General features: G+C 44.2%; 1 protein-coding gene across 1 annotated transcript; it reads right to left on the bottom strand.

The window, feature by feature from the left end:
• Positions 1–16,352: 16,352 nt before the first annotated feature.
• On the bottom strand, positions 16,353–111,631 carry TOGARAM2 (TOG array regulator of axonemal microtubules 2). The gene is made up of 20 exons (XM_084624165.1): positions 111,575–111,631; positions 68,242–68,375; positions 67,076–67,210; positions 66,178–66,411; positions 65,246–65,475; positions 58,700–58,887; positions 48,785–48,831; positions 45,810–45,988; positions 44,506–44,677; positions 41,601–41,774; positions 39,438–39,579; positions 37,417–37,522; positions 34,496–34,731; positions 33,142–33,300; positions 32,010–32,127; positions 31,005–31,108; positions 30,015–30,213; positions 28,440–28,656; positions 19,314–19,400; positions 16,353–16,815 (listed from the first exon to the last, which is right to left on the bottom strand). Exons 2-20 carry the CDS (start codon positions 68,267–68,269, stop codon positions 16,565–16,567), a joined length of 3,006 nt encoding a protein of 1,001 aa, XP_084480291.1. The 5' UTR covers positions 68,270–68,375; positions 111,575–111,631; the 3' UTR covers positions 16,353–16,564.
• Positions 111,632–115,368: the final 3,737 nt, after the last annotated feature.

The following is a 115,368-nucleotide window of genomic DNA, read 5'->3' as shown; positions in this document are numbered from 1 at the left end:
AGCTGACAACATTGTATTAATTTCAGTTGAGATTCTATGTAAAGTTACTGCAAACACAACCACCTTGTGGAGGCAGCAGCCAAAGCGTTAACACCGGAATGTGTTCAGTGAAGCGGCTCCTCATTGCAGAAGCAGCCATATTAACTCTAGACACACGCCATGCCCTCCTGTACACTCTGTGAAGCTAAATGCAAGGTAAAGTTGCACCTGTGCTTCTCATCATATTTCACTTGTCTTGCAAGAAGAGTCAAACAGTATCAGCTTTCCAGCTGGGAGCTGCTGTTTGCATAGCCATGAGGTAAGTGCTCTGTGCAGCATTTCATCTGCTGACCTTGAGCAGGCTGAGAGCTGGTCCAGCGCCAACAACCAGTGACACTGCTTAAATCTTAAAGTGTGAAATGACAAGGCCCTTGGCATCTACAGACAACAACCTGAAACCACCATAGACAAGGCTGATTGCTTCCTTTGGCTTCAAAAACTACCTCACCTCTTAGAAACAGACTTGTGAATACTGCTCAAGTTAGTGATACCCTATGAAATAAAATAGTAATAACAACAGTACTTGTACAGTATTTCTAGCGCTCCTTCCATCCGAGAGTCCAAAGAATTTCATAATCATTAAGTCATCCCTATGAGCCAGTTATTCTGAGACGCAGTTGTTATCCCCCATGTTATAGAGGGGAAGAAACTAAGGCACAGAGCAATTAAGCCGCAGATCCACAAAGGTACTTAGGTGCCTAAATCCCAGATTTAAGCGCCTAGATCAGAGCAGGGGGACTTGACCCAACATCTCCCACATGTGCATGGGGGGTGTGCCCTAACCAGTGGACTACAGACTGTCTCTTTCTCTCGCCCTCCTCCACTTCCCCAATGACTGTTCCAATGTCGATAAATACCTAAATAGTCATTAGGTAAGAAAGAGAGACTTACTCTGTAGCCCAGTGATTAGGGCATCCACTTGGGAGGTGGTGAGAGAACCAGGATCCAGCTCCCCTGCTCCAGTCACTGTCTCATTATTTGTCTATGGTGGATCAGCTTCAACAGGAGAGACTGAGGGAACCCCCCCACCATCAGAATATCCCAAAGCTCAGTGGTTAGAGCACCTTCCTGAGCGGTGGGAGACGCCTGCTCAAATCCTTTTCTCCCCCCTGTGGCAGAGAGGAGGGAATTGAACTCTGGTTACCCACGTGCCAGGTGAGTGCCCTAACCACTGGACTAAAAATAAGGTGGACACCCAGCAGCTTTCTCCTCCTCTACTATTTTGTGTGGAGCGAGGCAGAAGTCTACCTAATTTCTGCAAAAAACACCTTAGGTACCTAAGCCACCTGACTCCAGGCAGCTGGTTCCCTTTCATGAACGGCCAAGCAGAGATAGGCACCTATCTTCAAGAGAGAGGCAGGACTTAGCCCACACTCCTCTCACCAGCACCTCCAATGGGCCAGTGTAGGCAGCTCCATGTCTAGCATTCTGAGTTTTGTGGGTCGCAGTCGATGGTGCCTGTCTCTCCCCATTCATTGTATGGGAGCCTAGGTGCCTAAATCGGCTTTGTGGATCGCAGTGTATTCTTGTGATTTTCTAGGTGCCTAAAAGCAAGGCGCTGTGCCGCTCAGGATTGCAATGCCTAAGTCCCCTCTGGATGCCACCCCAAGTGACTTGCTCAAACCATCCTGTGTCATCAGTTAGGGAATCGCCAGTACTTCCTGAAAAACAATCCGTTTAGAGATGATTCAACCATTTTTCTTTCCACATCAGATAAACTTAATTCCATCCAGCGTTACCATGTCTGTGTGTGCCCCCCTTCCAGACAAGCCCTTAAAAACGAAGCGCTAAATCCAACATTCTACTTCGACATTGCAATACTGAGTGTTGCAACAGCTAACCCCTAGGCATTCTGCTACCTAGTGGAATCTCAGCCCTGAATTAGGCATGGGGAGACTTAGGCATCTAAAAAAGGGATTTACAGAAGCCAGCATGCTGACCAGGGAGCTGTCTAAGCCAGACAGGAGAGAAATTCAGAGGAAAGGCCCCAGATTCATAAAGGTTCTTAGGCTCCTAACTCCCACTGATCTGAGCATCTGACTGATGGGCTAGAGGGAAGCACCTATCTCCGGTTGGGATTCTCAGCCATGAACCCTCTCCTGGAGTTAGGTTCCAAAGCCAGGTCAGCAGCACCGTCTCACAGAAAAATTCACCCCATTAGAGCACTCACCTAAATCTGGGCCTCCCATGTCTCAAGTAAGTGTCCTGACCACTGGATTATGGGTTATTCTGGGGTGGGTCTCAAGCGCTCCTGTTGGTATAAACAATTAAGCAGTCTTAGGGCAGAGACGTGAACTTGGGTCTCCCACAGCCCAGGTGAGTGTTCTAAGCTGGGACAGGGACTAGGACACACACACCTGAGCCTGAAAGCACCCAATTGACTCACTCTGGCCATCCATTGTTTGTGTACGGCCCGATCCTATAGGCATGTGCTGAAAATGCTGACCCCACAGGTAAGCTAGGTGGGGGAACACTGCCTTGAGAATCCTGTTTTGGGACTGCCAGTGCTTCGGCTTCAGTGAGGGCCCTGAGCAGCTTTTCAGCTGTGGGCGGCTTCTGTGCTTAGGCAACTTTGCGCACGCCAACTGGCGGACACTTAGTCACCTCTGGGGCTAGGCGGAAGCTGAGCAATGGTTTTGAGAACATCAGTGGTACCTAAATATTGGACTTGGGCACCTAATGACGCAGTTAAGTCCTTAAGTACCATTTTGTACCTAGCCAAAAGATCCTGTGTGTCCTCTCCATAGACATGGAAGTTGTCATAGCACTTTTAGTACAAGTAGGGTCTTGTCCCACTGTCCTCCTCAGCTACAGTCTATAATCAGCCAAACCAAAACTCTGGATTGGAGCATCAAGCATTTTGGATCAGGATCCAAGCTACTCATCATAGGCCCACCACCATTTATGATGAATACTTATAAGAATAATGTCACAAACAGAAGTTGTGACTTCCGCTGGGGAATAGGTGGCAGGAGTAGGGGACGAAGACAAAGGACCTTGCAACTTTTCCATACTAGAATAAAACCAGTCTCCAGCACTCATCTCACACTTACCTACTCTCTGTCCCTCCATACAGTCTCACCACTGTTAGTGCAAGAGCTTTCTCTCAGCTTCTGCCCCCTGGAACAACCTTCTTGTCTCTCTCCACTGTATTGACACTCTTCATTTCAAAATCTCTTCTCCCACCTTTCAGCCTCTTAATTTTTCCTCTCCCTTTGGTAACATTTAATTCTGTGACCAAATTATTTAACACTGTCAAGGCTTTTGGGTGATAGTGGTATGAAAGATGCAATACAGAATATATACATATTTATTTTACCGCTTTGTCAATACGCGGCCTGTATGCTAAAATATAGGCAACACTGCCTGCAGACAAGGTGCTTTCTAAAAGTTTTCTATGAGGCCTGAGTTGCTCTTTAATCAATTGTATAAATAACGGCTTTGGACACTGTAGATGTCATCAGTTCTATCATTTTTTAATCTTAATTACTACTATTGGACCTGGAGCCCCAGTTGAAGCAAAGGGCAGCTAATAATGATCCTAGCCTTCCCCAAAGCAATCATTACGAAGCTATGAACCAAACTTTCCTGACTTTCCCCCAGCAACGCAAAAGATCCTACATACAACAGGGCTGAGATTTACTGTATAGCCTGCAACTAAAAAATGTTACCAGCTGCACAGCTTTTAAATCTGAGGCAAAGAAGTTAATCTAATTGGACCGTTTCCATCTTGCAGCCTCACTTCCTCCCAAGCATAATATCACTTTAATACCTGGTCTATCCTCTACTGGGAATTAAATCCTACAATGGCAGAGGGCTGGACACAATGATCAAATAGGTTTTCCGTCTCTACCCCCAAAGAGTCTGTTGAAAGTTTCTTTCTTTTGGTGTATGCCTGGAAATATAGTTAGTATAAGGATGGGGAATCCAGGCAAGAGGTGAATGCATCTCTCCTAACTATTTTGAATATAAAACTTTAATAATATTTTGGCTCTAACATAGCTCTAACATATACAAAAGGTCGGAGCTCTGTCACAGCATATATACGCATGCACACAAACACACACTGTGGCAGAGCTCCGACCTTGTCCCTGTGGGTCCTGCACTTCCAGGCAGTTTATGCTAGCCTCGGAGGCTCACGGCAACCCTCCACATAGCCCTTCTTTCTCTAGGTCCAGGATACAGTCTACTGAGCCTTTTTCATCATAAGCCAGCAAGGAGTTGGTGAGAGAACTCCCACAGTCTCTGTTGTCCCTACAGTCTTATTCCAGAACAGTTCATAGAATCATAGAATATCAGGGTTGGAAGGGACCCCTGAAGGTCATCTAGTCCAACCCCCTGCTCGAAGCAGGACCAATTCCCAGTTAAATCATCCCAGCCAGGGCTTTGTCAAGCCTGACCTTAAAAACCTCTAAGGAAGGAGATTCTACCACCTCCCTAGGTAACGCATTCCAGTGTTTCACCACCCTCTTAGTGAAAAAGTTTTTCCTAATATCCAATCTAAACCTCCCCCACTGCAACTTGAGACCATTACTCCTCGTTCTGTCATCTGCTACCATTGAGAACAGTCTAGAGCCATCCTCTTTGGAATCCCCTTTCAGGTAGTTGAAAGCAGCTATCAAATCCCCCCTCATTCTTCTCTTCTGCAGGCTAAACAATCCCAGCTCCCTCAGCCTCTCCTCATAACTCATGTGTTCCAGACCCCTAATCATTTTTGTTGCCCTTCGCTGGACTCTCTCCAATTTATCCACATCCTTCTTGAAGTGTGGGGCCCAAAACTGGACACAGTACTCCAGATGAGGCCTCACCAATGTCGAATAGAGGGGAACGATCACGTCCCTCGATCTGCTCGCTATGCCCCTACTTATACATCCCAAAATGCCATTGGCCTTCTTGGCAACAAGGGCACACTGCTGACTCATATCCAGCTTCTCGTCCACTGTCACCCCTAGGTCCTTTTCCACAGAACTGCTGCCTAGCCATTTGGTCCCTAGTCTGTAGCGGTGCATTGGATTCTTCCATCCTAAGTGCAGGACCCTGCACTTATCCTTATTGAACCTCATCAGATTTCTTTTGGCCCAATCCTCCAATTTGTCTAGGTCCTTCTGTATCCTATCCCTCCCCTCCAGCGTATCTACCACTCCTCCCAGTTTAGTATCATCCGCAAATTTGCTGAGAGTGCAATCCACACCATCCTCCAGATCATTTATGAAGATATTGAACAAAACCGGCCCCAGGACCGACCCTTGGGGCACTCCACTTGATACCGGCTGCCAACTAGACATGGAGCCATTGATCACTACCCGTTGAGCCCGACAATCTAGCCAGCTTTCTACCCACCCTATAGTGCATTCATCCAGCCCACACTTCCTTAACTTGCTGACAAGAATACGGTGGGAGACCGTGTCAAAAGCTTTGCTAAAGTCAAGAAACAATACATCCACTACTTTCCCTTCATCCACAGAACCAGTAATCTCATCATAAAAGGCAATTAGATTAGTCAGGCATGACCTTCCCTTGGTGAATCCATGCTGGCTGTACCTGATCACTTTCCTCTCATGCAAGTGCATCAGGATTGATTCTTTGAGGACCTGCTCCATGATTTTTCCAGGGACTGAGGTGAGGCTGACTGGCCTGTAGTTCCCAGGATCCTCCTTCTTCCCTTTTTTAAAGATTGGCACTACATTAGCCTTTTTCCAGTTTAGCCTCCTGTCCTGACAGGGGCCTGTCGCCCCCTCCCAGGAGGTGTTTCTGTAGTGGCAGGTTGGGGGGAACCCAGGCCCACCCTCTACTCTGGGTTCCGGCTCAGAGACCCTAATGGCAGCAGCTGTTGGCAGCCGACCTTTTACTGCCAGAGTTGCTACATTTCCCTGGACCACTTCCCCACAGCTCTCCCACTTCGCTCTCTTAATGCCTTCTTCACCCTTACCTTAGGGCTCCCTTTCCAGTGGCTTGAGGGTGTCTTCATTACTCAGCCCTTCAGCTGCACTGCCTCTCCTGTAGCTCTCCTCGGCCTGACTGGAGTGAGCCCTTTTATAGTATCAGAGGGGCCTTAATTAGAGTCAGGTGTTCACATTAGCTTAACAGCCTCACCTGACTCTTTGCAGGTTAATTGGAGTCAGGTGTTCTCATTAGCCTAATGGCTTCAACTAACTCCTTGCAGGCTATTTGGAGGCATGTGTCCACCCTAGCCTGGAGCAGCCCCTCTCTGGTCAGTCAGGGAACAGAAAACTGCTTATCCAGTGGCCAGCATATCTGCCTTCTACTACTCTGCTGTACCCAACTGGCCTGGGGTCTATCACAATACACACATACTAAACTTCACAAAAATGATGGGGTGCAAGTAAGCATTATCCCCAATTTAAAGAGGGGATACACAAAAGCACAGAAAAGTTCTCTACTCTGATCATTAAACCTTTCTGCTAGGACAACAATCCACATAGCAAATAAATTGCCACCTGTTACAGAGGATCTAGTAGAGGCAAACTAAAATAATCCAGAAAAGAATATGGCAAATAAAAAATTGGATAATACAGTCTTCTTATTGAAAAACTTCAGTATTTTTCCTGGAAATTGTCTTCTCTTATGAGATCTGGTAAGTGATCTGCTCCTGTAACAGTTTCCCCTACATTAGTGGAATCTCAGTTTTCACTGCAAGGATGTCTTCTGAAGTACAATGACTCATACAAACATTTTGTGTGCCACATATAAAAATACAAGATATTTTTGGCAGGTCTGAACAGCTGTGCTCCCATGTAAATACCAATTAAAAGCATGGGTTTGTGTCTCCAGGGAACAATGCAATGCACATGGTACTGAAATGGTCTCCCAGGATCACCTGATATTTTAAGTAAATTCCAGTATTAAGGATGGTGGTTATAATTTTAAAGACTTCTTGGTTTAGGTCCTAACCTAGAGTCCTACTCGAAATAGGTTTGCTGAACCCATCCTCATTGCTTTGTCTCCTACCCAGCAGCAGTCTCACTTCACAGAAACCATTCTGCAAAAGGGAGTAATCTGTAGGTTACCACCTCAGCAGAGGGTCTCTGAACAAGGAGGAAGGATGAAAAGTCTGTGCTGTCGACTATTGGCAAGACAGAGTGGGAAAAGATCAGATTGCATCTGCCTGAACTGTACTGGCTCTGCTGAGAAATAGCGGATTTTCAGTTTCCAACCCTGCCACGTTGTCTCGACCTTCACAAGGTCAAAATAGTTGGACTGGGCTTTGACATACAAGAAGATTGGAAATCTCAGGCACCGTGGAAGCCAGGAAGCACATCTAGGCAGTTGCTGTAATTCCCAATCCCCTTGACTGAGTAGTTGTGCCCCGACACCCTGTGTCCCTCCAGTACACAGTAAAACCTGTTTTAAGGGACCTCTCCAAGGGGCCAGCAAAAATCAGCTCCCTGATCTTTAACTAAATGTTAGATAACAATATCCTGGAGACATTCAGGATCCCTTTGTGGTCTCCATTTAGATCCCTTTCTGCATAGGGATGCTGCTCCTAATGCAGGCTGCACTGTTCCTCGGCCTACCTGGGGTGATGGTGACATCCCTATAGCATGGGGCTACAGCTCTGTGGCTTACTATTTAAGAGGACTTAAAACAAGTGCTGCCAAGAGATAACAGTCCTGAAGACTAGAGACTGGCCACCGGAACCATTCCTCCCAAGCCCTCTTTTTCTCCCCATTCCTCATAAAATAGGACCCAGGTCCAAACCATCCCAGCTTTCAGTTTTGCATCTCTAAAGCCCAACCCATGTTGCTATTTCCACAAACACTACTCATGATGCTATCATCGATGGAGGGGGTCAATGCACCATGAATGCCTTTCACTTTCCCCTTTGAAAACTAAAAGCCATATCCCCAGCGAGAGGAAAAAAGCCTTGAAGTCAACGGACTTACGCTCATTTATACCAGTTGAGAATCTAGTCCTTAAATGTTCATTTTTGTTTTACTCTGATACATTAAATAAAGACCTGAAGGGGCTTTTTCCTGCTTAGTTTGTTTTTTTTTAAGGGCAGGTGTTGTCTACTCCCGTTTTTCCTGGAAGACTCGGAGGGCTGTTGTGAAGATAAATTCCCAGCTTGGTGATGTTGACCATGTCAGTACCGGTGTGGATTTGGGATGGGGGATTCCATTCTTCTCTGCCACCTATGAACGATCCCTGCTTGGGCTGTGTGCAGCTGTCAGGATAAGGCCATAACGGATGGGAGATACAACAGGTTTCAACAGAGCGATTCAAAAAACCTAATTTATAAATATCACAGGCACACTCCTGCCTGTAACATCAGAAACTGGCTGCCATGATTTTAGCATTAAGATGTTATTGTTCACACTGGGTTATGAACTGGTTTTTCCAAGGTATACGGATAACAATAGCTACCAATTAAACTAATATGAAACCAAATACAATTTTTTAAAAATAAGGAACTAGACCAGAGGTCCCCAAACTGTCAGGCGCACCCCCTGAGGGGAGCATGACGGGTCTGGGCCAGTCCCCATGGGGGAGCAAGGAGGGAGCACCACCCAGCTCTGCTCTGGCCCCACTCACAGCTGCAGCCCTGGCTCCTGGCCCCGTGCCTGGCCCCATCCCCCGCCTCGGTGCTGTTCTGCATCCGGCCATGCACCTGGCTGCTGGCCCCCACAGCAGTCCGGCTGTGGTTCCACTCCTGCCCCCATCCCCATTCTTGGCCCTGGGCCACGGCTCTGTCCCCAGCCCAGGGACGAGGCTGGGGATGGGAGCAGACACACACCCAGCCACTGGCCCAGCTGCTTCCCTCCACTACGGCCCAGCTGACCTTGGCTTGGTAAAGGCTGCCACCACCCAAATGCAAAACCCCCTTGAAGCCCAGGAAGGCGCACTTGGGAATTCCTCCCTGTGGGGTACCCTCAAGCATTTTCACCCCCACCCCCACCACTCCGGGGAAGAGCTGAGAAAGAAAACAAAGGAAATTAGCTGTTGCCACCAGCTAATTAAACAACATGCACAAACTTCCTAGGAAATTAAAAATCCAATCCTGTTCTTTAAAAAGGTAAATTTTATTAAAAACAAAAAGAAAGAAAATACATCTGGAACTTAGGCTTTTGCTAGATTTTAAAAGAGCAATTCCAAAAATTAAGCACCCAAAATAGCTTTCTTGGGGGTTCAGCTTAAAGGTTACAAGCAAACAAAGCATCTGGGGTTAGCACAGAGGAGTTCACTAGCCATAAGAAATAAACAGAAATAAGCCTAATCGCGTCTTTCTAAACATTCATGATCTACTCACACATTTGGGGGTTCCAAATAGTAGTTCTAGGTATGATCTGATGCTCTATGATCATACCTGGCTTAAAGCTTCTCATAGCGTAACTGCTCCCGGTTCCCCTTTTTCCCAGAGAGCCACAACAGACAGACAAAGGGAAGTTTTTTCCCCCAATTATAAAAAGAGCCTCCCATTGGCTCTTTTGGTCAGGTGCCCATTCCTTTCCTTTTACCTGTGGGCTTGTTAACCCTTTACAGGTAAAGCAAATAGAGAACAGCTACTAAGAGGAATTTTATAGCTAACTGGCTGGCTGGGTGTCCATAAAAGGGAGCTCCCACCGCCCCTTTATGTATCACACATATAGATGATATACTCTTTTACCTTTGATGTATGTTTAATGTTTATTATTGTGTATGTACACATCAGAGGTAGTCCCAAAGTACAAGATTCAAATAGGAGTAGGCTGTGATCCGGAACTGGGTGAAGGACACCCAATGTTATGGGATTCAGATCTGAATATTTTGTTTGGGTACCTAGTACACATGCCGGTATTTTAAATATCTATCTTTATCTATATTTATAGTTTTACTCAGTGCACGATCTTTCATGTACACTTTTTCCAAGACACAAATAAATAATGCAGTCAGAGGGTTAAATAATGAATAATAGCAGAGAGAGACATAAATTCATAGATTCGAAGGCCAGAAGGCACCAATGTGATCATCTAGTCTGATCTCTTGTATGACTCAGGCTATAGAATGTCTCTAAAATAATTCCTAGAGGATAGAAATAAAGAAGCATAGGCAAAACAAGAGAGAGATAGAGAGTTTAAGATGGAGAGTCAATGAGTCGAAGAGATAGTGGGTCAGATTAATTGACCTCACTGGAGTTACATCAGGGATGAATTTGGCAAATTATTTATTGATGAAAGACCAATTTAGTAATTTGCACTGAAACATCCTCAGCTAAAGCATCATCAGAAGGGCACAAACTTCAAAAGTCAAGCATAAAAGTATAATTAGGCAGGGCCAAAAAAAGAATTTGAAGAGCAACTAGCAGAAGACACAAACTCACTGCAATTTTTGTAAGCACATTGGAAGCAGCAAGCCAACCAACCAATCAGTGGGGACAATGGAAGATTGAGGAGCACTCAAGGAGCACTCAAGGAAGACAAGGCTGTTGCAGAGAAGCTAAATGAATTCTTTGCATAGATCTTCACTGCAGAGGATGAGAGGGAGATTTCCATACCTGAGCCATTCCATTTAGGTGACAAATCTGAGGAACTGTCCTAGATTTGGTGTGTCAATAGAGGTGGTTTTGGAACAAACTGATAAATTAAATAGTAGTAAATCCCCAGGACCCAAGAGTTCTGAAAGAGCTCAGATATGAAACTGTAGCACTACTACTAACTGTGATATGCAACTCAGCCTCTGTACCAGATGACTGGCAGATAGATTTTTTTTAAAAAGCTCTAGAGGCAATTCTAGCAATTACAGGCCAGTAAGCCTAACTTAGTACTGGGCAAATTGATTAAAAGTGGACTAAAGAACAGAATTATCAGACACACAAATGAACATGATATGTTGAGGAAGAGTCAGGATGGCTTACTTAAAGGGAAATCATGCCTCGACAATCTATTAGAATGATTTGAGGCATTAAACAAATATGTGGACAAGGGTGATTCTAGTGACTATAGTATTCTTGGACTTTCAGTACGCCTTTGACAACGTCCCTCACCAAAGACTCAAAAGTAAAATAGATAGTCGTGGAATAACAGGGATGGTCCTCTCATGGATCAGTAACTGCTTAAAAGATAGGCAAGAAAGGGTAGGAATAAATGGTCAGTTTTCACAGGGGAGAGAGGTAAACATTGGAGTCCCTTAAGGTTCTGTACTGTGACCAGTGCTGTTCAATATATTCATAAATGATCGGTAAAAAGGGGTAAACAGTCAGGGGGCAAAGTTTTCAGAAGATACAAAATTATTTAAGACAGTTATGTACAAAGCTGTCTGTGAAGAGTTATAAAGGGATTTCACAAAACTGCATGATTGGGCCACGAAATGGCAGATAAAATTCAGCATTGATAAATGCATAGTAATGCACTTTGGAAAACATAATTCCAACTATACATACAAAATAATGGGATCTAAATAAGCTGTTACCACTCAAGAAAGATGTTGGAGTCATCGTGGATAGTTCTCTGAAAACTTCTGCTCAATGTGCAGCAGCAGTCAAAAAAAGCTAACAGAAAGTTAGGAACCATTAGGAAAGGGATCGATAATAAAACAGAAAATATCATAATGCCACCATATAAATCCATGGTATGCCCACACCTTTAATACTGCGTGCAGGTCAAATACAGTGCCAAATACAAAGATAAAATAATCTTTCTGCTCCTACTTTAGATTCCTCCATTTATGCATCCCAGGATCGCGTTATTTCTTTTGGCCACAGTGTCACACTGGGATCACACACCTTAGGGATTCATTTTTATGAGGTGTCAATAGATTGTCAAAAGCCTGATTTTATTTTTTCCTTAGCAGAGAGACGTTTCCAGCTTGGCTGTAGCTAAGGTAAATTGTGGGAAGATGATAATAATGGAGCTGTCATTGCTGAGCTGCAATTACTCGAATGTCAGGGCTTTGAACACAAAGTGCCCCACAAACTGGCTGGCATGCACTTCCTGAAGGGGATGGCAGGTAGTAACAAAAATAGATGGCCTGCAGATTCACAGCTATTTCAAATACGGGCAAAACCCAGGGAAGTGTTTTTCTTTTCTTCACTAAAAAGTGAAAGGTGCTGCCTGACTGGAGCAGGGGGACTGAAGGCCTCCATTTATCCACAGAAAAGGTATTACCACAGGCAATGCAGGCTCCTCCCATAACCCACTTCCCCCTTTTGTGGCTCAAACCCTGTTCCTTGGGCACTACTTTGGAAGATGAGGTGAGGGAGCTCATGGTCCAAACCCACTGAGTTATTGGCTTCTCAGCTGAGGCTCCGAACACAGGGGCACCGTTCAACTATGCGGCAAACGTTTCCAAGATTCCAGTCAGCTCTAATTTTATCTGTCACTGTTTTCCTACCTCTGCTTAAATCAAGTGACATCAAAGGCTTTATTGCAGTATCAGAATTCAATGTCAACTGGCAGGAATTTGGTAGAGACAACAGCACCTTCATTTCCAGCCATTATATAACAAGGATGAAAATAGCTCGCTCAATGCAGTCTCTCCCCCAAGTGGAGAGACAAGTTTCTAACAGCTGGCTTTCAGTCAGATCCAGTACATTCTATATACATACCCCATTCCACAGATACTGCATGTTCAGCCACTTGCAACCAGTCCCATTCTGATGCACCCCAGAATCATTTGCTCCAGCTCTCGCAGCATTTCAGAGAGGCAGCACAGGGGGTTGTTTACAGGGTGCTACTTCACCTTCAGCAGCAGAGTTGGAAAATAAGTCCACTTCCCAGGTCTTGCCCATCTGTGCTCCTCTCCCTGCACTCTAGACGTCATTTGGATTGAATAAGCCATGAAAATGTTCTGTCTGAGGTCACCAGCCTCCATTCCGCTCATTTCCCACCTACCATTTCTCTCCTTTCAACACTTTCAAAATTTTCCTCTTTTTCCCAGCCTTCTCAAGTCCCCAAACCACATCCTCAATATTTACTCCCCTCTCAAGTGCGTGTCTCTGCCCCACCATCCTTCCCAGCCTGGACACATTATTCTCATTTCCCTCCCCCTATCAGTTCTTCACTTTGCTCTCTATCTGCCTTCTCCTCTGCTCCCCAAAGGTCCCCTTGGCTCTGGCAGGTTCTACTGTTGAAATCTCACATGCACTGAGGATTCTGCAGTTGCATGTGCAAATCAGGTAACGGGGCTCATAAGCAGTTGGATGGATTTGGGCACCACTACCTTAATTGCATAGCACAAGCTTCACTGTAACTGTGCACACAAACTGGACATGTGACTGCATACCCTAAGCTGTCTGAAAATCAGGCCCTAAATAGCTGCTGTTTGCTAAGGAGAGAGTAGCAATTTCTGGGAGGAATGATGAGGTTTGTAGTGGATTAGCAATGTACTACTATATTGTGCATCCCTTGATCCCAGTCTTCAATTCATTCACCTTTGTCTTTCAAATCCCTATTACAGAGTAAAAATACTCCCCCAAACAAGAAAACAAACAAAATAAAGAGTCAAGACAACTCTATCCCCACCCTGGCATCTGAACATTAGCCTGCCCCTCCCTGTGCTTGGTCCCAACCCAAAGAGCAGAGTACTGGAGTTTTCCTCACCCTATTTTTTAGAGCCATTTTACTCCCTTATCATGACAACAGCTCTTACCTTTGGCTAGCAGGATGGCATGTAAGTTGCTATCTGTGGCCACTGTCAATGCATCACTCCATTGCTGAACTAGCAGGGTGGTGAAAGTGGGGCATTCAGTCTGCATCTAGCCTCCAGGAGCCACAGTGGATTAGCATCTGTGATGTACCTCAGTGAAATAGACTGGGAGAGCCTCAAGGTTGGCCCTAAAGCCCAGGGAGGGTTCTGTAAATTGGTGTAACGACTCAGCAGAAAAAGCATTTGCAGTCAGCAGGATCTTCTCCTCAAGGATTAATGTTCTAACAAGAAAGGTAGGGTGGGTTAGTGTATTGGCCCCTGGCCACTGAATCAGGCGATTCCAGTTCTGTTACCAGTTTGGCCACTGATCTGATGTTTGACCTCTGGCAAGTCACTTCACCTCTTTGTACCTCCTACTCCCCCACCCTTGGTCTTGATTATGTAGATTGTGAGCCAGGGATGTCACATGTTCATGCTGTACCTAGCACAATAGGCCTCTGATGTTAGTTGGGGCCTCTAGGTGCTACTGTAATAAAATTACAATAAGCATAAATTGACAAATGCAGAAAGGAAACAGGAAACACATCGTTTAGCTTTGTGCCAGTCCTAGTATCCTGGGTGGGGATCCCATTCCCAACTTTCCCAAAAGCATTTTGTCTCTTCTGTTTCCCAAGCAACCACTTCAGTTGTATTCCACATGTTCTCCTGTTCAAGAGGAGGGAGAAGCGGAGCTGCAGTTAGCCCACTGTTCACCAGGGAGCACCCCTGCTCCATCTTCTGTAAGGCACAGAGCCCCCTTGTCAGCAGGGGCAAAACTGGGTCATTCTGTGTTCTGAGTTCCCATCATATGGTGAAACAGCTGACACAAAAACCCTACCAGACAGAACCAACATACCGACAGGAAACACTTTATTCCCATCAACCCTGTGAAACAATATACACATAAGCAACACTCTAGGCCAGTAGCACATTAAGAGCTGGTTACATAAATTATCTTTTAATTGGACTCCATGAACCCTACAACTGAACAAATAAAACTGACTGGGGGGGGGAGGGGTTCTTTTGCTATACACAAAAGCTTCTTTTCTCTTAAGTACAAAAACTTCCCACTATATCCACAGGGGCTAGAGAGAAGCTGAAGAAGAAGCTAAAACAAAGAACATTTATTCAGCAGTGAAGGGCTCTAGAGGGAGGTGTGCCTAAAGGGAGGGGAACTGTGAGGAGAGAGCACTTTGAGTTTGAAGGAGGGAGAAACAGGGGATCTCAGAAGATGCTACCCCTAAAAAAACCCCAAAACTTTAAAATAAGCTCTGCGTAGTGAACAAGCTCAAGTTGCTTGAAGGAGTAAATGTAATGCAGGCTTTGCTTATTTAACTCAGGTCATTCTTTAACAGTATCCCTCCCCCACAGAAGCCTCTGTTCAACATTTTGGCATTTGGTGTTCTCTGCAGTGCCTTGCTCCTTCTCTAAAGAACAATTACACACCACACTAAGCCTATGCCATTTTCACCTGACTTTTTGAACAATCTTCCAAAATTCCAAGTTCCAAGGTGCTGTAGAACACCTCAGAAGATACTAAATTCCTGGATGCTGTTAGAAGATTTCTGAAGGTGGTCAGTTCCAGGGCACTCCGTAATGTTTCAGAACTAGGTTCCTGGCTCAGAGAGTGCACTAGAGTGTTCCAGAAGATTCTGAGTTCCTGGTGCTCTAGAACATTACATTTACACTACATTTCATATGCAGTTCTAAGTTAATCTAAAACACTTCAGAAGGTTTGAATCATTTCACCCATTCTTTACTGTAATAAAAGACCTCGGTGATGGGGGATGAAGGGTAATTCACAGAAAGATAATACAGAATGCAACAACAAGTTAGACAACTTGTATGAAAAAAATAAAGAAATTTAAAATTCTCAGACTCATGGACCTCATTGGCTGGGTCCTTCTGTGCTGCTCTTTGGCCTTCTGACTTAATGGGCAAGGCCCCATTTTCAAGGTCCTTCTATTTATCTGCTCTCATGGGCCCCATGTGTCTCACTCTGCCTGTGTTCAGGGTCCCATATATCTCCTCCTTTCTTTCCCTCTGCCTTTCAAGGTTGTGTGAATGTGTGTAGGAGTGCTCAATTTTTCAGATCTGGATATACACCCGGGTCACTTTTTCTGCTTCCAGAGCCCCACCTCTCTCTCTCTCCTTTACCCCCTTTCCACAAGCTTATTGGTATGTCTATACTATGGCTAAGAGCGAGCCTCTCAGCCCAGGTAGGCAAACTCATGCTAGTGACACTCTAACAAGTGTGTTAAAAATAGAAGTGTTGACATTGTGGCTTGGGTAGCAGCTTGGACTCTCAAGCCTAGAGGGACAGGTAGGCTTCAGATCCCAAGCTCCAGCCTGAGCTGCAAGGTCCACACTGTTATTTTTAGCATGCTAGCTTGAGCCCCACTAGTGCAAATCTCCCAGCTCCAATGTAGACATACCCTTTGTGTCCTAGGGGCAGCATAGTTCTCTCTTCCTCACTCAATTTATTTTCTCAGCCTGCAGTATTTGCCTCTCACTCTTGCTTCTGGGGCCCACTCATCCACCCCCCCTCCACCCCACCCCCCCATGTCTAAGGCCCATCTCTGCCTTCCTAAATGTGCCTGTGTATAAATACATTATTTTCTTTTTTACACAATTACAAATCACAACATTTATACATAATTCTTGTTTTTAAAAAATCTATGTAAAACCTCTCAGGAACAAAAGTTCAGGAAATAAAACCTTATAAAAATACATGATTTGTTTAATTCTACTGCAAAATATACTATATACATCTGGATCTATAAACTTATTCCTTTCTCCAAAAACACATAGAATAAAATCATTGCCAGTATAATGTCCACCACTTCATTTATCCACCCCATCAAGTGCCACACTGTAAACTGTCCTGAAGGCTACTGGGCCTCCTTCACTGGAGTTCTAAAAGGTCCCGGAGGGATTTTATTGCATGTTGTGGTTGGCTGGAAGCATGATCCTCTAGGCTGCGTCCCATCTCTTTGTACAGGCTTTTAGCAAGCTTGCAGACCACAGTCCTGACATTCCCACTCCTACCAGGTAACACCCCATTTCCGATCATGTTGTTCAAGAAATACCAGAGAACAGGCAGGGTGTGACGTTCCACAGCCTGGGGTTTCCGAGGGTATACAGAAGCTACAAGCGCTGCAGGACAGAAGATAAAGCATCTTAACAATCAAGGTGGAAGCCCATCTTTATTTTTAGTTCCTCAAATCTATTTCTGAGTTCTGTCTGGAATCTGAATGCAAACGGTAAAATTCTCTATAAGCAAACTGAAATGATATTATCCATTAAATAGAACTATTGACCTCAAATTACCTTAATTTCTCCAAATCAGAGGCCTCATTCTTAACATGACAGCCCTAAAGAAGTAATTAATATAATTCTTGTAAACTGTTGGACAGATGAACCTTTGATAACATATGATAGAAGTGTCAAATTTCTATTTCCAGTAATCAGCTGTCTAAAATAGCTGTACCAAATTTCAAGATTATAGTTCAAAAGGGCACTTGTATGGTTGAACTCCAATAAGAGACACTGTTGACCTTTTGGTGAACTCTGATGAAAAAACAAAGGTCTAATTTGGAGTTTCCTTGTGCTCAGTGGCCCATAATGAATGTCTGCTCTAAACTTCAAAATTCTAGCCTACAGGGGACTAAAATCTGATCAGAAAGATGGATGATCTATTGGTGCTTCTGATGGGAAGGTCTAATTTGAGATTTTTCTTGTACTTAGTGACTCATAATGAATGACTGTTCCAAATTTCAAGATGTTTAGCTATCTAAGGTACTAATATAGCCACCATGATCACAGTGTCTGGGTGCCTGATAATCTTTAATAGGTTTATCCCCACAACACACCTGTGATGTAGGAAAGTACTATTATACCCATTTTACAGAGAGGAAACTGAGGCACAGATAGAGCATAAGTGACTTGCCCCAGATCACACAAAGGTTGTAGTGGAACAGGGAATTAAACCCAGGTCTTCCAAATGCAAGGATAAAACCCTAACCACTAGACAATTTTCTTTTAACCCTTCCTGAGATGAGATTTCAATTTACTTTCCGAATTGGATAGATGGCAACATTAAAAACAAACAAAAACCTGACACTACCTGGCATCTTTGCTGGCAGTTTCCACAGAGAGGCCAAGAACTGATATGACCTGGAGACTGAATTCTCATCAGTCTGATAGAGGTAAATTGAGGCATATTATCTGGTGATAGTGTGAGGGAAGCATACATTGCTATTCTGTGGTTAAAGCGATTTCATATTCCCAGCATCATAAGTCTGGCACCTTTCACCAGCATAAAAATTCACTTTTTAAAAAAATCAGCCTTAAATAATACTTAAACAACTGTAATAAATCAGCAAAGGGTTACAGTCCCTCATTAAACAAGAGATAATTAGAGCACAGATGCTATTAAATATAGTGGCCACCATGGAGTTTAGAAAAGAGAACTGCCTGTTCCCAATAAATCCCAGAGGGAACATCTGCTCTTTCTAAACTGGCCCCAATTTATATTTAAATGCTTTATTTGCAAAAAGAGATTAAATTGCTGTAGAATTCAATTCTGTGTGTAGAGAGATTTACTTTATGCAAATTACCTTTAAAGGCCCTGTTAGGTTTGCCATGGATATGGATGCCCTTAAGAGAGTCGTAATGAACAAGCAAACCGTATTAAACCTTGGATTAAAAGAAGCTGGAATAATTAACAGTAGATTGACCCCTAATTAAAGCAAGGCTATAATTAAGCTGCTTTCAGTGTATGTTGAGAAGATCAATTTTACCATTTCTTGGCTGCCACTGGACATAAGCTGTGACTATAGGTCAAGAAATAGCAGCATTATTAGCTTGTAGGATTCAGCTGATGTGGAAATAAAACTATACTTACACACATTGAAATAATGGAAATGCAATGTCATGCTTCTGGGTAGAAGCCGATAGCCTGCAGGGTCAGGAAGGAATTGCCTGCTCACACCTCCAGCAAGGTACATCCTTGCAACAACCATTATTCACATGAACAGTCTGCACTCATGCTGGTAGTCCCAGCTTTTGTGGGATCTAGCCCAAAATGTTTGCCACAAGAGAACTCCTCCCCCAGAGCTCTTTGTGAGAAAGGCAAAACAGACTCCGAGAATAGCAAAATATCAGTGACTACAAAATGTTCCATAGCTGGGTGTGGGTGTTCGTAGACTGTCAGGGATAGACATTTGCCTAAGGAAGCAGCAGCTGTGGGCCTAGCTGTGATCTGACACTGCTGCCCTTTCAAAAACATTCAGGAGGCAGCCGGAATATTTTTAGTTTCTCTTTCTTAGGAGAGAATTTTGAGACCTCCCATCAATGATTCATAACTAGACTCTGAAAGCCCAATGCTCCACTGCCTTGCATCTTGTACAGTCATTTACACCTGTGCAAAGCATATGTGATACATGACCAGATCAGAGCAGGAGCATTTTACAAGCACTTTACACAGGTGTAATTGACTGCACAGGAACAGACCCAGTGCCCCCTGCTGTTCCACGGGCTATAGCTTTGTTAATGCATAGGGATTTCCTCACATCTGTCATTTCCCAAGAGTCTTTTTTGAGTTTAATCCAAATGAACCATGAAAAGTCCAGTTCAGCAGAGCGATTTGTTACCTGACAGGTGTTCCGTGATGTCCTGCATGGCTCGACCACTGATGAAATGCACTCTGCTGGCAAATACTTGTAAAAGCAATGCATTATCTGAAAGGGACAGAGAGACATTCATGATCCTTGTTTCCTCTTTCTTGTAAGCAAAGAAAATATTTGCACCTTCTAAAATACAGCAAATTTAAGAGAATATGGGGGACATTTAATCTTCTCTTGATGTTAACGTGGGATGGTTTCAAATTCAGAACAAAAGATCCTGATCCCACATCAGCATGTGTGAAATTCACCAGTGTGTAGAGTGCTAGCACAACTCCAACCCCCTACAGCTAAATCAGTCCCTCACAGTTTAAATGGGATGTAAGTGGCACATAGGCCTCCTGTTGTATTTCTGCAGAGAGGTAACTTTTACACTCAGTGAACATCTGTGCAAATTTAAAATCAGTTCCTCCTTCACTTACCTGCCAAGAGCTCATCACAAGATTCTGTGTTGTCTCTGCAAGAACAAATTATCTGATCACCACCGACATCTGCAACTGTCTTAGGTGCTTGTGATATCAAGAGCCATTGCAGAAAGAGAGAAAAAAAGACCCCATAACTCAGATCTTGGCAGGAAGGTTAAAAGAACTGATTTCCCAATATTTGGTTGTCAAATGTGTTTTTAATTCTTTATCCACAGCTTGTGATTGATGTAGAATCCTGGCTGTTGTTTTAAAACTATTGCACAAAGTGACCTACAATAGTTAGTTCTGCCAAGCTAGGCAGAATTGTTTTTGAATGGTAGCATTTGGATGAGCTACCTCGATGGAATATCTAGATGCCATAGAAAGTGAGGCGGATAGGTCGGTAGGTAACATGTTTCCTTCTGTATCAGCACTGAGTAGGGTGACCAGACATCAAGTGTGAAAAATCGGGACGGGGTGCGGGGTAATAGGAGCTTATTTAAGAAAAAGACCCCAAAATCAGGACAGCCCCTATAAAATCGGGAAAGCTGGTCACCCTAGCACTGAGTAGGGTGATCAGATGTCCCAATTTTATAGGGACAGTCCCGATTTTTTGGGGCCTTGTCTTATATAGGTGCCTATTACTCCCCACCCTGTCCTGATTTTTCACACTTGCTGTCTGGCCACCCTAGCACTGAGCCAAAGCCCCAACATAGTTTTAAGGGCACAGTATTGTTTAGGTGCCATCTTTTGTATGAGACATAACACCGCGGTCATTAATGATCACTCTGTACTTTTTGCAAGCAGACAGTTGGGGTAATTGGCACTGGAGCTCTGGCTAAATTCCAACACTGGTAATTATATTTTGTCCATCAAAAATTCCAAATAGATGCTTCACTTCCAGCCCTAAACTGTTGTGTGTTATTGATATGTGCTGTTAAATAGTTGCGACGTTCCACTCAGAGACGTTTACATGTCAGTTGCTGCTTTGAAACAATTGCTTTGAAATCCTGATGTGAAAGGTGTTCTAGCATTGCAAAATATTAGTTATTAGTTTTGATCTCAATAAAGCTTTTCCATTCACCATTAAAACTATTGTTGGGACCCCTTCATTTTGTAAGGTGCTCAGTATACAGGCAATGCTCTCTTTTGAATTAAAAATTTGGAACAGGCTGTATATTTTGAAACAGTGCAAGCTTGCAAGAGTCAACAACCAATTTATACAAGCTTTACCTCAGAACTGTCTGCAGCACAGGGCACCTTTAAATGGAGGCTGGGAGTGAGAAAGCAATGCAGTAGGTGATGCTATTTTCAGTAACTCAGCTTTGACTCTGTCCAATAAATACTAGATTGGTTTACTGGTTGCAAGACCGGCAGCTCAGTGTTAGCCACAGTAGTAAACACAATGAGATGAATCCTTTGCATTCTCATGTCATTTTCAGTACAGCAGTGCCAGCCTCCTTAGAAGGAATCTCCCTTGGACACCTGGTGTTATATCATTAACACGATGCTTATTAGTACTCTTTGGTATAATGAGGAGTCCTTCCCTGTGATTTATCTTGGCAGAAGGGCTCAAGGCGCTATATAAAGCATAGTAAAAATGACTTAAAACGCATTTACAAATATAAAAGCCTCCCTGTAAAAGCTTAACAAGTAAAACCAGCCAAGGGGTTTAAAAAAAATCATAGGTATATACTGGACTTTCCACACCAGATCAGACCAGTGGTCCATCTAGAATGAGGTTTTCAAAGGCACAGAGAAGAGTTAGGCTCCCAACTCCCATTGACCTCCTATGGGAATTAGTCACCTGTCATTTGTGCCTTTGAAATTCTCCCCCAGTCCAATGTCCTGTAACAAAGTGAAATAAGCCCAAATCAATGTTAGCCACTCAAACCGATTTAAGTGTCCACACCAAGGAATTGTCCCAGTTTGACTCCATCGATTTAGAACCCGATTTAGTTAAATCAGGGCATTCTGGTGTGTAGAAAGGCCCTCGGTTGCCCACCTGTAAAATGAAGATAATGATACTCCCTTTCTCTCACCGTTTGTCTGTCTTGTCTATTTATACTGTAAGCTTTTTGGGACAGGGACTGTCTCTAGCTATGTTTGCACAGCACCTAATACAACGGGGCCCTGAGTTCATCTGGAGCATATCTAAGCACTATCGGAATGCATGTATAAGGAAAAACAGTCTCTTGGTTACAGGACAAAGTGGGGATCAAATTAAAAAACAAACACAAAAAAAAATCCTCTGGAATAGAAAGGTTTAAAGTGTTGTAAAAGTGGGGAGAGATGGACGCCAGGGAAGATCAAATTCCATTTTCTAGGCCCCATCACCATAAAGACCTGATTAGCCCCCAACCTATCATGCTGGGTCCTTAAATGGTGATGAATGTTGTGTTCTGTTCACTGATAATAGACAGGAAAAGGTACAGGGCCATTTATGGCCTTCAGACAAAAACTGGGGACTCTCCAAGCTAGATGTCAAAGTAAAGGTAGATAAATGGTGCTGGGGATTATTCAGAGCCAATTCAGTTTGTTTCCAGGTGGATTTTTGGTCTCAAGAGCAATGATTTTACGATAGGCAACTGAGCAATTTTGTAAGCACTTTGCATTGCTACCAGGATCATCAAAGGTGGTAGATGGGAAAATCCTGTCTAAAATTCATATTTTGATGCCTGTGAACAACCAGAGTTTCCCAACTGCATCTAGGGTCCAAGATATAGGAGTTAGCAGCGTGATTGGGGCATGCACACAACTTACCTCCTGTAGGCTACGAAAGTTGTAAAGCATGATTTTTTAACTGTGAAGATGACAATATTTAAAGACAAGGGGCCTGATTCACCCTACAGGGTTTGCCACCACAATCCCAATTAGGGCTGTCGATTAATTGCAGTTAACTCACGCGATTAACTAGAAAAATTAATTGCGATTAAAAATATTAATTGCAATTAATCACTGTTTTAATTGCCCTGTTAAACACTAGAATACCAATTGAAATATATTAATATTTTGGATGTTTTTCTACATTTTCATATATATTGTATTCTGTGTTATAATTGAAATCAAAGTGTATATTATTTTTGATTGGTTTCAGAGTAACAGCCGTGTTAGTCTGTATTCGCAAAAAGAAAAGGAGGACTTGTGGCACCTTAGAGACTAACCAGTTTATTTGAGCATAAGCTTTCGTGAGCTACAGCTCACTTCATCGGATCTTCAATGGAGCTTCATCCGATGAAGTGAGCTGTAGCTCACGAAAGCTTATGCTCAAATAAATTGGTTAGTCTCTAAGGTGCCACAAGTACTCCTTTTCTTTTTGATTATCATTTTTACAGTGCAAATATTTGTAATCAAAAAAACATTTTTCAATTCAGCTCATACAAATACTGTAGTGCAATCTCTTTGTCGTGAAAGTGCAACCTACAAATGTAGATTTTTTTTGTTACATAAATGCACTCAAGAAACAAAACAATGTAAAACTTTTGAGCCTACAAGTCCATTCAGTCCTACTTCTTGTTCAGCCAATTGCTAAGATAAACAAGTTTGTTTACATTTACAGGCGATAATGCTGCTCGTTTCTTGTTTACAATGTCACCTGAAAGTGAGAACAGGCATTTGCATGGCACTTTTGTAGCTGGCACTTAAAGGTATGTAGGTGACAGCTATGCTAAACATTCGTATGCCCCTCATGCTTCGGCCACCATTCCAGAGGACATGTTTCCATGCTAATGATGCTCGTTAAAAAATAATGCATTAAATTAAATTTGTGACTGAACTCCTTGGGAGAGAATTATATGTCCCCTGCTCTGTTATACCTGCATTCTGCCATATATTTCATATTATAGCAGTCTCGGATTATGGTCCAAGTACATGTTGTTCATTTTAAGAACACTTTCATTGCAGATTTCACAAAACGCAAAGAAGGTACCAATGTGAGATTTCTAAAGATAGCTCCAGCACTCGACCCAAGGTTTAAGACTCTGAAGTGCCTTCCAATATCTAAAGGGATGAGGTGTGGAGCATGCTTTCAGAAGTCTTAAGAGACCAACACTCTGATGCAGAAACTACAGAACCTGAACCACCAAAAAAGAAAATCAACCTTCTGCTGGTGGCATCTGACTCAGATAATGAAAATGAACATGTGTCGGTCCACACTGCTTTGGATTGTTATAGAGCAGAACCCATCACCAGCATGGACGCATGTAGCCTGGAATGGTGTTTGAAGCATAAAGTGACATATGAATCTTTAGTACATCTGGCATGTAAATATCTTGCAACGCTGGCTACAACAGTGCCATGTGAACGCCTGTTCTCGCTTTCAGGTGACATGGTAAACAAGAAGCGGGCAGCATTATCTCCTGTAAATGTAAACAAACTTTTGTCTGAGCGACTGGCTGAACAAGAAGTAGGACTGAGTGGACTTGCAGGCTCTAAAATTTTACATTATCTTATTTTTGAATGCAGGTTTTTTGTAAATAATTCTAAATTTGTAAGTTCAACTTTTGTGATAAAGAGATTGCGCTACTGTACTTATATTAGGTGAATTGAAAAATACTATTTCTTTTGTTTTTTTACAATACAAATACTTGTAATTAAAAATATACATAAAGTGAACATTGTACGCTTTGTATTCTGTATCGTAGTTGAAATCAATACATTTTCAAATGTAAATTAAAAAAATTAATCACAATTAATTTTTTTAATTGTTTGACAGCCCTAATCCCAATCAAAACCCCGATCCTTGAATTTTGGGGTGTATAAGATTCAGTTCCGGATCTGAATTTTGCAAATAGCTCATATCTTTATGATGGGCAGAACCGAAACCCTGGATCTAAAATACTAAAAACTTTGCAGCTTGAACCCATCTCTAGTTGAAACCTACATGAACATAGACAAATGTGTATTGCACAGCTCCAGTACTGACACTTGCCAGTGCTTACAGGTTATAGTGTTGCATTTAAGACATAGCCTGGGGTGCACGGGGGGAGAGGAGAAGCTCCTAGAGACAACATGCTTAAACTTGACACAAGACCAACAGGGATCATGGCTGCTGGATACCGCAATACAAGGGTGAGGTATATGCTCACCTCAATTCTGCTGGCTGGTGTGGAGAGGGGGTCTAGGTCCACCACCTACTGTGGAGAGCCCAGAACACAGTGGTGCTGACCTCACACAATTCTCTCTGCTTTACACTCAGACACAATCTTGTCCTTATGGTTTAAAAACAATTTCCATGCACAAAGGAACAGCGACAGGCAAGCAGTGAGCAAATCCTAATAGCTATACAAGAGCTCTGGATCGCTGGTGCAAAGAGAGTTAATAATTCCATTCTAAGGCCTGCCTCTTGAACATGCTAAATATTTCAGGCATATTCACCCAGTGCAGTATTTCTATAGCTGAAATAAATCTGTATGGCAAGGGAATTTACAACAGGCCTTGGTTATGTAGTTATTGGCAATAGTAATCTCGCCCTATACAGAACAACATTTGGAACAAGCCATCATTTAGGTCTGAATTTATACTTGTTTGTTCTAGTAAGGAACTTGGCAAATCATAAATTTCAGATTAAAAAAAGAAGAGAAAGGGTTGAAGATATTTATGAACTGAAGAGAGGAGAAGGAACCAGTCAAGGCCCATAATTTAGGGCTTCCTAGGAGGCGGTGCAGCAGAATCTCTGCTGGGTCAAGGTCCCCTTCACATCAACATCAAAGCAACTTGCCTGGGAAGCCAAGATGGGCCAGAAATAACCTCAAAATCCATGCACCCCTTTGTCCCTACACTCTAGGGATGTTCAGTACCAGGTTTTACTGCTCAACCCCATTTTTATAACAAACCAAACTAAGAGTCCAGATCCAATTAATTCTAACATGTTGGGGAAATTTGGATGCAGATTCAAACTTTGCCACTCTGACCTTTTTCTTCTAGGAAGCTGGTGACTAAATACCTTTGAGGATCTGTGCCTAAGGGCCTCATTTTTAGAAGAGCTGAGCACCCATCACTCCAGTTGAAGTCAATGGAAAATATGGGTGCTTAGCACCTCTGAACATCACCTAGTGAGTGATTTGCAAACCTAGCTCACTCAAACTGCAGTCCACCAAGGTGTGAAGATGAGTCCTGTACAGGGTATAAGACTGTGCCTCTGCAGAAGGAAAACAGCTTGATTTTTAATGTATAAAACTCTTAGTGACCCTCATTACAAGGGGCATCCCTCATTTCAGACCCAAACTCGTCTCTTATCACACACACATCTGCTCTGATCTCATATTTTATTTATTTTCATGTGAGAATTTAGTGCTGGTAATAATATGCCATAGTGACAAACTTGGAGACTGAAAGCCTCTGTTGACAGAACAGGCACAACAAAAACAGTGCTAGCACAAACGTCATCCCAACCTACCCCCATCCACTGGCAAGGTGTCTCAACCCTAACCCAGATGGTTGAGAGGGTAATTCAGTCTCTATGGCCCATTCAGTCTATGAGGGGTACTCTTATTGTAGTAAATCCTCCTGCTTCAGAGAGGGTAGCTCAAGTCAATGGAAGAATTCTTCTGTTGACCTAGCACGGTTTACATGGGGATTCAGGTCTGCTTAACTACAAGCAGGTCTACTCTACACTTGACAAGATCCACGTCCATAACAGGCAGTAGCTATGTCAGTAGGAGAAACTCTCCTGTCGACCTAGCACTGTCTACACCGGGGGTTAGGTCAGTATAACTGCGTTGCTCAGGGGTGTGGATTTTTCACATCCCTGAGCGACAAAGCTGGGTCAATCTAATTTTCTAGTGTACACCAGCTCTCAGTCTTAACCCTCCCTAATGAAATTACCAGCAGTGAAGCCAAATGTGATGTAAACACCTATCCACTGGCAAATGGGTTAGACTGGCCAAATCAGTCCAGACAATCAGGCAGCCATCTGACAGTAACAACTTTCACTCACTACTGACTCAGGCTTGACTTGAACTAGTATCCTAGAGGCAAAAACTCCATATCCCATCCCCAACAGATATCCAGACCTCCATGCTCACATTTATTGTTGTGAATAATTAATATCAGGAAACACTGACTTATAAAACCGAGATGAGAGAAAATATTAGCTGAGAGGGTGAAAAGTTAATCTCACAGCATTTTAAAACATTATTCCATATTACTGTTTTTCCTTTTGTTCCTCCTTCATTTTGGGTTTTCATCCCAAAATTAGGACCATGGCAGATTGAGAACTGTGGTGGGTGGGAGACAGCATGAGATGGATGTTTGTGTTTGTCTAAGATGAACATACTGGCTGCGCATCTGAGATCAGTTGTGAGAGGGAGAGTGCAAGAGAATGAGTCCCAATGCATGGCCCAAAAACTCAACACTCAGAGGTTAATATGTAGAACAACAACGACACCAATTTACATGTATATAGGGTGAGGGCTTTATTCGTGTACAGGGATCTCACAGCACTTTCCAAGCTACGGGGCACGTTGTGGCTTTAAGAGTGCTGTAAGGGGCAGTGTGGAGGTGCACCACCCCAGCAGGAGCACCTGGAGGAAATGAAAGTGAGGCAGGTGCAATATCGCTGGGAATGCTAGAGCAACTTCGGAAGTTGTAAAGTGCACTCTGCATCCCGTGCAATAGGCCAGCTTAACTAACTGGTGGGGAAGGGGCTTGTGTCATGGCCTCACGTCCTGCCCATCCCGTTTTGGGTTTCTAGCACTGCTGATTACACTAGAGACCTCTGGTCTTTGCACTTGAAGAGGGGGCTTGTGCTTGGACCCTGTACAGATGCACAAAAGATGCACCCCACTCTTGTACACACATGCAGGACCAGGCACAATCTGTGCCAGGCATCCATCACCTGATCTCTGTGTACTGTGCTGGCTTGCTGCAAAATACAGTAACATGTCAAACTCAAGATCTCAGTCCTGATCTTTAACTCAATGGTGTGGGCCTAGGACACCTTAAAAGAGCATATAAAATTCTGGGAGAAGGACCCCACTCCAGGACTCCCACCCTCAGGTACAGCTGAACTGTCCACTGCAAGGGGAAAGCTCACCAGTACAGAGGATGGAGCTTTTCCAGGGCCTGCTCCAAGACAGTGGAACAAAGTCAGGCAGAAACTAAGAATCACCACAAACCACACCATCTTCCACTCCAAGCACAAGACATACTTCTCTGATCTTGCCTGAGGTAATATAGACATAGCACAGCAGACATGTAATACATTACATGAAATAAAAATAAAAATCCCTATACAATTTCTCACTGGGGAGAAGGAAAGAAGCAGACATGATAGATGTTAGTCATATCACTTCATGCACTTCTGGAAAGAGCTCAGATGTTATGATTGTGAGTGTGGTTTATGGTTGTGAGTGTGAGTATGGTTAAGAACATAAACAGAAGAGAGAAGAATCACTGAAATGCAGCCAGATGCATGTTTTTGGTGAAAAACAGCATCCATCTATAGAGCCATTTAGAAGAATTCAGTCAGGACACTTAAGCTGCTAGGCTAACGGACAGCCCTACAGCCGCTGCGCATTCTCTCAAACCAGAGTGGAGTTCATCAGCCAAGTGAGGTAATTAAGGGACTACTCTGAAATGTTTGATCTGAGGCCCAGAAGTGGCTTACTGACTCCAAGATGGAGCAACAGCAATTGTACAGGTATCACACAATGGGATACCCACGGTAGGAACAGGAAGAAGTAAATATTACCTAGATTAGCGATCATTGTGTCCAACACCTTCACTGCTGCAGTATAAATCCCAGAATTCTTAGAGTTCAAGTTATCCGTGACAACCGTCACCATGGAGACCACGACTGGGTGTAAGCCCTCTTTGAGGATAGGGATCATGGTGGCAGCTGACTCTAGCGCATGCTGGTTCACTTTCTTGTTGGAGTCCTGAAGTCTCAGGGAAAAAGTATCAAAAATCTGTTCAAAAATAAAAAAGCAAAATCAGGATGTACAGCACTGTTGGGGCTGGCAGGGAATGTAGAAACAGAGGCTTCCAGCAAGCAGAAAAAATGGGCCAGATCCTGCCAACACTTCATTCCAAGTCAGCACTTACTACTGCGAGAAGTCTCCCGGACTTCCATGCACTGCTCACAATAGTAAGCACTATGCACAGTACTGTTTGCAGAATCAGGTTCTACTTTCTTTAATAGCTTCTCATTTTCCAATGTGTTAGGGAAAGGGGATTTGGGGTGGGGTTGGCTGGGAGGGATAAAATACTTATCTCTCCTCAATAAAGTTCAGAAATCCTTTTACTGAAGGGAGCCAGCCAACCTCTTTAAGGTCCCCACATATGCCTTTCTTTGAGTCATTTCAGTGCTTGGGTAGAAGAATCACAATTACCAGTTAACAGCAGCATTTGGGAAGACAGCTGAGGCAAATTGGGGGTAGCTTTGGCTTTACCAAACTAGGATTGGTTCTGATCCAAGTCTCGTTTTATCCAACCCTCACAAAACCTGGGGTTGGTGGAGTGCAGGGGTCTGAGAAGTGGTTCAGGGTCTGATCAGTCTCTCTAACAGGCTGGCCTCCCAGGTGTAATGCATCATGCACTCCTCATTAGAGCAGATTCTGACTCCCTGTCCTGCTGCCACCACATGCTCAGGCAGTGATCCCTGGGACAGAGAGCAGCAGCAGCTCCCTGTGGGGGTGGTAGAAGAGGAGAGGAGACCCTCCTCTTCCAGCTCTGAGCCCCGTGCCCCTTCCCTTCAAGAGGCAGAGAGAGGGTCCCAGTATGGGAGCCCAGGAGCTGATTGTTTTTTTCAGGTAGAGGAGAGGTGAGGAGGAAGTGATCAGGCTGAGCCACTACATTATCCACCGAAGAGGAAGGGAGGGCACAAAGCTGGAGGTGGGCTCTTCATGGCTAGGAGGTCCCACACCCATCTCCCAGCCCTCTCTTACGAAAAAATATAGCAGCCCACCCTACTCCTTCCAACCTCCCCACTCGGCTCCTGGAAAACAGTGAGCAGCTCTGGACAGCTGGGCTCCCTCTCACTGGCTCTTTGGAGGGGAGGAGAAGGCAGAAAGCAGCAGGGCCATAAGCAGCAGCAGCTGCAAAGACCTTCTTGGGGGCAGCAGCAGTGGAACCTTGCAGAAAGATAGGGCCAGGCTTAAATTAACTGTATTGGAGGCAGGGGCTGAATTAACTGTATTGAGTAAGGGTGTGCCAGCCTTGCCTGAATTAATTGGATGGAGAGTGAATTGGATTGGAATTGATTGTACTGGGGGCAGCCTGGGCAGGGTACATGGGGAAAGGGAACAAGAGAAAAGGCTCTTGAGACCTGGACGATGTTTGCGGAGACAAACTGGGGGTTGTTCCTGCAGTGCTCCACCAGCAGCATCACTCCCTCCATTCGTGTCTGAAACTCCTTGGCCATCAGGAGTTTGTTCAACTCCTTGAGTTGCTCCATCGCTTCCACACTACGGAGAGATGAGCGACGAACCACCGGCTGTGCTGGTGCTAGGGTGTCTGATCTGGACCTGGTGTTGGGACAGAAAAACTAAATGTCACCTTTGGGTAACAACGTTTTCAGTATAACAATGACACACACATTCTCAGGGTGCTTCCTGCTCACTTGGTTATAGTGCGAGCCTGCTCTAATAACTCAGCCTCAGAGCTTATTATTGTTACAGGAAGCAACATCTAGTTAACATTACCTCCAGTTTATAATTAGGAAAGTGAAGCAAAGGGGGGTTTAAGTGATCTACCCAAGGCCACCCAGAGAATCAGTAGCAAAGCTGGGAACAGAAGCCAGCAGTGCTGGCTCCCAGTCCTGTGCTCAGACCGTTCCTCTCTCAGGGCTTGATACAAAGTCCACCGAGTTAATGGAAAGATTCCTATTGATTTTAATGGGCTGGGGACTAGGCCCTTATAAGTCGGGCTCATTAATTCCAGCACGTACCTGGGAAAAATTCTAAACACAATGGTGAGGCTTATGCTCTCTTTCTTCTTACCATCGTTGAACCCAGTGGAACAAATCCATTGGGTTATCAAAAGAAAAAAGACACTGGTGGCTCCACTGCCAGCCCTGGGCACAAAGGACCAAGTTCCTGTCTTGAACACTGATCCCCAGTACAGCAGGTGCGGCATTGCCACAGGACTAGCAGCAACCACCTGACTCCGGAATGTTCTCTTTGGATCTGATCCTTATAAATAGCTACAAAAAATTCAGACTAGACTAGAGATAGTTTATTGATGAATAAGGCTGAAAACTCCATCATGCACATCATCCTCAAAGATAATGAAATGGTAACAAAGAAATGTTCAGTACCCTTCATTGGAAGGCAGACTGTCCTGGGAAGTAGTCAAGCTGCTGTTCCTAGACTCCCTGCGGCCTTTGGCAGAAGGATGTTCAGATACATTGTCTTCCATCCCCTATATATATATATATATAAAAAATGCATCTATAAAAAGCGAGAGAAGATGGGAAATAATTTCTTATGACAGTCAGTGTAAACCACAGCTTAGAACCAGGATCCGTGTTCTTCAGATGGGAGTGTAGAGAATTTTATAGCCCAAACAGGGAGAAGAGCCAGAGATGCCCTGAAATCCACTGGAGACTTCACCATTGCCATCCTAATCAAGCTGAGAGACATTCAGCTGCTACAGTGATGGGCAGCAGTATAAAACCCTATGACAGTCAGTTAGATCTGGTCACATGCAAAACTAGTCACAAACTGATGCCTGCTGAAGAGCAGGAAACTCTGGGAACCGCTGGCCTACAGAATACTGGGAGAATACCACCTGAGGCATTCTTCCAACTCCTCGACAACCCTATGTTCTTCTCTAGAAGAGAAATGAATACAAAGCCCATGCTCATCAGGATGATTTTCTACTGGCTGTAGGGATTCTTGGAGCACTTTCTCGTTCCACAGCACGAGTGCAGAGCTAGTATTTTTTGACTGGAGTAGGTATGTGCTCCGATTAAGACAGCGACACATCTCTCTTATTCTAGGAAATCTTCCAGGGACATCTCCTTCCCTATCTATTAAAGAGGTTTGACACTTTCAAGAGAACTACTCCCACCCCTGCCCTCTTTTTCTTTCTAACTGTGAGGGAGACCATTTTCTTCTACTTTCTTTTCTTATTTGTGTCCATAATTCCACCTACTTTACCTCCCTCACTGCCAACTGATAAACTGGGTCAGGATCTGTAGTTCCTTTCCATGAACCAGAAGAGCCAGAGAAAGAGATAGAGAGAGAGAGGTTGTACATGATCATGTATAGGCTCTTTCAGTACATATAAACAGGAGATATACCTCCTACTAAGCACTTACTTTCTGCTTTATTGTTGCCATAACATCCCGCAAATTATGTGATGGGAGAGACTGTTTCAAATACCCATCGAATTTCGGATGAGACATCAGCACATTCAGCATCTTCCGGCCGTAAAACCTAGCATGGGGAGGGGGAGAAATTAATGAAGGAACATTTTATCTCAAAATATCACCATTTCATTTATCTATCCAGGAGGCAGATAGGGATTACAAAAAGAAACTGAAATTTTATGCTCTCCATGTTCAGTACAAGCTAGTGGCACTTTGTAAGGATTTTTAATCCCCTCAGAAGAGATATAAATAAAGAATAAGATTTACCTCAAATTGTCATGACTATACAATATGGCCTGCTGCATACAATAGGTCATGGAGCAGTAGAGCAATGTGGAAATATCCTCTCACTCTATGGAGATCTACTAAATAATTAAGGAATCTATTTTCCTTTGATGAGGATGTGTAATGGTCATAACAAGTTAGTTCCTTAAAAAGGCTTTCATTTTGCAAGAGTCTAACCTGCTTTAACAAATTATTGCAGAGGAGGGTTTTTCACGACCAAAGAGCAGCTACCATTGTGGTAGAACATGGAAACTGTTCAACAGCACACAATAGTTTAGGGTGGAAGGTGATAAATATCACAGCCAATAGAAACTGCAAGGGGACTTTAGGGAGGCAATATGCATTGATTCAATACCACCAGAATTTGACCAGGACAGTGGGTGCTAGCACTCCTAATCTTACAAAAATGCTCTGGGATCTTTCAATGACCATAAGTGGCCAGGGATTCAGTTTTACATAACACCCAAAAGATACCCAAGAAAGTCATACGTGCATATTGGAGCCAAATGAAACTGATTGGTGGACTAGTCCTATTGCATTCCTTTTGAATAAAGGATGCCTCATGCAATGTAAATGCTTGAATGGATCTTTATTACTTGATAACCCATACGAGCTGGATCCTGCACCTTTCCTTAGCCAACAATATACACGCTGGGAAGGATGCTTTCCTTATGCTTATTTTACATTGTTTTCCTTATATTTGTTTTACTTTAGTTTGCATTGTCATGGTTTGTTATTTGCCAGCTACTGATCACAAAAGGTTACTGCATCTTGGCGGTGAACGGAACATCATTACCTAGTGTCTTGATTGCAGTCCTGAGCAAGCTTCACCAGAGTCTGGACCAGTAGTTCTGTGTTGTCTCTGGTACCTGACAGAAGTTTCTCGGCCCCAATCTGTTCCATGACAGTCAATAAGTGTTCAGCGGCGCACCTTCGAACGGGGGGGTTACGATGGCTGAAGACAAGACATCAAACCAGTACATGTCTATATGGCCCTTCATCTCCAAAACCACAGGCCTCTGCCACTTGACCAAGAGAGAGCTCCTTAATTGTTGGTAGTAGCAGGTCTCTTATCCTCTCTTTGGACCCTGCTATTAGTGATCACAGTATCCATTTATAAACACAGAACCACTATGTTACAGAGGGACCACCTATAAGGATGAGAGGGGAATTAAGTCTCCATGGCACATTTGGTCCTTGGGGTTCCTGCTGAGATTAACCCAGAAAGGGAGAGGAGGTGCAATTATGCCTTTCTGACACAGATATTGGTGCACTAGCATTTAGACTTAGTTCACCATATCCAGCAGCCCATTGAATGGTCAGAGACATAAAACCACAATGAGGGACAGTGCTATAGTATATTCATCAACACAGCCTCTGCCTGGATATGCCTAGAGCATTTGGTGTTTTAATGTTTTCAGGGCTGCAGAAGGTATACAGACATGTATCTCACCAACAGTTTTAGCCAGACCTTCATTTACTGGAATGAATAGCACTTGTTTGAAAGCACCAGGTATGGTACCATCACCTTGAAGTGGTGCCAGCTTAGTGGTTCCCACAAAAGTCTGTATCTCAAGACCAAGAAAATATGCCACACTGAACTGAAGCTGGCATTTTGGTGATGCTCAGCTGTGCATTTTGAACTGAAAGTGAAGTTTTTAAAGGCAATGATGGGAGACTCTCAGGAATTGACCCTGTGTGGCAGGTCCCTGCCAAACCATGCCGTTTCTCCTGTGGGTACACTCTAGCCATACATATGTCTGGTCCCTGCTTCTCTTGTTAATAATGCCCTGATGATGTGTGGTTTGTCCCAGTGGCCCCATGATTAGCGCTCTATGGTCATTAAGCAGGAGACTTGGTTTTGGCCACACACCAGAACTGCTGTGGTCCCACCACCTGGAGAGTGGAGGGAGCACATCGCAGGGCTCTGCACTGATCTATCACATCCCCATCACCACAGCATCTGGGCAATGTTGATGGACTGTGCTAGAAGGTAGGTCATCACAATGTGGTGACCTGATAATTGGAGATGTAAATGGGTAGCGGCAGTGAAATACCACAGAGCAGAAGGAATTCCTTCTTCACCATTCTCGTTCCCCACAAAGCAAGTAGTCAGATTGCAGAGCTCAGACAAGGGAAGAGTCACATACTTTACTCCACCGGCCATGAGGGCAGCCATTGCTCGCATGGGAGTCACACTCCGCACCATGATGCCCAGGGATCGATCAGCTGCTTTCTGAATGAACTCGCTGGAATCCCCTGTCTTGTGGAGCAGGACCCGGGCAATCTCCTCAACCTCCTGGTCCATCTGCTTCTTCATGGTCCTGAAGAGCTCGCCAAGGGTGCTAATAGCAAAGCGAGACACCTTTGAGCGGAGGTTGCTAACCTGGAGGAGGAAGAGTTATGAGTAGGACACAGGAGTCAGCTTAGAAAGAAGATCCACCTGCATGTATCTAGGGGGCCAAGGGGAAACCAGATTTTTATACCACATCAAAGGTGAAATGTAGTCTATTGGTCTAAGCATATGACTGGAAGCAAAGAACTACCCCTGGCTCTGACACCAGCTCCTTCTGTGGGTTTGAGCAAATCACTTAAGGCCTGATTCAATGGAACTGCTTGTGGAGTAAGGAACATTCAGCACAACAGAAGGCAGTATTGAGCCCTTAACGTCTCTGCTTTGGTTTCTCAATCTGCATAATGGAGAAAATAATCCCTCCCTCTCTCCACCCCTTTTTCCCTCAGGCGTGTTTTGAGGATTCATTAGGATTGGTAAAGCACTTTGGAGAAATTAGCTTCATAAAGTTCTGATCTTGCAAGATGCTGAGCACCCTTAATTCCCTCTGAAGTCAGTGGGCATCCAGGTGCTCAGCATTATTGTGCATTGGGCCCCAATGACAAAGCCTTATCCCATAGACTGGAATGGATCAGCTGCTGAGAGTTCACAGCATTGTTTTTGAAAGATAGATTGGTGCTGCCCAAAGGCAGGGGATGGTCCAATGGTTCTAGCCATCTTAATAGCCTATGTTATTTCTATAAAGCAGGGGTGGCCAAACTGCGACTTGTGAGCTGCATGGGACTCTTTTATAGTTAAAGTGCGGCTCCCAGAGGCCCCTCCCCCCTCATTCTCCACCTACTAGACTTGGGCGGGGAGCTGGGGGGGGAGCTCAAAGCTTCTGCCAAAGACAACTGGTGCCAGCTGAGAGTGGGTTGGCACAGTGTAAAGGTTTGCCCCCCCCCAACAGCTTGAGTTACAGCCCCAAGGCACACACCCCTTCTTTCCTTCAACAGCCTCATCCCTTGAGCTCCCAGGTGTTAGCTCTGCATGGTGAGGCAGCGGCAAACAGTTGGGAGTTGCAGGGCAGGGCCTCTGGCTTTAGCTCCTTAGGGAGAGGCAGCAGCAAAAGCAGCAGTTCTCCCTGCAGGTCCCAGCTGTTTGTTACTGCCTCCAGCCAAGGCACAGATCCCAGCTTTCCAGATGCAGCAGCCACTGTGCATGGAGGGGCCCTGGTGGCACCATGTGACCAAATGAGGCCAGCAAACCCTGCCAAAAATTTGGGGGTGGGGGGAACATGACCCCTATGTGTCCCCCTCACACACCTCTGGCTTCTGCCCAGCAGGAAGGGGGGATCTCAGACTTCAGCCCTATGGAAAGCATCTGCTGGGGCTTCTGCCCCGCGGGGTATGCGTGCCAGGGCCCGGGGCTTTACCAGGAGCAGGGCTGAAACCCCAAGCCTGGGCAGGCGCCTCCTGCAGGGCTGAAGCTCCAAGACCCAGTAGCATGCCTCAGCTTTCAAACTTCTGAAGATTGTTGTATGCAGCTCGGAGGGTCCATTAGTTTGTGCACACCTGCTATAAAGGGTTCAATGCAAGCCCCAGAAAATGCAATTTCTGGACTGTGAAAGTAAAATCTGGGACAGGAGTGAAATGAAAGATGAACCCATATCTCTGCATATGAGCTTCTGCAAGGAAGAGAGAAAGGTACCTCTTCCTAAAGATAACATTGAGGTAAGAATCAGAGAAGAGCCTGAGCTGCAAATTATAGTCTGAACATCTGCCTCCCACATCCCTGAATTTCAAGGGGGGGAGGGGGTTTGAATCCTGCGGATCTGAACGCAGTGACCTATAAGCTCTGTAGCCCTCTAACCCCCTATTATTCAAGCCTGCTAGATCTTTGTATTGCAGACAGAAGATGGAGATTGGAGTTTACAGAAGTGAACCAACTCTCATTGTTTGTTGCAGATGGAAGAAGGTTTAGTGTGCTTGGCAAACCATACCTAGTAATAGGACAATCAGCTGTGCAGGCCACAAACAAGTGCTGAATTGGAACTTGCAGCTGCTGTTAACTCATTGAAGAGTCTAGCACAATAAAATCTCTCAATTAACTGATCAAATAAAAAGTAAAGATGTTCAGAGCAGTCATGGATGACTGCCCTGGAATCCCAAGGCTGGCTGGCTCATGGAGTCCAACACACATGCTCCAGAGCTCTAGATATGCAAGGAGATATTTGTGTCTTAAGCAGGAGGGGAAACATTTCTATGGAGCAAGGCACTAAAAACAGGCACTGGAAGGAAGAGGGAGAAAAGGTCAGCAGGGACCCCTGAGAGAGAGAGAGAGAGAGAGAGAGAGAGAGAGAGACAGAAACATGGTCTAGTGGACTGAGCATAAACCTGGGAGCCAAAATGCCAGAGTTTAATAATCCTGACTGACAATGATGCAGCCTGGTTTTGGCAAATCAGCTTTTCCATGCCTCAGTTTCCCCATTTGTACAATATATAATGGTAATACCTAATTCAAAGAGGTGACAGAGAGAGAGAGAGAGACACTGCATTCTGTTGTAGGCATAGATAGAGATAGATAGATGTTGTATATATAGATGTAGATATCTGACAGAGATCTAAAGACATAGATATAAAAATAGCTAGAGAGAGACACAGAGCAAATCATAGAACTGGAAGGGAGCTCAAGAGGACATCTAGTCCAGTTTCCTGCAAATTTATAAATAAAGATAAAACACACACACACATTTATTCTATACACTGTGTGGACATACATTTAAAACAAATTTCTTACCTCTCTGGTAACTGCCAAGGAAACATCATGAAGTCGACAAAAGAGGACTTCTGAATGGCAGATAGCCAGGCATTTGATGCTGAAAAGTCCTTTCTCCTTCAGTGACCTGAGAAGCAATTACAAAACAGACAGACACAGAAGAGACAAATCATTGGTCTCGCATAGCACTGTGCTAAACACACTTTCACACACCTGCAACCTGGGGATAGACCCTTGAACCCACACAAGTAGGACACTAAAAGCAAAGGTGCTGGATTTTTGAGAAACTCCCTATTAATTTTTTAAACTACTAATAAAAAAATGCTTTCAGAAGCCTGTGTGTGCAATTCCCCAGTGACCTAAGCCGGAGGAAGGTGTACGATTGATTTACTAGTTCCACATGATAGACTCAATCCTGGAGAAAACTAGAGATTTTCATGGCAGACTATGGATTTTCCATCTCCCTTTAGACTCAGGAGACATAACTTGCATTTTTCTTCTATAACCCCTATTAATGTTGCCAGTTTGTTTCAGGACTCAGCTCACTGAATTAACAGTGCCACCTATTGGTGAATGACAAGAAGCACAGCCTCCTCCGACAGCCGCAGCAGAAATGGGGTACATGGATTTAACTTAATAGAGAAAGCCTTCATTTTTTCTGTGTGTGGATAGGGGGGAATTGTTAAAGAAAAGAAGAAGAAAGTAGTGGAGGATTAGAGGTGAGAAGGAAAGAGAAGCAGATGAGAAAGAGAAAGTTTAAAGTAAAGGGGTTTAAAATAAAATCAAATAACTGTGTTTATACAAGCATATGCAGGGTGGCAGATTTTGACCTCAGTTACACCATTGTTAATCTGGAGTAATTCCGCTGAACTGAATGGATTCACTCTGGATTTACACTGGCGTAGCTGAGATCAGAATCTGGTTCTATAGCTTCTGAATCCATGAATGTTCTCTTAGAATCATAGAATATCAAAGTTGGAAGGGACCTCAGGAGGTCATCTAGTCCAACCCCCTGCTCAAAGCAGTCCCCAGTGTTTGCCTCAGCTCCCTAAATGGCCCCCTCAAGGATTGAACTCACAACCCTGGGTTTAACAGGCCAATGCTCAAACCACTGAGCTATCCCTCCCCTCTTCCCTCTCCCCTCCCCTCTTCCCTCTCTATGGCTAATTCCAGTATAGTGTGATCATCAGTTAAATATCATTGTTTGTGCCCCTGTTAGTCAGTGAGGAAAGTTCTTATTCTGATGATCCTGGCTTCCTAATAAATGACTCCTCTCACCCCATGCTCCTCTCCCCAAAAATCTTGCCCTAGAGAGACTATAGGCAGAGCAATTCCCTTCTCAGTATGCATTGCAATCCTAGAGTTTACCTTAATCACAAGCAATGCAACTGATTGCTTGGGCCCTACTCACAGATCTATAACTTGCAGAGCTAGGGGAGGATGCAGTTTTTGAAATGAACACCCTCCCACCCTGCTACCAGTAGCAAGGCTAAGGGGAAGAGTCCCAGTTCTCTTCCCTATGCTTCCAGCAATGAGACCAGAGTGGAAGGCAACTCATGATGACTCAATCCCACCTCCCCCAGCAGCTTGAGGCCCTGCAAATTGTAGGGCCAACCCTACTTCTGCCTTTATGACTACTGAAGTGGTCTCCATCTCCTTTGGCTGGGAGTCAATGCAGGGATATGACACATAGGGAACACAGGCTTCTGGCAGGAGTATCTTCTGATTATCCTATAATTTTAATCTCTTCTCTGTAATTACTATTTGTGGCTACACAAATGGCCAAAGGAGAAGGTTAATGAATGAAGTTAACCTGCTGTTAGCCATAAGCAGCATTACAGCCTGGGCAGGAGAACCAGGCTGGAGAGCTTTCCCTTGCTTATATCTACTGGAAAGCAATTGCATTGTGAAGATTGGCTTTACTTGGTTCCCTCCAAGCTCCTGATCCTGAAAGAGAAACTGAGCATAGCTCTGGAGGAGGCAACCACTCACACCTTTATGTTGAGGGGAAGGAGGGAGTTGACGGTGGAGTGTTTCCCTACCAGTCATTGCTATTGAGCCACTTGAGAGCATCAACCAGCCCTTGCTCTGGGTGAGAGAAGGGTCTCATCTCCAAGGCTTCCCCACTTTCAGATTCCTCCTCCCCCTCTGGAGGATCCAGAGTGTTTGCTGGCAGGGAGTTAGCTGTATGGAAAAATCAAACACACAGATATCAATATGGCAGGTGCTGGTCACAAGTCCACAGTTAAGGTCGCAACCAAGGTTCCATTGTGGGGCTTATTTTGTCTTCTGCCTCTTCTAACTTCTTAGCTGAAATTGCTATTGGTCTGAATTTTTCTACCATTAAAATGGGCAGTCTCATTTTTAATGAGTTTCAGAAGCTTAGGATCATAACTGTTTTAATGACAAGGAGACCAAAAAATATGAGCCACATCCTAAACTGGTATAAATCAGCATAGCTTCATTGATTTCAATGGAGGACCTGGCCCATGGTTTTTCACAGTATTTTGTTTAGCCCCTAGCACAGTGGGATTCTGGTCCATCACTAGAGCTCTTGGGTGCTATAGTAATACAAATAAATTAAATAATACTATCCTAATGATTTTTCAACAACTTATCACTGGACAGCAGCTTGTTATGGAAGTCTGATAATTCACATATATGTATATTTTAACATACCATTGGGAATGTGATTATTCAGGGATTTTCATAAATGTCTGAGTCTTGTACATATTTCTGTTCTTTAGGAGCTATCCACTGACTGTACATCAGGGATTGTGGGGTAGAATACATTTGTCTTATCAAATATATTTGTTCATAGACTGTGCAGAATCTAAGCTTTCTTTTAATAGGAAACAATTTCTAACCCTTACGGTTTCAAAGAAAACCTTCCAAATGTGAACTGTAGGTAAAAAGATTCAGTGTTAGCAAATGTGGTTGATGATGAATATACTAGTCATCTTAAATTTTACATGATAAATGTATTTTGTCACAAAGCCCATTTGTCATCCGAAGTGCTAGAAGTAAAAAAATTTCACGCCTAAATATCTTTAGGCCAAAATTTTCTCTTCTAAATTGTATATGAGAAAACTTTTGACTTCTAAAAGTGCAAATGTTGTGTCGAGGTTAGGTGGAATGTAGATTCTGAAGGGGATATCTATATATGAAATATAGGATCTCATAGTTTATATGTAGTCCTTAGGGTTTGTAGGATATATACGGTACAAAAACTAAAGTTGAGAATTTCAAAAGCACTCTGTGCCTAACTCTGCTCCCACTGGTCAACGGTAAAAACCCCATTAACTTTAATGCCAACCATTTTAAAAAATCCCCTCCTACATAGAAAGGTGTTCTATAAAAGATTCCCTTCCAAGTACCAACCCAGCCTATCCCTTCTTAGCTTGCAAGATTTAATAGAATCACAATAGAGTCCTATGGTTGTAGGCTAAATAAAATAAAAGCTTCCTATCAAACAAAGAAAGAACAGAGTCACTATGTACCCCCACTGTCTGTTATCCATTAATTGCAGGGGGAAAAAACAATTTCAGTATCACCCTGCAGCATCCCACATACATCACCTGTTATATTTAAGTTATAGGACATAATAATACTGTGCAGTTTGTGGTGCGTTAGGCATGACGCCAAAGCTGAGTGTCTCCAACCACCTCTGGCTGCAATGGTATTAGGCAATATTGCCACCGCTGAGAGTGATTGGATAATGATTGGTTGAAAAGTCATGCAGTGTGATAGGCAGCTGCTCAGAGGTCAATGACAATGAGCAACCAATCAGATCACATATGCAAATGAGTTCATCCTGACTGGCTGCAGTTGAGCTCAGTGATTTCGGAGGAAGTGAACAACAGCTTTTCTGGATTTATACATTCATCTCCCTTTTATGATGTCATCTTACAACCAAAAACAATGTTACACTTTAGAAATTCAAAATGGGTAAAGTGCCATATCCTGAGGCCCCTATTAAATTTGTTTTCACGCAAAACTCCCACTGGCTACATAAGTAATGCCCACTTCAGTTTCACTCAGTCTGGAGTGACTAGACTGCGGTTACTATGGATTTATACCAATGAAACAGAGCAGAATTCAGTCCATTTGTGCTTTAAACTGTATCCAGTCCTCACTCCCAGGGGAACAGAACACCTGAGATTGTGATGACAGCTTTGTGACCCCACTGACACAGCAAGTCTCACCTGATGAGTGCCGCATGAAGCTGCTGTCATGATTGATGATGGGGATGCTAGGCAGAGATGGCCTGTTGACCCGTTTCTTTAAGGCCATGCCAACGCTGGCTCTGCATGGGTTGCTCACATTGGGTGTAATGGAGATGATCCCATTGGTGTTAAGTGGGCCAAAACCTGTGGGGACTGAAAGAGCACTTGGGGTGTCAGCATTTTTCTAGAGTGATGCACTGGATGGCTCCAGGGATTGGTAATGGGGGAAGGCGCATTGGTGAAGGGGTGTCCCTTATTTAAAAGTACTACAGCGCTGTTCTTAATTGCCCCCCCACGCAGAAACAACATGATTGAAAACTGCATTACTAGGAACAATGACTAAAATACAGCAGTACCTTCTACCAGAGCTGAGGGAAGTTAAGCTTTCCATTTCTTCTCCTCCACTTGTTTTGGGGATGAATAGAGGATTTATGCCGCTGGGGCTGTCATTCTAGCACTTCTCACCAGCATTAAATTCACTCCACCAAATAGTAATAATAAAAAGTAAACATAACCTTTATAATGCCCTTGTGCTCAGTGCTGACTTGCAACTTTCTCTGCTGCTGCACTCTTTAGAGTTTGTGCCGCAGCACAATCAGAGCCTATCAGATACAATTAAATCAGAGTCAGTAAGCCATGCTCTAGTACATTTTTTTAAAAACGTGAACTACTTTTGTAACAGCTTCAGTGCTCCTCTAAAACATAAGCTTCTCAGGAGTGCGTGTAGGGGGTGATTTGTGTTACTGCGTGAGCAGGATCTTTCTTCGTATTGTAATTAGAAACAATTCTATTAAAACTCCTCCGGATCATAACATGATTAAAAGCATTTTTGGACACAATTAGTTTGTCTTCATTATGGCAGGCTGTGCTACAATGATAGGCATAGGTTTGATCTGTAAGGCAGCATTGGATAGACCTTGGGGCTGTGGAGACAGGAACTCCACATTCTGTTCCTGACTCTGCCACTGACTCACTGTGTGGCTTTGGGTAAGTCACCTCATGCATCAGTTTATCCATCTGCAAAAGAATAATAATAATATTCCCCCTTCCTTTGTAAAATGATCTGAAGTCTTGGATGAAAGGCACTACAGAAGTGCTTAGTAGTATCATTGTCATTATTGTTAGAAAGGAAGAATAGTCCAGTAGTTAGGACACTAGTCTGGGTCTTGGGAGATCAGGATTCAATGCCTGGCCCTGCTACAGGCTTCTTATATGACCATAGGCAAGTCACTTAGTTTTTCTGTGCCTCAGTCTCTCCCATATATCAAATGGGGCTAATAACTCCTTATAGGAGTGAAAATAAAATAAGTAAATAAATAAATAAATAAATAAATAAATAAAAACAACAAGGAGTACTTGTGACATCTTAGAGACTAACAAATTTTTTGGGCATAAGCTTTCATGGGCTAAAACCCACTTCATCAGATGCATGAAGTGGAAAATACAGGAGAGAGAGAGAGACAGAGATAGTACATGAAAAGATGGGGGTTGCCTTACCAATTCTAACAAAAAAATTCAGTTGAAGCGGGCTATTATCAACTTTTGTAGTGGTAATCAGAGTGGCCCATTTCAAACAGTTGACAGGGTATGAGTAATAGTAGGGGGAAATTAGCATGGGGAAATTAGTTTTTAGTTTGTGTAATGACCCATCCACTCCCAGTCTTTATTCAGACTGTTAAAGACTGTGAAGCGCTCAAATACTACAATGATGAGGTATGTAAGTACCTGAGATCATCGTGTCTAAGCTGGCTCAGGCAGCAAGACTGGGAGCACTTTGTCAGGAAAATAGTCAGCCACACCTTGGTAGAGAGACAGTCTCCCATATCTTTAGAGTGATGTCTCCAGCTGACTGAGCCAGCAGTCCTGACAGGATCTGACCGGAGTTTCATCCAGCCTCCTCAGCAATAGGGAAATTTGCAATGATGTCTAGAGGGAGGGGTAATTGTGTGGGATTTCTCTATAGAAAATCCCTGTGGAAATTATGGTTATTTCTCTAAAGCAGGGGTGGGCAAACTATGGCTCAGGGGCCACATCTGGCCCTTCAGACATTTTAATCTGGCCCATGAGCTCCCGCTGGGGAGCGGGGTCCAGGGCTTGTCCTGCTCCAAGCATGCCGTGGCTCTGCATGGCTCCCAGAAGCAGTGGCATGTCCCCCCTCTGGCTCCTACGCGTAGGGGAAGCCAGGGGGCTCCGCACATTGCCCCCGCCCCAAGCGCTGCCCCCACCGCTCCCATTGGCCCAGAACTGCAGCCAATAGGAGCTGCAGGGGCGGCGCCTGCGAACGGGGCAGTGTGCAGAGTTGCCTGGCTGTGCTCCGCATAGGTGCTGGAGGGGGCACATCCTGCTGCTTCCTGGAGCTGCGTGAGGTAAAAGCCATCTGGAGCCTGCACCCCTGACCCCATCCCACGCCCCAGCCCCCAGCCCTGAACCCACTCCCACCCTCCAAACCCCTCGGTCCCAGCCCAGAGCACCCTCCTGCACCCTGAACTCCTCATTTCTGGCCCCACCCCAGAGCCCGCACCCCCAGCTGGAGCCCTCACCCCCTCCAGCACCCCAACCGCCAATTTCATGAGCATTCATGGCCCGCCATACAATTTCCATACCCAGATGTGGCCCTCCAGCCAAAAAGTTTGCCTACCCCTGCTCTAAAGGGATCTTCTTGCCCTGCAGCTCAGGTTATAAGCATGGAATATAGTGACCCTAATTCATAGGGTCAGACACACCAGTGCCTCACACACTATTCATTTACACCTGTGAACAGTAGGTTTAACATGCTACCAGTTGGAGTGAGCAGAATTTTTCACTCACTTTGCACAGGTGTCAATGCCCAAACAAGGTGTGAGGCAGTGGAGAACCAGGTCTATAGCCATTAGCAGCCACTTACCTTCCTGAGCAATAACACCTGGGTCAACGTTCTGCAGTTGCTCATGGAGCTGCAGGGACCTTTCCTTCTCTCTCTCTTTTTCCTTCTCCCTCTCGCTGTACAGAAGCTCCATCTCTTTCTTTTGCTTCTGGCGCATTTTCTCCTGAGCTGACTTCGATATTGTGACATGGATCTGGACACAACACAAACACACCAAGGTACACAAATGATACAGAAAGCAGGAAACACTGTGGTACATCACAAACACTGATACACTTCAATATACACCCCAATAGTTTCAGAAGTAATTGCCCTCCCCACATATAATTAAACAGAAAAGGTACTTGGCCAGATTCATAGGCGGTGTAATTTTCATGTTTTTAAGTTACTGCGAGTGGATGGAAAGCAAGTGGGTGGGACAGTTAGGGGTCACAGGAAGACAAGCAGCTAACAGGAAGATGTCAGGAAAAGCAAGCTCCTCTGTTTTAATTTACATCCTCGCTGGCCCTCAAAGGGCTGTTGGGCCTTGCATCACCTGGAACAGGTGAAGTCAGCTACCTCTCAGCTCAGACTGATAAGCTAGAGATTAGGTGATTATAAAAGCCAGCAAGTAGCTGCGTTAGGGTGGAGAGCTGCAAGGAGCAGGGAGATTCTGGCAGGAAGCCCATGAGTAAAGAGGAGAGAGCTGTAGGAAGCAGGTTGGTTCCTGTTGCAGGCCCGGGAGCACGGTGACTCTCAGACAAGGTGGCTGGTAGAGTGGGAACCTGCGGAGAATGGATAGGCCCCTGCATTAGAAGGGAAGGGACAACTGAGATGCTGGATTTATGTTATTTGGAGGAAATAAAGCTGAAGCCCTGAGAAAAGGACCTGACCCAGACTCCGGGGAGCCACTCCTTCCTGGACTGGGTAGACAGGCCAGTATCCTACACACCCTCTCGGTTCCTTCCGATATTACAATCCAATATTATTTTGGATTGTTGAAATTGCCTCCACCTTCTCAACATGTAATTCACACTCACCAGTGGGTAACTTGCACCACCTCTGAATTCACGTAAGAAACAGAGAACTCATCCTACTTAACCTTATCACTATTTCCCAGACAATAATTTCTGCTTCTCCTTTGTTCAGAGAAAATACACTGTGAATGCCTGACTCTTTAACCTAATCAAACTGGGAAGAGGGTCCCTGACAGAGGAAGTTCATTATTTTTATTGTTAGTTATTATTTGTATCACAGTAGCACCTAGGACCCCATTGTAGGAGGTACTGTACAATCACCAAACAAAAAAGGCCATCCCTGCTCCAATGACCTTAACACATACATACCCTTCCATTGCTCTCCTTCCAATCATCACCCTTTAAAAGGTGAGGGCTCGATAGGGGTCCTGTCTCCTTGGCCTGGCTGAGGGAGAGGGTTGTTAATGGCAGTAAATATTCAGCAGGCTTCATGCTACTGGTCAAGCCATTTTTGGGAGCAGGCAAAATGGGTTCCAGAGTTCTGAATTCTGATAAGCCAAAGACACATACCATATATTAGTGCAGCAAGCAGCACACCAGTGCCAACAGGTTGATGGGACTCTGGCTTTTTGCATCTGCTGTAGAAATGACATTTCTTGAAATACAGATCTATTGAGTGAGGGAAAAGGCTCAATCTACAGCCATTGGTGAGAAGCTGTGACTGCTAAAGAAGGATGAAAATTAAGATTTTCCCTGTGAAAAAGGAAACATTTTCCTATATCTTCCCAGCTATTCAGACATGAGTAAATCATCCTCCTTCCCCGAGTTTACAGAGTTTGTGTTCATGTGACCCTTCCACCTTCTGACACCCATGTATTAGGTAAAATCAATTATTCCTCCTCTCTACTGGCAAATTAAAAGCTTTCAGAGAAAAGTTTTGGATTGTTGAAATATGAACAATAAAACAATGGTTACTGCAATGAATTTCCCACAAGTGGATTCATTATCAAAACTAGCAGCTCAACCCCTGAAATTAGTACCTCTGTCCAGATACACACTGTAGGGGACTGGGTGTGAAAGTTTCCTTTTCAGAGTAACAGCCGTGTTAGTCTGTATTTGCAAAAAGAAAAGGAGTACTTGTGGCACCTTAGAGACTAACCAATTTATTTGAGCATAAGCTTTCGTGAGCTACAGCTCACTTCATCGGATGCATACTGTGGAAAGTGTAGAAGATCTTTTTATACACACAAAGCATGAAAAAATACCTCCCCCCACCCCACTCTCCTGCTGGTAATAGTTTATCTAAAGTGATCACTCTCCTTACAATGACAGGTTTCAGAGTAACAGCCATGTTAGTCTGTATTCACAAAAAGAAAAGGAGTACTTGTGGCACCTTAGAGACTAACCAATTTATTAGAGCATAAGCTTTCGTGAGCTACAGAGCTGTAGCTCACGAAAGCTTATGCTCTAATAAATTGGTTAGTCTCTAAGGTGCCACAAGTATTCCTTTTCTCCTTACAATGTGTATGATAATCACGTTGGGCCATTTCCAGCACAAAGGAGAGTGATCACTTTAGATAAGCTATAACCAGCAGGAGAGTGGGGTGGGGGAAGGTATTTTTTCATGCTTTGTGTGTATAAAAAGATCTTCTACACTTTCCACTGAATGCATCCGATGAAGTGAGCTGTAGCTCACGAAAGCTTATGCTCTAATAAATTGGTTAGTCTCTAAGGTGCCACAAGTACTCCTTTTCTTTTTGCAAAGTTTCCTTTTATATGTATAGCACAGGGCACCTGATGTTGAATTACTCTCCTACAGAGCTGCTAAGGCTCATAGAACTAATAATTCCATGCACTGCTTCACAAGTCATCAAATCATACCATAAACTAAACTAAAAAAAAAAGATATCTTTTAAAATCAGGACTTTTTTTCACTAACTGGTCAGGCCAAAGTCTTATCAACTAAACAGATGGATTAACTTTAAAGGGCAGTTCTTCTCTGAAAAACAGTTATGTAAAAACATCACCTTCGTATCTCAGCAAATCTGCTCCCTGATTACATTAATAGTCATAGCTGTATGTCAGCAACCAAATTAAGCGTTTACTATGTTTTACTCCTGGCACCACTGGAGAGTCCACACAGCTCTGGGAGAGGTAAGCTGGATTCTATTATTTTTCAAACATTATCAACAGAATTATTTACTAAGTGCCAGTAGTTATATCTGTGTAAATCCACTGAAGGCAATGGGGTAGCAAAGGTGTCACTCAGGCCTCAACCTAAAAATACTGGGGTTGCACACTTGTAACTGAGGCCCTAATTTAACTCGCAGAATATTCTCAGTGATGATGCATGAGAAAGAACGACCTCAGCAGGACTCTCAACCAAGGTTGAGTTTGCAGGGTTGGTAGTTAGGTGAACAAAACATTTTTAAGAGTCAACTGATCTCATTTGATCTGAAGTAACTGAGAGGTGACTTAATAAATGCCTTTGATAAAATAAACAATAAATGCCTCTTTTACAGATGAAATTTTTAGAACTATACTTTAGGAGGTTGAAAAGTTCAGTTCAGATGATCACTCCACAGTGTGAATCCATATCTGAACCTCTTGGTCTAGTAAAACTGGGCTGGAAAGATTGCAAGAACAACCTCTGTCATGGGGTTTTGGAATTACCAGTGCAAAAATAAACAAAGTGGCTCAGACTAGTATAGATTTCACAAAAGGTTCAGTCTGGGTTCAGTTCAAGTTTAGAGTGGAGGTTTAGAGGGCATTTCTTATTTTGTATGAAATGGTTCATGTGTCTGTAACCTTCAGTGGCACTAACAGCCAGTGCTTAATTTGTAATTAAAGAGGTAACACCGCTCACGCAATTAGGTGCCAGGGCTCAAGCAATATTTTACTTTCATAACTGATGCAGCAAGCCCAGAGGTGCCTGGTATATGAACTGCCAAAGGTGCTGGGGCTTAGCATTAAGGCACAAATTAAGCACTGCTAATGGTCATATAGAGAGGCAAGTTCACATCTAGTAAAGTGTATGAGATGAAGGAGCTGAGGAAATGCTTTCCATTTTATTTATGAGATGTTGGGGGTGAACTTTTCAATCTGTGCCATCAAACATGTGATGTCATCTATTGGATCCATTCACATTTGGCAAGGACACATCACTGCTTCCTCCTGAGTGTCTGGACTCTGGGTTAGTTTTCTAAAGTATCTCCCTCTAATAATGAAGGATTGTGGAATGTTTTTCTAGTAAGACATTTATATAATTTCACCTATGGGGGGGGTGAGGGGGAGAACTCACTGTGTTCATTTTATGACAAAATAAATACATGCCCTGTACATACCCAGAGATTTAAGGATCTTCTCCTCAGCATTGCTGTCTAGCCTTGACCTTAAAACAATTGAGGAGAAAAGAATTTATGAGGAAATATAGAGGAAGAGAGAGCACTTTAATGGAGGAGGGGTTCCTTGTCAGAATCACCATCACAGAGCAGGAAATGTAACCCACAGGTCTCAGTCTGCTGGCAACTGCTTTACAATGGTCATTAGGTCCATCAGTAAGTAAAGCCACATGAAGGGCAAATCCTGCTCCGACTGAAAGCAGTGTGTCCCCCAATGCAGCTCAGGAGGGAGGGGCACATTAGTGACTTTCAGACATCTTTATAGTCCATGGTCTTGGTTCCACTAGATGTTAGGCTGGTCCTACAGCTCAAATTAGAGCAGCCACATTTATACTAGTGTGAGAGAGAAAAGAATCAAGCTTTGTCTGTTCCAGTTTTAGATCAGATTGTGATTCACAGATTCATGGATTCATAGATTATAAACAAGGACCATTGTGATCATCTAGTTTGACCTCCTGTATAACACAGGTCATAGAACTTCCTTGAATTAATTCCTGTTTGAACCAGGGCATATCTTTTTAAAAAACAACCAATCTTGATTTAAAAATTGCCAGTGACAGAGAATCCACCTGATTCTCAGTTCCACTGATGTAACTTCCCCTCAGGAAAGAATTAGGCCCGTCTGCTCTTAAATAAATAAATAAATAAATAAATAAATTATCTTCAAATAAATTTGTGAGTAAGAACCTAATAAGTATATTCTGATGCAACTAGACATGTATATACAATATCTTAGTGAAGTATATAAATTGCAATTGTAGCTTAACACTATTTATTATTATATCAAACATAAGGCTGACAGCTAGTTTTTCACAAGCACAGAAGTTAAACTAATAAATGGGGATAATACTTATAATGTATATTAATTTTATAATCATCCCATAGTGCCTTAATAGAATCATAGAATCACAGGATTGGAAGGGACTTCGAGAGGTCATCTAGTCCAGTCACCTGCATTCATGGTAGGGCTAAGTATTATCTAAACCAGGGGTCCCCAACGCAGTGCCTGCAGGCACAATGGCGCCTGCCGAGCCAGTTGTGTGTGCCCGCAGGACACCACGCCGCTGAAATGTCGCCACCGACATGCTGCTGAGAAGCGTTGCCGTTTCTCTACAGCATTTTGGAGGCAGGGTGTCTTGTCGCTGCCGCTTCTCAGCGGTGGGGTGTCTGGCACCCGCCACATTCTTCTGGGAATAGGAATATGCTATTCCCACACAAAGGTTGGGAACCATTGATCTAGACCATCCTTGACAGGTGTTTGTTTAACCTGCTCTTAAAAATCTCCAATGACAGAGATTCCACAATCTCCCTAGGCAATTTATTCGAATGCTTAACCACCCTGACAGTTAGAAAGTTTTTCCTAATGTCCAACCTAAATCTCCCTTGCTGCAATTTAAGCCCATTGCTTCTATCCTCAGAGGTTAAGAACAACATTTTTTCTCCCTCCTTGTAAGAATTTTTTATGTACTTGAAAACTTTTATCATGTCTTCTCTTTTGCAGACTAAACAAACCCAATTTTTTCAATCATCCTTCATAGGTCATGTTTTCTAGACCTTTAATCATTTTTGTTGCTCTTCTCTGGACTTTCTCCAATTTGTCCACATCTTCCCTGAAATGTGGCGCCCAGAACTGGACACGATACTCCAGCTGAGGCCTAATAAGCATGGAGTAGAGTAGAAGAATTACTTCTTGTGTCTTGTTTACAACACTCCTGCTAATACAACCAAGAATGATGCTCGCTTTTTTTGCAACAGTGTTACATTGTTGACTCATATTTAGCTTGTGGTCCACTATGACCCTCAGATCCCTTTCCACAGTACTCCCTTTTTGGCAGTCATTTCCCATTTTCTATGTGTGCAGCGGATTGTTTCTCTTAAGTGGAATACTTTGCATTTGTCCTTATTGAATTTCATCCTATTTAGTTGAGACCTTTTCTCCAGGTTGTTCAGATCATTTTGAAGTATAATCCTATCCTCCAAAGCACTTGCAACCCCTCCCAGCTTGGTACCGCCTGCAAAATTTATAAGCGTACTCTCTATGTCATTATCTAAATCATTGATGAAGCTATTGAACAGAACTGATCCCTGCAGGACCCCACTCATTATGCCTCTCCAGTATGACTGTGAGCCACTGATATCTACTCTCTGGGAACCGTTTTCCAATCAGTTATGCACCCACCTTATAGTAGCTCCATCTAGGTTTCATTTCCCTAGTTTGTTTATGAGAAGGTCATAAGAACGGCCATACTGGGTCAGACCAAAGGTCCATCAAGCCCAGTATCCTGTCCTCTGACAGTGGCCAGTGGCAGGTGTCCCAAAGGGAATGAACAGACACATTATCATCAAGTGATCTGTGCCCTGTCACCCAATCCCAGCTTCTGGCAAACAGAGGCTATGGACACCATTCCTGTCCATCCTGGCTAATAGCCATTGTTGGACCTATCCTCCAGGAATCTATCTAGCTCCCTTTTGAACCCCATTATAGTATTGGCCTTCACACCACCCTCTGGCAAGGAGTTCCAGAGGTTGACAGTGCATTGCATGAAAAAATACTTTCTTGTGTTTTAAACCTGCTACCTATTAATTTCATTTGGTGGCCCCTTGTTCTTGTATTATGAGAAGGAGTAAATAACACTTCCTTCTTTAATTTCTCTATATCACTCATGATTTTATAGACGTCTATCATATCCCTCCTTAGTTGCCTCTTTTCCAAGCTGAGAAGTCCCAGTTTTATTAATCGCTCCTCATATGGAAGCTGTTCTATACCCCTAATCATTTTTGTTGCCCTTTTCTGAACCTTTTCCAATTCCAATATATCGTTTTTAAGATGGGGCAACCACATCTGCACGCAGTATTCAAGGTGTGGGCGTACCATGGATTTATATAGAGGCAATATGATATTTTCTGTCTTATTATCTATCCCTTTCTTGATGATTCCCAACATTCTGTTCACTTTTTTGACTGCCGCTGTACATTGAGTGGATGATTTCAGAGAACTATCCACAATGACTCCAAGATCTCTTTCTTGAGTGGTAACAGCTAATTTAGACCCCATCACTGTATATGTATAGTTAGGATTATGTTTTCCAATGTGCATTACTTTGCATTTATCAACATTAAATTTCGTCTGCCATTTTGATGCCCAGTCACCCAGTTTTGTGAGATTCTTTTGTAGCTCTTCACAGTCTGCCTGGGACTTAACTATCTTGAGTAGTTTTGTATTGTCTGCAAATTTTGCCACCTCACTGTTTACTCCTTTTTCCAGATCATTTATGAATATGTTAAATAGGACTGAGCTCAGTACAGATCCCTGGGGGACATCACCTCTCTCCATTCTGAAAACTGACCATTTATTCCTACCCTTTGTTTCCTATCTTTTAACCAGTTACCAATCTAAGAGAGTCTTCCCTCTTATCCCATGACTTCTTATTTTGCTTAAAAGCCTTTGGTGAGGGACCTTGTCAAAGGCTTTCTGAAAATCTAAATACACTATATCCACTGGATCTCCTTGTCTGCATGCTTGTTGACCCCTCAAAGAATTCTAGTAGATTGGTGAGGCATGATTTCCCTTTACAAAAACCATCTTGACTATTTCCCAACAAATTATGTTCATCAATGCATCTGACACTTTTGTTCTTTACTATAGTTTCAACCAATTTGCCCGGTACTGAAGTGAGGCTTACTGGCCTGTAGTTGCCAGGGTCACCTCTGGAGCCCTTTTTAAAAATTGGTGTCACATTAGCTATCCTCCAGTCATTTGGTACAGAAGCTGATTTAAATGATAGGTTACAGATGACAGTTAGTAGTCCTGCAATTTCACATCTGAGTTCCTTCAGAACTCTTGGGAGAATACCATCAGGTCCTGGAGACTTATTACTGTTTAGTTTATCAATTTCTTCCAAAACGTCCTCTAATGACACCTCAATTTGGGACAGTTCCTCAGATCTGTCACCTAAAAAGAATGGCTCAGGTTTGAAAATCTCCCTCACATCCTCAACAGTGAAGACCGATGCAAAGAATTCATTTAGTTTCTCCGCAGTGGCCTTATCTTTCAGTGCTCCTTTAGCATCTTGATCATCCAGTGGCCCCGCTGGTTGTTTAGCAGGCTTTCTGCTTCTGATGTATTTAAAAAAATGTTTGCTATTACTTTTGGAGTCTTTGGCTAGCTGTTCTTCAAATTCTTTTTTGGTCTTTCTAATTATATTTTTACACTTAATATGCCAGAGTTTATGCTCTTTTCTATTTTCCTCATTAGGATTTATCTTCCACTTTTTAAAGGATGCCTTTTTGCCTCTCACTGCTTCTTTTACTTTGTTGTTTAGCCACAGTGGCTCTTTTTTGGTTCTCTTCCTATGTTTTTTTAAATTGGGGTATACATTTAAGTTGAGCCTCTATAATGGTGTCTTTAAAAAGTTTCCATACAGCTTGCAGGGATTTTACTTGTGGTACTGTACCTTTTAATTTCTGTTTCATTAATTGCCTCATTTTTGTGTAGTTCCCCTTTCTGAAATTAAATGCTACAGTGTTGGGCTGCTATGGAGTTTTGCCCAGCCACAGGGATGTTTAAATTTAATTATATTATGGTCACTATTTACCAAGCGGTCCAGCTATATTCACCTCTCAGACCTGATCCTGTGCTCCACTTAGGACTAAATCAAGAATTGCCTCTCCTTTTGTGGGTTCCAGGACCAGCTGCTCCAAGAAGCAGTCATTTAAGGTATCAAGAAACTTTATCTCAGCATCCCTTCCTGAGGTGATATTTACCCAGTCAATATGGGGATAATTGAAATCCCCCATTATTAATTATTATTATTATTGAGTTTTTTTATTTTAATAGCCTCTCTAATCTCCCTGAGCATTTCAGAGTCACAAACACCATCCTGGTCAGGTGGTCCATAATATAGCTCTACTGCTATATTCTTATTTTTCAAACATGGAATTACTATCCATAGAGATTCTATAGTACAATTTAGTTCATTTAAGATTTTTACTTCATTTGATTCTATGCTTTCTTTCACATATAGTGCCACTCCCCCACCAGCACGACCTGTTCTGTCCTTCCGATATATTTTATAACGCTTCCTCAGCTCTCGTCCCCTAAAGCCCCTACTCTACTTGCGCTATATTGACGACATCTTCATCATCTGGACCCATGGAAAAGAAGCCCTTGAGGAATTCCACCAGGATTTCAACAATTTCCATCCCACCACCAACCTCAGCCTGGTCCAGTCCACACAAAAGATCCACTTCCTGGACACTACAGTGCTAATAAACAATGGTCACATAAACACCACCCTATACCGGAAACCTACTGACCGCTATTCCTACCTGCATGCCTCCAGCTTTCACCCTGACCACACCACACGATCCATCGTCTACAGCCAAGCTCTGCGATACAACCGCATTTGCTCCAACCCCTCAGACAGAGACAAACACCTACAAGATCTCTGTCAAGCTTTCTTACAACTACAATACCCACCTGCAGAAGTAAAGAAACAGATTGATAGAGCCAGAAGAGTTCCCAGAAGTAACCTACTACAGGACAGGCCTAACAAAGAAAATAACAGAACGCCACTAGCCGTCACCTTCAGCCCCCAACTAAAACCCCTCCAACGCATTATTAAGGATCTACAACCTATCCTAAAGGATGACCCAACACTCTCACAAATCTTGGGAGACAGGCCAGTCCTTGCCTACAGACAGCCCCGCAACCTGAAGCAAATACTCACCAACAACCACATACCACACAACAGAACCACTAACCCAGGAACTTATCCTTGCAACAAAGCCCGTTGCCAATTGTGCCCACATATCTATTCAGGGGACACCATCACAGGGCCTAATAACATCAGCCACACTATCAGAGGCTCGTTCACCTGCACATCCACCAATGTGATATATGCCATCATGTGCCAGCAATGCCCCTCTGCCATGTACATTGGTCAAACTGGACAGTCTCTACGTAAAAGAATAAATGGACACAAATCAGATGTCAAGAATTATAACATTCATAAACCAGTCGGAGAACACTTCAATCTCTCTGGTCACACAATCACAGACATGAAGGTCGCTATCTTAAAACAAAAAAACTTCAAATCCAGACTCCAGCGAGAAACTGCTGAATTGGAATTCATTTGCAAATTGGATACTATTAATTTAGGCTTAAATAGAGACTGGGAGTGGCTAAGTCATTATGTAAGGTAGCCTACTTCCTCTTGTTTTTTCCTACCCCCCCCCCCCCCAGATGTTCTGGTTTAACTTGGATTTAAACTTGGAGAGTGGTCAGTTTGGATGAGCTATTACCAGCAGGAGAGTGAGTTTGTGTGTGTATGGGGGTGGGGGGGATGTGAGAAAACCTGGATTTGTGCAGGAAATAGCCCAACTTGATTGTCATGCACATTGTATAAAGAGTTGTCACTTTGGATGGGCTATCACCAGCAGGAGAGTGAATTTGTGTGGGGGGGTGGAGGGTGAGAAAACCTGGATTTGTGCTGGAAATGGCCCAACCTGATGATCACTTTAGATAAGCTATTACCAGCAGGACAGTGGGGTGGGAGGAGGTATTGTTTCATATTCTCTGTGTATATATAAAGTCTGCTGCAGTTTCCACGGTATGCATCCGATGAAGTGAGCTGTAGTTCATGAAAGCTCATGCTCAAATAAATTGGTTAGTCTCTAAGGTGCCACAAGTACTCCTTTTCATTTTGTACCCTGGTATTATTGTGTCCCATTGATTATCCTCATTCCACCAGCTTTCTCTGATGCCTATTATATCAATATCCTCAGTTAATACTAGGCACTCTAGTTCATCCATCTTATTATTTAGACTTCTAGCATTGGTATATAAGCATTTTAAAAACTTGTCATTTTTTGGCTGTCCCCTACTGCATGACGTAATTGAATGGAACTTTTTTTCATTTGACTAAGGAGATGTCATTTGACTGAGGTCATGCAAGACAGTATCAAAAGCTTTACTAAAGTCAAGATATAACACATCTACCACTTCCCCCCCATCCACAAAGCTTGTTAACCTGTCAAAGAAAGCTATCAGATTGGTTTGACACAATTTGTTCTTGACAAATCCATGCTGACTGTTACTTTTCACCTTATTATCTTCTAGATGTTTGCAAATTGATTGCATTATTATTTGCTCCATTATCTTTCCGGGTACAGAAGTTAAGCTGACTAGTCTGTAATTCCCTGGGTTGTCCTTAGTTCCCCTTTTATAGATTGGCACTATATTTTTCCTTTTCCATCTCCCCCATCGTCCATGACTTTTCAAAGATAATCGCTAATGGCTCAGATATCTCCTCAGTCAGCTCCTTGAATATTCTAGGATGCATTTCATCAGGCCCTGGTAACTTGAAGACATTTAAACTTATCTAAGTAATTTTTAACTTGTTCTTTCCCTATTTTAACCTCTGAGCCTACCTCATTTTCACTGGCATTCACTAGGTTAGACATTCAATCACCACTAACCTTTTTGGCAAAAACCGGAACAAAGAAGTCATTAAGCACCTCTGCCATTTCCACATTTTCTGTTATTGTTTTCCCCCCTCCTCACTGAATAATGGGTCTAGCCTGTCTTTGGTCTTCCTCTTGCTTCAATGTATTTGTAGAATGTTTTCTTGTGACCCTTTATGTCTCTAGCTAGTTTGATTTCATTTTGTGTCTTTGCCTTTCTAATTTTGTCCCTACATACTTGTGTTATTTTTTTATATTCATCCTTTGTAATTTGACCTAGTTTCTACTTTTTGTAGGACTCTTTTTTGAGTTTCAGATCATTTAAGATCTCCTGGTTAAGCCAAGGTGGTCTCTTGCCATACTTCCTATCTTTCCCATGCAGTGGGATAGTTTGCTCTTGTGCCCTTAATAATGTCTCTTTGAAAAACTGCCAACTGTCTTCAATTGTTTTTCCCCTTAGACTTGCTTCCCGTGGGATCTTACCTACCAACTCTGAGTTTGCTAAAGTCTGCCTTCTTGAAATCCATTGTCTTTATTTTGCTGTTTTCCCTCCTACCATTCTTTAAAATCATGAACTCTACCATTTCATGGTCACTTTCACCCAAAGCTGCTTCCCACTTTCAAAATTTCAAAACCAGTTCCTCCCTATTTGTCAAAATCAAATCTAGAGCAGTCTCTCCCCTAGTACCATTCTCCACCTTCTGAAATAAAAAATTGTCTCCAGTACATTCCAAGAACTTGTTGAATAATCTGAACCCTGCTGTGTTATTTTCCCAATAGATGTCTTGATAGTTGAAGTCCCCCATTTACCACCAAGTCCTGTGCTTTGGATAAGTTTGTTAATTGCTTTAAAAAAGTCTCATCCACCTCTTCTTCCTGGTTAGGTGGTCTGTAGTAGACCCCTACCATGACATCACCCTTGTTTTTTACCCCTTTTATCCTTACCCAGAGACTTTCAACAAGTCTGTCTCCTATTTCCATCCCAACCTCAGTCCAAGCATATACATTTTTAATATATAAGTCAACACCTCCTCCCTGTTTTCTCTGCCTGTCCTTCCTGAGCAAGCTGTATTCTTCTATATCAATACTACTTGTTGTCTTTCACCTAAGATCTCAAAGCATTTTACAGATATTAGTGAATTAAGCCTCACAACCTCCTGAGAAGTTGGTAGGTATCTGGGGACTCATTTTGTGATGGGAAGACCAAGGCACAGAAGGGATCAAGGCCTACATTTACAGAAATGGCTTCTAACTTTGGTAACTAGATACCCAGTTGATAATTTGTGCACCAGCAAATTGTCACAGAAACAAGTATTTGCAGATACAAACTTCTGTCCTCACAATGAGGGGCCAGACTCAGGTCCAGCTGAAGAGCGGGTCTTAAATGATTTGCCAAAAATTACATAGTGAATCAGTCTGCAGTATACTTGTAGCCATGCTGGTCCCAGGATAGTAGAGAGACAAGGTGGGTGAGGTAATAGGTTTTATTGGACCAACTTCTGTTGGTCAAAAAGGCAAGCTTTCAAGCTACAAAGAGCTCTTCTTCAGGCCTAGTGAGTCAGTGGCAGTCAGGAATAGACATAAGAACATGAGAACGGCCACACTGGGTCAGAACAAAGATCCCTTTAGCCCAGTATCCTGTCTTCTGACATTGGCCAACGCCAGGTGTCCCAGAGGGAATGAACAGAACAGGTAATCATCAAGTGATCCATCCCCTGTTGCCCATTCCCAGCTTCTGGCAAACAGAGGCTAGGGACACCATTCCTGCCCATCCTGGCTAATAGCCATTGATGGACCTATCCTCCAGGAATCTATCTAGCTCCCTTTTGAACCCCGTTATAGTATTGGCCTTCACAACACCCTCTGGCAAGGAGTTCCAGAGGTTGACAGTGCATTGCATGAAAAAATACTTTCTTGTGTTTTAAACCTGCTACCTATTAATTTCATTTGGTGGCCCCTTGTTCTTGTATTATGAGAAGGAGTAAATAACACTTCCTTCTTTAATTTCTCTATACCACTCATGATTTTATAGACGTCTATCATATCCTCCCTTAGTTGCCTCTTTTCCAAGCTGAGAAGTCCCAGTTTTATTAATCGCTCCTCATACGGAAGCTGTTCTATACCCTTAATCATTTTTGTTGCCCTTTTCTGAACCTTTTCCAATTCTAATATATGTTTTTGGAGATGGTACAGTATCTGCACGTGACCACATCTGCATACACTCAAGAATCCTGGCTCCTATTCCTAAACCGTAACCACTAGAACATACTCCCGTATATCTGGAGTGATTTTGGTTCATATCTATAGTATACACATAACTCAGTAGAAATATCTATGAGATCTGTAAGGATGAGGCTACAATGGAAGGGAAGAAGATGCCAGGAAGAAGTTTACCTTATCTCAGCAGACTCCTGCATAGTGAGAGCAGCCTGGTCCAATTGCTGAGAGCTTGAAAGAGGCATTGGAGCATTGCCAGAGTCTCTGTCAGGTGGTCTCACTGATTTGGGAATAGGTGGAATCAAAGCAGAACCTAATGACTTCCTCATCTTCTCATCATTGCAATGCAAGTACTGCCGGGAAGTCTGGAATTGGAAAAGTCCAGGGCCCACAGGGTTAAAGTTCAAACTGAAACAAGTAACCTTCACCCTAACTTTACAAAGCAGTTCAATCCAGCTCAGTGATTATGCAGAGGCAAGTGAGGTTTAGAAGGGAAGGCTGGTAACATGGGTTAGCACAGGCAGGAATTCATTGTTAGGCTACAGAGCAGAAGATCTCTGCAGAGATAGGGATTAGAGGGAGTGTATCTGGAGGGCTAACAGCCAGCATTCCACTCTAATCACAAAAGAAAGTGCACCTTCTTCCATGCTCTGTATAGTGGACTAGCACTGTCAAACTCCCCTCTCTCACACTCCACTGAAGCCCCAGTCAAGAGGAAGAAGCTATCTGAGGGAGGGAGAATTGATGGCACCCCTATGCTCCCGAGCTGGGAGAGGGGAAATGAAGGCCCCTTTCTTACTGCTTTCCCTTCATTTCCCCTCTTGACTGGGGCTTCAGTGGAGTGTGAGAGAGGAGAGTTTGACATCTATCTAGGTATATTATTGTGCTCATCACTGCAGAAGCTATGCACCCTCCGCCTATCCTTCCTGTCATCCCCCTGCTTTGCCAGTGTAGTCTGGGAAGCTGTTGCTCTTTCAGCCCTGGTCTACACTAGGACTTTAGGTCGAATTTAGCAACGTTAAATCGATTTAAACCTGCACCCGTCCACACAGTGAAGCCCTTTATTTCGACTTAAAGGGCTCTTAAAATCGATTTCCTTACTCCACCCCTGACAAGTGGATTAGCACTTAAATCGACGTTCCCAGCTCGAATTTGGGGTACTGTGGACACAATTCGATGGTATTGGCCTCCGGGAGCTATCCCAGAGTGCTCCATTCTGACCGCTCCGGACAGCACTCTCAACTCAGATGCACTGGCCAGGTAGACAGGAAAAGAACCGCGAACTTTTGAATCTCATTTCCTGTTTGGCCAGCGTGGCAAGCTGCAGGTGACCATGCAGAGCTCATCAGCACAGGTGACCATGATGGAGTCCCAGAATCGCAAAAGAGCTCCAGCATGGACCGAACGGGAGGTACGGGATCTGATCGCTGTTTGGGGAGAGGAATCCGTGCTATCAGAACTCCGTTCCAGTTTTCGAAATGCCAAAACCTTTGTGAAAATCTCCCATAACAGGGACCATAACAGGCCATAACAGGGACCCGAAGCAGTGCCGCGTGAAACTGAAGGAGCTGAGGCAAGCCTACCAGAAAACCAGAGAGGCGAACAGCCGCTCTGGGTCAGAGCCCCAAACATGCTGCTTCTATGATGAGCTGCATGCCATTTTAGGGGGTTCAGCCACCACTACCCCAGCCGTGTTGTTTGACTCCTTCAATGGAGATGGAGGCAATACGGAAGCAGGTTTTGGGGACGAAGAAGATGATGAGGAGGAGGAGGTTGTAGATCGCTCACAGCAAGCAAGCGGAGAAACCGGTTTTCCCGACAGCCAGGAACTGTTTCTCACCCTAGACCTGGAGCCAGTACCCCCCGAACCCAGCCAAGGCTGCCTCCTGGACCCAGCAGGCGGAGAAGGGACCTCTGGTGAGTGTACCTTTTAAAATGCTATACATGGTTTAAAAGCAAGCATGTGAAAGGATTACTTTGCCCTGGCATTTGCAGTTCTCCTAGATGTAGTCCTAAAGCCTTTGCAAAAGGTTTCTGGGGAGGGCAGCCTTATTTCGTCCTTCATGGTAGGACACTTTATCACTCCAGGCCAGTAACACGTACTCGGGAATCACTGTAGAACAAAGCATTGCAGTGTATGTTTGCTGGCATTCAACCAAAATCCGTTCTTTCTCTCTCTGTGTTATCCTCAGGAGAGTGAGATATAATTCATGGTCACCTGGTTGAAATAGGGTGCTTTTCTTCAGGGACACTCAGTATAGCCCATTCCTGCTGGGCTGTTTGCCTGTGGCTGAACAGAAATGTTCCCCGCTGTTAGCCACAGGGAGGGGGGAAGGTTGAGGGGGTAGTCACGCGGTGGGAGGAGGCAAAATGCGACCTTGTAACGAAAGCACATGTGCTATGTATGTAATGTTAACAGCAAGGTTTACCCTGAAAGAGTGTAGCGACTGTTTTATCAAATGTGTCTTTTTAAATACCGCTGTCCCTTTTTTTTTCTCCACCAGCTGCATGTGTTTCAATGATCACAGGATCTTCTCCTTCCCAGAGGCTAGTGAAGCTTAGAAAGAAAAAAAAACGCACTCGCGATGAAATGTTCTCCGAGCTCATGCTGTCCTCCCACACTGACAGAGCACAGACGAATGCGTGGAGGCAAATAATGTCAGAGTGCAGGAAAGCACAAAATGACCGGGAGGAGAGGTGGAGGGCTGAAGAGAGTAAGTGGCAGGCTGAAGAGAGTAAGTGGCGGGCTGAAGACAGGGCTGAAGCTCAAATGTGGCGGCAGCGTGATGAGAGGAGGCAGGATTCAATGCTGAGGCTGCTGCAGGACCAAACCAGAATGCTCCAGTGTATGGTTGAGCTGCAGCAAAGGCAGCTGGAGCACAGACTGCCACTGCTGCCCCTCTGTAACCAACCGCCCTCCTCCCCAAGTTCCATAGCCTCCACACCCAGACGCCCAAGAACGCGGTGGGGGGGCCTCCGGCCAACCAGCCACTCCACAACAGAGGATTGCCCAAAAAAAAGAAGGCTGTCATTCAATAAATTTTAAAGTTGGAAACTTTTAAAGTGCTGTGCTTAAAGTGTTGTGTGGCATTTTCCTTCCCTCCTCCACCACCCCTCCTGGGATACCTTGGTAGTCATCTCCCTATTTGTGTGATGAATGAATAACGAATGCATGACTGTGAAGCAGCAATGACTTTATTGCCTCTGCAAGCGGTGATTAAAGGGAGGAGGGGAGGGTGGTTAGCTTACAGGGAAGTAGAGTGAACCAAGGGGGGGGGGGGTTTCATCAAGGAGAAACAAACAGAACTTTCACACTGTAGCCTGGCCAGTCATGAAACTGGTTTTCAAAGCTTCTCTGATGCGTACCGCGCCCTCCTGAGCTCTTCTAACCGCCCTGGTGTCTGGCTGCGCGTAACCAGCAGCTAGGCGATTTGCCTCAACCTCCCACCCCGCCATAAACGTCTCCCCCTTACTCTCACAGATATTGTGGAGCACACAGCAAGCAGTAATAACAGTGGGAATATTGGTTTCGCTGAGGTCTAAGCGAGTCAGTAAACTGCGCCAGCGCGCCTTTAAACGTCCAAATGCACATTCTACCACCATTCTGCACTTGCTCAGCCTGTAGTTGAACAGCTCCTGACCACTGTCCAGGCTGCCTGTGTACGGCTTCATGAGCCATGGCATTAAGGGGTAGGCTGGGTCCCCAAGGATACATATAGGCATTTCAACATCCCCAACAGTTATTTTCTGGTCTGGGAATAAAGTCCCTTCCTGCAGCTTTTGAAACAGACCAGAGTTCCTGAAGATGCGAGCGTCATGCACCTTTCCCGGCCATCCCACGTTGATGTTGGTGAAACGTCCCTTGTGATCCACCAGAGCTTGCAGCACTATCGAAAAGTACCCCTTGCGGTTTATGTACTCGCCGGCTTGGTGCTCTGGTGCCAAGATAGGGATATGGGTTCCGTCTATGGCCCCACCACAGTTAGGGAATCCCATTGCAGCAAAGCCATCCACTATGACCTGCACATTTCCCAGGGTCACTACCCTTGATATCAGCAGATCTTTGATTGCGTGAGCTACTTGGATAACAGCAGCCCCCACAGTAGATTTGCCCACTCCAAATTGATTCCCAACTGACCGGTAGCTGTCTGGCGTTGCAAGCTTCCACAGGGCTATCGCCACTCGCTTCTCAACTGTGAGGGCTGCTCTCATCCTGGTATTCATGCGCTTCAGGGCAGGGGAAAGCAAGTCACAAAGTTCCATGAAAGTGCCCTTACGCATGCGAAAGTTTCGCAGCCACTGGGAATCGTCCCAGACCTGCAACACTATGCGGTCCCACCAGTCTGTGCTTGTTTCCCGAGCCCAGAATCGGCGTTCCACAGCATGAACCTGCCCCATTAGCACCATGATGCATGCATTGTCAGGGCCCATGCTTTCAGAGAAATCTGTGTCCATGTCCTGATCACTCACGGGACCGCGCTGACGTCGCCTCCTCGCCCGGTATCGTGTTGCCATGTTCTGGTGCTGCATATACTGCTGGATAATGCGTGTGGTGGTTGATGTGCTCCTAATTGCCAAAATGAGCTCAGCGGCCTCCATGCTTGCCTTGGTATGGCGTCCGCACAGAAAAAAGGCGCGGAACGATTGTCTGCCGTTGCTCTGACGGAGGGAGGGGCGACTGACGACACGGCTTACAGGGTTGGCTTCAGGGAGCTAAAATCAACAAAGGGTGTGCCTGTACATCAAGGAGTATTTCAGGCAGGACTGCACAGAGGGTTCCAATAAGAAATGGTGCACCAAAGTTATCGTTGTTATTGGAACAAGGAGGTTAGCCTGGCCTCTGATTGATACATGGCTAGATTAACCTCGCTGCGCCTTCTCTGTGACTGACTGCAGTGTGATCTAGACAGGGGAGGAGGAAAATGAGTCCAAAACAAATCTGGTCTATTTCTTGTTCTGACCCACTCCATCTATCCTTTACATCTTTGGCTGGCAGCAGACAAAAAAGGCGCGAAATGATTGTCTGCCCTTGCTTTCACGGGGGGAGGGAGGGTGGGAACGGGGTCCTGACGATATGTACCCAGAACCACCCGCGACAATGTTTTAGCCCCATCAGGCATTGGGATATCAACCCAGAATTCCAATGGGCAGCGGAGACTGCGGGAACTGTGGGATAGCTACCCACAGTGCAACGCTCCGGAAGTCGACGCTTGCCTCGGTACTGTGGAAGCGCTCCGCCGAGTTAATGCACTTAGAGCATTTTCTGTGGGGACACACACACTCGAATATATAAAACCGATTTCAAAAAAACCGACTTCTATAAATTCGACCTAATTTCGTAGTGTAGACATACCCTGAGACTTTCTGATTGTACTGGGATGAGTTTGGCTTACAGTCCCATGGCTGTACCTAAACCACCTACCATACACCACTGAACTCCAGCCAATTTTCTACTGCTTATTTCACATTCTGTCAAAATATACTTCTCTAAAGTCCATTTTTTTCCTGTTATTGCCCTTTCTACAGAGCCTCATCAGCCTTTCAGCCCTGACAATAATGTGATCACCGGATCCTAGGTGCGCTCCGATTTTCATCTAATTTATCATATCTGGCTCATTGTCAGCTATCAACTCCAGTACAACAGCCTACCTTGATGACAGTGCAATGTGTTGTGTATGAAACCATCCTGTACTATCTCCATAACAGACATACATTTCTATTGGAATGGGTCCCCTTCTGGGTCATCGATATTGTGACTGGGAGAGTGGAGGAATGGAGAGCAAACATTAATCCTTTCTTAGTTCTCCCATTATCTTCTTCACTGCCAATGAGCCAAATTAATTCCTGATGACAATCCAGTGAAACGAGTAGAATTACTCTAGGCATGAATCTGGCCCAGTATCTAGATAACTGAAATCCAATGCACTGGCCTTTTGATAGGCTTCCTTTGTTTCCAAAAGCATTTCCTAATCATCTTCCTTCTCCTGTGTAGTGAGGTCTAATAGCTATAACTCCTGTCACCCTTGCAGAGTCAACACAGTTAATGGAAAGGTTGCGGGATTGCATCTCTTCTAGGGTATCCTTAGTAGAATTGTTTGCAAAGTTCCAGTCAGTTACCTCTGTGCAATCCCACTGAAGGCAATGCAGCTACTGAATTAGCTACTGAGCTAATGAAGGGTCTTACTTGAATTCTAGAAACTTTATTTGAGTTGATGATGGACTTTTGGATTCCAGGTTGAGTTTGCAGGGCAGGCAGCTAAAGCAAACACCTTCATACTTCTAAATTTAGCAGCTTTGCTATGAAAATCATTGAGACACGATTGCATCTTTTGCTCTTTACACAATATTAACCATAAGAAACCACAGAAGCACAGTTGGGTCACAAATGCCCATGTTTACTAACTATATTGAAACATGCAAGACATTACTACATACATATGGTGCCTCTGATTGGTTTCTGGTGGCTTCTCCTCAAACACAGAACATGATAAGCACTATTTAAAGAGATACAACCCAATTCCTATACAGTACAGACACTAAAACCACAGCACCTCCATGATGCCACCTTTACAGAGTAACTTTTCATAGTACAACCACACTTCAAATAGGATCCTAGACTTTACCCACATCAGAGGAATCTCTTAGAGCTCTGCCAGGCACTAAATAAACTGCAAAGGAACTATATTTGGTTTGGTTCAGTTTTCTTATTCTATGCCCATTTACCTCTTGGGAAGTTGGAGTCAGTTCAGTGTAGGTCTCACCAGAGCCCCAGCTGACCATGCCATTCTCCAAGGTCGTCTTCTCCCTTTCATCTGTGCCGTTGACCTCTGGGAAGGTAGGGATGCTCTGAATGGGAGGCATGGGCTTGGAAGTTATCAGCAGCCTTTGAGAGGCAGATCTGGAAACAGCTGGCTTCAAGGCAACCTCCTTGGGGCCACTGGAGTCAAGCAAGCCTGCAAATCAGAAACATGTAGAACTAGGGATACTACCTTTTAGATCCAAGATAACAGAGATGTGACTCCAAATCAGGTAACTTTCTTCTAAACATGTAGTTAACCAAATGGTGAGAACTGTTCCCATAGACACACATTAATACAGAGAGGCTGCAGCCATCTGCAGTTGAGTGGGCCAGTCACATCCATCCAATTCCACAGAAATACCCCAGATAACATGATGGTTTTCTATGCTCCTCTTTACTGTTTGAAAACTGACATCTGGATTCATATGGATTAGGAAAACAAACTTTTAAACCCCTGTGAAAGAAAGATTAAAGCAGGTACAGGAAAGCGGGGAAAGGAAATATAGACAAGATGAATATATAAACCAAGCAAAAATAGTGGCTCCAGATAGTTAAGCTCTATTACAAAAATCAGTAACATAAACAAGGATGAAATTTGTCATTTTTTCTCCACAGGAAAGGAAAGTCTCCTCATTTTTGTCCTTGAAGAATGTTTTGACGCCTGCATCCACATACAGATCCCCTTATAAAATGGGATCTGTGTCCAGCCAAGCCACATATGTCCTCCCAACACTCTGGGTAAAACCTGGACATTGCTGGCAATTGAACTCAGTATTTGTCAGTGTCACAGTCTAACCCCTCTATTCTTGGAAGGGTTTTGTTTCATCAGGGACAGGAGGTAGGCACCCAGCTTTACCTCTGTGTGATGCAAATAAGCCCTCAGAGATCCTCCTCTTCTTGAGCTTGTCCTTGATCTGAGCAGTTTCCATGGCCACACTGCTCACCTCCAGTTCTTTGAGATCCTGTTTCAAGGTGGGGCTGTCCAAGCCCTCCAGAGAGGAAATAGCTCTGGGATAAGGTGGGCCACCATCTCCACTCCACAAGCATGACTGTTTCTTCATCTGGACTTGCAGTACAGAGTGAAGAGAGGCTGCAGGCCAATTTAAAGGCAAGAGTCAAATAGGTCAACCTCACTCATCAAGAATCCATTAGTCAATTTGAGACATTTATTTCTCTCTGGTTTTAGAGATCAATTTAATTTTATTTTCATTTTGGATCAAAATAATATGACCCTAGTGCTTGTGAAGAGTGCTGCATTGACTGACCAGGAGAGTGAAGCTGAGGGCCCCATCTCTAGTAATGAGAAGGGAGCATCGTATCCTAGTAATCATCTCTAGTAATGAGAAGGGAGCATCATGGCCTCTCTGCTGGGACTGCCCTCAAGGATCCCAATGGCAGTGGTTTTTATTCAAAGGACTATGGACCATATTGGCCATTAGAAACAGGACTGTGCAACATGCACCAACAAACAGTCCTCAGATGGTCACAAGCAGCTGAATTCTATTAGCAAGAGGTCAAAGCCCGGCTACTAATCAGTGACCTTCAGATCTACTTAATGGCGGAAATTCCACAGGAGGAAGGGATCAGGACTCTACCAACAGCATTCTCTGACTTGTAACTAGTTCCTGGAATCATCACTCACAGTAAATGAAAAACAAAAGGGTAGATCTGGACACCAGGCTCAGACAGTGCCTCCCATTCCGTTTCTATGCGGCCTAGGCCACAGGTCATAGTCATTCTGTCCCCATCCTTACCTTCATCTGCTGTCGTCCATCTGCTTCCATACAGCTGCAAGTTTGAATCGATGCTTCCCCCTCGCAGTGATCTGTATCCGGGTTTGACTTTGGGGACACTCCCACAATACACTGCGACAGGGGCTCGGTACTTAGCTTTAAATTAAGAACAGTACAAATGACCCAAGTGTGTGGTGCTTGAAAAGAAGAAAAAAAAGAACAGCTGTCCCCTTTCACACATTACACATCAGACAGTGTGGGTTAAACCCTGCACTCCAGGCTCAGGCAAAAACTTCATTGTCTGCAGCCTCTCTAATCTGACACTCATTACTCGGGTATCTGACTGCCTTGCAAAATTACACAATTCCTTGTTAGTGATCTACCCCGTATTTCCTCTCCCTGCCTGACTAAGGTTGCTGAACATCAAGGAGGTTGAGCTTTTGCAAAACTCAAACCATCTGGAAGGTTCACAAAACTAGATCAAAATTCCTTCTTTCCTTGTAATTCAAATCCCGGCTTTTTTCCTCCAAGAGAAACAATTTAAAAAAAAAGGAAAAGCACAAGACCAATTAATAACTTCTGTGTTTCTAGCTAGAGGGGGCCTGTGTTCCAGGTTAGCAGTCCCCAAAACTCATCTAACACATGTGGGTACCCTATCTACCAAATGCAGACCTATTTCTTGATTCAAATGTCCTCCTTTGCCCCTCTTTGCTCCAACTCCACCCTATATTTTCACTGGATTTGGTTCTCCTTTCTCCTCTCTGTTCCTTCTTCCACAGAGGCTCCTAAAGACTACATAAACCCATAATATTTGAGTTAAACTTTCTAATCCATGATACTCACACAGATTCAAAATTAGGTAAGGCAGTTTTTCCCCTCCCTCATCCAGGCCAGCCTCCGCTACCTTTGCGCATCAAAGACAGACCATAAACTCTTGCAGAGTGCAAAAGAGCTGCCACATTTGCGAGCACAGTCACCGCCCCCTGGTATCTGGCTCACTGTACAGTGTTTGGAACACAGCACTCGCACACATGGTGCCCGTCCTAGAGCATGACAGCATTACCGGCACAGTCACAAGACTCCGGTTAATTTCCTCTGGGTAACCAGCGAGTGGATGGGATTGCAGCAATCCCCAGTTGTGGAGCTGCGAAAGGCAAAGAGTGCTAGCATCTAATCCAGTCCTTTACCTGCTGTGAAATCATCGTGTGTTGCCATGCGTATGAGCTAAAGGGCTCCTTTCAGCTGAGAGGCTACTTCCTGTTTCGATTTTCACTTGACCTGCTGCGACTGGTGGTACCTTCTCCTTGTAACGTCCAGAGGCCTGCATGGAAAAACAGCAGCATTAACATGGGTGACAAACGGTCTTTCCCTCACATTTCCCTTTCTAATGGTGTTCTTGCCTGGAACATATCAGAAAACTGATAAAGTCAAGGGAGAGCTTAAAAGTACTAACACAGTGGCTCAATGCCAAATTCAAATGCCACAATCTCCACCTGGTGCAAACCTGCCAATTTTATTTAGCCTTGCTCCAGGCTATTCCCTTACTTTTCTGGTCCCTATCACTTCAGTAATCCAGAACATTTAATGCTTCTAAACAAAGGGTAGCCAGCACACAGGTGGGAGTACAATTCCTCCAGCAGCCATTCTCTCCAAAGGTGTGCAGGCAAGGGGGCACAGAGGTAGGGCACTGTCTCTGAAAGGGTTGCCACTGAAGCATCCAGGCAGCAGACTGTGTAGCAGAAATTACATTTTCAAACTCTTGATGGCAAAGGGCCAAATTTATGCTTGGTGTAACTCCATTGTAGAGTTACACCAGGAATGACTGTGACCCAATATAAGGTAGGGCAGAAGGGGCAGAGTGGCAGATTTTCTTTTCTTTTTCTTTAATTCAACTGAATTTGAACATTAATGAAAGGTGCCTGATTAACAGCTGAAGGCTGGAGTCTTCTGTATATCCACAACCTAGTTATAGCGTGAGCAGCATCAGTGCTAGCTGCCCGTATCCTGCCCTCCCCCACCAATCTGCTTCAATCCTGATCTGCCTCTGGGGTTAGATCAGCCTTCTTGGCCCATTCGTGCTGAACTTTGCAGATAGATCCCAAACCAGAACCTGAATTCTTCTGAATCCATCAATCCTGACTACAGCAGACAGAAAAACAGACCAACACACACTTGGTCCCACCCAGCATTTGCTGCGCCACTGGTATTTGTGGTATTTACTTCGGAGTAGAAAATAGCATGGTGAAGCCAACCACCACTGCACAGTCCATGTTGAATTTTAGTGGTGACCTCTGTGTGCACATTCACCAAAACCATACTCACACTCTCTCTATATATAGAGAGAGAGATAGATAGAGAGATAGATACACACACACACCCCAATACATACACACACTTTACATACACACACTTGCCAAGGGCTAATGCACCTTGGAGCCAATATTATAGTGTTCAAAGTCTAGCAGGGTGAAGGGTAGTTTGTGTAGAAGCAGGAAGAGTGGTGTAATTTAAAGGATTTACTTTCCAATTTTATTTAGCCTTGCTCCAGTCTGTTTCCTTACTTATTTGGTCCCTATCGCTTCAGTAATCCAGACAGTACTCTCCAGTTTATAACAGAGACTTTGTCATCTCTCAGAACTTTTTACTGCCTCTTCTTTAGACATTTTGGCCAATATATTGCAGTGTGAAATGAAGATAAATTGGCCTAAATTTTATCCACTGAAGTTGATGGTAAAACTCCCATTGACTTCAATGGGAGCAGAATTTTGCCAATGTCGAATGCTTTTGAAAATGTCATCCTTAGATGATATTAAAAAAAAAAAAAGCATTGAGAAAAGATCTTTGCTCATAGTAAGCCGACTGCAGCAAGGAGCCAAAGAAACCGATTCATTAAAAGAACTAAATGCATATAGCTTGGTTGAACTCTGACTAAAGGAGGAGTGTGGGGGATAGCCAAAGTAATTTATTTATTAACGTATTCTTTCAATTGAAAACATAGCACAAAGAATGCCTGTACATGAGGTCCAGGAGCCCTACCATCAATTAAACTTGCAATCAATTAAAATAGCACCCTGCAGCCCAATACAATAGAAAATAAACAGACCAGCCAATAAACACAGGAGCAAAGGCCCTGCCCCTCTCCCGCCCAGACACTGAGCTCTCTCTAAGTGCACTATTGAAGCACTTGTGTACACTAGAAAAAGTGCCTGAGTTTAAGTCAGAGTTAACAAACATGTTTAACTAACTCTGGCTTAACCTCCACCACTTTTTCTATTCGAGACAAACCCAAATGCATGGCTTTTGCAGCTTGCCCATGAGATCAAAGAATTCAGGCTATTTTGGACCAACATGTGTAGGCAATGTGTGTAAGGAATGAGAGCAATCATTTCTAGTGGTGCAAAGGGCATAAACTAGGGGTTGTGGGCGGAAATGGAACATAAGAAAATGTAGGGTGAATATGAGAGAAATGTCCCAGTGGTAAGTTCTGCTAGACTGTAATTATCTCCCAAAGGAAGTAGAAGATGCCCCATAGCTTGAGGCATTTAAAAATGGGACTGAAAAATATCCTGGAAAGGAGTGTGGTCCTGGCTTGTATACCCAACTCTGCCACTGTCTTGTTGTGTAACCTTGGGCCAGTCACTTAATCTCTCTGTGCCCCAGTTTACCAGTGTGCAAGACTGGTTCAGTAAATGCAAACCACTTTGTTAGTGTAATGTGAAGGTTACACAGGCAATGCACAATTACACAGATCCACCCCTCCCTTCAGAGTGAAGGTGAGGTTAGGTAATTGCAACAGAAGCCAGGGTAACCCAGAGCGGTAGCTATGGTGAGACTCCACTGCTGCCCTGCAGCCTTTAGAAAGGACTCGGGGAGTAGGATTCTGCCCTTACCTGTCCAATGTGAAAAAACCTCCCACACCTCAAATCCATTCAAACTGGACTCATTGCAGGGACCAGGATTTGGGTCTATGATATTATAAAACCAATCCCAGCAGGACGAAGAAAATGAACACAAAGCAACTTCATGGCATTCTCCATCGCACAACCAGCAACAGCACTGCATGACGTCAAAACAATAATGCTAAAAAATCCCTTTTCTAAAGAGATAAGGAAAATTCAGCATTTGAACATTTCTAGGCCCTGCTAACATTTGGACAAACAGGAATTTATACTCCTTTCTAACTATGTACAACCTAAAAAGTTCATCCTCCTGGGATTCTTGTTTCCTTGGGATGAAATGAAAATGGAGATGTTGTCGTTATTATTTTTATTTAAATCTCTCTCAGCCCACCAGCCATTTCTGTGATGGTTTTTCAGTGTTGCAAGTCTACAGGATCAGTTGCAAAATACACTTGACTTTTAACCTCCCTATAAAGCTCTCTATGAACTGGAATTGGCTTGAATTGGGCCCCAAAGGTTAATGGCCGTAGGATTAGGATAGCTCTGAGGATCTGATGAAGACTCAGCTGCTGACATTCCCCTGACAGGGAAGCCCATCTTAAACAGAAATAATGCAGCTATAGCAATGCTGCTCATTGTAATGTAGACAGTCACAGCTCTGGCTGACAACAAACCAACAGGGACAGATGACTCAAAGGTTCTCAAACCTAGTTGCTGTTGCTAAATCAGGGCAAATTCACAGCTGCCAGCCAGCCAGCCACTGATTTATCTGTATGGGGGCAAAGACCATGGGGACACAAGCAAACCCACAATTTGAAGCTTACTCTGGATTCAAGCAGGGATAAGCAAAAAGCATTCCCTAGCTACACTGCAGAGTTGAACCAGTGCAGTTGCTTAAGCGGTTGGCCATCGATTACTGGAATCAGGGCCAACTCCCAATGTAGAAAAGAAAAGAAAAAGATCGCTGAGCTGCTAGTTTTACCATTTTTTTCTGTTTGCTAATTATCCATAAGCAGCTTGTGTTTTTTTCAAACTCATTCACCCTTCCAGTTTATCTGCAGAATCATTTCTGCCCACGGGCTTTGTCATTGTTAGTAAGCAGATCATTGCAAGTTGTCAATATCTGAGCAGCTTTGATTAGATGCACAGAATATATGACATGTTCCTGTTCCCTGACTGGATGAGCACTACCTTTAAGATAATGTTTCTAGAACAAATTCTTGAAATTACATGTTTGAAATTTGCTCTCCACAGATATCAAATTCCCTGATTGCAGGAGTTTTTCTGCTAGCAAACTTGTTTGCTAGAATATCCACAGATCACAAGCACAGCAAGGAGCACAAGCAAAGAAAATGCAATTTAAAATGTAACCGGCTTTCTTGAAGTTCTGGTACCCCAGTTACATGCCCAGAAGGGGTCCCGAGGAATTCTTTCAGCCCAAGAGACTGAAGAGTACAGTACCCCCATCAAAAGACATGGCACAAAAGACTCCTTGCAAGGGCTGTGCTCACTTCAGCAGAACTGTTTGCTCATCTCTGAAACAAGAGTGATTGCAAGCAGGAGTTTGTTCAGTGCAACAAATGAAGAGTTAGGAGCAGCCTGGTTTGCAAGCCAAACCTTGTCCGCTACTTCAGTGGTAATCAAACATCAGTTAGAACAGTACTGACTGCCAGCCCTAATGAGGTATGATGTTGAACACCAGAGCTATTTGAGTATTGTACACGATGTATTCATAACACATACTGTAACTGTTTCCACTAAGAGCTGTGGCCAAGTACATTCATTTCTCAAAGGTGGCTGACAGATTGTTCTGCAACCTTTTGTGACTGCAAGAAACAAAGAGGCAACAGAGACAAGCACACAGATTACATTTTACCTTTTCTTTCCGTAGGGCCTGATCCAAGCTCCATTGATATCAATGGAAAGTCTCTCAGAGACATCAGTGGGCTTTGGATTGGGCCCCTAAATTGTAGTTTCTTGTACATTGTGAGCTCTTTGTGGGAGAGACAGTACCCTGATCCTGACTGGGGCCTCTGGCTGCTACTCTGCTATGAACATTAAATAATAATACAAAATAATAGCGCAGCCACAATGGAAGGTGTTCTAGAAATATCTGCACAGACAATGAATGTGTGAAATCTTGGGTGGGGGGGGGAGGTTGGGTCATTTACATGCCAAAAGGGGACAAGGTTACGTTTGGTTTTAAAGGATTCACACAATGGTTGAGTGCAGGAGGAGAGCCTCGGTGGGTATGTACTCAAGTGTAAGGGAATGGATTGCAGTGTGAAAGAAAGGCCAGGGTCAGTATCAGACACGTTGCTGGTATCAAACCAACACCCTGTGCCTGAAGACCCCATGGCCAGGTTGTGCAGCCTGCTCAGCTCCCCTTGTGCAAAGGGGACAAAGATTGGCCATAACTCCCTAGCTGGGGATTCCCCTGGCATGGAAGAGTGGTGCGAGTGAGAGCAGCAGCACCAATCTCTTAGGGAATCCTGCTGCTTGGGGCCACCCCATCAACCGCTACTCATGCAAAACACTCATTGATCTGAAGAGAATGTGTCCTTTTCCATATCTTTTTGCCTGAAACCATTTTGTTGTAGTGCTAATATCAAGTACTTTAACTTTCATGTGTATTTTTCCCTGGCGGGTGGAATCACACACAATGCGCTGTGCCTCTTTCCTGAAAGTTAAGCCATTTCTGTATGTTGGGTCAGATTCTGATTTAAGTTATACTCATAGAATCACAAACATGTAGGATTGGAACGGCAGGGCCGTCCCTAGCCATTTTGGTACCCTATGCAGCACCCCCCGCAGGGGGGCTGTGTGTGGCCCCAAGCCTCTGTGGGGGAAAAGGAGGCTGGCCCCAGGCCTCCATGGAGTGGGAGGAGCAGGCTTGGGGGGCAAGGGGGAAATCGCCCCCCAGCACGAGCCGCCGGAGCGGAGCAGGTTGGGACCAGGTCGCTCCACTTCCTGCCGCCCAGTGAGTGCAGGATGCCCAACCCTGCACTCACAGGGTGGCGGGAAGTGAAGCGACCCAGCCCCAGCCCGTTCTGCTCTGTTCTCCTGGCTCCCAGCCTTGGGGGATAGGGGGAACCGCCCCCCAGCACTCACCTGAGGCGCAGCTGGGAGCCGGCGGCGTGGAGTGGGCTGGGGCCAAGTCACTCCACTTACCTCCACCCGGTGAGTGCAGGACGCCCAACCCCTGCTGCAGTCCTCAGGGGAAGGGCTGGGGCGGAGCAGGGGCTGGAGCAGCACACAGCTGTGTAGGGCACCAGGAAATTTGGTGCCGCAAATTTCCTGGTACCCTATGCAGCTGTGTACTTTGCTTATGGGTAGGCACGGCCCTGTGGAAGGGACCTCAATAGCTCATCTAGTCCAGCCCCCTGCACTGAGGCAAGCCTAAGTACTATCTAGACCATCTCTGACAGGTGTTTGTCTAACCTGTTCTTAAAAACTTCCAGTGATGGAGATTCCACAACCTCGCTCGGCAATTTATTCCCATGCTTAACCACCTGTATAGTTAGGAAGTTTTTCCTAGTTTCTAACCTAAATCTCCCTTGCTGCAAGTTAAGCCCATTATATTTTGTCCTGTCCTCAGTGGCTAAAGAGAACAATTTATCATCCTCCTCTTTAACAACACCCTTTTATGTACTTGAAGATGGTTACCATGTCCCCTCTCAGTCTTCTCTTCTCCAGACTAAACAAACCCAGTTTTTTCAATCTTGCCTTGTAGTTCATGTTTTCTAGAACTTTAATAATTTTTGTTGCTCTCCTCTGGACTTTCTCCAATTTATCCACATCTTTCCTGAAGTGTGGTGCCCAGAACTGGACATTTGTGACGTTATTAGTGCTGAGTAGAGTGGAAAAATTACTTCTTGTGTCTTGCTTATAACACTCCTACTAATACATCCCAGAATGATGTTTGGTTTTTTGTTTTGTTTTTTTTTGCAACAATAGTACATTGTTGACCCATATTTAGTTTGTGAGCCACTAAAACCCCCAGATCCTTTTCTGCAATACTCCTTCCTAGGAAGTCAGTTCCCATTTTTATTTATGCAATTGCTTATTCTTCTTTAAGTGTAGTACTTTGCATTTGTCCTTAATGAATTTTATCCTATTTAATTCAGACCATTTCTCCAGTTTAAGATCATTTTGATTTTTAATCCTGTCCTCCAAAGCACTTGCACCCCTCCCAGCTTGGTATCATCCGCAAACTTTATAAGTGTACTCTTTATGCCATTATCCAAATCATTTATGAAGATAATAGAACTGGATACAGGACAGATCCCTGTGGCATCCCACTCAATATGCCTTTCCAGTTCGATTGTGAACCATTGATAACTACTCTCCGAGTATGGTTTTCCAGCCAGTTGTGCACCCATCTTACAGTAGCTTCATCTAGGTTATATTTCTCTAGTTTGTTTATGAGATGGTCATGTGAGAATATCAAAAGCCTTACTAAAGTCAAAATACATGACATCTGCTGGTTCCCCTCCATCCACAAGGCTTGTTACTCTGTCAAAGAAGGATATTAGATTAGTTTGATATGATTTGTTCTTAACAAATCCATATTTATTGTTACTTATTATCCGATTATCTTCTAGATGCTTACAAATTGATTATTTGCTCCATTATCTTTCTGGGCACCGAAGTTAAGCTGACTTGTCTACAATTCCCTGGGTTGTCCTTATTCCCCTTTTTATAGATAGGTAGGTACTACATTTGCCCTTTTCCAGTCCTCAGTTCTCTCTCCCATCCTCCATGAGTTCTCAGAGAGTCGCTAATATTTGCTCAGAGATCTCGTCAGTCAGTCCCTAAATGTATTTTCTCAAGCTCTGACTACTCATGTAAATTCAAGATAACTTCAAGTGACTTCCCAAAGCGCTCTCCACCTTCCTAAACAATAATCAAGTGTGGGAAATCCCCATGATCCCCATGAAGAGATTTCATTCAGTTAGAAAGAACCAAGTGAAATTTTAGTTTCATAACAGAGATTCCTTATTACAAACAATATGTTAACAGGTGTGAAGCATGGGGCCTGATTCTCCTCTCTCTTACACCATTGTAAAATCAGCAGCCAAGAGTTACACTCACTAGTGTAAGCGAGAGGTCTATCAGACCTCATGTAACTGTAATTAGGAAGGTGCAGTAGCCCTTCTTACTATTATATGATTTGTTCATCTCAACACTGTGCTTAGTGGTGCACAAATCAGAAAAGAAAACAGTTCCTTCCCTTAGGAAATTACAGTCTAAGGGTCTGGTCCTACAAGCCTTGCTCACACAAGCAGTCCTTACTGACTAGTGGCTAGTTGTATTGATTGGCCTCTGAAAAGATACACAAAATGAATAAAGACACAGAACTTCCAGAGCAGCCAAACTGCACTCAGTAAAAGTTTGGAGGGCAGGGGGAGGACACAAAGGTAACTTTTCTTCACCTTAGTGACCAGCTGGCCACTGAAATTCAGCAACACAGATCACACAGGGTACGAGCAGTTCATGCGATGATAGGAATCAAGGTTCCCAAAAATTCCAGGAGAAAGTTAAACACTCAAGTGAACCTTGCAAAGTCTGGTGTCCAGGACTCCATGGAAACCTCTGTTAGGTGGACTTAGGAGAGGAGGTTTGACAACATGGAGGGAGAGTTTGGTCACTTGTCACTGGGGGTGGTGGTGAGGAATAGGGAAGGTTTGACAGCTAGGGTAGACCTTTTCCGTCCCACGCTCTGAGGATGGGGGTCCTGGAAAGTCAGAGTCCCAAAAGCACAGAACCTTGCACCCTATGTGCTCTGTACATTCCTAGGGTCATCCCTGAACTCTGTCTCAGCTTACATCAGGAGCTAATGCAGGGGAAAGGCCCAGTGGCAGAAGTTAGGGATCAGGCTCTTGCTTCAAATGCTGGACTTCTCAACAATTCAACTTACAGACTTTGCAGGAAAAAAAGACATTCAAACTATTGTCATCTGAAACTGCACAGCATCAAAACTAACAAATGATAAGGCAAAGGAAGCAACATTGTCTAGTGCTAACAGCACAGGGCTGGGAGACAGCAGAAGTGGGTTCTAATTTCCACTCTGTCATGGGACACACCATGGTCTCCTAGATTCATAGATCTTAAGACCAGAAGGGACCTTTATGATCATCTAGTCTGATCTCCTGTATAACATTGACCGTAGAATTTGGGTAAGCCACTTCATCCCTGTGACTTGTTTCCCCATCTGTATAATGGAAATGGTACTCACGCACCTTTGCAAAATGCTTTTAGATCCTTGGATGAAAGATTCTGGATAAGTACTAAGTAATACTGTCATCATCCCAGCAACACTGCCTAGCTCAGAGCTGCAGTTTGCAGGAAAGGGGCATAGACACTATCAAAGAAGGAAAGGAAAGAAACATGAAGCAAAGATTTCTCTCTGGAGAGGGAGGGAGGGAGAGAGAGAGAGAGAAACTGGCAAACATCTCTAATAATGAGCAGAGGGAGTCCTGCATCTTATCCCTTAGAGAGGTTGAGTGGCTCTTCATTTGCTATCTCTGACAGGCTGACATCTCTGGATTTCAAATGGAAAAGAAGCTGCTTTTGAGCAAGTCTCTTCCCTTCTTCTATTTGCTGAAGCTTTCCCAGCTCTGGTTTCTACAGATCCTTATTTCCTTGATTATACACTCATTTGCAAACAAAGGCTGAACGTGAGCTGGGCTAGTTCCTACACAGAGCTTGTGCCTTGGAGTGGGCACCTATATACCAGAGATGCTGCAAGCTTACCTAGATTTTCTATCATCTATTTATTCAGAGGAAAAACAAAATGCTTCCTCTTTCCTGCCCCACTCCCCTCCAGCTTCTCATTGGGGGTATGAAGGTTACTGTTAACTGAAACCTGCAAGTTATACTATTGGCCAGGTAGGATTTTAATACTGTCTTCCTGGGATTGACCAGAAATACACTGAGCCCTGATCTTGATCCAAATATCTCTGAAGTTCAGCCAGGGTCTGATTTGGGGGAGGATTTGGCTTGAGCCTGGCTCAGTTCTATTGAGAAAACAGCAGCATGCTTCTATCAAATGTCTGAAATGCAGTTGATGCTCCATGGCCCCACAAAGACCAATCAAGTTGGGTCAGAAGCGGAGACACAAGCTCTCCTATTTGCCTACACACAATAATGACCTACCACCACCGAAAAAACTCTTAGTCAAGAGACCTGACTCTGCAGCTTGTGAATGGAAGAGGGCATTCTCCTGCTTCTAATGGCGTTTCCCTACCCCTCTCTGGATAGTGCTAGACTCCGCCTGCCAGGAGCCACAACTATGCCAAGCTATGAAGAGCCTGTTCTCATTCAGCAGGTTGCATGAAATATCCTGGCTTATCAGACAGTAGTTCCTGCTGCAAAGTGATCCAAGCTCTGATCTTCTTCCACTCATCTCAGGACTCCCTCTCCTAAAAAGTGTCCTAGCTTCACCCACTCTCAGCTAAACCAAAAGGATTCGCCCACCAGAAATTTCCATGACACTCATTTTTTCCTGTTACATTAATAAGCTATTGGGAAAAATCATCAACCAAACTTTTCCCCCAAATTCTCTTTCACTTCAGAGCACCTGCTGCTTTCGGGGAAAAGAACCCTCACACCAAGCAAGCTCCCCCACCCCACACCCCCCCGACCCCAGGTCACAATGCAACAGATCAGCAGCATGGTCCATCCCATCCCCCACACGAGTGCAGCAAAGCATTAGTCAGGGCAGTTCACTAACCTCTTTCACAAACAGGGTTGCCTTTTCACTTTGGATGCCTAGTTTCCATGTTGTTAAATTTGTGATCCCTCAGGGAGCTACAAACCCCAACTGCCTCTGACAATGAATCCCAGCTCCCCGCCAGCTCCAGACTCTGGGATTTTGAAAGTTGTGGGTATGGATGGCAGCTCTGTAGCCCAGCCCTCTTCTGTGTGAGGATAACAGGCTCTCACTTACAGGTTACACACACAGCAGGCAAACAGTGTTACATACCGTGAACAAACAAGGCTGCATAGCAACGACTTCTCTAAAGTAGTCTTGAGCAGGAGGTGTGAGGGAAAGGCTTTGCCTGCAGGGCTTGTCGGCTGTCTCCCAGGGTGCTGGAATGGAGAGTACCTGAGTGACCTTGACAGCACCCAAACTCTGGAACAGGGACACACTCTGAATAGCCACGTGTGCTCAGAGTCCTGGCCTGCCTGTGATTGATTCCCAAAAACACACACACAAAGGCTGTGTTATACCCAGTCAAGCAGTGGAGTCTTCAGAATTCATGAATGAGAGGGAAAGGTTTAGACCCCCACTTACTACAGAATACAATTTGCAAGTGACTTATCTAGGTTGTAAATTCTTTAGAACAAGGCTTGTGAGCTTGATTCTCCTCTCACTTACATCTGTGTAAATCAGGAATGTCTCCACTGAATGGAGTCTCACCAAGGTAAAAATCAGTGGAAGAGTAGAACTAACTAATCACTGTGGGCTGGATTCCCCCGTGGTTTGCACCTTGGACAGTTACTGACACCTCTGCAAAGTGCTACTAAATCAGACTCCTCCATTTGCCCTGCGATGGCACTTTACACCCAGTTGCAGGATTGTCAGTAGCTACACAAGGTATAAAGCAGAATCAGAGTTGGGGTCTTTATTCTTTCTGTACAATGCCAGGCACATCTGTGCTGCCAAGTACTAATGCTAAAGAATAATGATTTTTTCATTCATGCGCAACGCATCAGTGTCTAGCTTTGAAATGTTTTCAAAATAGCTTCTCTGCTGGGTTTTTACACACACACATGCATGCACACACACACTTATGTGTAGCTGAATTTAGTGCTCTTGAAAGGTACCTGATTGGCCACCCCTGGACACTGAAACCCTCTATCCACAGACCAGGTATAAATACATGCAACATCAGTACAAGCTTCTCCCACCGTGTCTGGGACCAGGAGGGACTACACCAAGAGTCAGAGGGGAATTCAGGCTCCATAGCTCATTCAGTCCCTAGCTTCTCTGCTCAGACTGTCAGCAAGGGGGTGAATAGTGGTAGTGATTTCTGTGATGTGCAATAATTCACACCACAAGGAGAACAGAGGAAACCAACACAGTTAATTTGTCCCTTGGGGCTACCAGCCCTTCTCCAATCACATACAGCAACAGGAGAACCCGTCTATTACAACACTTACCTATTATGCTTTGGAGAGACAACCCCCAACTCATTTGATATAGGACATGAAACAGACACCAAATAATATCTTCCTCTCACTGCTAAACTTGTTTGAACCAGTGATCTAGAGGTAAAAAGTTCCATCTCACATTACCACCCTAAACCATCCAAGTCCCACAGTTTCTCTATTGTTTGGTATCCAGCTATATTTAAAAAAAAAAATCTTATATTGTAGAATGCCAGAAAATTAGATGATCCCCCCAAACTAACCTCAAAACGTATTTTGTTAGGTACATCACCCAGCTAAGTAAGTCCCCCGATAAGATTCACACTGTTTGAAATAGAACAGAAAGGAAGGATCATTCTGTGGTTAAGACACTACAGTAAGCCTCACAAGACCTAAATTCAGTTCCCAGTTTTGCCAGACTTGTTGTGTGACCTTGGGCAAGTCATTTAATCTCACAGTGTGCCTCAGTTCCCCAACTATAAAATGGGCAAAGCAATACTTCCTCTATCCCATCCTTTGACTGTGTGTCCTATTTAGACTATAAACTCATCAGGGCAGGGCATGTCTCTTGCTATATGTATGTGCAGTGCTTTGTACCCTGTGGCTTTGATCTTGGTTAGGGGTGGTACCGTAATACTATTAAAATGATAGCAACAGCCGATCTTCAAAGGACCAATGCTTTTCATGGGTATACTCCCTCAAAACAAAGGAATCAACAAGGTGAATTAAAATAATTCTTAATATTTTGTGCCAATCCCACATATACTCAGTGATAAGAAGTCTTTTGGCCTACTTTCATCTGCTAACCTTGGCAGAATCCATGCTGGTTAGACCTTAGCATATCATGAGCTTTTGGCGGGGGGATGGGGGGAGGGTGTTAATGATCATTTTAATCAATTTACCCGGTACAGATGAAAAACTTACTTCTCTTTTCCCCATCTCACTTGCACTTGTCACATATAGGTACAACAACTGCTACCCTCTAGTCCTGTGGAACAGAGGCTGTTTTGAGTGAGATATTGTATATTTTTGTAAGTGCCTCCAGAACTCTCGGATGCACCATCTGGCCTGGTGATTTACTACTATTTAAGTTACCAGTTTGCGGTGTCAGAAAATGAGGTTCTGAAGCAATCTCTGATAGTACCTCATCTTCATTAGCAGAAAAGAATGGGTCCAGGGTAAGAATCTCCCTGACATTTTAAGCAGTGAAGACTGATTGTTAAACTTCTCAGCAGTGTCCTTTTGTGCCTTAATTTCTCTCTTGAATTCCTGGTGATCCAGAAGATCCACGGATTCTTTCACAGGCTTCCTGCTTCTGATAGACTTAAAGAATCTCTTGTTGTTTGCTTTTATACCGTTAGCTATTTGTTCTTTGAATTCCACTGCAGCCCTTCTAATTTCCTTCTTACACACTGTCTACTGCAATTTATGCTCCTGTTTATTGATTTCACCAGGGTCAGATTTTGAAGGATTTGCATTGACTCAAATAGCCTCTCGAACCTTGCCATTTAGCCATATTGATTTACTCCTTGTCTTCCTGACTCCCTTTTTGCTCACAGGCACAAATGCCTTCTGAGTCTCCAATATTGTTTAAGTAGCACCCATGCCACTTTCAAGGATTTTACTTCCCTTTCTTTTAACATTAAGGCTTTTTGACTAATGTCATTTTATTGAAATCTTCCTTTTTAAAGTTTACTGTCACTTTTAAGTACCTGCCTTGTCCCTTGAACCTAATCATATTGCAGTCACGATTACTTAGTGGCTCAGCAACTAGCACTTCTTGTATTAGCTGTTGTGTGTTACTTAAGACTAAGGGCGTGTCTACATGAAGGTTTTAAACCAGATCAAATCAAGCTAATCCAGTTTTAAAACAGTTGCGTATGTACCATGCAACCCATCACTGCACACTAACTCTGGAGTCCTCTTGCAAAGTGGACTAAGTTTTCTTCTAATTGAAATAGTTGGGTCTATTTTTCATGTGCACACAATTGCAGCCCACCACTTTTGCATGTTTCTAACAGCTATCCCACAGCGCTTTGCAGGTCAACCTTTACCAACCTGTCCGTTTACTTGTGTCCCCCCCCTGTCCTGATGTCAAGTTTCCAGAATGACCCTTAGGTAGTGCAGAGCCAGATTTTGCTCCTGGATCCCAGTGTATCACTATTCTGGTTATACAACCATGATAGCACCCCAGAAGCCCCACAACATGTCTCAGATAGCTGCTTGGAGCTGTGCCGAGACCCTGGATCTCGTTGCCATCTGGGGAGAAGCGTTGGTTCAGGAAAAAGCTCTTGTGGCCAGCCACAGGAATAGGGACATACTGTGGACATTGCAAAGCAGACGTCTGCGAGGGGTCAAGACTGGAATGCAGATCAGTGCCGGATAAAGAGAAAACAGCTCAGGAGAAAGTATATTGAAACGAGGAATAAAAGGAGACATGTGACTTGTCAATGTTTTGATCAACTGGACAGGATTCTACCCAATTACAGTACAACCCCTCAGACACTATTCGCAGCCTGCTGACCTGCACTCCACACCACTTAGAACGAGTAGCATGACCCATCAGGGGAGAAGCAGGAGGATGCTGGAAAACAGCTACTCCCTAAAGCCCAGGATTTTTTTGTGACTCAAGACCCTGACAACAGCCAGTTGGAAAGCCATCTCCAGTCCTGCCCAGCTACAACACACCCTGATTCCTGCTCTGCCTCAGCTGTGCCCAGGTCACAGCCAGAAACCCAGGTCAGGACCAAAGAGATTCCCTGGAAGGATCTTTAGTACGTAAGTACCTATCTTTACAATTTATTCTTTATTATTAATTATTATTATTATTGGCTGATGTGAGCTGGGAGCCACCAACTCCACCCCCCCCCCCCACCTTGTGATGCTTCAAAATCGCGCCTGCCAGCATGGCACAGTCTGTGCTTGCCCCCCTCCACTAGTAGATTCAAACGAGGAAAGCATTCATTTCTGCAAAACTCAGCAGTGTATTGAGACAGCGCTTACAGGAAAAGAAACTTGGTTAGTTTTCGTAGTTTGCATCAGATATCAGTGCACACACTACACACCCGGTCAAGGCACAGACTCTACTGCTCCTCACTGAGGTGCAAATGCCCTGTAACATGCATCATAGCTGACAATCATTGCAGGACCTTATCTGTTTTTCTCTGCACTTTCTCCACGTCTGCAGGGGAGACAGAACTTAAAACTGAGAAATAGCTTGATTTTGTTTCAGACGTTATAAGGAACAGCCACATGCCCATGTGCGCCAGCATAGCTTGAGAGCCCCTTCCACTCCTGCAGCACTGCTGGAGGGACAACCTGGTGAATAACTGCACAGCATATCTTGCTGATCTGCCTTTGTCTTTTGGAATAAGGCCATTCTCTGCCTCCTAGACACCTGCCTCAGCATAATGTCATCAAGACAGGACAGCCTAAAGGGGACGTAGAGGGAATTACTATCCAGCTTGCCCCCAAATCCCACAACTTTACAATGCCAATGTGATCGTAGCACCTCCAGCATACAAAAATAACTGCAAAAACCAACCTGGAATATAGCTCCAAACACCCCGCCTCACTCTTAACATCATGAAAGCAGATACAGTGGACTGAAATCCAAACGTACCCAGCACCCTCCATAAATGCAGACCACTCACCAGCTCTGAGGTTCTCCCAAGAATAGAAAGAGTTTAAGGGAGGTAAAGTCATATATACACAGTAAAAAAAACCAACGATGATGACTTGTCTGTGATACAAACAAAAAGCAAATTTTATTCCCTACTTCCCAAGCCACAGCACCTGCAACAGCAAGATCTTCAAGCACGGGGCATCTATGTACTGCTGGCAGGCTGGCCAACCTGAGGGGAGAAAAAGGAAGACTTGGGACCAGATGTTTGCAGAGCTCTTGGCAGAGTCGCACAGAGGGAAAACAAAGCTGCTGGGAGGTGGATGCTGGACATGAGGACCAGAGAGAGAAAGATCTCCCAGGAGATCGTGGCAGTGGCCCAGGACAGCAACACAATGACCAGAGAAAACATGGCTGGCGCCGTGGACAGCATCACCATGGCAAAGGAGAGCATGGAAAAAGACAGAGATGCAAAGGCAACTTATGGACGCTATCCTGAACCAGAATGCCCTCCTGGCTAGGCCAGCTGGCCCTGCAGTCCTGTAATTTAGGATGCAGACATGTCCTTCAGCCTCTGGACAATGCTGGCTTCTGGGATCAACAGCAACTCCTAACCTCCACATCCCCACAACAGGGCTCCCAGCAGCTCCCATTTACCTCTCCGGTCCAACCTCTGGGCACCAAGAACCCTTCACCTGGGAGGCCAGCTCTATAGAATCCTACAGTGTCCCTGAGAATTTTGAGCCAAGGCACTCGTCCCCAGAACCCACGTGGACAAGAGCCAGAGGCAAGGCATATACTCACCTTGAACTTTATGCATGCACACACACACCCCCCAAATTGCTGTATTTGAAATGTTCTTACAGTTGCACTTTGCGATTTGTTTGCACTGTTGCAGTAATTAAAGGTCTGTGTACAGCTGGTTGCTTAAGAAGATTGGTTTGTTAAATGTGTTTCCAAATTCAAAGATATTATTTTTCTATTGGTTTCATTAAAACTTTTTTTTTAATTGTTCTTTCATAGTAAAACCTTTATGGGTCATCATTGCATTTAACACAGAAAATCCATTAAATAAAGTGGAAATAATGCACAGACTTTTACAAAAGCATGTAGAGAATGTTAAACCTCAACCACCCACACACAATAACCCCAGCTTTCACAATGTCTACATACCAATACACCCCCACAGGCTAACCTGTTCAGGCATGTGACTCAAAATACGAACAGTAGGCAGTCCTGACAGGATGCCCATGGGTGTTTGTGTTCTCTGTGGAATGCCTTACTGGATGACTGAACCTTTGAGCAAGTCCTCACACCTCAGCTTCCCACCCACCAGTAAGGCTTTTCCCCTTGCTCTCAAAAATATTATGCAAAACACAACATGCTGCTATAACAGTTGGAACTTTTTTCCTGCTGCTTCCAACTGTCAAGGTTCCTCCCCCACTCTGAACTCTAGGGTACAGATGTGGGGACCTGCATGAAAACCTCCTAAGCTTACTTTTACCAGCTTAGGTTAAAACTTCCCCAAGGTACAAATTAATTTTATCCTTTGTCCTTGGAATAACCACTGCCACCACCAAACTAACTGGGTTTACTGGGAAACGTAGTTTGGACACGTCTTTCCCCCCAAAATCCTCCCAACCCTTGCACCCCACTTCCTGGGAAAGGTTTGGTAAAAATCCTCACCAATTTGCATAGGTGACCACAGACCCAAACCCTTGGATCTGAGAACAATGAAAAAGTATTCAGTTTTCTTACAAGAAGACTTTTAATAGAAATAGAAGTAAATAGGAGTAAAGGAATCACCCCTGTAAAATCAGGATGGTAGGTACCTTACAGGGTAATTAGATTCAAAACACAGAGAATCCCTCTAGGCAAAACCTTAAGTTACAAAAAAGACATACAGACAGAAATAGTTATTCTATTCAGCACAATTCTTTTCTCAGCCATTTAAAGAAATCATAATCTAACGCATACCTAGCTAGATTACTTACTAAAAGTTCTAAGACTCCATTTCTGTTCTATCCTCGGCAAAGCAGCATACCAACAGACAGACCCTTTTTTTTCTCTCCCTCCTCCCAGCTTTTGAAAGTATCTTGTCTCCTCATTGGTCATTTTGGTCAGGTGCCAGCGAGTTTACCTTTAGCTTCTTAACCCTTTACAGGTGAGAGGATTTTTCCTCTGGCCAGGAGGGATTTTAAAGGGATTTACCCTTCCCTCTACATTTATGACACCAACCTATTCCATAAACAGTGCCACCTGCTTTCCAAAGGCCAAATGCACACTCAACCACCATTCTGCAACTATTCAGGTGATAGTTAAAATGTTCCTTCCTTCTGTTCAAGCAGCAGCCTGTGTATGGCTTCATTAGCCTGGGCATCAGGGGATAAGCTGAGTGTCCCAGAATTACCAGACAAACCTCCACACCAGTAACGTCCACAGTGCTCATAAGAACGTAAGAGTGGCCATACTGGGTCAGATGTCCCAGAGGGGATGAACAGAACAGGTAATCATCAAGTGATCCATCCCGTCTCCCATTCCCAGCTTCTGACAAACAGAGGCTAGGGACACCATCCCTGCCCATCCTGGCTAATAGTCATTGATGAATCTATCCTCCATGAACTTATCTAATTCTTTTTTGAACCTTGTTATAGTCTTGGCCTTCACAACATCCTCTGGCAAAGACTGACTGTGCGTTGTGTGAAAAAATACTTCCTTTTGTTTGTTTCAAATCTGCTGCCTATTAATTGAATTTGGTGAGCCCTAGTTCTTGCATTATGAGAAGGAGTAAATAACACTTCCTTATTTACTTTCTCCACACCAGTCATGATTTTATAGACCTTTATCATATCCCTCCTTAGTTGTCTCTTTTCCAAGTTGAAAAGTCCCAGTTTTATTAATCTCTCCTCATACAGAAGCCGTTCCATACCCCTAATCGTTTTTGTTGCCCTTTTCTGAATCTTTTCCAATTCCAATATATCTTTTTTGGGATGGGGCAACCACATCTGCACTCAGTATTCAAGATGTGGGCGTACCATAGATTTATATAGAGGCAATATGATATTTTCTGTCTTATTATCTATCCCTTTCTTAATGATTCCCAACGTTCTGTTCACTTTTTTGACTGCCACTGCACATTGGGTGGATTTTTTTTTCCAGAGAACTATCCACAATGACTTCAATATCTCTTTATTGAGTGGTAATAGCTAGTTTAGACTCCAGCATTTTATATGTATAGTTGGGATTATGTTTTCCAATGTGCATTTCTTTGCTTTTATCAACATGGAATTTCATCTGCCATTTTGTTGCCCAGTTACCCAGTTTTGTGAGATCCTTTTGTAGGTCTTTGCAGTCTGCTTGGGACTTAACTATCTCTTTGTATCATCTGCAAATTTTTCCATCTCACTGTTTACCCCTTTTTCCAGATCATTTATGAATATGTTGAATAGGACTGGTCCCAGTACAGACCCCAGGGGGCAAACAGTCCTTTCGCCATTCATTTAAATAGCACTGAGTTCTGAACAATCATAGCATCGTGGACCCTCCCAAACCACCCTGAATTTATGTCTGTTAGCCTACTGCAGTGATCCACCAGTCCTTGGAGCACCATGGAGAGATAACCCTTTCTATTTATAAGTTCTGCACCCTGGTGAAGGGCTTGAGGGAGGGAAGAGCAAATGACAGGCATATGAATTCCATCAGCTGCCCCCATACAGTCTGGTAACCCCATGTATACAAAGGCATCAATAGCCTCCTGGGCATTATCCAGCTTCATCACCGCATTAGACAGCGCCTTATCAAAAGCATAGTAGACCTGCATGAGAGTTGCCCCAGCAGTTGATCTCCGCATGCTGAATTGGTTGGCTAAAGAATGGAAACATTCTGGGTTGTCCACCTTCCAGATGGCAATGGTGACCCGTTTCTACATGGGTATGGGGCACGCACATTGGTCTGCTGTTGCTGAATCTCCAGGGGTCACTTCTCCACAGATCTCCAGAAAGGTAGCCCTTCCCAACACGAAGTTTTTTCACACTGCTGGTCATCCCCACTTTGTAGGATGATCCTCTCTCACCAACCCATGCTGGTTTCCTGGGCCCAGAAATGGCGCTGCATGCTCTGCTAGTGAGCCAGGAACCCGTCTTCTTGTTCCAACAACTCAGCGTCCTCCTGTTCTGCCTCATCGTGCTGCCACTGCTTCAGAGTAACCTCCTGCTGCCAGAGGAGCTGCTGCTGTAGAATATTCTCCTGCTCCTGCATCATCTGTTTGTTGATGCAACAATCAAATGCCAGTGCAGAAGTCGTCAGTTTCAAATGTGGTAATACAGCCCAAGATGCCTGTGAGTATTCACACTTGTCACCATAGCATTGTGGAGCATCGTTGGGTCAATGCTGGCCAACAGCAACTTGAAAATGGTGTGACCCACCCAGAAAGAAAGTATGGGGCAGACAGCAGAATCATGGGATTTTAAAAAAAATATTTGACCCCAACTGGCTTCCCACAATTCACAGTGAAAACAGTCCCAAGATGGACACTGCTCAACAGCAAAGCAAAGGACCATTGGATACCCCGGGAGAATGTTATGCTCTCAGTTTGTAGGAAACTGCTATTGTGTCTCCACACAAGGTGAATTGAAAACGGAACAGGTGGTGTGTGTACACACTGTTGGTATGACTTGTGTGATGTGAGATACCTGATGTGCATCAAAAAGATTTGTATTAAATCCCCCATATAGATACACCCTAACAAAGGAGATCCTATAGATGCTGAATTTAAGTTCCACATGGAAGGTCCTGCGTCCATAGCCCTTTGGCACATCAAGGGAAGGAAAATGGATGAGAGCTACTTAGGAGTCTGTCCTGTGATATCTGCAGCCACAGAAAGGGTTCATAATAAGATGAACAAATAGTGTTAGGAGATCAAAAGTAATCTCAAATCTGTCCACCTAGCTCTACCACTTGTACAGCCTCCATCGACCTCAGCCCAACCCGACAGAAAAATCAAACTGAACATCCCTCCGCTGTTTAAGGAGATCAGCTACATTTATATTCCCTGATCCAGATTCCAGTGATGGATGAACACTGCTTCCGCCTCATGGTGGGCAATGTGGACAAGTTCCACTGAACATTTGACAGGTTTCAGAGTAACAGCTGTGTTAGTCTGTATTTGCAAAAAGAAAAGAGTACTTGTGGCACCTTGGAGACTAACCAATTTATTTGAGCATAAGCTTTCGTGATGCATCCAATGAAGTGAGCTGTAGCTCATGAAAGCTTATGCTCAAATAAATTGGTTAGTTTCTAAGGTGCCACAAGTACTCCTTTTCTTTTTACTAAACATTTGAACGTTCTCGTCAGGTAGTCCCTGAGCTACATTTTCACAGGCAGAAGGGGGAGCTGTTAGGAAACAGGCCTGCTCTGGGTCAGAGGCACTGTGTGAGGGGTCTTTTCCAGTTGTGAAGGAGACAGACCACCTTCTCCACACCCGCTTCCATGGCTGTAACCCGACACCTGCTTAGCTATTGCTGTACTGTATTGTTTGCATTTCCATTCGTATTGTTTGCATCCTACACACATACACAAAAGGCACATTTGGCAGCAGAACCATTCGCTGCTGGAGCAGCCACCTCCTGGCACTCTAACAGGCATCTTTTGTTCACAAGAAGCTCTGCTGAATTGGGAACCCTTGGGCTTTCCCCATAGCAACTTCTGCTATGCATTGGACAGGCACCTGGGTGATCAAAATGCAGCTGCAACTGAGTCCATGAGGAATGGGAGCATGCACAACATCTGCATTAATTAGAGCCCAGTGGACACATCCAGAGCAGGTTAGCTTATGCAGACACCCCTTCCCCTTCCCCCTCTCCCCCGGTTATATAATCAAGAGTAACAGAATGATATTATTAATTCAGCATCGTAGGTGTGAATGGGCTTTGCAGACATATAGGAAAGAGCTCACAATCTCTGTAATAAGTAGGAGCAGAGGTCCAAAGCAGCCTCCAGTGCTAAAACAGAATAAGAGAAAAAATATTGGTGGAAATAATAATAAAAGGAAAACTGATTAAAGAAACCTTATATTATTTTTAAAATATTTCCACTATTATCATCCTAGTGATCACTTCTATGCAATGAGAGGGAATTTGTCAGTGATTGGAGAGAGTGAGCAAAAGGCTGCTGGCTCACAACACTGTCCATGTCTCCCCTATGCTCTGCTCCCCAGCTCAGTCCTGCCCTGAAGGTTTATAGCTGAATTCCACCATCTATTTATTCCCTCTCTGAACCCTACCCTCAAGAACAAACCAAAATAATCCAATAATCTGTAAGAGTGGCTTTCAGTAATCCTGAGGCGGGGCTTAAATTCAGCCAGAGCTGTCCAGAGTGGTGCTCCGGTAAATATTTTAAATCCCACAGGGCAGAAGCCCCAAACCCCAGCACCTCCCGTGGGGCTGAAGCACTTTACAAACATTATCATGAAGCACTTCACAAACATCATCATAATTAACAATCACCATACCTGCATGAGATATCATGCACGGTATGCATTATATGGATGGGAAACTGAGGCATGGAGCAGTTAAGTGACCTGCCTTAAGTCACAAAGCAAGTTAGTTTTAATAGAGCCTAGGCATCCCGCACCTTATTCCTCTTCGTCCAACCACTAGACAACACTCCCTCTCTGTGGAATGTCCACAAACTGACAGATTGGGAGGGTGAGAAGCTGCAGAGATGCTAACATGCTGTGATTAAGGTAAAACAGATTTTATAGATACTGCTCTTATTTAAAGGAGTACTGGGATAAAAGGCCCAGAGTCTGCACTATTCTATGCTACAAAGATTGGGACAATTGTAGGAGCATCCCATTCAGTATGCTCAGTGGAGCGGATTGATATTGTCCATCAGGAAAATTTCAATTTCACAGAATTGTCATCTTCTGCAGACAGTGTTGGCTTATTTGAATTTTTTGATGAAAAAAATATTGAAATATTGTGATAAGGTCAAAATATTCAATTTGGATTTTTATGTTTAATAAAAATATTTATTATAATTTATAATATATTATAGTTGAAATGTTTCAATAAGGTTGAAATGAAATGTCATTTTGATTTTTTTCCCTAAACAAAATCTCAGAGTTCATTCTGCAGGAAGTTTCAATTTTTCATTCTGATTTAGAATGAAAAAGATCCAAAATTGTGTAATTTCCTGTAGAATGGGAATTCTGGGTTCTGACCAGCTCTAATCCTGAATGGTGAACAATGTAAAAGACTAATTTGGCCACATCAAGCAATAGTGCCTAGCACTAGTGATACTGAGGGCTGGTTTAGCAAATGCAAAGAACTTGGTGGCCTGCACTTAATTTGTCTCAAAGCTACACCATTTTGCTCTCTGCCAAAATAAGGGTCTGAACCTGAGAAAGGCTGAGTGCCCCTCATGCCCTCTGAAGCCAATGGGCGCTGCAGGCCCTAGACACTCTGCAAGATCTGGCACTGAAGGCACATAAGCCTATTTCCTTGTGCTTCTCTCCTCTTCATGCAGCAGATGAACAGAAAATGGTGCTTGTTTGAGTTCCTGAAGTTAATGAGCTTTGCCTGATCATATAGGGCAGCCATGGCATACATTTTAAAATGCTCCTTTGGGCTGTAATAGGCCTTCAGGCCATACTTTGGACACCATGGTGTAAAGGGGAAGGGAAGTCAAGTAGGAATACAGCTTTGAGATGTGTGTGTTTCAAATGGCAACCATGTGAGCATCCATCACACCCAAGGAGAGGTCACTCACCACTAAACAGACCAGATGCAATAGTGAGGCAGCGAGATGAGAGTGAATCCAGGATAGATGTGAGCCCCACTGAACGTGGCCATCCATCACAGACTTAGTGGTTCAGTGCACTCTATCTAGCTGCTCAGTGCTTTGCTACCTAATCCACTTACATACATGAAAATCACATGGTCTTGAGCAAACCCCATTTGGTTGCCTGGGCTGCTAATCGCATATTAGCTAATTGTATACTTCAGCTCTCTGTCAACTGCATTGAGATCCAAATGCTGCTACTCATGGTTTATTCACTCTGGATAACCGAATAGTTATATTCCACATGAGATTTTGTGTTTATCTGGTTTGGGGAACACAGGAATGCTGGTTAGCATAAGTGGGAAGTATCAGTGGGTCTCAAAGTAACTGGTTTTCATGTTGAAAACCATCATAGTGGGCGTGATTTTAATGGATGTATAGAACAAATCCCAGGACATCTTATACAAGGGTCTGAGGTCTGATCACAATTGAAACATGTGGCCATCTAGGAGCAAAAGCAGAGGAGACCTTCATAAGTGGGGGAACATGAGCATGTCCAGAGCCAGGGCCAGCTCCACATTTTTTGCTGCCCCAAGCAGCCAAACAAAAAAAATCCCTGCCAAATACGCCGCCGCTGGAGAGAACAGGAACATCGGAGAGGAGCTGCTGCCGAATTGCAGCCGTGGCTGCTGCAGGAGTGCCGCCCCAAGAACAGCCAGAGTGCCGCCCCTTCAGCAGCACTGCCCCAGGCACCAGCTCGCTTAGCTGGTGCCTAGAGCCGGCCCTGTCCAGAGCCTCGCCAGTGCATGTATACACAGCACAGATCCAGTAGGCCAACACCTCATGCGGAAGGGAGGAACAGTAGTCTCTCACACACTCTCTCACTTCCCACAGCTCATTCTGAGGACTATGGAGGCCAAAGCTTGGCTCTGTTTCCCAAGATTTGGTTCCAAATAATTTCTAAAACAGAATTTAGTTCTTTTGGTTTTCATTTGATGCATATGAATGTTCAGTCCCCTAAATGCCAAGCTTGGGTTGATTGCATACTCTTCTGACAGGCAGATTCAGGGCTGGTGCCATAGCTACAAGCACAGTACTAACCAAGGCACTGCCTATGTGCATGGGCCTATTTAGCCTGGTTATGGAACACTGTTATAGTGCAATGTACCCTACAAATTGTAACTGCCTTGTACCCAGCTCCCCTGCCTAGGCAGCTCTGTAGTGTAGATGGGCTATTGGAGACTGTCCTTTGAGGTGGCTGGGCAAGCTGCTGTCCAGCAGTACAAGTGCTGAATGCAGAGGAACTTGCTCAGAGTGAACGGTTTCAGAGTAACAGCCGTGTTAGTCTGTATTCGCAAAAAGAAAAGGAGTACTTGTGGCACCTTAGAGACTAACCAATTTATTTGAGCATGAGCTTTCGTGAGCTACAGCTCACTTCATCGGATGCATACCATGGAAACTGCAGCAGACTTTATATATATATATATGCAGGACAGTGGGGTGGGAGGAGGTATTGTTTTATGATCTCTGTGTGTATATAAAGTCTGCTGCAGTTTCCACGGTACGCATCCGATGAAGTGAGCTGTTGCTCACGAAAGCTCATGCTCAAATAAATTGGTTAGTCTCTAAGGTGCCACAAGTACTCCTTTTCTTTTTGCTCAGAGTGAAGTCAGTTATTTTTCTGTAGAACTGCACTGAAGCCCAGGTGAGAGTCACCAGTGAGCATTAACATGAATTACAGTTCTGGGGCTTTAAAATCCCACCTCTCCTGCAGGAAGTGAGGTTTTGTTGTTGTTTTGCAAGAGCCCATGTTCTTCAGTTGCATTTACCCTTCAGAGCAGGAAATCCTCATGTAGGACTCTGGAGCTATATTAATGCTTTGAAGAGGCCATGTAGATTAACAACAATCGCATCATAAGTAGCTGGCAAGGAAAAGGCAGTATGCAATGGGAATTGGTCATTCAACAGTGTGCTGTTTTATTAAACTATCTGTCTCGTGTGGCTTAGATAAATTAGGTTTGCTCCAGAAAAAAGGCAAAGGATAAACAGGTAGGGGCTGCTGTCTACCCTGGCTAATTTATCTAGTCCATTTTAACTTCACCTATTCTGGGATGAATCAACATTATCATGCATAAAATCTACCCCCTTTAAAGAACAAGTCTATCTAATCAGGTAGAAATGTGTTGTAAACTTCAAGTTAAACTCAAATGTTAAAAGGCAAAAAACCCAAAAACAAATAAAAAACAAAAAACCCACACCCATATACAAGAGGACAAATGGTCTTAGAATGATGGGACTAAACTGAGATGCAAGAAAGCTGGGTTCTGTTTCCAGCTCTTCCAGTGACTTTCTGTGTAACCTTGGGAATGTCACTGAGGCTCTCTGTGCCTCAGTTCCCCATCTGTAAAATAGTATAATAATATATACTTCCTTTCTCTCCACCCTGCTGCTCCGGCACCCAGCTATCCCCAATAAATCTCTGGCTCAGCCAGAAGCTGAAGTTCAGTTTATATTTGTAAATGATTGTTCTATAAGCTTTGCTCTTTATAACTCTTAATATTGTTATCTCCCACAAATACTAAGAGGTACCTCCTGCCAGCAAAACAAAAACATTGTAGTTCATGGATCAAATTATTTGGGAGCAATGAGCTAAGAAGAATTAGAAAAATATTCAAAATTCAACTAGAGGTGAATTTTCAACACCCCATGGATGAAATCCCAGACCCATTCAAGTCAACAGGAGTTTTGCCATTGACTTCAATAGAGCCAGGATTTAACCACATAACTTTAAAAGCTTTGTCTAGTAGTTACCAAACTTCTTGACAAGATCAAGCAAAGTTTCAGGAAAATCAGTTTTGTCTGAGTCAAGTCAGGGATCGTAATGGGGCAGCTGCTGTTCTGTAGCACTGAAAGTGTTTTTCAGCACATCCCTGACTGCGTCCATCAGCAGTCAAATCAAGTAGATCCCGGCCAGTCAGTGAGATATGGCTGAGGTTAGTATAGGTCTGCAATTTTATGTCTAGGAGCAATAGCTAGTTCATCCAAACAAAGAACAGAATTTATATCTGGGAATCCCAAAGAATATGACAACAAGCTAACTATGGCACCACTGGCTCTCACAACAGCTCATGCACAGCCTCAGATATTAGACCCAGAGGAGGAAATATTGGCCAAGACATGATCAGACCCAGCGCTCTGCATGGGCACTGAAATCAATGGCAAAGCTTCCACTACCATCAGTGGTGGATGATGGTGGCCTTTACCATTTTGTCTGAAAGACAGTGAACAAAATTAATCCCTGGTGCAGTTCCAATGAAAGTGAAGTGACAACAGGGAGGAATTTAGCCCTAGAAATTTAGAAAACTTATTGTCAAAACTTTTTTTGATGACAAAGGGCCTTTCAATCAAAATGAAAACATTTTCTATCAACATTTTCATTTTGGAGTAAGTTTTAAATTTTTTCTATAAAAACAAATTGAAAACCAAACAATATTTGGTAACAGAAAATTCAAGATTTGGTTTTTGAAAAGTTGCACTGCAAATTTAATTTTGTAAAGAAAAGCTGTTTTTGAAAACCAAACATTTTTCAGTTTCAGATTCAGATCAGAAAATAAAAATATTTGCAGGAAATATAGAAAAAAATCCCCACTAAAAATAATTGCCATTTTCCAAGTGTCTCTAACACTGCAGTGATAAGTGCTTGTAGTTAAGGCTAAGATTTTGTCACAAAGGTCATGGAAGTCACTGAATCCACTTCAGCCCCGGGACGATGGGGCTGGAGCTGTCAGCCAGCGGCCCCCCCCTGCAACTCCTAGCCATTGCTGGAGGCAGGAGCCCCTCCATAGGCCCCAGCTGGCACTGCGGGTAGCAGGGGTATCACCACAGCTCTGAGCCACTGCCAGGGGCGGTGGGTGGGGGGACCCTGCAGCTCCCAACTTGCCAGGGCAGACCTCACAGCTCCAAGCTGCTGCCGGCAGACAGGCGGGGGGACCCTGTGCTTTCAGTCACCATGGGTGGGGGGAACCCTGGAGCCCCAGTAGCAGTGGGTGCTGGATCCTCCTCCTTCCTCATTTTGTCATAGTTATTTTTAATAAAAGTCAGAGACAGGTCAGGGGCTTCGGTGAATTTTTGGTTATTGTCCGTGACCTATCGGTGACTTTTACTAAAAATAACCATGACAAAATCTCAGCCTCACCTATAGTTTTAAAACATACCGAGACCTTGACTGTACAGTAGAGATGAAGGGCATGGCAAATTAATTTATTTTAAATAAAGCTCTTTTCGCCTATTGGAACATAAAAAAGCTCTAAAAGAAACCCCTAACACTCTTAGCAGGTTTTACCCTACAAGTCTTACATAGGTGTCTGCTATCCATGTTTGCGCAGCATCCAACAGGTAAGCCCTGCTTATAGTACATTTCAGTCCATCCTAGGTTCAGTCAAGCCAGCAGAAATGAAATCAGTATTACTTCCTGAACCAGTCTATCCTTACCACTGCCAGCAGAACCACAAAAGGATCCATTGATATGCCGAAACCTGGCCATATGGCAACTGCTTCTGTTCCAGATTCCAACAACATGGTCCTCTCCTAGTGACAGAGAGCCATAGCAAATTAGTTCACACAGGATCAGTGCTATTGCTTAGCGCTAGCTTTGTTCAGGGATGCAATCGCACCTTCCAATCTTTGATCACACAAAACCTAATCTGCTACAAAGTTAGCATGGAAATAAGTACCTTTAATTAAGGAATTTCTAATGCGCCGTCCCCACAGTATTTAGGCACCACCATAGCACATAGTGAATTGCTGTGACTCAAGTGCACTCTGCGTGAAGTAACAGTTTACTCCAGCTCCTTCCTCCTTAAAGGATCCCTTTAAAAATGGTTGAAACCACAGTTCAATAAAGCCCAGTAGTAAATAAAACCTATTCAAGTTCAGCTTGACAAACAGTTCCAGGCCATCTGGCAAAATGAATGAACCACAAAGCAAATAACTTTGCTGCAACTATCACAAGGGAAACCTACCTTCATCCTTATTTACATGGTTCCATTAACACTTGGGGAAGATTTTCACAGGGCTTGGTTATGGCTTTTACTGTAGCATAGTAATGATTCCAGGTTTCTGCAGTCCCCTAGCCATTCATCACCCCTCTGCAGTCATTGCCCAGGTGTTAAACTGTCACAGCTCACTAAGAAATTAGACCTGATGGCACCTAAGGAGATTCATAAATCCATTAGGCGAATGTGATCTGATTGGTTCCTTTTTTTAGGCATTTGACAAACAGAAGGCAAACTGATCTGCGGGACCAGGGGAGACCAGGCGACCTGCCAATGTACTTGCTTAAAAGGGTGGAAAGAAAGTTCCAGTTCCCTAAGGCTGAGCCAAAAGAATTTACAACCCACTCATTGTTTCAATACAGTAAAGCCAGAAGCTGCCTTTGCCATATGGAAAAATTATGTTTTTTCGACGTTATGTTTCACAAGGTGTAGAAGGTTTATACTACAAAGGGAAAGTGACATGATTAGCAGGCCTAAAATCTGACCACCCTTCTGTCAATTTGCTTCTAGCGCTTCTGCTTTGGGCTGTGACTTCACAAACGAAGCAAGGTCAAGCTGGGTCAATACTTGGCTGGGAATCCTCCAAGGAAAAACCAGAGTACTGCAGAAAGCAGTGCTGGTGATTCAGTAGGCAGCACTCTTCTGGGAGTCAACGCTTAATCAATAAGCCCAGCAGAATGTTTTGAGGGGCCTGTGGTGCTGAAAGTGTCCCCTTTTAGGTGAGGAAGTAGAATTAAGGTACTAACTTGCTGTGACCATTAAAGAGCCCATGGCCTTTCCCCAAGTATAAAGAGGTTAGCCCCAGAATCTGGTCAAACAGAAATATGTTTCTTTACATTCTGCTGGCCTACATACCCCCAACAGTTTCCACTGGAAGCACTATTGTATTATCCTTCATTTTCTGTTTCTGTGCTGAACAGTTGTGATATGTTGCTGGATAATGATTACAACCGCCATGTTCCACCTAAAAAGTGGCCACATTTATGTGGAATGTGCAGCAATTTTCCATATAGCACAGATCATTTGTGAAGCTCTTTGGGGTTCTTCAAAATGACAACCTTTTATATATAAATCAACTATTTTGTATTTTTTCATTTATATTTTGTACAAAATTCATTTCTTTATGTTGGGGCTTTGGTTGTGTTTAAATTCTCAAAATAACCCCCATCAATGCCAATCACACAGTTCCATGAAACCCAACAACAAACCAGTGTGCACACCCCTTAGCTGACATTTAACTCTCCAATACAAAATAAGCGTGCACAGCTTAATACATGAGCAATCTCACCACAAATAATAAATGTGCCTAGTTCTCACATGACATGAGGTCAATATTGTATCCTTATTGGATTGGAGAAACTGAGGCAGAGGGAAGAGTGACTTGCCCAAGATCATCCAGCAAAGCAGTGGCAGACGCAAGAATAAAACCCAGGTCCTCCTGCTTGCTAATCCAGTGCTCTAGCCACTAGCCCACACTGCCTCACAAACAACCCTAATTAAACCTAGTTGACACTGCCCATCTCTCATAAGCAACTCTACAACAATAAACCAGTTTACAAGGCCTTACACTTACTAGCAACCAAACCATAACAAGCCAGCAGAGCTGGCTGAACAGTACCAAGAGAGATCAGTTTATATTTTGTGAATAAACAGGGTGAGCTCACTTTGATGTCAATGCTGGAGAAGGGCTATGTTCTGTCATTCCTTGTTTGCAAGTATTTGGATAACCATTGGTATGTTCATGAAAACGCTGGCGAAGCCTAAAGTTTCAAGAAGTTTAGTGCAAAATAGAGGATGAAAGCCCGTGCTGTTACACAGGTGTGGTAGTTGGGCCAAGTAATCCATCATCTGTGCGCTGTATCGGATTTATTTTTCCTTAATGTTCTTCTTCTTGTAGCTTCTCTCTGGCCAGCGTGGGGAGCTTTCTTTCTTGGCATGGTGGGTGGTCAAAGCTTAGAGTGATATTGGTAACGGTGCCACCCTATACCAGTAGCTATGGGAAGGGTTTTCACTTGTGCCCATTTTGGTACGGCATGGAGTCAGATTATTTTGTGGCAGGCCTTCACCCCAGTGCGCCTGTGTACTATTTCATCAAACACGGTCACAAAGCACCGCAGCAGTAACCACGCTAACACAGTAACAAAGCGGTGTGTGCTAGAGACCAGGAAATGATAGAAGCAGTACAGCCACATAGGTAGGTAGCGTTTCGGGGCTCATTTCCGTGTGCTGCGTTGCATTGACCAATGTTGCTGAGTTAGCATGTTCCCCATGGTTTGTGACAGAGCTGCCCTCTGGCTGCAGGCACCACCACCTCTTTGTCCCTCCCCCCCTTACCTCCCCAATAGCTGTTACTCCCACCTCCTCTGATCAACTGTCACATTCCAACTGCCACAGAACCTTTGTGTGCCAACATTCCATCTGGTTCCATAGGGCCCAGCTGGTGATGTTCTGAACAGAGAGAGCTCTCAGCCATGCTCCCAGCTATTTCTGTTGTGACACACTGGAAGAGTTGTGTTGGTTTGTGCAGGTGGTGAATGAAGGGCATGCGCTACAGTGAGAGGCTCTGTGTGTTTTGGGGTTGCTTGTGCTGGCTGTGTTGTGTGGGTGCTTTTGAAGAACTGTGGCAAACGGGCTAAGTAATCCACTACTCTCCCTCATTTAACCAATGTAATTGTTGCACACAACTTAGCTGTAGAGTAAGCGTGGCAATTGGTTGAATTACCTCTGATGTAACTATGACCTAGAACCCTTTGCATGGCACAGATATATGCCTTACTGTAATTATACACCACATGGGTATAATTCATAAAATCAAAATATCTGGGAACTTACAAACTGGAGAGTAACAGACTGTGAATCCCAGTGATAATTCAACCTGATAACATTCTTAACAAAAAGAGCTCTTAATCATGCTCATAGCAGTTTCTGTCACTTCAAACTGACTGTACAGACAGTCTAGGCTTCAGGGTTACACAGTGTGACAATACTGGAATCTTATTCTATAGATAATTACTTGCTCAAAAAATTCTACCCACAAGTATGATATTTAATTGTTTGTTATTCTTCCGTTGCAGAAGTTTCAGTCAGTCGGTTAGGAAGCAGAAACATCATTCATGGGACCAATCATACACCATGAACAACAAACAGGCAGTTGTAGTGAACCTGAGAATAATTCACAGGCTGAAAATCATCTATCTAAAATATCAGGTGCCTATTTGTGAATAATCAATCCATTCACTAAAGTTGGAATTGGTTTGTGGACAGCAAAATGAGCTACATTTGTCAGATAAGTTATTCACAAATAAGCCAATCAACTCCCCAAACCAGCAAATACTCCACAGCACCCAAGAGGAGCCCCTAAAGGGTAGTGAAATGTTCACATGCTAGTCAGTTCATAAAAGAGGGTGTAATTAAACTGAGTTATTCATTGTTGCTTTGGTTGGCTTTCATACAATACGAGAGTTGCACGGAGACGAGATGGATTCTGAATGGGGTGGCACCATCAGATCACTTGTATTTTTCCTTCTTTGGGATTTGGCTTCAGAGGCAGTTTGACCTGTATAGAACCCTTGGAGAAACCTAACCCACACTTTGAGTCCTTCTCTCAGATGTTCATGAAACTTCCAGATTTTTGCCTGGAACCCAGTCATTCAATACATGTGTGTACATTTTAATATACAATCTCCTTCTACCTCTCCTTGAGCTGAGCCCAGCAGCTAGCTCTGTTCTCACACCTGGCCCTTTCTTCATTTTTATAAGCTTTGTAATTAAAAGCTTATATAGTTGATTTTTTAAAAGCCTGCCCTTTGGATGACCCAACCGAGAATAAGGCAAATGGGCAGCATCTGGTCAGGATTTGGGTTTGTTTCCTTTAAGCATCTGACACTCCAAGCAGGAGTTCTAAAAAGCATAAAAAAAGACTTGAACCAAAGCACCAACTGGAAACCAAATTTCTTGGGGATTTTTTTTCTCCCCCATGTATATAAGTACATGATTTTCCTAGGACTGGGCAAATGGGTTTGGATGAAAAGAACAGAATCTTCTCCTCTTGTGCCCCCCCCCCCCCCCACACACACCAAAAAAGTCTCAAACCTGAACCTTTTAGAGGTTTGGAAAATACCTTGGTTAACTAGAAAAAAAGTCACACCTCTGCCCTTCTTGATCTCCATGAGAAATACCACAAAAAGGCCAATACCTGCTATTTTCAGTTTTGTACCTGAGGCAGATGGAATAGAACTGGAGAGAGAAGGTGCAGCATGTGCTTCAGAACAGTAGAGGGACCTTCCATGAGGAAAGGGAACAAAGGACCGTGGTGAAAGCTGTTAAAATGTGTGAGTTAGCAGAAATAAAGAATCTAGTTTCAGACTTCTTACTGACCACAGTCAAATTCAGCATTCAGAACAACCATAACTGGGAGATACAACCTGTTGTGTTTCCTGTACAAAGGGTGAAACATATACTCTCATCTAAAATCATTATTTTAGAAAGCCAACAAGCAAAACTCCTGTCATCTTCAGGAGAGATAGCACGGTGTGATGGGCTCCTTGCAAAGAGCAGAGAACAAAAGAGCCATTGTCTGTACAGACAGAGAGTTCTTCAAAGTATAAAGATACAGTACTCAGAGAACAAAGGCAGTCTCCAGCTACTATACAACAAAACTAGACCCACGCCCAGTGGGGTGCCTTCATCACATGACTAATTTTCCTCTAGCCAGTTTCTATGGTGAAAACAAGCCCTTGTTTGACTCTCAAAAATTATAATAGCTAATACTCCTTTAATAATTATTCCTTTGAGGATGAGGATGGATAGGTCAGATATAGTGATCACTTTGAAAAAGACAAACACACTATCACCGGAGGGTGAACACTTTTCACATTTTCCTGTGAGAGTTCATTCCAGAGCATGGTGATTGCCTGGTTTCACCCACAGTTGTTGTTAAGGTATCTGGTGCAAGGGATGAGATACACCACATGTTGTGATAGGCACGTGTAGGACCCATGGATCTTGAAAGGTGTGTTGTGGGGGGGTTGTTGATCATTGTAGCAGTGGAGATATGCCTGCAGGCTTTGCTTATGTTGTTCTGGCAGGGTCTGGTGCTGCTTTGAGTTGGTATGTCCTGTTCTGTGGGGAGCTTGCTTCTGGTGATGAGCTCAGAGGGGTTGGGGGGTTGTTTGAAGGCCAGAAGAGGGGGGTCAGGAAAGACTTCTTTCAGGATTGGGGTTCCCATCAAGTATGGGATCTAGTTTGATGATACCCTGTAGGGGTATCAGAGTGGGGTGGTAGGTGACAACTAGGGGTGTGTGGCCAGAACAATCACTCTATATCTGACCTCATCCTCAAAGGAAACATGCACAATACTTCCAAAAGACGAACTGGGAGCTTAAATTCATTATTCTGCTAGACACTAAAAACCAGTCTTCAGAAAGACACTGGATTTATGGCTTAGTACAACAATCTGAACCCCACTAACCCCCTCTTTTTGTCCTATGACTACAGAGGTGTTAACGGGCCACTTCACCTTGGTTCCTTAGAATATGTGCTAACTTCTTCTGCTAAACTATTTGATCTTGTATTTAAGTGTGACACCCTGTGTACCTTTCCCATACCTAAAGAAGAGTTCTGTGTAGGTCAAAAGCTGGTCTCTCTCACTAACAGAAGTTGGTCCAATAAAAGATATTACCTCACCCACCTTGGTCTCCCTAATATCCTGGGACTGACATGGCTACAACAACACTGCCTACAATAGTTAATACTAACAGGTTTTGGAAGGGATTTTAAACTTTATGCTTCAAGGCTTAAGCCAGTCTCAGAGGTCAGGATGAGATGTAATATGGGAGCAGATTATCCCATATCTGCCTACTGCAGTGTTCTTACACTTTCCTCTGAAGTATCTGGTGCTGGCCACTGTCAGAAATGAGATACTGGACTAAATGGACCTCAGGTCTGATCTGGATTGGCAAGTCCTATATTCCTAATTCAGCACACCTAATGTCTGGTCTTTGTGGGACAGATCCATCACCTAACCAATTAAGTGCAACTTTAGCAGCACTTCATTCCTTTGAAGAATTTTTATCGAAAAGTCAACTTGCTGATTTCACATTCACTCATGGCCTTGTAAACAATAAGGTGTTTAATTCCTTCAGGCTTCATAAACAATACTGACATGTAACAGCAGTGACTCCAAGATCAGATAAACACCCCAAATACAGAGATGGATAGATATACATTCCAGCCTATGCTGCAATCAGTAATACACAGCATGTTACAACAAGCTCAACAGTATGTTACCAGGAATTAGACAGGGGTGTTTCAGTGTGGTCAACAAATCACTACGGGCCCAGAGTGTAAAACACCAGGTGTCAGGCAGAGACTATTCAAGGACTAATTGGAAGGGAAGGAGTGAGAGGGGAACCACAAATATTGGAGTATTAAATGACAAGGATATGTACTATGGACTTACAATTGAATATTGTTTGTCCAGAGGATTGGATGGCTCAGGGGGTTAATGATAGCATGCAGAGCCTTCCTTCTCCAGATTTCTTCACTACTGTCATGGGATTGAGCAAAGTCATCATCATCTGATGGCTGTTCAGTGGCCTGTATGAAAAGAGTTTTTAGCCTCAAACTGCTGGTGAACCAGTATCCCTATCACAAAATCACCAGCACCACTGGGTCTCTTGTTGTCAGGCAGGTTAAGCTCAGATGGGCCATGGAGTCTGCATTCTCCTCTTGCTCCTAGCAGTTGTTCCTCCCAGTCACAGATCGTGCATCTGAGCAGGGACACATGGATGAATCTTTCACTGCCTTCCCTGTTCTGCAGCTCTTCAGTGGATAGAGGACCTCAGACTCCAAAATTGTCAAACCTGACACCTTTCACTAGCATTAATGGTCACTTACAAAAGTGAAAGAAGGAGATATCTCCTGTTCTACATCTATCCCTCTCACTTTGGATCTGGTAACCAGCTTTATGGCATATCTCTTGCCACTGTAGCATGGATTCATTTGCTGCTGGGAGTGAGATCTTCCAAGTGTTCCTTTTAATGCTGGTAAAGGGGGCATGATGGAAGCATTACATCACAGGAAACAGGAAACTAGTCTGAAGTAAATTTAGTCTGTAAACTACTTTTAGAGATGGGGCTGAGCTGCCGAGTTCAGATCTGGAAAGGAAAGGTTACTTACTTGTACAGTAATTGGAGTTCTCTGAGATGTTTTATCCCTATGGGTGCTCCACTCCAGGTGTGCACACACACCACTGTGCCTTCAATTAGAGATTTTTGATAGCAATGTGTCCAGTCCATGCTGGCATGTTACACATTGTCCAATACTAGAGCATACAGAGAAGTGCGGACCCACCGTGAAATCCAACCATTAGTGGAATTTCTTCCATTTTTGCAAAGAAGTCTTTCTTGTGGACTATTTCGTACTATTCAGCAGTATGTTCAGTACCTTGGATAAGCAGTCCATTGCTAAACTTGAGCCATCCAGTAGCCAGACCTTGAGGTGTAGCTGGGAAAGGTTGGGATGCTGCAGTTTCCCCAATTCCTGTGTCAGAGGATCCAGAGTTAGAGGCAGGTGAAGAGCTGGCTTCAGGGACAGGCAAATCAGGTCTGGGAACCATATCTTCCTCAGTCAAGCTGGTGTATGAGGATTATTTTGACTCTCTCATTTTACTCTACTCAGGATCTTGAAAAGTTACGTTGTCAGTGTAGAGCAGCGCTCATGGTTGAGAGGTGGTCAGAGCATCTTCCAGTGAATCACAGCCAAATACCCTCAAACAAAATTTGTAGTATTTCATGTTAGATGGGGTTGTGCAAAGGTCTGTGTCAGGGAAGCCCCAGCTACCCTAAGCTGAAGAGTAACTTTTGTGTCCAAGGTAGCCTAACTGTTTGAGCGCCTTCTCATGTGGCATAGACTTGGAGCGATGTTGTCTGTGTTTCTTGTTTACTTCATCCACCATGAGAGAATTCGGTGGGGGGTGGGAGAAGAGAACTTAGGAGGGACACAGTACTTTGTGTCAGCCCTTTTGTAGGTGGGAGGAATAATGGCTGGTGTTTGCCATGCTGTCGTGGCTGGTGTCAATAGGGCTTTATTTATCAGTAAGGCAACCCTGCCTTGAGAAGAAGTATGGAGGATACAACACAGCTCGGTGGGTATTTCATCTACTTCCTCCAAGGGATTTATAAGGACTCAGCTACCCTCTTCATAGGATGTGGGAGAGGGCATCACCACCTTACCCAGGGAGGAAGAGGACTTATTAGAAGTTGCCATCTCTTCCTCAATTCCCAGACGTTGTTCCTCCAGAGGGTTGTAGTGGTGGGGCTGGCAGGATATTGGTGTGTTCAAAGATGCCCCTTCATGCAGATCTTCTTACTAGAATATGCTCTGTAAAACTGGCATCTATACAGGCTCCAAGGATTCCAGAGGGACCTTGTTCCTGTCAAGGCTGTTGGTGGATTCATCTCCAACTGATTCCTGGAAGCTCCTCCTCCACATAGATGTCAGGGGAGGGAGGTCTAAACGGGAGGGTGAAGAAACCTTGGACAGAGACCTCATGTCTCCCCGTTTCTAGTGGGGGGGGCCTAGTAGTGAAAGTTCCCTCCATATGGAGTGTGCCTAGATTATAAACTCTTCAGGGCAGGGAGCAGATCTTCCTGTCTGGCACAATCGAGGCCCACTCCTGACTGGAGCCTCTGAGCGCTATGGCGATTCAAATATGAAATAAGAAGTTCACATTCTCCCAGCAGGAAGCATAAATGTTTGTCTTGTACAGAGGTTCATGGGCACAGCAGTCTTTCCCTCATGTGAACCCCTCATGGCTACTCAGTGCTAAAGACACCCTTCTTCTGGTCAGTGAACTTGGAGTCCTGCAAAGTGGGGCATCTTCATTCTTAATTAAAAGAGAAGGCAGAGCTAGGACTGCACACAGAAAGTTATCGGTGATTGCCCATTCATTACATAAGTAACAATCAAGACACTGTTTGCTAAGAGTACACAATATGTTTGGCCCATTAAAAAGCAACAGCCTCTGCCCTGAGGAGTTTACAATCAGAGAGACAACTGTCCCCTCTGTTTCTTACCAAGTACAAAAACACAGGGATGTCTTCCCCATCCTTGGGCAGGATAATTGTAGTGTCCACTTCGTGCAATGAACCAGAGCTGTCCTGGGGATTTACTGACTGGCAGCTGCCATATCTAACACCAACACAATCTCTAGGTGCAAAGCCATAAGGGTGAATAAACCTCTAGGAGTCAGGATTAAGCACTGGCTGGAAAGGACTAATGAATTACCCCAAGTGCATGGAGTCCGCCAAAGGCCGGACAGGTAAAAAAAAATGTTATTAGCGGGACTGCACTTGGGACAGTAACGGAAATCCCAGCATGGGTGAAATTGCTGGGAGCTATCTGTACTGTAATCTACAAAGGGAGAAGAGCAAGACTCCAGGAAATCTGCTAGGAACTTCAGCTGTTGCCAAACTAGTTGCCTTGAGATATGCTCATCTAGGGTGATGGGTGGCAGCACAAGACGCTTAGCTAGACAGTTATAATTCCTTAGACTGCCCAGAAGTGGACCAGGTGACTCTCAGTACAGATCCCAAGATCCCTGACCTAAGAATGTACAATCGACATTTCACACCTGACATAAACGAAGGAGCAACCGAAAAACAGAGCGGGGGCAGGGCTGAAAAGAGGAGAATGGTCCTACGGTCACACTCTGAAGAAAGAAGTGGGAGGAGCAGCTTGCTTCTCCAGGCTTTGGGGGGCTGCTGCCATCACAGGGCCACCGAGCCAATTGTTAGCTTCACTCTGTGATCTCTAATGGGGGGAGGAGGAAGTCACAGGGTAACTAGAGCAGAATATGGCCCATACTCTATGCACTTGGTAGCGTGAAAAAAGAAAGAGTAGGCGAGGGTCCAGAGTCAGAACTTTAATCGCTGCTGAGGGGAACCAGTCTGCCCTGCACAGAGCATGTCACCAGAATCCTATTAGGGCTGGTGTAGATGAGCTAGGGTGCATGAGGAAGTCCTAGTAAATAAATAATCATGCTCACAGGCAGGTGTCCCTACACCAAAGTGAAATAAGGTACTGTTGACAAGAGCTTGAAATTATGGGCAGGTAGCTGCAGCTGCTTAAGACTTCTCATCAGCTCCAGCAATATTTACAGTCCTGCTGAAAGGAAGGGAAGAACAGGGCTACATGTGGGGAGCACGTCCTCGGAGGCATTCAGTGGAGCTGGAGCTAAGCTATTTCTCATCTCTGCGTTCCCCACCATCCAAGGTAATTTGTCTTATACAGCTTACATCTCCCCTTCACTCTGCCAGCCAGCTCTGCTCTCAGGTATTGAGCTGAAATGGTTCCCAACAAAACCACAGAGCTAACCTCCCCCCAGCCCCAACTCTGGAAATCTGGATTTAGATCTGAATTTCATGGCTCTGACACTTGGAACTGAGCAGAATCCAAATCTCTTCCCCCTTCCCAATAGATTAGCTCTTAAGTTATTACTTTGTAAAGCACCTTAGAGTACAAAGTGCTGCTAAAAGCTAGCTTCTAGTCTGTGCCATTTATCTGCCTCCCCAAGCCAGCAGCTTGGCTACTGGCACTGAAGCAATAAATAAAGCAAGGACTGACGAAGGAAGTGATGCCAAGAGAAATGAGAGCATCCTTAAGAGAGGCTAATCTGGCAACAGAGAGTCAAGCTAACTGGGGAAGTTAATGGAAGGAAGATTTGTACAGGTGGATCTACTCTAATCTAATCCTTCAACGGGTATAATGTAACAACACTTGGAACCCAAGCCAATGAGCCCTATTTCTGATGATCAGTGCATCTCTCATCAACTGTAATTAGGGCTCTAATCTTAAATCCTTGAGAGAAAAAAAACCTTAGCCTCAAAGTTAAATGAGCTCACTGCCTAATCTGCCATTTCCCCCTCTTTTCTGTGTCACTCACTCATGATTGTTTCTGTCTCTGAGCAGATCCTCAGCTTTTGTGAATCAGCACCCCTCCAGTGACTCCATTGCCTTCAATGGAGTACGGCTGATTTCCAGCAGCCATTGATCATGCAGATCAGTTGGATTTCATTCTTTTGTCTGCCTCTGTTTTCTCTCTCCGCTACTTGCAGTGGAATTAAGATTAGCCATGCAAGTCACAGGAGCACCCTACAGCAGGAGTGTCAAACTCATTTAAAGGGCAGGCTGAATTCCATGTTTAATTAGTAGGCCAGGGTATAAGCTCTGTGATACACACTCCTCCCAGTGCACAGCAGAATGTTCACTGATGGCAGTGGTAGACTTGTGCAGAGATTGGGGGATGGGGAAATATTGCCTTTATGTAATAACTAGATGTAGTTATTTGTCCCATGCTTTACTGATACTTTCACTCATTGAGAACACACGCCCTTTTTTAGGTCCACTGCTCTTCCTGCCCCTTGTTTCTTCCTCATCCTCCTTTCACTGTTTCATTCCCCCAGCCCTATTTAACAGTCACATCTGTTTTTTCCTCTGCATTGCCCTCACTGCAGCAACTCCCAGTTCCCAAGAGCTTCATCCCCCTGCTAAAACACACTTACCTAGTTCATTGCTGTTTGTGTCATCACTGGGCTTTAGAGCTGACACTCCGCATCCCCTCCAAGGCTGACTGAAGTCCACTCCCTGAGACTCTGTTTCAGGCTGTCTGCAGACTCAAGCAAAACTTGGTTCATGTGTGGAAAGTGCTCTCTGCAGCCAGGAAGAGTTTTTGTTTGTTTTAAAATGAAAACAGTGAGATTCTGCTCAGTCTGGATATGTCCTGTGGACCACATAAATATGACTTATGGTCTGGATCCAGCTACCAGTCCATACATTTGTCACCCCTGCCCGGCCCCACCTACTCTTGTGGGAAGTTGATTAGCTTCCTCCTGGGCTCCAGAGTGCACGTAAATATCCACAAAACTGCTTTCATTTTTGAACACTCTTGTTATGTTCCCTTTTTTGTTTTTCTAACATTCCAGGCTTCTGAGAACATAGCAACATCCTCCCCCCAGAGGAGAAAGATTTATGTTGCACAAGAGTGGGAGCCAAAGCCGCATTGGAAGGGGTTTAACTGTGCAGAGCACCCTGAAGTTCTGGGGGGGGAGATCCTCAGCTGGTGTAACTGACATGGATGTATGGCAATTTACATCAGCTAAGGATCTTTGAAAGCCTGATGACTGCAGAACTAGGCTCAAAATCTACAGAACATACTTTGATGGTTATTTTGGCACTTTTCCTTCCAGCCCCTGGTGGAACCAGAAAACAAAGACCCCTGGAAGAGAGCTGAAAACATCAACTGAACTTCCAACTTAAAAACTGGTTCAATTCCACTTTTGGGTGGCAGAGGGAAACCAGATGCCAATTCCCGCTGCTGAAGAACAATTTCTGAGTCGGTCTCTTCTCCTTAAACTGTAGGGTGGGAAGAAGTCATCATCGGTCATCAGCATTTGGACTTTTATACTACTTACCTTTTGGCTTCTGGGTGCATGTGGAGGGAAACAGCTCTGCTAAGCTTTGTTCAGATCTCACTGCCAGTCAGACTTTTTTTTGCTGGGCAAGAATTACGCAGGGGTCCCTGGGCCCACTCCAAACATGTGTTGAACCCTGTTCTGCCCCTTCTCCACTGTCCCTCCTTAGCCCCAAGATATAGATTTTCCAGCCACTTTACCACTGCCATCTTCCAGCTCTGTGTCACCCCACTCCTGGGGTCCCTTCCACTCTGAAGCAAAAAGGTGAAAGGGAAGATGGACACTGTCTGCTAAGACATGCCAGAATCTTCATTTCCTGCCCCCTACAGGTGAGGCAGCAGCACCAAGGACCTTCTGTTCCCTATGGGAGTGGGCTGCTGGGCCACCACTGCTAGTGCTGATGGTATATCCAAGTCTTGCTGCAAAGCCTTGCACACACACTGTATTGCAGTGGTTCTCAACCTGTTTATCATTGTGGCCTGCATATGCGGCCCAACATGTGTTATGTGGGCTGCAGGTTGAAAACCACTGTGCCCCCTCCTCAAAACCGCCCACAGTCCCCTATGCCCAACATGACCATCCAAAGCAGGGCCAGGAGCGGAGCCCTGGGCATGGGCCAGGCAGCCGGGACCCGGATGCACTGCGTGGGGCTGAACCGTGGGACCCCGCCACACAGGGTTGAGCAGCAGCTTGCAGTCGGACCGCGGAACCACTTTACATCAGTAGATCTTGAAGCTCTTGGAGATCAGTATCGTTATCCCCATGATACAGATGGGGAAACTGAGGCACACAAACATGAAGTGACTTGCCCAAAGTCACCCAGCAGGTCAGTAACAGAGGTGGGTTCTGAAGAGGAGGAATTTTCAAGCCAGAACCAGTCAGCAGGGATTAACCCCATGCCCATGACAATTTATTAGCCCACAAACACATTCAGATAAAAACTAACAATAAGCTGGCACTGGAGGTAGTCATGGTTCTGTCAGAGACCCATCCATGAAGAATGGGTTAGAGATAATGAGATCAGCCCTGCCATTACACAGGAGAATGGTATAAATCAGCCCCTTTTGTTAGCAGGCCAATCTCCCAGCATTAGGAAAAACCTAGGAGCCACCTAGTCCTTTCCATAACCATCAAGGCTCTTAATTGCATAGAAGTGCAAGCAGTGCAGTTTTCCTGATCTGTTATTGTTTCAATGAATCACGTATCAAGGCTGGCCTCCTATTTCTGTAGCAAAATCCCACTAGAAAAGCCACAAGAATTTAGCACAAAAACCTGTTCTTCCTCCTGACAGTGTTTGCTCATGAGCACATAGCACCTGGAGGAAAAGCCAGCTGATGGACTTGAACAGCTCTTGCCTGTCTTTTTCCTTTATGTTCTCTAGAACAGGGGTTCTCAACCTTTTTCTTTCTGAGGCTCCCCCCAACATGCTATAAAAACTCCACGGCCCACCTGTGTCACAATAACTGGCTTTCTGCACATAAAAGTCGGGCCCGGCCTTAGGGGGTAGCAAGCAGGGCAACTGCCTGGGGCCCCCGTGAAGCTACATTGCTCAGGCTTCAGCTTTGCCCCCGGGTGGTGGAGCTCAGAGCCCCAGGCTTCAGCCCCATGCGGTGGAGCTGCGGCTTTCTGCCCTGGACCCTACTGAGTCTATCACCCTAGCGGCCCCCCTGAAACCTGCTCATGACCCCCTAGGGGGCCCTAGACCCCTGGTTGAGAACCACTGCTGTAGAAGGAAGTATCAGAATGCAGAATCTATGTTCCAATCCATAAGGACAGTTTGATCAAGCAGACAAGAGGTGGACACAACCAGGTCGGAATGAACAGATCTGTGTAAGCAAAATCATCACCCCAGCACTCAGGGAGGGGTGAGCATCAGCTGTGCTATGGAACCCCCATCTCCACAGAAAACTCCTTCCAGAAGCTGCAGCACCTCCGGCTTTCAGCTCCTTACACAGGGAAACCACAGTGTAGTGACCTCCTTTAAATGGTTACAAATATTGACAGCTAAAAAGAGAAAATTGTCCACCACCTAAAACAGAATTTAATTGAAATTGAGAATTTTGCATAAGAGTCACAAGTTGACTTAAAAGGTCTCTCTCCATAGGGATGAAAATCTGTTTTAGGGCCTCCTCAGGAATTTGGTCTCATCAATTCTTTTCAAACTGGCCTCCCCTCACTCCTCGCAGTTCTCTTTTCCAAACTTTTGATCTGTCTCTTTCCGATGCCTTTCATCCAATGTATAAAATTCCCAACTGATTGTCTAATTATATCATTAACCATACATTGCTCTGAGAAACTTGTATGTAAGACAATTATAAAACTTCACATATGCACAAGTTTGGATGATCACCAAACTTTTTTTCTTTTAAACCCGCAAACACTGGAAACCCCATCAACTGAAACAGCTACTACAAATACCAACCAAGTTCATACAGCTTGTATTCAAGAGTTCAATCAAAAGCGTTTTGCATTACAGAAATCACTGAACACACAAACACACAAATTGAGTAAAACAAGGAACAGCAGAATCCTACCAGTTCTAGCTGACATCATCCATCAGACACATTCACTTTGGGGTAGGAAGGTTGGAGGGGGAAGGGGGGTTAGGTTCTGATAACAAGTAGCTCCATTTCAGGAAGACTTAGGGTGCCATCAGTCCCACACCTAGAGATTTTGCTTGATATGATTTCAATTTCACTTACCTCTATAATTTTTTTTTTTTTTTTAAGTGTCACAAATGGTCTTGTTTGACTCAGAGTAGGAGGATTTTTAATACACTCATTGACATGGACATGAAAGATTCTTGTTGATCCCAGTTTCCTACAGCAACTGTTGCCATGGTTATAAATCATTTCTTATTGCCCCCCATGGGTCAGCAGCTGAATATAACCCGTGAGTTTACTATGTGAGAGAGCGTGACACACACACAAATACTCCTCCAGAAACGTGCCACTGGATGCTGAGGTACTATAGACAACTTTATTGCCAAGACTTTGGGAAGTCAATAAAATAATGAAGAAAAAAGTGTTCTCTGTTGATGCCAGTAAACAATTCCTGCTTTCATGAGTGCACGTATTAAGAAAAGAGGGAAAGACAGTGTGCGTGTTCACACAGAAGCCAATGTGTCAACATGCAAGCATATTGGAAGTGCAGAGAAAATAAGGAGGACATGTACAGACACATGAAAATATATCAAGCCTATAGGGACCAATGTATCTCCAATTCCTAAGAACTTTAGAAGGCACCACTAAGGCTGCTTAAGGTGAGCTAATTAATTCCATCTCCATGATTACGAGAGCCCTGGAAAGTTTGAATCTGACCATGACTTCCTTTCCACTCCCAGCTTCTATGAGAGTCATGTACACGTGCAAATGTTAGCACTGTAGCGAGAAGCACTAAATCACTGTCAATGCAGATGCAGCGATGGGGGCACATGGACCTCTTATTATACAGCCTCAGGCTCCATTCTAAATAGAGAGATTTTTTGGAGGCTTTGGGAATTCTAGATGTTGTGGCAAAAAGTGGGTGCAACCAGATAGGCTGCTCAAGGGGTGGACCAGGTGTTCCAAATAATTCAGAAGGTTATGCTTTGGACAGCAGCTGAGCCATTAAAACCCCTCAGGCAAGGTGAAAAGGACAAACTTTGGTGGCTATATGCTCCGTTTGAGAGAGGGGCTGTTTTTCATAGTTTCCATTATTTCTGGAACTAACCCACCCTAAATTGGAAGCCAGTTTCTCTCTCTGGCTTAAAAACCTCTTGATCTTTAAAGTAAGCTGCCAAAACCTGAGCACAGGGGTCTGGTATCTCTGCTGCAGTAAAACAGTAGAGATACCATTATTTGTATTATGGTAGTGCCCAGAGGCAGTGGTTCTGAAAATCAGAACTGTACTACATGCTGTATGTACACAGACAGTCAAGACAGCTCCTGTCCTAGAGAGCTTAAGGTCTATACAGGAGCTTACAATCTATATAACGGTCAGAGAGCCGGCACTAGGCATAAGCAGACTAAGCAATTACTTAGGGCCCCAAGCAGCTCAAAGGGGCCCCCTACTTGCTTTTTATTGTGTTGTTGGTGGGGTGGGGGGGGGGGAGAAATGGGCTAGCACTGCCTCTGGTCAACTACATCATTAACAGAACAGGAGGCTGCCCTCTTCACACTGTTCTGGGGTTATCAACTGTTGCAGGGGATGCACAAGACCCCTGAACTCAGGACTCGGCAAGAGGAACTAATTTTCAACTGATTCTACAGCAGAATATTCATTTTCCTACAGTACTTAATATTTGTAACATGCTGTGAACATATACATTAACCTGCATGCTGCCAACAAGGTGGTTATTGCCCTATTTGGCTGATTGGGGTGGTAGGAAGAAATTATTTCCCTGCCAACATTATACAATCTGGTTCATAGTGAAGAACTGCAGATTCACAACACACCCACTGCACGTTCATTCACAAAATGCTTAACTGTGACACAACAATGAACAAAATCTCCAAGTCAACCAGCTTCTAGGCAGCTTTCGAGTCACTGATCCAGGTTTTCTGCATAGTTTCTCCAAGCTCACATGGGCAAGCTAGAACATCCATTACGAAAGCCTCTCTCTCTGCCCCCTTCCTTCCTGTTGCTCCTAGAAATAGGGAAACCACTAACACATCGGCTATAAATGAGTCTGTATGCATAACCCAACACCAACATAGAACTGTGCAGAGACAAGGAGAGCGGTTTTCTGACATCACAAAACCGTGCCATCCCAGAGAAAATGTAATGAAAGAAATGAAGGTAAAAAGATGGAAATTGCACAACGCCAGCATTCCCTCACACCCCAGCACAGCCTAGAGCTCGGGTGCTGGGGCACACGCCATATCTCAACATTGTTCATATTCAGTTTTCAAACATTTTACTGAGAACAGCAGCAATAATAGGTTTGCTACACTGTTTTTTCAGGGCTAACAAGCATGTGTACAGACACTTCTCCCAAACTTTTCCCACTCCCCTTCTGGTCTCCCCAACCCCTCCCCAATGCCCCCATCAGGCATTTTCTTCTCCCCCATCTCTTATCTGCACATTCTGCTAACGATTTCGGGTCCTTGTGTTTAATGTTGGATGAAAATAAGCCCTGAACAGGGAAATGTAAAGGTGAACTGAAAAGCTTTATAAAAAAACATCTCAGATCTGTCACTTCACAGAGCACAGGGGGGCTAAGAATGAAGCTTCAATGCTTCCAGTCCTTGAAGAGCGGCAGGACAGCAACTGCAGACTGTAATCAGTGAGCGGCCTGCTTAAGTAGTAATTCCCCAGCAGAGCTTTCCAAGGTCACAAAGCATTTGAAAGACCTGGCAGCACACAGCGGAAGAAATGACACGCACTGAGATTTGCGTACCTGGCAAAACTAAGCGTAAGCACAGCCATGACAGCCGACATGAATTGCAGAGCCACACTGCCCAACAGCACGCCTCAGCGGCAGCGGGGTTATGCCAGCCTGAAGTTCATCAGCTCCTTTCATAGCTTTGTGCCCGCCTAACCCAGGGTATTTTCATAGAGCAATTTTGACACCTACTGGCCATCTTTGGTACTGACTGTTACAGCATTCAAAGATCACACGGAGGAAGGGGGTGCACACAAAGCTGATGGCATGGGAGAATGAGCACAAGGAGACCCTGGGAGGGAAGAGATTGGGGGGGAATTGCAGGGCATCCCTGAAAGAGAGGGGGATGGGAAGGAGGTACACAAGGCCCTTGTGGAGTAGGGGAGGGAAAGTGGAGGGATGCAAGGAACTCCTGGTGTGTGCAATAAACAGCTTACACAAGCTATGAAGGGTCCGACCCTCTAGCAAGCCCTCATCTTGGCAGTTCTATCAGACACCTGCACAAACTGTCAGCCAAATCCCCCATTCAGATAAGGCCTATTTTAGAATTAGCATTTGATCTCCCCCACCCCAAACAAACTAGTGCCAGCACTTGGGGGGGGAATAGGAGTCCAGACACTGCAGCAACAGCAAGTGGGGAGAGCCGAGTCAGCCGGATACATTCAGTCTGATATTTCCCCCACCCCTTCACTGGAATGTCAGAGCTCCTCCTCCAGAAACAGGGACAGCTTATAAATTCAGCAGCAAAACAGGAGTCTGAGGCTTTGGAGGCAGATTCAAGTAGTGACTGGTTACGTTTTGTAAAACTAGCTGCTCTTTGTTCTGGATGCCAGTGGGTCATGCTGAGAGCACCTTTTCACATTTGAAAACAAAAGCAGGTGCAGGCTCTATGATTTTTCCTGCTGAAGTCAGTAATCCCAAATCCAAGTTAGGTGACCCCTGCATTTTTAAAATCAGGCTATT

This window comes from Lepidochelys olivacea (assembly GCF_965140295.1).
Source record: "Lepidochelys olivacea isolate rLepOli2 genome assembly, chromosome: 3".
Lineage (NCBI taxonomy): Eukaryota > Metazoa > Chordata > Testudines > Cheloniidae > Lepidochelys > Lepidochelys olivacea.
The sequence above is the reverse complement of the archived record's forward strand: the minus strand, read 5'-3'. Positions and strand labels throughout refer to the sequence as shown.

Bases quoted from the DNA above. Each gene is read 5' to 3' on its own strand.
- TOGARAM2 (XM_084624165.1), bottom strand. From the start codon at position 68,269: ATGGCAACACACGATGATTTCACAGCAG. The intron at 66,412-67,075 runs GTAAGGATGGGG...ATTGGCCTGCAG, and splicing joins ATGGACGACAGCAGATGAAG to CCTCTCTTCACTCTGTACTG. The intron at 34,732-37,416 runs GTAAGAAATTTG...TTCCTCCTCCAG, and splicing joins CCTTGGCAGTTACCAGAGAG to GTTAGCAACCTCCGCTCAAA.